We start from the raw sequence: 144,179 nt of genomic DNA, 5'->3' as shown, positions 1-144,179 counted from the left end.
GGATTCATGTCCAAGGACTGCCCAGATAAGGTGTGTAGGCTGCTTAGATCCATTTATAGACTAAAGCAAGCTTCCCAAAGTTGGAACATAAGATTTGATGAGGCAATCAGATCTTATGACTTCGTTAAGAACGAAGATGAGCCTTGTGTGTACAGGAAGGTAAGTGGGAGCGCTATCACCTATTTGATGTTATATGTGGATGACATCCTGGTCATTGGGAATGATGAAGGAATGCTATCCACAGTAAAGACTTAGTTATCTAGACACTTCTCCATGAAGGACTTAGGGGAAGCATTCTATATCTTGGGGATTCAGATCTATAGAGATAAATCCAAGAGGATGCATGACTTGTCTCAGTCCAGGTACATAGAAACCATTATCAAAAGGTTTGGCATGAAAAATTCCAAGAGAGGTCTCATACCAATGAAACATTGGATATCGTTTTCTAGGAGTATGTCCCCAAAGACTCTTAAAGAAAAGGCGAACATGGATATGATACCTTATGTCTCAGCGATAGGGTCTATCATGTATATCATGCTATGTACTAGGCATGATATAATGCATGCTCTGAGTGTCACGAGCAGGTATCAAGTGGATCTAGGCTTGGAGTACTAAAAAGCAGTAAAGTATATCCTTAAGTACTTAAGAAGGACTAAGGATCTTTTACTAGTATATGGAGATAGTAGCCTCATGATTGAAGGCTACATGGACTCAAGTTTTTAGTCTGATGTTGATGATAGCAAGTCAAATTCGAGGTATATGTACACCTTGAATGGAGGAGCAGTGTGTTGGAAAAGTTCTAAGCAAGATACTACTACTGACTTGACCACAGAGGCAGAGTATATTGTTGCAGTAGAGGCAGCAAAGTAGGGAGTCTGGATGAAGAAGTTCATCACAGATCTGGAGTCATGTCGGGTAGCGAGGAGCAGATTTTCTTATATTGCGACAACAATGATGCGATTGCTCAAGCGAAGGAACCCAGGTCTCATCAGAAATCTAAGCATGTTCTAAGGAGGTTCCACTTGATCAGAGAGATCGTAACCCGAGGAGATGTAGCAGTGGAAAGAGTTCCATCCAAAGATAACATTGCAAATCCACTAACAAAGCCATTATCTCAAATTTTCTTTGAGCATCACGGGGTCTGATAGGGATCAAACACATAGGTAATTGGCTTTAGGTCAAGTGGGAAATTGCTAGTTATAGGTACTCAGCAAACCAATCACATAAGTGATGACACGTATGACTTAACACATAATCTTTTTGCTTATTATATTCTGGCATTTATCACTTTATATTGACTATTGCATTTGCATATATGTATGTATATATTGTGATGTCCTTGGATCTGTACAATGGGAATTAGATTGGGATAAGATCACGATAATGAGATTGATTCGCCTTTAAACACAAATCATAAATAATCCCGGTCATAGGTTACTTGAGAGGGACGTCGAAATAACCGGACAGACTGGTGTGCTATATACCCGTCTATATGATGGATGCAACTGGTCTCATAGCTGCTCGTTTGGGGACACTAGGGATATAGTATAGGTGCTCATTGGAGAATGAGTTTACTGATTGATCTGCTTACAGAATATTAGATGGTTGATGATGCCTTATTATCAAACAACGATTTCGTAGTCTCAGTGGTGTATCTGGTCCTAAGGCTTAAGACACCAAGAATATCTTGTATGAGTGCTCCACTCTTTGATACTTGACTTATTGGTTTGGATGTCTCAGATCTAGTACAGTCGGTCATCGGGAGTGATAGTCAATCTTACGAGGGATATTGAGTGTCGATAGAGGATCATCCTCTCTAGGTGTCATGAGAGAAATATCTCATGTTTTATTGCTCATACAAATCCCTGGCCAGGGTCATCCAGATTGAGAGAGAAAGAGTTCTCCGGGAGAATCCGAGTAGAGCAAGACTCGAGTAGAAATTGTATTGGTTTGATAGCACCATGCTCGGTATACAATCTTTGGGATATTAGATGGATGAGGGACTATAGGTACATGGTAACTGAGGACAGACATGTCCAATGGATTGAATTCTCCTGTATCGTCTAGGGACTATGGCGTAGTGGCCTAGTACATCCACAGTCGATGAGTCGAGTGAATTATTTTATCGATAATAATTCACTAAGCCAGAAGGAGTTCTGGCATGTTTGACTCACGGCCAGCTCAATATTGGGCCTAGAGGGTCACACACATATGGTAGACGTTGCAATGAGTAGAGGTTCGAATATGAGATATTCGCTAAAGCCCCTATCTTATTAGATATCTAATAAGCCCCTAAATTATTGGATCCCATGGACGAGATCCAATAAAAACCAATGAGAGATTATTGGATAGAGATCCACTAATCTAAGAGGCTTGGATAGTTGGATGACGATCCAATACCCAATAGGAGAGGATCCATTATAGTTAAGTTGATAGGGGACCTCTATAAATAGGAGAGATTCAATAGTTCATAGCTAAAGCTTTAGCTTGCTTCTCCTATTCTCCTTGCTAGTCATAGGTGCCCAGCAAGCCAATCACGTGAGTGATGGCACGTGTGACTTGATACAGAATCTTTTTGCTTATTATATTTTGGTATATATCACTTTATAACTATTGTATAAATGCATACATATATTGTGATGTCCTTGGATTTGTGCAATGGGAATCGGATCGTGATGAGATCACGATAATGAGATCGATTCACCTTTAAACACATATCCTAAATGATCCCGGTCATAGGTTACTCGAGAAGGACATCGTGATAACCGGATAGACTGGTGTGCTGTATACCCATCCATATGATGGATGCAGCTGGTCTCATAGCTGCTCGTGTAGGGACACTAGGGATACAGTACAGGTGCTCATTGGAGAATGAGTTCACTGATTGATCCGCTTACGGAATGCTGGATGGTTGATGATGCCTTATTGTCAGACAGCGATTCCGTAGTCCTAGTGGTGTATCTGGTCCTTAGACTTGAGACACCAAGGATGTCCTGTATGAGTGCTCCACTCTTTGATACCAGACTTATAGGTTTGTCTGTCACAGATCTAGTACAGCTGGTCATTGGGAGTGGTAGTCGACCTTACAAGGGCTATTGAGTGTCAATAGAGGATCATCCACTCTCGGCGTCATGAGAGGAATATCCTATGTGTTCTTGCTCAGACAAATCCCTGGCCAGGGTCATTCGGGTTGAGAGAGAAAGAGTTCTCCGGGAGAATCCGATTAGAGCGAGACTCGAGTAGAAACCATATGGGTCTGACAGCACCATGCTCGATATACGGTCTCTGGGATATTAGATGGATGAGGGATTATAGGTACATGGTAACTGAGGACAGACAGGTCCAATGGATTGGATTCCCCTGTATCGTCTGGGGACTACGGCGTAGTGGCCTAGTATGTCCGTAATCGATGAGTTGAGTGAATTATTACAGAGATAATAATTCACTGAGTTAGAAGGAGTTCTGACAGGTATGACTCACGGCCAGCTCGATATTGGGCCTAGAGGGTCACACACATATGGTAGGCATTGCGATGAGTAGAGGTTCGGATATGAGATATCCGACGGAGCCCTTGTCTTATTGGATGCAGATCCAATACCCACTAGGGAATGACCCATTAGGGTTTGACACGGGATCTCTATAAATAGGAGGGATTCACAGCCTCATAGGCTAGAGTCTTTGCTTGCCTTTCCTATTCTCCTCTCCCTCTCCACCTCAGAGTAGGCCTGGAGTTTTGAGGAGCGTCGTCGCAACCCTGCTGTGTGGATCACCGCTAGAGAGGAGGACGCTTGACCTCCTTCACCCTCTCCTAAGGATCTGTAAGGAAACAGGGATATACGATCTCCCTAGGTAACACAATCTCTATACGCAGTTTTGTGTTTTGCGGATTTTTGCGCACCAATCTTCGCACGACGACGAACATCTTTTTGGGAATCGGGGATTTTGTTTTCTTGTTCTTCCGCTGCGCATATGATGTCGCCCCCCAATGATTTCCCAACAGTGGTATCGGAGGCAGGTTGTTCGTGCGAATGATTGGTTTTGAATTGCGTGTATTGTGTTTAGGAAGAATTTTGACGTCAAAATCATTGACGCAAAAGCGAGGAAGGGTAGCAACAGTTGCTGCCCTCGATCTGCATGCCTGCAGCCACCTACAGCGGCAGCCGCAGCTGCAGCCAGGCAGCACAGCGCTGGCGCATGCGCAAGCGTTGTGCCTGCAACAGCCGGCCGGCGGTCTGCTTGCAGCAGGCTTGCTGCTGGCGGGGCTGGCAACCCACGGGCAGAGGCGCCGCAGGGCAGCGGCGCCTGCCGCCGAAAGGAAGCGGCGCTTGCCGCCGTAGGGCAGCGACGCGCGACGCCTGCCGCCGCTGCTCCCGCGGGCGATACCCCCCCCCCCCCCCCCCCCCCCCCCCCCACAGGGGCGGTCGCCCGGCGGGACAGCACCGCCTGCGGAGGCAGCGACGCCCGAAGGGGGAGCCCACCTGCAGCGGCAACGCCGCCAGCGAGCGTGCCGCCTGCAGGCGAGGGCAGCGCCCTCGCTCCACCGCACAGGCCGCCACCAGCAGGGTGGCGGCGGCGGCAGCAGAAAGAGGGAATTAGGGTTTTGGGCAAAAAGATAGTTTTGCCCCTGTGAATTTGAGAAATTCCAGTTTCTGTCTTTTGTCAAAATTACCAAAATACCCTTAGGAATTGAGAAATTCCCTATATATCCCTGATTTCAGAAAATATTAATTAATTAAAAGGTTTAGTTGATTATTATTTTTATTATTATCTAGTAGTCCTACATGATGATGATTATTTATACATGTGATGTATGATGTGTGGACGGATGATCATGGACCGTGTGATGTGTGTACTTGTGATTATTATTATTGAGGTCTGCGAACCTCCATTATATTTCTCGTTTATTGTCGGGCCTGCGTGCCTATGATTAAGTTGTAATCACGTGAGGAGGCGCAGCGGGAGCGTGAATGCGATAGCGGGACCCACGAGACGGACGATCGTGTTGCATGGAGATGCATCAAAATGTCGACGAAACCGACGAGGATGAGATGGACGATCACAGGGCATGGAGATGCACCGTTGCACACATAGATCTTGATGTGAGTGATTAGGCCTACTAGCTCGGGCCTAATCATATTAGGTTGTGATCCATGATCATCTGGTGTGATTGCTTATACACATACTAGATATGTATATATATTTGCATGCGATGTAGATATATATTAAATATGTATATGTGTGACATGTCATATTAGGAGACCAAATTATAGAAACATCTCTCGATAATATTAAGTCGGTAAACGTGAGGCAATTAGATTGACCCACGTGGCCTTCCATCGTTATGAGTAGGAACCGATTCCCGGTGTAGGTTGAGTTGGTCGAGTCCCTCGAGACTCACCTATATCGCGATTCGCTATCTTGCTTACGACATAGAGATGTCACCGGTAACCTGAGGGCATGGTATGCTTGGTCGAGTCCCTCGAGGGTATATCATCAAATCAGACTCATCTTGTAACGAAGGTGTTGACTTAACCGAGCATCATGGTTGGTCGAGTCCCTCGAGGCCATGGTGATTCGGAGGCCGAACAGGACGGGAATCACAAGGAGTTGTGATCGGCAAGAGTTGCCTACCTTTTAGGCTTAGTGTGATTGGTCGAGTCCCTCGAGGTTACACTAAGACGCTGATTGGATCCTGATCCCCACTAGAAGTCTGCCGGAGACTTCCGTTTTACGTGCTGAGGGTGTCGCGTGACTCGATAGTAAAATAGTGGGAGCATATTAAGATAGAAGTCCATATCTTGATAGTTTATTTCTTGCAAATTCTGTATGTTATTTATTTCTGCTACATCTTTATTTTCAGAAAATGTCGCTTTCAAATCCCTTACGTGGCATACTTGATGTCAACCGCCTCACTGGTCCAAATTATACGGATTGGCTCCGTAACTTGAGAATTGTTCTCACAGCGGAGAAAATCGTGTACGTCCTTGATACAGTGATGCCTACGCCCGAAGAAGGGGCAAGCGAGGATGAGATCGCTCGCTACGTGAAGTACATTGATGACTCCACTCTTGCTCAGTGCTATATGTTGGGCTCTATGACTCCAGAGTTACAGAGACAACATGAAAAGATGGATGCCAAATCCATTCTCCTACATATCCGCAAATTGTTTGAGGAACAGGGAAGGACTCAACGATATGAGATATCCAAGAGCCTTTTCCGCGCTAGGATGACTGAGGGGACACCGGTTCAGAACCATGTCCTAAAGATGATTGAGTGGATAGAGAAACTCACAGGTCTAGGAATAGTCCTAGAGGATAACTTGTGTGTGGACATTGTGCTTCAGTCCCTACCAGATTCCTTTTCACAGTTCATAATGAATTTTAATATGAACAAGCTTGAGGTGACTCTCCCAGAGCTCCTCAATATGTTGAGGGAGGCAGAGAGTACTATTAAGAAAGAGAAGCCAGTTCTCTACACTGGTGAGACCAGAAAGAAAAGGAAAGCAGAAAGGTCCCTTGAGAAGGGAAAGGGCAAGGGCAAACAAGGTAAAGCAAAGGTTGCTAAGAAAGACCCAACAAAGGACAAAGGCCAGTGCTTCCACTGTGGTAAAGATGGGCACTAGAAGAGAAACTGCAAAGAGTACCTTGCAGAAAGGGCGAAACAAAAGCTTGATGAAGCTTCAGGTACATTCATGATCAGTCTCAATTTGTCAGACTCTTATGATAACACATGGGTATTGGATACCGGTAGTGCTTATCATATATGCAATTCGTTGCAGGTTCTAGCAAGGCCTAGGAGACTAGAGAGAGGCGAGATGGACCTCAAGATGGGTAATGGAGCAAAAGTTGCTGTATTAGCTGTTGGCGAGGTCGCCCTACATCTGCCTAGTGGAGCTTTTATTGCATTAGATGCATGTTATTTTGTTCCTTCTATTATCAAAAACATTATCTCCATTTCATGTTTAACAGTTAGTGGATATAAATTTGTTTTTGAGAACAATGGTTGTTCGATATTATTAGATGATAAGATCATCACGAAAGGAACATTGCATAATGGTTTATTTATGTTAAACACCACTCCACATATCATGAATGTAAATGTGTCCAAAAGGAAACGAGATGAGTTGAACAGTGCATACCTGTGGCATTGTAGGCTAGGTCACATCCATGAAAGAAGGATTCAAAAGTTGCTAAATGATGGATATCTAGATCCATTCGACTATGTGTCATATGCAACTTGTGAGCCTTGCATTCGTGGAAAACTGACCAAATCTCCATTTAGTAGAACTGGAGAGAGAGCCACTGAGTTGTTGGAACTCATACATAGTGATGTATGTGGACCCATGTCAACTCATGCCATTGGAGGTTACTCCTACTTCATTACATTTACTGATGATTTCTCAAGGTATGGATATATGTACTTAATGAAGTACAAGTCCGAGGCCTTTGAGAAATTCAGAAAGTATAAGAATGAGGTGGAGAACCAGACTGGAAAGAGTATCAAAACTCTTCGATCAGATCGAGGATGTGAGTACTTAAGTACAGAGTTTACTCAGTTCCTCAAGGACCATGGGATATTATCCCAATGGACACCTCCTTACACACCTCAGCTCAATGGTGTCTCTGAAAGGAGAAATCGTACTTTATTAGATATGGTACGGTCCATGATGAGTTTCGCTGACCTACCCATCTCATTCTGGGGATATGCCCTAGAAACCGCAGCTTACCTTCTGAACAGAGTTCCAAATAAGTCGGTAGTGTCTACACCATATGAGATATGGAAAGGGAAGAAGCCTGATCTTAAGGTTGTTAAGATTTGGGGCTGCCCAGCCCACGTTAAAAGACACAACCCCGATAAGTTAGAATCAAGGACAGAGCGATGCATAATTGTGGGGTACCCCAAGGAAACTTGTGGGTATTACTTTTATCATCCCGAGGACAAAAAGGTCTTTGTAGCTAAGAGAGCAGTGTTCCTTGAGAAGGAACACATTCTTGGCGGAGACTGTGGGAGAATGATAGAGTTGAGCGAAGTTAGAGAACCAAGCTCAAGCACCACTCTACAGCCCGAGTCTGTTCAGGTACCTAATACACAAGTTTCAACTTTACGCAGGTCTGATAGAGTATCTCATCCTCCTGAGAGATATGTGGGACATATTAGAGGAGAGGATGTAGAGGATATTGATCCTTAGACCTACGAGGAGGCTATTATGAGTATAGACTCCGGGAAGTGGCAAGAAGCCATGAATTCTGAGATGGATTCTATGTACTCCAATAAGGTTTGGAATCTAGTTGATGCGCCCGAAGGTATTGTACCCATCGGTTGCAAGTGGATCTTTAAGAAAAAGATCGAAGTAGATGGAAAGGTAGAGACCTATAAAGCAAGGCTAGTGGCTAAGGGGTATCGTCAAAGACAAGGTGTTGACTACGACGAAACCTTCTCACCCGTAGCAATGCTAAAATCCATCAGAATTCTATTGGCTATTGCAGCACACTATGATTATGAGATCTGGCAGATGGATGTGAAAACCGCATTCCTCAATGAGAACCTCGAGGAGGAGGTGTATATGATGCAACCTGAGGGATTCATGTCCAAGAACTGCCCAGATAAGGTGTGTAGGTTGCTTAAATCCATTTATGGACTAAAGCAAGCTTCCCGAAGTTGGAACATAAGATTTGATGAGTCAATCAGATCTTATGACTTCGTTAAGAACGAAGATGAGCCTTGTGTATACAGAAAGGTAAGTGGGAGCGCTATCACCTTTTTGGTGTTATATGTGGATGACATCCTCATCATTGGGAATGACGTAGGAATGCTATCCACAGTAAAGACTTGGTTATCTAGACACTTCTCCATAAAGGACTTAGGGGAAGCATCCTATATCTTGGGGATTAGAATCTATAGAGATAGATCCAAGAGGATGCTTGGCTTATCCCAGTCCAGGTACATAGAAACCATTGTCAAAAGGTTTGGCATGGAAAATTCCAAAGGGCAAACATGAATATGATACCTTATGCCTCAGCAATAGGGTCTATCATGTATGCCATGCTATGTACTAGGCCCGATATGGCGCATGCTCTGAGTGTCACGAGCAGGTATCAGGGGGATTCAGGCTTGGAGCACTGGAAAGCAGTAAAGTGTATCCTTAAGTACTTGAGAAGGACTAAGGATCTTTTACTAGTATATGGAGGTAATAGCCTTAAGGTTGAAGGCTTCACTGACTCAAGTTTTCAGTCTGATGTCGATGATAGCAAGTCGAATTCAGGGTATGTGTACACCTTGAATGGAGGAGCAGTGTGCTGGAAGAGTTCCAAACAAAATACCACTGCTGACTTGACCACAGAGGCGGAGTACATTGCTGCATTAGATGCAGCAAAGGAGGGAGTCTGGGTGAAGAAGTTCATCACAGATTTGGGAGTCGATACAGATAGCGACAAGTCGACTTCCTTATATTGCGACAACTATGGGGTTATTACTCAAGGGAACCCGGGTCTCATCAGAAGTGTTCTGCGAAGGTTCCAGCTTATAAGAGAGATCGTAACCCGATGAGATGTAGTAGTGGAAAGAGTTCCATCCGAAGATAACATTGCAGATCCACTAACAAAGCCGTTGTCTCAGATTGTCTTTGAGCGTCACAGGGGTCTGATGGGGATCAGACACATAGGTGATTGGCTTTAGGTCAAGTGAGAGATTGCTAGTCATAGGTGCCCAGCAAGCCAATCACGTGAGTGATGGCACGTGTGACTTGATACAGAATCTTTTTGCTTATTATATTTTGGCATATATCACTTTATAACTATTGCATAAATGCATACATATATTGTGATATCCTTGGATTTGTGCAATGGGAATCGGATCGTGATGAGATCACGATAATGAGATCGATTCACCTTTAAACACATATCCTAAATGATCCCGGTCATAGGTTACTCGAGAAGGACATCGTGATAACCGGATAGACTGGTGTGCTGTATACCCGTCCATATGATGGATGCAGCTGGTCTCATAGCTGCTCGTGTAGGGACACTAGGGATACAGTACAGGTGCTCATTGGAGAATGAGTTCACTGATTGATCCGCTTACGGAATGCTGGATGGTTGATGATGCCTTATTGTCAGACAGCGATTCCATAGTCCTAGTGGTGTATCTGGTCCTTAGACTTGAGACACCAAGGATGTCCTGTATGAGTGCTCCACTCTTTGATACCAGACTTATAGGTTTGGCTGTCCCAGATCTAGTACAGCTGGTCATTGGGAGTGGTAGTCGACCTTACGAGGGCTATTGAGTGTCAATAGAGGATCATCCACTCTCGGCGTCATGAGAGGAATATCCTATGTGTTCTTGCTCAGACAAATCCCTGGCCAGGGTCATTCGGGTTGAGAGAGAAAGAGTTCTCCGAGAGAATCCGATTAGAGCGAGACTCGAGTAGAAACCGTATGGGTCTGACAGCACCATGCTCGATATACGGTCTCTGGGATATTAGATGGATGAGGGATTATAGGTACATGGTAACTGAGGACAGATAGGTCCAATGGATTGGATTCCCCTGTATCGTTTGGGGACTACGGCGTAGTGGCCTAGTATGTCCGTAGTCGATGAGTCGAGTGAATTATTACAGAGATAATAATTCACTGAGTTAGAAGGAGTTCTGACAGGTATGACTCACGGCCAGCTCGATATTGGGCCTAGAGGGTCACACACATATGGTAGGCATTGCGATGAGTAGAGGTTCGAATATGAGATATCCGACGGAGCCCTTGTCTTATTGGATGCAGATCCAATACCCACTAGGGAAGGACCCATTAGGGTTTGACACGGGATCTCTATAAATAGGAGGGATTCACAGCCTCATAGGCTAGAGTCTTTGCTTGCCTTTCCTATTCTCCTCTCCCTCTCCACCTCAGAGTAGGCCTGGAGTTTTGAGGAGCGTCGTCGCAACCCTGCTGTGTGGATCACCGCTAGAGAGGAGGACGCTTGACCTCCTTCACCCTCTCCTAAGGATCTGCAAGGAAACAAGGATATACGATCTCCCTAGGTAACACAATCTCTATACGCAGTTTTGTGTTTTGCGGATTTTTGCGCACCAATCTTCGCACGACGACGAACATCTTTTTGGGAATCGGGGATTTTGTTTTCTTGTTCTTCCGCTGCGCATATGATGTCGCCCCCCAATGATTTCCCAACACTCCTCCCCTTCTCCACCTTAAGAATGCTTGGAGTTTTGAGGAGCATCGTCGCAACCCTACTATGCCGATCATCGCCAGAGAGGAGGGCGTTTGACCTCCTTCACCCTCTCATAGAGATCTACAAGGATTCAGGGATATACGATCTCCCTAGATAACACAATCTTTACAATACGTAGTTTTCTATTTTATGGATTTTGCACACCAATCTTCGCACGACGACGAATATATTTTTGGGAATAGGGGATTTTATTTTTGTTCTTCCGCTACGCATGTGATGTCGCCCCTCCGAGATTTCCCAACAGTAGTCAACATTGGAAGTAAAACCTATGAAAGGAGCTACATGCCTATCACAATGCGGAGCCACCAATGAACATAGTCTAGCTGATTTACATCAAGTATGGTCTCTCATAATATTTAATCATATTGATTTCTTGATGCATGCGTGAGTGAATGAATCGGTGTAAATGACTGATCATGGATATTTATATATCCCTATCGAGGGCAAGCATAGCGATTCCCTTCGGAGATTAGCGGGTCGTCAAATGTGATGGTTAGACGGTTCCTTCATCCGTTGTTGGGAGGAACGTGTCCCCATTTGCGCGGGTGAGGTATACCACTCCATCCATTATTAGGAGTGCGATATAGATTATCTCCATCTATTATTTGGAGGAATCCATCTCGTGGAATATGTCGCTTCCTCCACTGTTGAGAGAGTGCACCATCGGGTGATGTGCGCCCTTGTTATTATGTATGTATTGTATGTGGTTGATGAATCATTTTGTTTATTATGTAAGAAATTATCATCATTTATTTGATGTATAAGTTTTATGATGAATCAATGTATTATCATTTCTTATTAAATTATTGATATTTATTTATATTTCATGAATATCGAGGATTATTTTTATGATTTTTTCAAGGTTCCTACTAGCATATGTGGTTGTTGATATGTTTTTATCTTATATTTATTTTCATAGTAATCTAGTACTTTATAATAGATCTGAAGCTTGAGTGGAAGAGACTTGTGACCCTATCAAGAAGATATAATATTTTTTCTAGTTAATAGAATATTTACTATTGTAAAGATAAGGATTTGAATTTAAGGATGAAAAAAAATAAAGAGTTTATTATTTAAATTATGGATAATAAAATATTAATTTATTATTCTTTTTATAAATCCGAAATGTGACAAATATAGTAGAGTTTGTCTCTAAATGTCTAAGCTGCTAATAGTTGAAGAAAGAATATCAAGTACCTACGAGAAAATTAAAAAGGATTCCAATTAAATAGAAGTGAGAGCAGGTAGTGAAAGTTGAGATATGTACTTGCACCTAATTGAATTTCCTCGTAATAATGGTTATCACTCTAGTATATAGATGGCCTCATTTGAAACTCTTTACGGGAAAAAATTGCATATCACATGTGTGCTAATGGGAGCATTTTAGCCCTCAATTGATTCAAAGATATGTTGAAAATGTTTAAACTATATATCAAAGATTATTAATAGTTCAAAGTCACTGAAAAAGTTATGCAGATCGAAGGTGAAGAGATTTGGAGTTGAAAGTTAGTGATTACGTCTTCTTAAAGGTGTCGTCAACTAAGAGAGTTATAAGATTTGACAAAAAGGGAAAGTTAGCTCCTAGATTTATTGGCCCATTTAAGATATTACAAAAGGTTAGACCTATGAAATATAGATTTGTAGTGGCCCTAACTTTGGTTAGCATCTCTAATGTATTCCATATCTTCATGCTTCGGAGATATATTAAGGATTCATCCCATGTCATATCTTATCAACCTCTATAACTAAAAGACGATGTCACTTTTGTAGAGCAACCAATCGAGATCTTAGAAAGGAAAAAGCATATTCTAAGGAATAAAACTATACCTTTGGTAAATATTAATTGACGGTATCGTTCAAAGATAACTTGAGAAAGAGAAAAAGATGTGAGAGAGCAGTATTCATACATTCTTGATATAAGTTAAATTTGAAGATCAAATTTCCTTTAGAACGAAAGAAATATAATCAAATCCATAACTTAGGAATGATTTTTTTTATTTTCTTTTTTGCTAATGAAATTTAAGAAATAACTATTTAACATTCCAAGTAGGGTGATATCAATTTTGTTAGAAAATTAAACAAAAATAAATATTAAATAAAATATAAAATACAAAAAAAATTCCTTATGGAAGGCTCACCTCCTCCTATTAAAATGGGAGGATTACTTTCTTTCGTTCCTCACCAAAGCAAGCATAATATTGAGAGAAGCGAGGAATTGTATCATATTGAGGAGAGGTAAGTTCCCCACAAAAAAGTAAAATTTATCTTCAAAATTCCTTTAAATGTCTTAATTTATTTTTGGATTAAAATATGTTATATATAATTCTAAAATATTTTTTATTAATTTAAATATCAAATTTTTATTATTAAATTAAAATATATTATATGAAGTTTCTAAAATCTTATTTTATCTTATTAAAGCTTTAGAACTTATTTTGTGATTAAAACAAGTTGAAATTATTCATGTTATATGCAATTCTAAAATTTTTATCTTGATATTTGATTTTGGTTAGATATATATAATACTTGATTAAGAATGTTATTTCCTTTTTATATAGTTTATCTTTTTAATTTTTTATTATTTATTATGTTTTAATGACTTATTACTAATGAATAGATGTTTGATTATAATTTTATAATATCGTAATTCAAAATTGAGAGAATTGGTAAGGATTTGGGTTGAAATCAGTCAATAGATTAGGTCTCACCTATAGGTCAAGCCCTAGCCTACATGCTAACTCAAACTGGACTGCCCCAACATGGATAATCATGTGCAGTCCATAAACTATGGGGGCTAGCCCAACCTGATATGGTGCATGCATAGTCATATATATGATCAATACATGGGCTAACCCAACCTAGCTTAGTATTATGCAGTCTAGCCCATTACCCTTATTTTATTTGATTTGACCCCAAATATGGATTGAATCAAATCAGATTTGATTAATTTAGATTGATTTAGGTTGATTCTAAATTAGTTTGACTTATTCAAGTCTATTTAACCTAAATTAAACTAATTTGATTTAAATTATATCACTCTAAGGTAGTTTTAGACTGATTAAATAAGAATTAAAGAACGATTCAAATATATTTTTGTTAAATCGAGTTTAATTGGATCGATTGAGCTAAGGTTTAACTCAATTGAAGGCTAATTGATATTATTTGATATTAATAATATTTAAAAAAAAATATTTTAATATATTATTTAATCCCGATGTAGACATGACCAATATAAGATGATGTTATTTCCTACCAAGGGTAGGTTGGGCGATTCGTTTCGGGGACTAATGGGCCACTTGATGAGGTAGTTGGACGATTTCTCCATTTATTATTGAGAGAAACATATTTCTATTTTGACGAGTGAGGGATACCACTCCATCCCCCTGTTATGAGTACAATATAAGTTTGTCTTCGTTAGGAGAACACAAACGCATCCAATAGTATAAATTCTTTCTATCCATTGTTGGGAGAGTATTCTTTCGAGTATTTGATATAGGATGATTGACTTTTATATACATTTTATAGTTGAATTATAGGAGTTTCTACTTATCGTTATTAAAAAAATTTATTTTTTATTTTTAAAATAGTCTCCCAGTAATAATAAATCAGATTCTGGAGAGTAAACATTTCTCTACTACTAGGTAGAGCCAATTAGATTTATTTTCGAGTTAGCATAATTGTGTTTCTCAATAAAACATACGACTACTTTTGATTTTTAATTTGATAAATAAATATATTATAATAAATATTTATAAGATATGCATATTAATAAAGTGATGTTTATTTATTTAACTCTAGAAAGATATTATAATCTTGTAAAAAAAAAATTTCATATAACATAACATCTCTTCCATTTAGGTAAATTGAACTTAGCACTAAATCTTAAAAATGAGATAGTCTTTTATGTTTCTTAATTTAGAAAACATATACACCTCACTACTTCCTAATCTTTCATGCTCGAATATTAAACACATATCTTTATTTTTTACTTTTAAATATGAATAAATAATCTAATATTTAATTAAAAATAAGTTAATATTGAATAAATACTACCATATCGATTGAGATTTTCTCATATCCCCTCTCTATATATTTGGGCAATCAAGTTTTGCTTTTTCACTTATCATCGGTCTCAAAGGGATTCGACTTTAAAGACAGCATATGTGAGAATCACCGCCTTTATGGGAATGTAGGTTTCCCATAATTATCTTTAGTTTAAGGATTGAAATCATCGTTTGATTTCATTAATATTTCATAAAAATAATATTCCCTAATTTTATATTTTAAATACTAACTTTTACATTGTAGAAACTATTTTTATTCTAATTAGTTCTTATAAAATTTTATATCATGATCTAATAGTTAGTAAACCAGATTCAATGATGTTCATGTCATCATATAATAATTAACTAGTTATATGACATAATAATTATTTACAATATGATATTTAGAAAAGAAAAGAAGGGATGATTGTTGGATTAGGTTCTTGAATGTGGACCCCAATAGCACCGATCTGATTTGGACCTAACCTAGCTTTGATCTAAGGTCTACTGCAGATTTAACTTTTATCCAAGCCAATTCAATTTAGGTAGGTTCAAGCCAATCATATGGGCTAGTGGACTTAGTTTCCCTCTATCTCATGGTTCAACAAATTTGACAATTGTTTAGAGATCAATCAATTATTTGAAACCCAATTTAATATCATTAGGCATGTGTGTTTAACATGATTTTTACTATATGTATGTGATATTATGTAACATGCTTCATGCCCATGGCAAAACATATATGTATATGAATGTTGGACATTGGACATGATAAAATGCTTTTATGCTAAGAAATGAATATGGTAAATAAAGTGAGGCAAAATGCATTTGTTTTCCTTATCAAGAGTAGACACATCAGACATGATGGATGAACAGTCGGTCCATATGTTGTCAGGAGCAGCAAGTTAAGGATACAGAATAATATATAATTTTCTTCATCATTCATTTAGAGAAGAAAGAATTCATATTGTGTAAAGTCTCTTTCATTTATTAGAAGAGTGCATAATCATCTGGTATATGGTACATAGTTAAACAATTATAATGAGATATTGAGCAAGTGCAAAAGGATTAAAAGATGAATTCTTGGGTTTTTGCTTAGCCGAGACATCTCGCAATGGCTTTGCATGTTGTTTATCCTCTCTCTGTTGTTTGTCTTTGATCTCTCAGATCTATGAAGTGTTGTTTTCTCTGCTCGAAAAATTGTGACCAACTGGAAAAGAAGAGCGATAAAGAAGACGACAAGATCCTTCCAACAAAGGTAAATTCATCCCTTCTTTTTTGTTTGAGCATATGACAACTTGGGTTTCTCTTTCTCCACATGCAGACATATGTTCTAAAATTGCACACATGCTGTGTCGAGAGCCAAAAGAAAATAAAAAAGCTGCTTCATAAGATTGATGGTATATCATTCTACTTGTGCATTGCTTGATCCTTCACTTGGTATATATATATATCATTCTACTTTGATGTTTAAGTTGGGAAAATTCTCAGGGGTCTATACTATCGATGTCGATGCAAAAGAGAAGAAGGTGACTGTCACTGGGAATGTAGATCCTGCCATCTTAATCAAGAAGCTTCACAAGATTGAAAAAATTGCAGAATTGTTGGCTACGAAGGATGGGAACCAGGAGAACACCCAAGCGCAGAAGAAAGATGTCAAGTCCCAAGAGGGTAGTAGTGGCGGAGGAGAAGGATGTAGTGGCACGAAGCTTCCGGTCGAGGAAAAGCAGACATGTGTTCTAAAAGTGCATACATGCTGCGTCGAGTGTCGAAAGGAAACAAGGAAGGTGCTTCTTAAGATCGATGGTATGCCATTCTACTCGAGGATTGCTTGATCCTTCTCTTGGTATAGTCGTACACTTTGATGTTAAGTTGGGGAATTCTCAGGGGTCTACGCTATCGATCTCGATACAAAAGAGGAGAAGGTAACCGTAACTGGGAACGTAGATCCTGCCATTCTAATCAAAAAGCTTCGTAAGATTGGAAAAGTTGCAGAGTTAGTGGCTACGAAGGATGAAAACCAAGAGCACACCCAACCGCAGAAGGAAGATGTCAAGTCCCAAGCGGGTGGCAGTGGTGGAGGAGAAGGATGCAGTTATACAAAGCTTCCTGTCGAGGAAAAGCAGACATGTGTTCTAAAAGTGCACACATGCTGTGTCGGGTGCCAAAAGAAAATAAGTAAGGTGCTTCTTAAGATTGATGGTATGTCATTCTACTTGTGCATCGTTTGATCCTTCACTTTGCATATACGTACACTTCGATGTTGAGTTGGGAAATTCTTAGGGGTCCACGCTATCGATCTCGATGTAAAAGAGGAGAGGGTGATCGTCACTGGGAACGTAGATCCTGCGATTCTGATCAAAAAGCTTCGCAAGGTTCGAAAAGTTGCAGAGTTGTTGGCTACCAAGGATGAAAACCAGGAAAACATCCAGGAAGATGTCGAGTCCCAAGAGGGCGATAGTGATAGAGGAGAAGGATGCAACGACACAAAGCGTCCGGTCGAAGGAAAGAAGAAGAAAAAGAAGAAGAAGAAGAAGAAGCAGGAGGAAGCAAATATGAATGAAGATGGTGGTGATGAGGAAAGAGTTGAAACACATGACAAGGGTGGCGAGCAATCAACCACATACCTCATGCAGCAGATGGAGCAGCAGCAGAACGATGAAGCCGGTGTTGCTTCTTTGCCACCGCCGCCACCTTATCATGAGGGAGACTGGCCACTCTGGGCCAAGCTTAGTGACGACAACCCTAGCAGTTGCTTAATAATGTAAGCTACACTAAAAATATGAATATTTCTGTTAATATTGGTGTTGGATGAGGTGGACAAAATCAACAAGTCATGTTAACATCTACCCACTCCTCTTGTATCACTCTGGATTGCTAGTCTCATATCGTTACCAACCTCGAAGAAGTGCTTCAACAAAGGCGAAATCTCCTTACCAACATCGAGCCATGGAAAGATAGTAGCTTAGCGACACACTATCTTTGGGAGCCTTAAGTTCCCAATTAGCCAACAAGGTCTATTCACTATGGAAGAATAAGCTAAACATAACCATGTCGAGCAAGACCAGGGATCACTAATACGAAGATGGAGGATGACCACATTATTCAGAGTCACATTTGATGACATGCTTGCAAGTAAAAAATGATATTCTCTAGAATCAACTTTAAGATGTAATTTTCACTTACAAGAGGGATGTCATCATAATAAAAAAAAAATCTCCTATAAGCATAGTTCATATTTAATAAGTACGAGTACAACATAGAGAGATCAAGAAGAACCCAGAATGACTTCAACTATCATCTCGACAGAATAATCCTAGATTTTAACGTAAGAAGGTTCACATATGTTTAGATTTTAACGTAAAGGTAATTTTTCTTTTTTGGCTTTTTGGTGGTCAAATAGAGACACCTCAACACATATATGACGTCAAAGTTAAAAGTTAGCCTCTCTTTCCATGACATGTATATGTTCCAATTTCTCAATTTGAATGCAAATCCTACATAATTATAAAGCATCAGAGAGAATAAAATTTCCAAGTGAAGATGTGAAGGGAATAGACAAAGGAGAGCAAGTAATACATCGTCGCTCTCAAGCTCCCAATAAGCGCCATACAATCATGCTCTAGAAAAACATTAAAATCCATGATTTCATCATAATTAAGATAAATTGACCATGCTAATATTAATCAAGAACAAAAATATACATAACATAATTATTCTTCCACAGAACTCAAACAAGAATTTCAGTTTACCTGAAGCTCTATACTATATCAAGAAATTACAAGCAATAGAGTCTCTTAAAATTAAAAAAAAATTCACGATGTGCAAGTCTATGATCACAGTGCATACTTCAAAACCAAGCTATTTATGAAAAAGATAAAATTTCAACCAGCAAAGCATGCACCAGCAAACCTCTGTATTGCTTGCATGTTATTCTAACAGGTCAATTTTCGTTAACAAAAGAAAAAAGATAACAAATTAGCACAACTTCATTTTACAATATAACCTTGTCATGAAAAAGAACTATGCTAAAAAAAGTACACTTGAACATGCAAGCCTTCATATGCTAAAAGAAATCTGCATATAGTTGTCTTTGGAGCCCAAGCTGTTTTAGACTTAGACTTCAACAAAGATCACCTTTCAGATCTCCGTTCTTATAATAATCATCAGGCTAGCATGACTAATAAATTTAAGCATACAACAGGAATAATGACTTGTTCAGATAATAGACTAAAACTAAAACCACTCCTTAGTAAACAAGAAGTGATTAAAACAAAATAGAAGTTCTTTAACAAGAAAAATATATGTTGTAGCTTAAGTTAATTTAGTATTGCCTAGTGAAGACAATTATTTTCTTATGTTACAAAAAATACATTTAATAAGCTTTACATCAAAATACAGTTTTATCAACCTCGTATGGAAATTCCAACTTTATGTAACATATCATCATAAGCTGACATATAAAAATTTTCTAAACAATCTCATTAAGACAAGAAAAAAAAAAGGACTAGATCGTAAATTTATAAGGCACATCAGGAATTACCCTAAGGAACTTGAAAGAATGAAGTTGCCAATAAAAGTGATCATAAAATTTATAGGGCAGTGTGATTGTAAGCTAATAGTTCTAGAGTATATCAGTACTCTGCACACAACTAGAGTAACTTGCAAAATGTTTTTCTATAGATCTATTATTCACCTATGGAAAAAATAATATTGACTCCAAACACATTTATTAAATAATGTACCAAGAAACCATCAACACTGGGCCCCACAGATAGTAATCTGATGGGCCATCATCATAAGAATAAGATTTTTTTTTCCTCATCCACATCCCAAGGAGACTTTGGGCAGTGTAGGAAGGTGTCCTAAGATTACATTTTAAGCTTTCATCACCTGATGCATCGCCCAAATAATTCCACACACCAAAATTGCAATAAAGAATAAACTTTTTTTCAGTGAAGGACGTAAAAAACACAATTGGACAACAACTCAGAGATTAAAAAAAGAACTACAGAATAAATAGGACCTTAGATTCTTGAATCAAGCGCCAGATGAAGTTCTCTCGCCTAGATTTTAGATGCTGAATGATTCCAGAATTTAGAGAAGCAACAAAATCCTACATTTTCTATTAGAGAAAAAACATAATTTATAAAAAAGCTAAATTGATGCAAAAGAAAAACAAATTAGAAATACAACAACCCAGCGGCCGCAAGCTTGAAATATGGTTCTGTTCTGCCAAAATGTGTCATCAAAGTTCCACTTCAAAAGAGGGAGCTCGGAGGATAGTCATACACAAGTCCTCGAAGACAAGAAACCCGCGATACTGATTTTCCAAACCTAGAAAAGAAAGCACAAACGAGGTGGTAAGAACACGAAACGCATCAAAATGGATGAAAAAAAGATGCCAGCTATTTATCAAAAAGATGCAGTCAAGAGATCCGCGAGCCGGGTTCTCCCAGCCAAAACCGAAAAAGATGGTCCCAAGAACAAGCATAAAGAAAGACAATGAAACGCAAGAAATCAATAAAAGCTGCGGAGATTATCGATGATAAAAGATGAATCATGAGGAGATTACACATCAGCGAAATCTCCACTTTAACCTACAGTGAGACAAACAAAATGAAGAACCCTACGAACGGATCTTATAGAACGAAAGAAAAAAAAAACACAACAAATGAAGAAACCCTCGAAAGATCACACGAAACTTGAGATCAGTCAGTGCCACTCATGGATGCAAAAGAAAAACACAGATTTCATGAAAAGAACTAGGATTCAATCAAGAAAGACATTCGAGACGGGATCGAGGGCGGTGGTCGGTTGGGAAACGAAATGGGAGTAGGATTCCAACGGTCTAGCAAAGCTCGTATATCGTGTCGGTTGGGCCATTCGGGCCGGGCCGATCTATTTGGTCAATAGGATTCTTACCACGGGGCTCTAGAAGCTTCGAATTATTATTTGGTCCATCATCATAATCATCATCATCATCATCATCATAATAATAATAATAATTATTATTATTATTATTATTATTATTATTATTATTATTATTATTATTATTATTATTATTACTGTCAAGTTATAAATATTTTTAAAATTTTTAAAAAATATTTCTTTTACAGGAAAGCTGTGAATTCGTATACTTCTAACTTGATGATCTGATTATTGTTATATGACAGCAGATCTTAATTCTTATACAGTATACACCACTTCAATCAGATAGATGACAGTAGAATACAGGGAGCATACCACAAGTTCAAGAATCATATAACAGGAGAACAGACCAAAAAGTAGATAAAAAGGTACTATAAACATCCAACTTCAATCAGCTACAAAATGAGTCTGATTTGCACATCAGTATGAAGCCTTGATGGTAGTACTCAATCCAACCTCTGCTTAATAACCTAACCTGCTCTTACTCAGTGCAGCTAAGTCTTTGACACTTGAATTACCAGCTTTTGTATCATCATCTTGCCAAGTTGCCTGCCACTGCTTCTCATAGAAGGTTGTTTCCTGGAGAAGTCTTGTGACGCAAGCCACTCCAAAGAAAACATATAATTAATATTTTTAGTTGGTTCATGTATAATCTACCCTGCTAATGATATTCTACTACACTCTAAAGTTCTTGCTTCTGCTGATATAATGATTTCAAATATTAAGGTACTTCATATATAATCTATATTTTGCAGCAGCCTGGGTTTTTCTTTTTTATATTTTTGTAAGTGTTTAAAATAAAAATAAAAATATTTCTAATTTGCATCCTATGCACTAGAAATGAACTGCTGAAATAAGTAAAGGAGTATTTTATTGTGAGTAAATTAAAGAAAGAATCATGACAAGAATATAGTTACAAAACGAAGATGAAGTGTCCTGTCGAAGGAAAGAAGAAGAAAAAGAAAGAATATTGTAAGTAAATTAAAAAAAGAATCATGACAAGAATATAGGATGCAATGACACAAAGCGTCTTGTCGAAGGAAAGAAGAAGACGGAGAAGGAGGAAGCAAATATGAATGAAGAAAAGAAACAAGGTGGTGGTGATGAGGAAAGAGTTGAAACACATAACAAGGGTGGCGAGCAATCATCCACATACCTCATGCAGCAGATGGGGCAGCAGCACAACGATGAAGCCGGTGTTGCTTCTTTGCCACCGCCGCCACCTTATCATGAGGGAGACTGGCCATTCTGGGCCAAGTTTAGTGACGACAACCCTAGCAGTTGCTTAATAATGCAAGCTACACTAAAAATATGAATATTTCTGTTAATATTGGTGTTGGATGAGGTGGACATAATCAAGAAGTCATGTTAACATCTACCCACTCCTCATGTATCACTCTGGATTGCTAGTCTCATCGTTACCACCCTCGAAGAAGTGCTTCAACAAAGGTGAAATCTCCTTACCGACATCGAGCCATGGAAAGATAGTGACTTAGCGACACACTACCTCTGGGAGCCTTAAGTTCCCAATTAGCCAACAAGGTCTATTCACCATGGAAGAAGAAGCTAAACATAACCATGTCGAGCAAGACCAGGGATCACTAATACGAAGATGGAGGATGACCACATTATTCAGAGTCACATTTGATGACATGCTTGCAAGTAAAAAATGACATTCTCTAGAATCAACTTTAATATGTAATTTTCACTTACAAGAGGGAGGTCATCATAATAAAAAAAAAAATCTCCTATAAGCATAGTTCATATTTAATAAGTACGAGTATAACATAGAAAGATCAAGAAGAACCCAGAATGACTTCAACTATCATCTCGACAGAATAATCTTAGTCCAAAGATAAGAAGGCTCACATATGTTTAGATTTTAACAAAAATGTAATTTTTCTTTATTGGTTTTTTGGTGGTCAAATAGAGACACCTCGACACATATATGACATCAAAGTTAAAAATCATATCAGATCAATGCAATTTGTAATTCATTCCATGATAAGCAAATTATTTTCTATCAAGACTAGGGATCATAACATTTTTATAGATACCTTGATTCCAATCTTATAGACTTCTTAACTTGAACATAAGCCTCTCTTTCCATGACAAGTATGTACATTTTCCAATATCTCAATTTGAATGCAAACCCTACATAATTATAAAGAATCAGAGAGAATAAAATTTCTAAGTGAAGAGGTGAAGGGAATAGACAAAGGAGAGGAAGCAATACCTCATCGCTCTCAAGCTCCCAAGAAGCGCCATACAATCATGCTCTAGAAAAACATTAAAACCCATGATTTCATCAAAATTAAGATAAATTGGCCATGTTAATTATACTATATCAAGAAATTACAAGCAATAGCGTCTATTAAAATAAATCCCAAGTCTGGATGAAAAAGATGAAAATTACATTAGGTCACTAACAGTCAACATAAAACTATATCAGATATCATGAACATGGATCTTAATCGATTTCAATATAAAGCTAGGTCGTTATCCGAAAGTGACATGAGAAACCTTAACCACCTATATGTCTTGAATTATAAATAGTGGTCTAGGAGGTCATCTAGAAATAGCCCATCACATCGACACCAAGATGTGGTGCCAATTATGTAAAAATTCTCTCATTATTTTGGACCATTGGGAGTAAAAAAGTTAATCCACAAATAGGAGTTTAAATTAGTAACTTGAAATATAAAATTACTTTTAGGAAATGGATTAGAATTGATAGACATTATGATTAGAAGAAGAATAAATATTATTTAGTTATAAGAGACTAAATGGATAAGAAAAAATCAAGAAAAATTAATAGTATTTGATTTAAACCTTGATATATTAAAAAAATTAAATATAAAAATGATGAAGAAATAATTGTTGACAAGGATTTTAAGAACAATATTGTAGATATAAAAATATTTAAAGATAAACTTAACAGTTTCTTATTTCTCAGGAACAAAAGTAATATAGCAGTTCAAAAAGGTGCGAGACATTTACTATATCCTGACAAGTTTTGTCATAAACTATTATGCAGAAGCATAGATGTAAACCATTTTCTACAGGCACAACAAGACAGAAGCCAAGAAAGCTGGTAACGAGTAAATAAGAACGCTTCAAAGGGGGAAAGAACTTGATAGCTATGGTACAAGAAGGAACAGTGTATAACACCCCTATCAAACTTCTACATATATTGCGGTATAGGAACTCAAAATAATGATCTGTAACTGCATTCCTGACAACCACTCTTTGTAACCATCCTACATATATAACCATCAGTAATTGACATTTCCGAACAGATGAACAAGTCTGTTCTTCACTCGCCCCTCTATCTTTCTTGTACAGAAGACAACTCTCATGAACCATATCATTAACAGGTCTGTAACAGCATTCTTGATGACCACTTTTGTGAATCTATTAAAATGGTCTTTATATCTTTTTTCTACATAAGACATCTCATGAATTGTCAATATTGACAGGTCTCATAGTCAAATCTTCCTCAATTTGCAACAAATAGTGTGCCTCTCTGATTCTTTGTTTGGCAACCCATAATATACACAGAAAGGATACAAGACCTAAGGTGCTTACTTTCCAAGGAAAGGAAATGAAAGGAAGTACGTAAAGCCTCTAAAATACCAAGGCTAGCCAAATGAAATCAAGAATACAAATAGCATCACATCTCCATTCCATCTCACTAGACGAAAGTGTAAAAGCAAAATTACGAGACAATGGTTATACATCTAGAATTCTGGAGGGAACCACATCAGTGTCATTCACTCTACTGCAATGGTATGTGGAACTTCCAAAATGTTTTAAGTTGTCAAAAAGTTAGCAATTTGTTTTGAGAGAAGAAATTAGAACATCTAATTATATAGCCCTTCTACATGTTAATTTAGAACTGATATATCAGATGACCATTTTGGATAAACAATTTTATGAACACAGTCCAACAAACCTCTATGACCTTTTCTTGGTGGACCATTCTATTATTCTGGCTTGCCACTGCTGCATCCTTGTGGATTTTCAGACAGCTGATGAAGGACGGACTGACCCTGATTCTTCCCCGAAGTGCCTCTCATCATTGGTTCCCTTCTTTCGACTTGCATTGTTTCTCATCGTCTATCGTACCGTGGTCTCGGCCTGGTTCTGGTCAGTGAATCTAAATTGGGGTCTATGTATGACCTTGCCATCGACAAATAGATCCCCTGTAGGATTCCAACGTAAAAAAGAAAACAAAGGTATTCATCAGCAAAGCAATTAGCAAGAAAGTAACCCATTGCATCAGTTAACTTAGTGGAAATCTTTGAATACCAAATATAATTACCAAAAGCAACAAAACAAAAGACATGGAGCTATATATTTATAAGTACCAACTTTTAGAAAGGAACACTACCAACCTCCATAGTCCTTGTTGGGCACAAATAAATAAGAATCAGGCAGTACCCACAGCACTCCAGGCAATCCTGTCCGAAATCAAATCCCGACCAACTTTTAGCAAGAAGCAGCAAAAACCCTAATCATTTCTCCCAAGAATTGCATCCATAAACTAAAACATGGAAACTAATCAAGGCGATACCTTTGTAAGAGAGCTCCTCGGAGATCAAAGCCCCAAATCCGGTATAGGTTGTGGTGGAAACAGAGTAGATTCTCATCTTTGCTTCCTCCTCACTGAAATCAACGCAGCACCATGATTAGACCGAAAATTCAAAGCTCTAAGCCACGGATGCCCATGTCGCCACGAGTGAGAGTCGGGTCACTTACGAACCGACGACGGCCGCGAGAGTCTTGACGTATGCTCCGATCATCTCGTCTTCGGACGGCTTAGGGTCCTCCGGGAACTCCATGACGATGAGCCATTGCTCGTAGTCGCAGCCGTCGAGGAGGATGGTCTCCTTTGGCGGGCGGTTGCTCCAGTTCGGGGACGGGTCGTTGAGCGGGGAGTATCCGGAGCCGGAAGTCGCCTTGTGACGGGCGACGAAGAGCCACGGCAGCGCGGGGGCAGCCGGGTGGGCAACATCGATGGCGGCGGCGGTGAGGCGAGCAAGGGGACCGCGGTCGCGAGAGAGCGGCGACCGCGGAAGGATTCGGGAGAGGAGATGGGAGGCCCTCCGCTGGGCGACAGCCGCCATGACCGCGACGGGGTTTCTCTTAGGGTTATGGAGGCGGAGGTGTGGCTGACGAAAGTTTTTGTACTCAATATTATAAGAACCCTTGTTTAAATCTCTCTCTAAAAAAAGAAAAAAAAAGGCTAAGAAATCAAAAATTAACATTTAAGTTCTAAGATATAAAAATAAATACACTTTGATAAGTGTATCAGAATATATAAAGTTTAATATTATAAAGATTGAATTTTAATTTTTCAAATAGATAGAATATCGTCTAATTGTTATTAGAAAAAAATTGTTAAGAGGAATATTATCTCACTGGTATCATCTTGATATCGATATATTTTAGATTAAAATAGGTTCAATGAATGTTGTATCTAATTTCTAGGTTTAAACAATTGTTAAGATGAAATTTTTAATTTTAAAATAATTATGTAAATTATGATGTATTCATCTCTTTTTTTTTTTTGTTTAGTTTACAGTGTGATATATTTGTATGAGATATGGAAGATATTGGGTTTGAATCTCACCCTTATCACTTATCCTTTCTATAAAACATATCACATCAATTGGGCATATACCAAGTTATAAGATAATCTTTAAAAATAATAATTTATTTAATATATTTGTATTTGATCGTTATAACAAGTATAACGATATTAAATATTAAAATTATTTTTTTGCTTATCACTTTTACTCCTAAAATTATAATGATCCTAATATATTTTTTTTAAATAAAAAAAATAATGATACTAATAGATATATGGGGTAATATATAATTAACCAGATAAATCTCTAATTCATCTATCTCGAATCTTAAGCACATAAATATTTTCCACCATGCATTACCATAATTGCTCGAGGATGTAAATGACACCTCCAACACTAATATTATTTTCATATATGTTCTGTGAACTAGCATTCAATTATGCCTAACCAACACCATTATTGAAGTGTACAGTGGCATCTTCCCTATCACCGACCTGCCCATGGCAGCACCGGCTTTTCTTGACCAGAGCGAAGACCCTACTTGAACTGGAAAACACGGATGAAGAACACAGCCATGGCTTTGCTGCTCCCACTCTCAAATGCTTGCCATTATATTGCAGTTTCTGCCATGGATTTGGACCGCAAAGAAGGTCGAAATGACGATGATGATGATGATAGTGAAGTAGGAAGAGTTTGTGGCTCACAGGCATGCATAAGCGGAGGAGCGGACAGAGTCACAGGTGTAGAAGGACATCTAGCAAGAACATACCAAAGAAGTACTAGCTAGTGATCTGACCTGGATTACCTACTCCCCCTCTTTAGTCTGTCCTACATGCTGTTTCTTCTGTGCAACCCACGCACTGTAAATTTCACGTGCAGTCCACCAGTGAATGTTGGAGCTTTTATGATGGCAAGAGGTCATTGGTCTCTTCGTTATCTATTTGATTACTTACTACGATGAAACCGTAGGAAATCATGGAGGATGGAGAAGAGGAGAAGAAGAAGATGATGATGAAGGAAGGTGGCTTTTACGATAGAACTGTAAGAAATCATGGAGGTAGGAGAAGAGAAGAAGATGAAGGAAGGTGGCTTACCGACTGTGGCAGACCTGAAGGTGGTCCATCCGTCCACCACACTCCTGCTAGCCTTCACCACCTTCTTCCCGATGCCGTCGCCGATCAACAGCAGGTTCGTCTTGCTCTTCCCCACCTCCACGTTCTCGAAGTACGCCCCCGCCTTCACGTAGATCACAAGAAAGCTGTGAATTCTTATACTTCTAACTTGATGATCTGATTATTGTTATATGACAGCAGATCTTAATTCTTATATAGTATACACTGCACTTCAATCAGATAGATGACAGCAGAATACAGGGAGCGTACCACAAGTTCAAGAATCATATAACAGGAGAACAGACCAAAAAGCAGATAAAATGGTTCTATAAATATCCAACTTCAATCAGCTACAAAATGAGTCTGATTTGCACGTCAGTATGAAGTTTTCCATATAACTAATGTTGATGAAGCCTTGATGGTAGAACTCAATCCAACCTCCGCTTATTAACCTAACCTGCTCCTACTCAGTTGCCAAGTTGCCTGCCACTGCTTCTCATAGAAGGTTGTTTCCTGGAGAGGTCTTGTGAAGCAAGCCACTATAATTAATATTTTTAGTTGGTTCATGAATAATCTTCCCTGCTAATGATATTATACTACACTCTAAAGTTCTTGCTTCTGCTGATATAATGATTTCAAGTATTGAGGTACTTCATATATAATCTATATTTTGCAGCAGCCTGGGTTTTTCTTTTTTATATTTTTGTAAGTATTTAAAATAAAAATAAAATTATTTCTAATTTGCATCCTATGCACTAGAAATGAACTGCTGAAATAAGTAAAGGAGTATTTTAGTGTGAGTAAATTAAAGAAAGAATCATGACAAGAATATAGTTGCAAAAAGAATGTTTTATTATAGTGTCCCAATCGTTCTTTCCATCCGTGAAACTATTTCTGAGTATCATGTCTCTCTGATTCATCTGGGGTCCCTGAAACCGGCCACCTCCACCTTCTTCTCTAGCTTCACCTCGGGAGTAATAGCAAGACTCACCACGCCTGCTCTACTGTCAGTAGAAGACCTGGTGAGGAACAAAGAGCGGTTCCTGTTGGGAAAGAAGAGTCCAAGCTGAAGCCTCTAAGAGAGATGGGTGGTGGGGAGAGGAGAGCAGGAGAGCAAGGCCATGGACATGGATAGTAATATAGGAAACAAGGCAAGAAGAGAATGTCATATACGGTTACCGAGGAAAAGGATAATTTAAAATATAAAAATTAATAATTAAATAATATATTAAAAATTGATACCAAATTTAATATGGTTTGAGAACTTATATATATATATATATATATATATATATGAGAAAAATTAAATCTTTTATCACGTGAGATCAATTATAAAAATTAACACTTTACCCTCTTATATAAATTCTTATATATATATATATATATATATATATATATATACATATATGTATGTATATGTATGTATATGTATATATATGTATATATATATATACATGTATATATATATATATGTATATATATATATACATGTATATATATATACATATATATATATATACATGTATATATATACATACATATATACATATATATATATATATACATACATATATATATACATACATATATACATACATATTTATATACATTAATAATTAATAATTAAATAATATATTAAAAATTGATACCAAATTTAATATGGTTTGAGAACTTATATATATATATATATATATATATGAGAAAAATTAAATCTTTTATCACGTGAGATCAATTATAAAAATTAACACTTTACCCTCTTATATAAATTCTTATATATATATATATATATATATATATATACATATATGTATGTATATGTATGTATATGTATATATATATGTATATATATATATACATGTATATATATATACATATATATATATACATGTATATATATACATACATATATACATATATATATATATATATATACATACATATATATATACATACATATATACATACATATTTATATACATACATATATATATATATACATACACATATATATATATATACATACACATATATATATATATACATATATATATATATATTACACTATTTAAAAGAGAGTATCTTCTCTTCTCTTGATACCATAAAGAGAAGTCGAGATGCACAAAAAATATTTTTTTATATCTTATTCTCTTCTTATTAAAATTGAGGGATATATAAGATATTAATAGATGAACCAAACCTTAATTATTATGATTTTCTTTGATCTTTTCTTGTATTAGGATTCATTGTCTCATTAGAATATTAGTTTCAGAAATTTTAAAATATTTATTAATCTCAATAATATCTCTCAAGTAATTTATTCACTTTTATGCTTCTTGACTAGAAATTTTATTTATTCTTGTTAATATCTAACTTTGAGCTCTTTGAGCTCTTGTATCACTTTTAGAGAGGGAGAGAAAAATAAACAATAATAAAAAAGAGAACCATGGAGATAAATAATCAAATAATATATCAAAAAATAGACACAAGATTTGACATAGTTCAATAAATTCCACTTACATCTATAGATAAATACTAGAGATCCTAGAGAAAGAATAGACACAAGTATGACTTTCTTATAGATACTCTTATATAAATTATTTATATATATATATATATATATATATATATATATATATATATATATATATATATATATATATATATTATCCTCTCTAGACACCTTAGAGAGAAACTAAGAATACTAAAAATATTCCTTACATCATACTCTCCCCTATCAAAATCCAGAGATACATAGGATATTTATAGAATAATCAAATCCTATTTACCATAGGGTTTTTCCTTGATTAAGAACTCCTTTTATATTATGATTTCTTATCATATTGGGACACTTAGTCTAAGAATCCTAAAATACTTGTTAATCCACTTCTTATGAAGGAAAAGAAAATTTTAACGTGGTTCGATACAAGATTAGCAATCAATGTGGTTCGATAGATACACAAAAAAAACATACAAGATTAATGTGGTTCAATAGATAGAATTTAGTGAATTATGAGATCTTTAGTTATTTCTACTAAGCATTATATATCCTCTTACATAGATCCTCAAATAAGCATTATATATCCTCTTATATATTCATCAAAATCCAAAGAGACATAATATATTTAAAGGATAATCAAATCTTGATTATTAGGAATTAAATTTTTTTTCTTGTATTAGGATTTCTTATCTATGATGATATTAGTTTTAAAATATTAAATATTAAACTATTTATCAACTAAAGATGAAGGTACAGTGGAGATTGGTTGGCAAAACCAAAAGATGGATTTGAATTGGACTTGTTAGCTTATGTGGAAATGGAAGGTCAAGCATTCCTTTCGATTCAACTACCGATTCCATCGTCATGACACTAACGAAGAGCCTTCAATGTCATGGTCGATCATTCTTCTTGCAAATGGGGAAGTTTGATTGCGTGCAATCAAGTCAAAGACCGAATCCAACGACAGTCCAAAGTCACCCATTTCCTCCTCCTCTACTCCATACATTCTTAGAAGAACTCCACATTCCATACCATATTAAACAGGTTCCTAACATTGGCTGATTCCTCTTACATCAGTAAGCTACTGTCCAATCTACACTACAAGACCAACTCCAGGAAAATAACTGGAAACAAGATAGTTTTAGCTGTAATGGCAAATGACCTGTATTAACATCATTTGCATGCTCCCCACATGAGCCCCAAAGGAGAAGAAGTGCTGTGCTGTAGAGACAGACCACATGATTTGCTTCCCAGTTAAGATACCTACTCACATCTGATGCAGCCCCCTAACATAAGATGACATTTTCCTGCATGTTTCCTTGGCCTCCTTTTTCCCAGAAAGCAATCAACACCACCATCATCATTAGCTGGACAAATATGATCACTGTTCTAAAGCAAACAGTGCCCTCTCATCCTTCAATTAGAGAGAGAGAGAGAGAGAGAGATAGAGACTGATATCAATGGCAAGTGGAGTCCAAGGTCATGCACCAATTATGGACCTGGAGATGGCACAGGTGAGTGCAATAAGCATTAGCCTTGGTGACATTATTGATGCCAATGGTGTTGTCCTTCTTGCAGATGGCAAAACTTTCAATAATTGAGAGCTCTGTTGAAATGAGCACTGCCCCATGTGGAGTTGCCTGATGCAAGCTGTTGCACCATCAACATTATCCTCTCTCATGAGCACTTCTCTAAAATAATCAAAAGCATGGCCTTGATCACAGTCTGTGGGTGTCATAATATTAGGTTGATAGTTTAACCCCTTCCCAACATAACTTTAGGCTTCAGTATCCATTGATCTACTTAGAATAATCCAACACTAGTGCAGGAAAGGCTTGCAACTAACACCCCGAGAATGCAGCCAACCTGTTCGTCCTATTTCCGCAGTAAGTCCTCCCATGTTTCCACCAACCCAGCTGCTGCTGCTGCTGCTGCTGTTTCCGTTTCGTCAGTGAAGGTGAAGTTGACATGGGCTCAAACGCCCACAGTCCAATATGGTCAGCTTTGTCATACACTACTGTTAGATATGAAAGATGGTCAGTAGTAACACCTGCAATTAACCAGAACACAAATGGCAACCGAGCTTTGTCTTAAGCTTGAACAAGTGATCACACTAGTATTAATTACACGAGAAACATGTTACTGCAGAAGAGTATGTGAAGAAGGAGAACACATCTCGGCTGATGCAAGAGTACTTCACTCGTACGAGTGGTATAAGCTCAGGTAGATTCGTCGAACACCTACGAACTGACTAAACGAAGGAGAGGATATACTATGAAGGCTTCCAGATTCCGACGGTCGTCTGCCGGCGGCTCCGATCACATAAGATTACAAGCGTTGGGGTTCTCGTCGTTGAACATGCTGTCGTGAGGCGGCGATGGCTGCGTCGATGCCAGTGAGCTCGGTTCCGGATAACTGTAGTACAACTCTGGCGGAGGTGGATGTGGCATGTAAACATAGCCCTGCGAAGCGGGCGGCACTGGGGGGGCGTAGTAGGCCTGACTGAAGCTCGGTTGCGCCATGTTGTAGCTCGTCACGTACGCCGGGGGTGGCGGGTACATCGGATAAGAGGGCATGTGTCCCAAGTCCGCGGAGCCCTCTTTCTGAGCCTTCTTGCCTTTCTTCTTGCCGCCACCGCTATGGGAACTCGGATCTCCGCCGGCGGATGCAGCAGCTGCGGCGGCGGAATTATCGTGCTGTTTGGTGGAGATGTCGGTCTTCGTTGCATCGGAAGTTTGGGGATCTTTTATGGCGCTTTCCTCAGTTACCCTATTGGTTTGTGATGGGTCTTTTGGGGGTTTGGCTTGAGCTTCTCTTTGGTCAGCTTCAGGTGGTTTGGCAGCGGGAGCGACGGTGGCAGCAGTAGCAGGGCTCCTCTCGGAGAGGATTGGTTTCTTCTCAGAGCTCACCGATGGCTCCTTGTGTTTAGGGACTTGTTTGCTCTCTTTCCTATTGCTGGTGTCGCCATTGCTGGGCTGTTGATTGCTGTGTTTCCTCTCCGGCCACAGCTCGGCGCGCTTCCCGGACTTGTCGAGCTTCCTTATGAGTGTATCAGCGTCAACACTGGCCTTAACCGTGACTTTGTTCTGTCTTGCGTCAATCTCCGTATCATAAACACCTGAAAAGACAAAGAAGAAGACGATTAACCTTGTCAGACAAACAAAGGAAAAGAGAAGAATGTTATGGCTTTGGCATGATGTTACCTGGAATGCCTTTAAGGATTCTATGCACCTTCTTCTTGCATCCTTCGCAGTGGATGGAGACCTTTAACACCCAAGTCTGAGCCACAAAATACATCATTCGAGCATCAAGATTTTAAGGCAGAAAGAAAAATAGCATGATTCAGTAATTAATACCATGCATTTGAGAGATTCTGAAGCTTCTTCTCCTGATGCCATGAAGCTTGTAGAGAATGATGCAGTGGTTGGAAGAAGGCTAAGGAGAGATAAGAAGACTCAAAAGAGCGGAGAGATGATGAGGGAGGAAGTGCCGTGTGTTTTGATTGCTGTGGGATGAGGTCTCTCTTGGTGGGTAGTGACGGTGCGACATTGCTGTGGTGTGCACACTTGGCTTTGTAGAGAGAGAGAGAGAGAGCGAGGTTGGAGTGGCAAGTGGCTCCTGTTTTAGATTAGATTGGCTTGTGGAGTCCTGATAAGAAAGCTTTCCAGTGTGTTTGTGCTCAAGTGGCAGTGCAGTGGATTGAGTTTGTGTTGGTGGACTGTGAGATGGAGTGTGTCATGGACCCCTGATAGTAAAGATTATTGCTCTGGCTTGTGCTGAAGTGGCCATGTTTTGGTGGACCGTGAGGAGGAGACAACTTTGGTTGAACAATCTTCAGTTTTAGAGAGAGAGAGAGAGAGAGAGAGAGAGAGAGAGAGAGAGAAGGTTACCCATATTTCATTCTTTTGCAATCATGTGGCTCTCGTAAGTGGAAAATCTAGATATCAAAGCAAATTTGATTGATCATTTATACAGCGATTGCGACACGTGGATGATTGTTGATATTTTATTATCACTCGATCAACACCTCATTCTTACAAAACTGACATATTATCTATCCCCTGTTTGATCGACAGCTACATTTTATTCGCTCGACATTGACATTAACTAAAATTATTGACTCAATCATATTATTTTTGTCAGATGATTGTTGATATTTCATCAGGTCCACCCGATACAGTCTTACAACTGACATATAAAAGGATCGCCATTAGCTTAGATGATTTAATATCATTTTATTATAATTTAGTCTGATGTGATAAGATGATTGATACAAACCTATCACTAAGTTATGATATTTTTTATATTATGATTTAATCTCATAGGATAACTGATGTATTAACCTAAAAGACATAAATCATTAATAATAGATCTACTTGATGTCAAGATTCTATGGTTGACTCAGACCAAACCCAAGGCAACATTGACCCACGGTAGACTCTTTTAAGTCAAGAAGCCTACCTTAGTTACCAAAAATATTGATCTCATGAAATATCTCGGCTTATAATTCAATGTCATATCTCCACCATGATCACATAATTATTCTCATAAAAGCTACTTTAATAGAGACCGAGAAAGAGATGGAATTGGACTGGTCATGACTAAGAACAACAGTCATGCTGCAGATGATGCCACCAACTACAGACATGCACATGAAGGTCATGTCTTACACCTGTTGATGTGCAGAATTCCAGTTGTTCATGAGAGAAGCATTGCTTGGTGGGGGTCTGAATCCATAAAAATCTCTTCTTCTTCTTCTTCTCACTTACTGTTTATCTTCTTCGAGAGGCAGAGAGACAATTGACGCAGTCTTCCTTGTGCGGATGAATGGCTGAAGACAAAGCAAGCGGAGCTTTCGCCAGTTGGAATTTCCACAACTTCTCTGCAACCTTTCGGTTCACCGGAAAAAGCTCAGCTTCATGTGGAAAATAATTGCTCAACTTTGCCCTACTTATTGGCATCAATTGGAACGCAGGAAAACAAAAGACAAAGTGAAAGCTATACAATGACACAGAGGATCACACATTACGAAGACTGGGTGTGTGGGGTTTAAAGCTTGTTTTCCTGGCCAAAAGGATGAGTTGGCTGTCTCCAGTGGGCAAAGGCTGCAAGAAAGACAAAGATTCTCTCGTGGTCAGCGTTGGATACAAAAGTCTACTGCGTGCTTTGTAAGACTGCGAGTTGAATGGATTTCTTTGTCCAAGTACTGAACCGTCTGGACTTTTCATCAAACAGGTGACAGACACCCACCACTTCCATGCTTGTAAGGTTTCTCCTGAGCACAAGAAGTTTCCTCCAAGACTTCAAATTGGAGAATTAGGGTTGTCACCGAGAATTGATTGTGTCAAATTAAGAAAAGAACGAATTGATCGATTCGAGATTAAGAATTAAAAACACGATCATCATATTCTGACCATATCAACATTGCAACAAATTAAACATCGAGGATATTTTCTTGCCTTTGCACATTTGTCGATGCTACCGAACGAAGACGACGATGTTAGGGGAGATTTTGTTTTAGCTTAGGATGATTTAGCCACATTCTTAATTCACATGAATCCAAGTCTAGCGTTGCATATCTTCTTGGATTGTGTGTTTTCTTGGGTACCTCAAGACTCTCTTCATGAGATGTTGGGTAAAGAGGTCACACACAAGAAAAATAAACAGCCCTTACTAATACAATAGATTGTGTGTTCTTCTACCTTTAAGGAAGATTCATATGAGCCTCCTTTGCTTTGGTGCTTCTTTTTGGTCCTCTAGGGTTGGGCTTGGGCTATTAAATCCATTATTCTCTTTTGCTATCTCACTCTCTTTTTAGCCAATTGTTAATTGATTCATAGATTATTCTCAAACTTATTTCATCACCTTAGTTAGAGAGAGAGAGAGAGAGAGAGAGAGAGATGATAAAATAGAATAAAATAAATGAAGTTTTAGATAGGTAGATAACTAAATGAATTAACATATTAAGAGAATTGTTGTGTATTTGTGACCCATCTAATTTTTCACAATCTCATTTGGGCTCCTATCACAAAATGATTTGTATCTACATGATTATTTATTTTATCGGGCATCTAATAACACCCTCGATTAGTCCCACTTACTACGAATTAAATATTCGAAACAATTTATGATAAATTTTATATCTTACTGTTTATTAGGTTCACTTACCAAAATTTAAATTCTAGATTTTACATCATAGACATTTCTTATCATTCGTAAGAACATTGATTTTGTGATGATATAATATACCAACAACTTGTGAATATTCGAAACATCATATAATATATTTTACACATAGATATTGGCTTAATGATGGGTTCAAAGTTTTCCTTTAAGATATTAGTTTTATCACGATTTCATTAACTTATTAACTTGTTGAAATCGAGAAATACTTAAATGATACATACACTAATCACATCAACCTGTAAGAAGCGAATTAAAGTGTCAGTCAACTTTCGTTTTGGATGTGAGACTAAATTATCGAACCATTATTTCTTGTCAGAATCTAAAGAAAGGACGATAGCCAAAGGCCATACGGACGACACGGAGATCACAGGACGACAATAAGAGAGAGAGAGAGAGAGAGAGATAGAGAGAGAGAAAATACTCTGAAAATTTAATAAAAGATTGGACCTTAGGAAGATGCCGAAGAAGAGAGGGAGTAGAATTCAACATCAGAATCTGCTGGGTTGGCTGCTGCCGCTGCTTTCATGACGTGACGAAGCGTACGCTACGGCGGTCATCCGATCTTGTTGTTCGTTGTCTGCAACTTTTAGGCGAATAATTGCTAATGCGCTTGCACTCCTCGTGGGGAATTTGAGCGTCTTGTCGACGATCGAAAGCAACGGGGCATCGCCAAAAGCATGAGAAGGACGAGCCATTTTAGCTGTCTTGGGGGGACGAACGAGCGAACGCGCAGCTCTACTTCACATGAATTATCTTCTGATTGCATCGTTCGCATTAGTTCCACATGATCTGTGCGATCGATCGGTCAACGGAATAGGTCGACATATTTCTTCTCTGCCATCTCGGAGATCGACATGAATCGATTCTCCCGCCGCTTAGTTCACGCATGGGGTGACATCCTTGAGGCATTCCGATGCCCTCCTCCACCACACGTGCTATCCCCCACCGACGAGTTGCCATCGCTTTCTCTCCGTCAACACAGCCTTCTGCATGCTCTCTCACATCACTAGCCTAGCAGATGAGGATGATGTTATTGCTTCCTCTATCTGTGTAATGCGGTCATGTTAATGATGAACCTCTCAGAACTCAAATCACGGTGTATATATATATATATCACATATATAATGTATACATGGCTCGTACCACACTGTCACTCACAGGATATATCGGAAACCGGCAAGAGAGAAAAAAAGGAAGGAAAAGTACACGCTATTCAAAAGTAGGAGTAGGGTTGGGTGTGCATGCAGGCAGGCTACAGGTCGATGACCTTGAAGGAGTGGCGGTTCTTGACGACGATGTCGTACATGTGGATGGACTTGAAGCGGGAGAAGTCCTTGGGGAGGGAGATGAGGTCGATGGAGGAGCGCTTGTGAAACTGGAGGAGGTCGGGTTCCTCGTAGTAGCGCTCCCACCCCAGCCCCAGCAGCTCCCGCTCCAGCGTCGCGTAGGAGGTGATCACCTCGTTGGTGGGCGTGTGCAGCAGCGCCTTTCGTCGAACGGCCGACGCCTGCTCGTCTCCCGGGTTCTCCACCAGCCGCACCACCCCATTCTTGAACACCCAAACCCCAGCCATAACACAGGGAGAGAGAGAGAGAGAGAGAGAGAGAGAGAGAGAGAGAGAGGAGTGGGATGGGAGAGAGGGAGTGTGCCGATGAGGCGTATTTAAAGACGGAGTTTGGATTACATGAATTTGGCAACGAGGGAAAAACGAAATAGTCACGTGGGGTCTTTGGAGGAAAGTACATTGATAGCTAATTGCTACTTACTATATTTTTGGTCTATCTATTAAATTCACATGTTATTCCACATAATAAATTTTTTGCCTATACATTAAATTTACCTCATACATCTCCAACTTCTTAGCAAATAATTTATGAGGATTCCCTTGTTCATTTTTATTGGTCTACTGGCTTCCTTGTTATTATTTCATCAACTATGCTTAGTTCTTGTTTCTTTGATAATATAAGTTGTTTGAATTTTGATACAGGATTTTCTTTTTTCTTTTTTTTTTTGAAGTTCAAATGGGTGCTTGTTGAACTCTGGAAGGAATGGATAAAAAAAATAATATGAAAATTGGAGTATAATTTAAAGATCAAATATTTGAACATACAACAAAAAAATGTATTATTAATTATTTATTCTCTCTTCTCCTATTATTAATTTTCCACTAATCAGGAGGGGGTTGATGATGACTAGATATCATTTCATCTTTTTCATTATTATATGACTTACAATGTATGCTATATACACCAACCACTAGATCAAAAGCCCTATATCATAAGATAGATGTAAAATTTTAAACATGCAAAACTTTGTCCAAGCATGTATTTAGGGGTTTTTTTTTTTTTTGTTTGGCTTTTGGTCAAACTGTCATGCATGGTCAACTTTTATTATCCCTTCTAGAAAACAGCTCATAACCATGAGGAAAGAGACATGATGTAGCTACCTGTTAATGAGAGTTGTAGTCATGTTTAAGATTCCTAAAGACATCAAGATCACCCCCAACTTTTCTTTCTTTCTTTTTGACCATTGTCTAACAATTTTGTGGTCTCCTATTCCAAGAAGAAAACATAAGCAGTATTAGATACTTGTTTTGTGTCTCTGAGCCTTTGGTTCAGCATGTGGGGTTAGGTGGTGGAGGAAAGCAGATTCTTTGGACTCTTTTTATGTGGTGGACTCATAACACTTGCCAGCTTATGTGGCCAAACCTGCCAAACTAGTTTGACCTTTTGACTCTCCCTCTTTCTTCCTTCTCCAGCTTTCCTTCTTGCTTCTGCTTCACTGCTTTGCAGGAGGAGAGTGTGTGTGTGTGTGCACATGTGACTCTGCCTTTTTCTTCCTTCTCCAGCTTTCCTTCTTGCTTCTGCTGCACTGCTTTGCAGGAGAGAGTGTGTGTGTGTGCTGAATGCTGCCACTCGGTGACAAGAAGATATGAGATGTAGGGTTCCTGTCATGATCATTATGGGTACACTCTCTTGACTTCATCTTGCATTGTCAGAGTGTGGTGGGAAGAAATTATGGAGTCTGATATAGGATTAACAAAAATAAAACACAAATCTAAAAGCAACACCAAAATAAATAAATATATATATATAAATAATGCTGAGAAATTATAAATTTTATTATAAAAAAATAATATGTAGAGAAAAAAAAACCCTTTATACATTTTCACAATGCTAAAAATATAATAAAATATAGATCTAAAAATGACATATAAAATTTTTATACCTTTTGCTTACGTAAATATGAGATTAATCTAATTAATCTAGACTCAAAACTTTTGTATATCTTCTCATATAAAAAATGTTTTTCTTAGTTTCTCTAGAATTACTAAAAAATATTGATGATTCCCTTTTTTTTTTTTTTTTTTGTGTATGCGATACATTAAAATCTTGATATATGTGAAGTCATAATAAACTTCAAGTAATTTACCAATCAAATTTGTTCGACAAATTCTCCTACAAATAAATTGCATAATACGTTTTAGATATTGTAGAAGAAATATATATGTGTGTGTGATATGGAGATTTGACAATGATACTAATGATTTTATTTTTGTGATAACGTCCAATTGGTGATAGATTTTGTATTTACATTATAATCTCATCTGAGTTGTACTTTCAATCATATTCTTCTTTTCATGGGCTCGATAGAATACACTCCTCTCATTCATACATTATTCTTTTATACTCTTTAACTCTTTCCCTATCAAATCGGCTTTAAATTATTCTCATCTCATTCATACATTATTCTTTTATATATTATTCTTTTTATATTCTAACTCTTCACCTATCAAATCGGTTTTAAATTATTATTAATATCCGATTGGATAGGATAACTAACTCATTAATTTATTGAATCTAAACCATCTTTTCATATGATCTTGCACTCATGTGGCTCCTATAAATTAATTTAAATGCCTTCAACATGTGATGTGAGACTAAACTAAGGATATTATAGGTATAATGTTTAATTTCAAATAAAAAAAGTAGTGAAGCAAAATGTGGCACATAAATTTAGTGATTTGACATAAATTACTTTTAATAGTACTATCATGTCTCACTTTTGAAGTCAATATTATCCATGACTTACTTTCAAGACATAAGTCTAAAGAGTTCTTAGTAGTTATCCGAGTGTTACCCTTAATTAATTAATTGAAGAGAGGAAGAAATATTTAAGCTCAATGGATAAATTCTTTTATCCAACTACAACAAAACCGTACAAAGCCTTTTTAGCATGATCTAACCACTATCATGTGTTCTATTTTGAAAGGACTACATTTACTTTAATATCAAAAGATACTTCGCATTTTTAATCAAAGAATGTGATTCCTTTTTGTTTTACGCAAGTGATGGGTCCTCATGAACTATTTTAAATTGTCAATTTTGTCACTCATGCATGTTCAACTATAAACGTCAATTGCCATCCAATTCCCTCCACGGATTGGATTTATGCTCCAATAACTTCGCCACCAATGATGCAAAGCTTAAACATCAAGATTCACCCAACTAGATAGAGCATGGTTTTCTTCTAATCTTTGCATTAAATCCTCCAACGATGGTTGTCAAAGGCGATATGGATGAGATTGAAATATTAATAATCTGAGAATAAAGTCGATGGGGAATGTTGGATCGATTCCTTCGTCAAAATGGTTAAAGTAGATTGTAAAGTTACAACATATTTTAAGGAAGGAGGATTTATTCCATCCTATTTAGTTAGCAAAGAAGAATCCATAAGCTTCTAATGCCTGATAGGAACATGCACTGTCAGCTGTACTTTTTAATATTATTCTTTTCTTTATTATTTACGTTTAGAATAAGATGATGATAATAATAATAACAACAACAATAATAATAATAACATTATTATTATTATTATTATTCTATAAATGGAGAACAATAGTAAAATTGCTTCTTTATAACATATGAGTGAGTCAGTAGCGATTAGGCCACGAACATAACTTCTATATTTATTAAAAAAACTATTTATATTAACCCTCCTCAGCTCCAATATTCATCATTTAACATTTATTTGGTGAATATTCAACATAATGGGTAATTAGAATTTAGATACATTTGGGAAAATCCTTTAGGTCCCATATTTGTGAGAGATGATGATGGTTCATATGCTTTTCAAGTCATTAGATTATTTTCGAGGTCTCCAATTACTACTAGTATGTAAGGTCCAAAGAGAATGAAAGAGATGGTACCAGAGTAGTGCTATGATAGTTAATTACTTTTAGTATTTTAATCTCTATATTTTAAAAAATTATATTGACAAACTTATAACTACGAAAGTAAAATAGTTAGGTCTATTTACTTGATTTTACTAATAAAAATAAAAAAAAAATAATTTTGATGTTCCAATTGGTGTTGACAGACAATGTCAATAGTAGTGGACGACGGTGTCATTGGGGGTCGTAGGTGGCTGTTGTGGATGAGAAAAATGATGACGAGAGGTGAGGGCCTCTTTACATCTGCGTTAGTACCGATGCAGTTGCCAAGCGATGCCTCTCTACATCTATGTAAGTGTTGATGTAAATGTTGAGTGACCATTTTGTTGCTCTGCATCTTCGTCGACGTCAACACAATTATCAAACGATAAAAGGGTCGATGATACGATGCCGAGTTATATCACTCGATAGCTACATCAACACCGGTGTAGATGTAAAGCGGTGCCGCTCGACATTTAAATCAGCGTCCCTTTTATCACTCAAGTATCGATGCAAATGCAAAGCAACTTTCACCTCTCATTATTGCTCTCTTCATCCATAACAGCCACCCGTGATCTCTAGTGGCATCATCGTCTGACATCACTGACTCTATTCGCTATTATCGACGTCGTTCGTCACCACCAATCGGAACGTTAAAATTATTTTTTTTTTTATCTTTTATTTTTATGTTTTTGTTAATAAAATTAATATTGTTATGATAAATAGAGTTAAATGTTTCACTTTCATAACTATAAGGATGCTAATATAACTTTTTTAAAGTATAAGAACTCAAATGCTAAAGATAACTAATTATAAGAGGTAATATATAATTAGCCTCATTTAATATTAAAGAAGAAAAATGGCATCATTTACTAGAATTAAGATTTATAAGAATTTAGAAAAAATATTAATATATATAACAAATTAGAGAATAGGTTTATCATATGATAGTATTCTTCAATATCAATGATAAATCTACCATCTTAGATTAAGATGATGATAGGTAACTTTTTTTATTCTAATCTTTTATCTCCTCTCCTTCTTCCTCTTCTCCTATTTCTACCACATTGCCACCTCTACGTTCTTCTTCAACCTATGCCTCCTCTCTTTCTTTCTCTCTTTCTTTCAATTCTTTTCTCTTCTTCCCGTCAAATTGTATCGACTCGCATGGGGTTATACCTATTCACACTGTAATTATACCGGTTCGCCCAAAGATCATCATCGACACTGCATTGAAATTTGAAATCTTGGTCAAGACAATTGAACAATAGATAAAGCCACTAAGCATGAAATTACTATTCCATTAGAACCTTAAGCCAAAAATTAAACCGGCCAATTATTAGATTAACATTAACACTGAAGGTCCACTTGAATGCAATCATATCTATCTCCAACCTAGGTAGATCTATAACAGCAATCATTCAAGGGTAATATGTAATAGTTTAAGCACTTAATCTGAAAGGTTTCGAGTGAGTGTCGGGATTAAGTAGATGATCCAAAGGGAGAAGTCAAAACCAATTTCATCTTAGTAGTCTAAATAACTCAACTATGCCTGAGCCAAACAGCAGCAGAGAATTATTACTCAACAGAAATCCAGCAGCAGTAGTAACCATAATAGCATGGTGGAGATTATGACATGACCAAGGAGAGGCAGTGGAATGACAGAATTTGAATTCAGAGTTGGAACTAGTAATGGTTCCATTTCACAACTCATACAAGGTAAATTGGAACAGAATTAGTTTAGGGTAGATTATGACACCAAGAAAGATGCAGAAAAATACATCATTCAGTGAGAGAACCATGATAATTCTACAACCATCATCTAGCACAGCAAGATTATTATTATTATTATTATTATTATTTACATTATGGTATCATATACTCCTGGGATTCCAAATTCAGATAGAATCCATCTATATTTTTGCCCTTTTTACTCGTGTTCTTTTCATTGCCTTGTCACAACCTCCTCCTCTGCCACTTACCATGAAAACATCTCATAGACAATAAAACACAGGCATGGACTCATCATTAAATGATAATAGTGCAACCCATTGTTTCTCGCATAATATAACTAACTAGAGACTTCTTTCCGCCCCGAGACGAAGTCAGATTTGGTCATCTTGCTAAGTTGAGCCAGCATAAGCTTTCTTGCTGAGGTGAACAATATGGAAAACCAAGGCATCGTAGAGTTGGACCAAGCCATCGAGGTGCTCTGTGAAAGGCTGAGGACACTTGAAGATGAATCCTGTAAAATAAATGAGTTTAAAGAGAGAGCCAGTGCACCAAAAGTTTAAAGAGAGAAGAGACTAAACAATTTTCAGTTGAGTTCTCCTTTTAAAGAGCAAGACCTGCAATGGATTGTTATCCGAATCTTATTTTTTATGATGTTAAGATCTTGCTGATGATGCTGCTAAGTTGGTATATTGTCTTGATGATCTAGAAGCTAGTTATAACCAGCTGATGATATGTCAAGTCATTTGGTTCAACAACATGACATCATTACATTTGTGCAGTCTTGGTCCACTAGTATACTCAAATCAGCTCTCCTCTTTTAGTTCTTATTTCTCTACCACCATTTCATGCTGCAAGCTACTGGGCCAACTGGCTTGGAGCATAGCAACAAGGATGGAAACCAGGTGCACCATGACAATATTGAAACACGATGTTTTAAGCAAAACTAAATCACATTAACATCAATTCAAACAAGACACAGCTCAAGACATAAGTAGAACTGTTCCTAATCTTAATAGGAGTGATCTACTGTTGCAGGACATCCATGAGTTATTAGGATTTGGAGTTTACTTAGTATTTTCAATCATTATATTTTTAACCTTTTTTGGAAGGTCTCTAAAGTCTTTACTTATAGTTAAATTAGTATCTTAAAGTCCTAATATGAGCATATTATAGGTTATACCATTTATCATATTATTAAAAATCACGCATTCAGAATTACGGTCTTGTTATAAAATAATTTTGTAAAGTCTGCAATTAATACTCCATTAATAAACTCTTTTAATGGTGAGTCCTTATTCACTTGTACATTGTGTAAGAATATAAATAAGCATAAATGCCTATAAATAAAGACAATTGAAAGCCTTAAGAGGCATCACAAACTTCTCTCTAGTTCTTAACTTTCTTCCTCCCTCTTTTCATCTGTCTTTTTTCTTTCTTTCTTATATTTATTTTGTATTTTTGAGGTTGTCCTCTTCCATCAATGAAAGAAGACATTCGATAATGATACAAAAATCCAATCATATAACATCTGAGGCCCCAAACTCAACAATATCTTCTTTAGGAGTTTATCTATATAAACGTGGAGTAATTTCCTCTTTGTTTTACTGGAGATTTTAAGGGTCTGTTATAATTATTGTAAAGTTAATTTATAATTTTAGCTTAAATATAATTAGTCAAGTTAATATATCTATCCCTCTGTGTATTTCAAATATTATTTGAAAGTCAGCATCTTTGTCTTGTGTGATATCTCATGTACAGAAAATATTTATGTGATACTAATGTTATACTTATTTCAGGAAACTCAATATAAGAACATTATTATAAGATAAGACAGTGCCCTTGAGAATTCTTTTTAACCTTTCAGCACAATTTTAGCTCTAATAGTGCCAAGGAAAAAACTTGAGAAAAAGATTTTATGGGTTATACCACCATATTACCATTCAGTAATCATTGTACAAGGCATATGATCTGCCTTACAAAAAGAAACTCAGACTAGTAATATTGATTTTGTATAGTGTTATACTGTTCTTAGAAAAAAACAAGTGCATTATTGTTGACATAAATGAAATTCCTACTCTTATAAAGGTTGAAATAATTATATTGGTAAGCAACAAATTTTTCGAGGTCACTTGTGGTAAGAAACAAACTAGTTTGCTTGAATGACTAGTACTTCCAATGGGGTCACTTTCGTCACATCATTTGTCTTTTGTGCCAAAACAGAGAAACCTTAACAAAGTAGGATTTTATTAGTTATATCACTATTGTTTTTTAGCACTCATGTTTGGGACAAATGGAACTCATGTAATTTTTATTATAGTTTTCAAACCATATAGATAAACTAAATTTGCTACAACATGGGAATTTTTCTAAAGATGTCGAAATGATAACATGCATAACTTGTTTTCTCCAAATCCATGTTGAGAAATTTCAGAACATTTTAGGTCGATTAGTTCAGTATAAATCCATGATTTTATTGGTTTACTAGAAAAGATAAATATTCCACCTGATAACTAATTAAATTGATCATTTAAACAATATAAGTATGTATAAAAATTATTTTGTTACAAATCTTCGCTATTTTTCCAAGAAATGAATAGGACGAAGACGCACCTCTTACAACCCGGCATCGTAGGCAGCAGCGTCGGATATCATATCCCCGACCAGAAGCCCGCCAAGCGCACCACCGAGCAGCCCTGTTCCCAATATTTTCTTCCTATGTGGCTGTACTACCGGCGGCGGAGCAGCACCATACCCATACCCGTAACTCGCCGGCGAGTATCCGTATCCGTACCCGACAGGGGGGTGTCCATAACTAAGCGGCGGCAGTTGCTGGTACACCACTGGCGGTGGATACGGCAGCCCCGCTCCATACGCTGTGTAAGCTGCCGAGCTCGTTCCTGCTGGGTACAACATCACGGGAGCCGTGGGGTGCGCCATGAAGGGAGGCGGATAGGCAGAGGCCGAGGGGACGAGGGCGAAGGCGGCGACGCACTCGCCGGGCTTGTAGGAGAAGTTGAGGACGCCGTTGGGCTTGCCGGACGTCACCCTATGGACCTGGTAGCTGACGAACTGGATGGGCGGCGGGCCACCGCAGGCACCAGAGAGGAGATCCGAGAGTGGGACGCGGACCTCGCCGACGTCGCGGTCCCGGAGCGCGCGCTTGGTGCGGAGGAGGATGTGGATGGAGTGGCGGGCGAGGTCGACGTCGACGGGGACGGTGAGGCGGATGGTGGAGTTCCAGGTTGGGTTGCGGCCACCCTCGCGGTCGGGCGGGGTAAGCTGCCGCCCCCGGCGTTTTCCGGAGAGGGAGACCACAGCGTAGACGGCCATCTTGGAGATAAGGTTTACGTCCTTAAGGCCCTTGGCCGAGACCAAAGTGATCTCCAGCGTTCGGCACGCCATGGCCGAGCTCAAAGGACACTTCTAATCAGGCTTTCTTTCCTTCCCGAGGCTGGGAATCGTAGACGAGGAGCGATGCCGATCTGGAAACGAGAGAAGAGCGTCGAAGAACCGAGATATTTATAGGGACGGTTTCGCCGATTTGGTCGCCTATTTGGCAGCAGTTCCAATGGTTTCTGTTGCGCGTTCGAACCGCGTAAATTACTCAAATACCCCTTCAACCTCCTTGTGGGGCCCCGTTGGCTTGTGACGGCATGAATGACATACCCATGATTTGCACCCTACGTTTTAGCCGGGTCCCACATCACGTGGAACTGACGTGGAAGTAAAATTGCATTGGTTATGTAGAGGGTATTATCGTAATTAAACTAACGATGGAGGTGAGCCAACTGACGTGGAAGTACAATTGAATTGGTTCTGTATAGGGTATTATCGTAATTAAACCAACGATGGAGGTGAGCCAACAAACTTCCAAGTCACACCAGCGATGACGATTAGAAGGGAGATGGATTGTAATTTTAGTCAACCAGTTGTCCCCAGGGTGAATTGGTTAGCGAGGGCCACAATATGGCTTCAATGGCCCATTAGAAGCCCATTGATAGAAACAGGGACCCACATGGAGCTCGGCTCACTGTGCACGTGCCGTAGCCAGCGCCTGTCTTTTAGGGTTCTTCTTCCCATCTCTTCCGTGAGAGACCCCCGCTTGCGACGGCGACAGAGAAGAACGCGAACCAGCCATGGTTCACGTCAGTTTCTACCGCAACTGTAAGCCCTTCGATCTCCACTGTTTAGTCAGTTGATCTCTCCCTAGGGTTTGTCGTTGTTCGGTCTGATTCTTGAAAGCTAGTGTTTTATTGTGTTCCAAAGATCTTTCTTTTACCCCTTAGATTTATGATGTTGGCTTTTGATTTTGACGCCTATGTGTCGTAAACCTTATCGAATGATCTGTTTTGGTAGATGGCAAGACGTTCAAGAAACCTCGCCGCCCGTACGAGAAGGAGCGGCTGGACGCGGAACTCAAACTGGTCGGGGAGTACGGGCTGCGGTGCAAGCGCGAGCTATGGAGGGTCCAGTACGCTCTCAGCCGGATCCGGAACGCGGCAAGGGATCTCCTCACGCTCGATGAGAAGAACCCCCGACGGATCTTTGAGGGAGAGGCCCTGCTCCGCCGTATGAACCGCTACGGGCTCCTTGAGGAGGGCCAGAACAAGCTCGACTACGTCCTTGCCCTCACCGTGGAGAACTTTCTGGAGCGCCGCCTCCAGACGCTCGTGTTCAAGTCTGGAATGGCCAAGTCCATCCACCATGCTCGGGTCCTGATAAGGCAGCGGCACATCAGGTGATCAAACTTTACTATTATGCCTGCTAATGCTCCGGTGCTGTAGAGATATTTGTGCGGAAAGGTCTGTTTTGTATCGTATGTGTGCTTTCATGATTTCATTTCTCGGTGATCTTTTGCCTTTCTACTTTTAGTCAGACGTGACTTGTTAAGGTGTTCTGTCGAGTTAGCTGATTGGATCCTTCCTTCTATTTTTTCATGCCACTTATTTATGTTTTTCTCGTTCTAAATTCGGTGGTTGCTCAAGTAGTTCTTGTTGTTCGAAATATCCACGGCAGAACATATGGAGCAGGTAGTTTATCGATGATGTGAATCGAGTATGATTCCTTCATTCTTCAATTATTTGAGATTTCCTGAACTTAGTTATTGTTGTTGTAGAATGTAATGCATTGTGAACCTGGCTAATGAAAGTCCCAGGTGTATCTCATTGAGGGGTTGGGGTAATAAATATATTCCTAAGACACTTTGCAAAGATTCTAAACCTGTAAGGGTGAATGCATTCTCCTGTTCTCTAAGAAAATTCAAATGTAGCTCCAAGTTCATTCTTATGAAAGATTATCTGCAAGAAGCTGTGATGTTTCTAGTTATACTAAAATTACGTTTTTTTCCTCCTTTCTCTTATTATTTGCCACTATTAGCTGTGATGGTGGAAAATCTGACAGGTACAACTGAGTAGTGAATGTATATTAGGTAGTTTTATTGAGAGAGAGGATAGTGGTACTTAAATGACCTCACATTCTAGGTTGACTGATTTTACTTATTTGTTTAGTTTTTAGATACTTCAGGGTTCTGTTGTTATTGCTTTTTCATTTGGCTTATGATATGGTTTTTATCTTGTGGGTTATTTTGGTTTTGCTTACAAGCATTTGGTTTTGGACCTACAATCTAATCATGTAGATGGATTATTTATCATAATTGTTTTATTTTGAGATATTGGTAGAGGAAGTGCTAAAATGCAACTATTAGCATGAAGAACTGTCATTTGGTAAATGACAATGGATATTTATCTTCTTTAGTATCTGCCATTGACATATGGATGTGTTACTTATTTTGCGAATATAGCTTGTGAAAATCACTGTTAGATGTTGACATTTGTGATTCTTAGAATGTTTACTAGTTTGATAAGAGCATCTTTGACATTGATGGTCTTGTATTATGATTTGTTTTACCTGTAGGTGCTGTAGTATGCTGGACTCTGTATTGTATTATTTAGTTCCTGGAAACAAGCACTTGGTCTTCCATATTGAAGCTATCCATTTTACAATAATCTTTATTTCTTTTACCTTGGTCATGTCAAATAGATTTTTAGTGTTCATATGGTAGTTGTACCTGTCAGATTTTCCATCGAGATCTAGTGAAATCTAACTATATTTTAAATTACTCTATTATTAATTAAATGTTGAGTTGGCCATGATTACAGAGTCGGAAGGCAAGTTGTGAACATCGCATCATTCATGGTCAGAGTTGATTCCGCAAAGCACATAGATTTCTCACTTACCAGCCCATTCGGTGGAGGCCGACCTGGTAGAGTGAAGAGAAAAAATCAGAAAGCTGCTGCAAAGAAGGCAACTGGAGGTGACGGCGACGAGGATGATGAGGAATGAGCAATATGCTCTAGTTATCTCTTTTCCATGTGATCATCATCACATGGATGATTTTTATGTTTCTGCATTTTGGGATATTGGAGCTATCTTTATATTTTGATTTGCTGCCTTGATAGGAGTATTTCGTGTTTGTGTGATGATCTTTCGCATTAGTATTGTCTGGTCATTGTATTTCATCCGAGATTTGATCATATGCTCCTGACTTGTCTGGTATAGAAACTATGCTGTGGATGTTAACGTGATATTTGAACGTAAATGTTACATCGCGTTCTATGGTTTAAAATTTCGGATTATATATATATAATTATTTCAACTCTGTTTAGTGAATTTACTCTTTTTCTATCTTTGAGCTATTTGGATTAGCAAAGAACCTCAGTGATACTTACATTGTTGGTGGTAAATTGTATTCATTTAACATTCGTTTATTAAGAGGGTTCAAAATTTGATCGCATATATATATATATATATTGAAATTTTTTGAGATGTCAGTTCAGGGTTAAGAACTTGGGTATTTTAGTTCCAAAAAGTTTGGCTTTTTTTTTTATCACGTTTTTCAAAAAAAATATTTTTGAAATTAAATTAAGTTCTACTTAATTATAAGATTGGCTCGAAAAAAAAAAGAAAAACTTTTATTAATTATTTTTTATTTTTAAAATAACATCTTAGTAATTTTATGAAATTAAAATTGAAATTAAAATTGAAATTAAATTGAGTTACGCTTGATCATAGAATTTATTTAGATTTTTAAAATTTTAATAATAAATTAACATGAAATCTTGTAAAAATAAAAAAATAGTACTCATCTTAGAATTATGACGAGATAGGTTGATGAAAATTTAAATTGGTTTAGTGAAAATTGATTAAGTTGTACTGTAATTAAGCTAAGTTACACCATCACATGATATATTCAAAAAAAATCTTTAATTTTTATAATTAATTATCATAAAATTTTATAAAAAAGAATATCAAGTTGATAAATTTACATTCGGAATTGAACTAATTTAATAATAGTTCCATTTCAAGAATAGTAATGATTCAATTATCATAATTTTTTTATTAAAAAAAAAATTCTCTTTCTATTATTTAAAAATTTGAGTTAGTTTAGTGGAAGTTGACTTAGTCACACTCGAAATTAAATTAAATTATACTCGATCACAAAATCTATCAAAAAACAAAACAAAACAAAATCTCCCATTTCAATAGAATTTGATTAACGAGTTTTTTTTCTATCATTTATAAAAAAAAGATACCGTTAGAAAAAAGGTGAGTCTTCTCGTTCCTTCCTATCGGTCGTATAGGGTGCTGCGCCTATGCTCTTAAAGGTTATATAATTCGAGAGGCCTATCTTATTTTTCATGTGCATTATTTTTATCTTATAGATTTTACCAACTAAACATAAGGGCGTCCACAATTTCTCTTTTTCAGCTTGAGCTCGGTATGCTCCTGTTATCATAACTTCAATATGAGAGTATAAAGATTCGACTGTCGATATTTTATTCTTTAGAATTAGATGTTTGGTTCCGTTATTTGAGATTCATTGCGGATTATATGAACAACTACGGATATATTTTTTGAAAACTTTTAAGATCCAATCTCATCTTTACTCCTTCAATATGTGGAATATGAATGATAATTTTCTAATACACTCTTTAGCTTATTATATATTGTTAAAATGCTTTGATTGCATTTATTTTGGGGATAATCTAATGACAAGCATTGCAAGCCTGATAGTCTTAAAACGAGTCCGATTGGTTTGCTTGACCAATTAGATACTAATTTGAATTGGCTTCTTGAATCCATTTCATTTCACGTTGCATTGGGCTATAACTCATGTTCTTTGAAAGGACTAATTACATGTTATTACTATGTTTAGTTCTCTTTAGTGTCCCGATCGTTGTATTTTAAAAAGTAACGTTGCATCGCTATAGTTACGAAAATGAAATATATAGATCCATTTACCTTAACGTTATTGGTTTTACCAATATAATACAAAATGGAAAGGTAAAAAAATAATTTTATCATTTCAGTTAGTGATGATGGATAGCATCAATAGTGAGAGATAACGTCGGTGGTGGTGGGTGATGAAATCAAGGGCGCAAGTGATTGTTATGGATAAGAAGAGTGATGGTAAGAGGCGGTGATAAGTCGGTAATTGCATCGATGTTTACATAAATATAGAGCGATGAAAAGATCACTCAATAACTACTTCGACGTTGATGCAAATGTAGTTATCGATGTATGAACGACGTTGATGCAGATGCTACTCGACATTGATGCAAATACAATTGTCGCTCTACATATGTGTCAACAACACTGATACAGATGTTGAGTGACTCTTTCGTCGCTTATAATTATATCAACACTTATAGTTATCGAACGACCCTCACATCTTGTCGTCACTTTTCTCATCTACAATAATTACTCACGATCCCTAGTGATACTGTCATCCGCCACATCAATACCGTTCATTATCATTAACTAAATCATTAAAATTATCTTTTTATCTTTTATTTTTATTTTTTGATAAAATTGATAGTGGTATAGTAAATGGGTATGGATATTTGATTTTCATAATTATAAAAATATCAATATAATTTTTTTAAAATAGAAAATCGAAATACTAAATATCGAAAACTACATAATTACTTAGGTCATGTGTAATTAGCCATCCACGAACAATCGGTACGCTTTGGTAATAACCTTGAGCCGAGACACAACTGAACCGAATCGCTCGTAACCCTTCGGTCATTGGCTTCCGCCTACGACCCCTCGATCCGGTGCCTCCTCAGGCGGCTTGCTTCTCGGACGGTCATTCCACGCCGATTCTGCCACCGCCGAACACTGCTGCTTTCTCCTCAATTGCCCTTCCAAACCCGAAATCGAGATCGAAGTAGGGTTTGGACGGGCATGGCGACTCGAGATCCGGTGATGACGCACTGGTTGCGCATGTTCTTGCTTTTCTTGGTTTTAGTCCCTCTAACTTCGTCTTCGCCTTCGTCGTGGGCGACGATGCACAACAACAATTGGGCCGTCTTGGTCTGCACCTCCCGCTTCTGGTAACCCCAAAAATAGTTACTTTGTAGTCTCCGCCTTATTCATTTTTTGATCTACACATGCAGATTCAACTTGAATGTTCTGAATTCCTTCATTGGTGCAAGTTTATAAGATATCTTAAATGGTCAAAGCCTTACAGTAGAAAAAATGGATCCATTCTGAATATGTACCTGAAATCAGAAAAATGATAAGATGCCTAGGGTTTTATTGTAGAAGAAGAGGAAGAAAAGGGATGATCACTTCGAGGGGATCGACCTCCTTGATCACTTCGAGGCGATCGGCCTCCTAGGGTTTGTCAAAAGACTGGAATAAGATTTTATTGATAAGTGGAAAGAAACATATGCATCCATATTTATAGAGTTCCACCCCTGAGTCCATCAGAACTTGGACTAAATAAATAAATATCAAATAAATCCTTATCAGACTCTTACTGAACTATACAAACTCAATAAAATATTATTCAAAGTTATAAAATAAATAGATCCTAACAATTCCTCTCCCTTCAAATCAGCCTTTTCCTCAAGGCTAAACAACATCAAACTTTGGGAGCTTCTCTTTCAGCACTTCAGTCAGAGAATATCTGCGGTGTATTACAACCCGTTGATCAAGTAAGTACAGTCTCCACTTCTTGATAGTGTAAGTAATAGGTCGGCCTTTCGGTGTAGTAGTCATTGCAGTCTTCTAAAGAACCCTCTCTATTCGATGGCTAGTGGCAGTTGTGACCTTACTTCCACGTCTTCCCTTTAGGATCATCTGCTTTCAATTAATAAAAAACTATATGATTAGTTTAGAAAAATTCCAAGAAACATCACTCAGGGTTGATAGCCATTTAATTCCAAGCACCACTTTGAAGTCTTCTAAGGGTAGCAAAAAGAAATCCATAAGGCCCTATATAATCAATTTTATCTTTGAACATTTGCTATCACAAGTTAAAATCCGTCCATCAGTGACCTTTACTTCGAATTTGTCACAGCCTTCAATGTGGTAGGTCAATCGGTTGACAACCTTACTGTCCATAAAATTGTTAGTGCTACCAGTATCAATCAAAACTATAACATGCTGATGTTCTAAAGTTCCTCCAACTTTCATAGTTTGCGGGTTAGAGTAGCCGACTAATGCATGCACTATATGTATGACAGGTCTAACATCTTCATCAGAATCTATGCCTTCATGATCGGAGTCCACATTGTCAGCTTCTAGCTCCTCCCCGATTGGTTCAATCATCAGAAGTTGCTCTTGTTTACATCGGTGCTCTTTACTCTACTTTTCATCACAGTGCCAGCACAAACCCTTCGTTGATCTTTCCTTGAGTTCTTCTCGGGTTAGTCTTGGGTGTTAAGGTTTCTGTTGGGAATAGATGGGGTGGGTGGCTTGCTAATCATTTGTTTGTTGTCACTTCTGTTTCGACGATTCTCCCTGCTGATTTTTTCCTCGGGCAAACATGCAAATAAGATTGTGACTGTCATAGTGCGGGGTTGGCGAGCTTTGACTTCACACCGAATATCTGGATTAAGTCCTTCAATAAATGTTCCCACCAGTTGTCGTTCGGACCAATCTCTGGCTGGATTTGACAATCGTTCAAATCTGCTATGATATTCTAGCACTGTAGAAATCTAACGAATTTTAGCGAGCTACCCATCAACATTCTCATATTCAGATGGTCCAAAGCAAACGAGAAGCTCTCTCTTGAATTGCTCTCACGAGGGGACCCTGTGGCATATTTCGTACCAATCATATCATTGTATTGCATCTTCATCTAGTTGGATTGAAGCTATTTCCACATTAGATTCTTTTGGAGTTCTGTGAAAATCGAAATTTTTTTTTGTCCTAGAGATCCAACTGGTCGGATCTTCATCTTCCCATCTTGAGAATTCCACCTTCATGCGTGGGTAGCTTGTGTCCTGTTCTTGGATCCTTTTTCCCGTGTCTCCAGATCGGTACAACGTAAGATTTGAACTTTCATCTTGCTGAAACTTGCTGAAGCTCTCCAATAGGCTCTTTTTGAAATCATTAAGGGTTTCTTACAGTCGATTCTCAATCCTACTTTCCAAGGCTTTTAGTTGGGCTTTTACTGTGTTGTCGGTAGCCATTTGCGTAACACTGCAGATATATAATCCCCAACTCCTATTTTTGATGTCAAGTCAAGGGCATCAGCACTGCCCTATTCGATGTTGCTGTTGTGACGCTAGTTGCTGGCAACGTTGTGGGAGTTAAGGGTTGCTGCGAGGATGTCGATGAAGCCCTAGGCACTTAGAGGTTGGGAGGCAGCGATGGTGGCGCAGTTGGGAGCACGTCACTAATGTCTCGCTGCGGTCGCTGCTGCCAAGGGCTGGGAGGCAGCAATGGTCGCTGTGTGGAGGGATCGCTGTTGCTAAGGGCTGGGAGGCAGCAATGGTTGTGCGGTTGGGAGCAGCGTCGCCGAGGGTTCGTTGTGGTCGTTGGGAGGTAGTCGCGACGGGACGAGACGCTGGTGACCATGCGGTTGGGATGGGCGCTAGCGATCTTGGCTGAGGGCGACGAGGGGTGGTCCATTTGCTGGCCGGGAAGAAGGTTGTGGGAGCGTCAAGGGTTAGGAGCAGTGGTGGTGGCCCTTTCTCGCTTAAGCGGGATGGGGCGGCTACCAGTGGCAGTTGCTAAGGGCTAGGAGGCACGCTGTTGGAAGGGATGAGGAACTATAGCGAGATGCCGAGGATTAGGAGCAGCGGCGGTGGCCCTTTCTTGCTCTAGCGAGATGGGGTGGCTATCGACTTCTTTTTTTTTTAATGATGATGGCTGTGGTGAGTGTTGTGAGAAATTGCAGCGAGAACACCGAGGATCGCTGCTCTGATACCAAATGATAAGATTCTTAGGGTTTTATCGTAGAAGAAGAGGGAGAAAATGGATAATCATTTCAAGGGGATCGGCCTCCTAGGGTTTGTCAAAAGACTGAAATAATATTTCATTGATAGGTTAAAGAAAATAGATACATCTATATTTATAGAGTTCCACCCCTGAGTCCATCAGGACTTGGACTCTTAATAAATAAATAAATATCAAATAAACCTCTAATCGACTCTTACTGAACTAGACAAACTCAATAAAACATTATTCAAAGCTTAGAAAATAAAGAGATTCTAACAAAAGGCATAATCATCACTATGATTTGGGAGAAGAAATCAGCAACCTTCTCCCAGGTTGTGGTTTGTAGGACTCATCTGGATTTAATTTGAACCATCATATTAATTGCTTCTCCCATCTTACAATTTGGTGATGTTTCTTAAGAGTTCCTTCATGTTCAAGATTTACAACAAGGTTAACATGTAAACTGCAGTTTTATAGAAGAAGATAGCCCGATTATGTTTAGCATCATTAAAAAAGGGCAGCATCCATAATACATGAGCAGTCAAGACTCTCAGGATCATAAGTTAACACTATTAAAATGATTTTTTCCTTGATCCAGAAATCTTGAATTCAATCATCAAAAAATTGAAAATGTAAACCAAGGCGTTATTCGCAAAGCTTATATAGGTTACCAACTGGGTTTTGACTGATGCCTCTTAATTTCAGTCTCCAATTGGGTAAGCATTTACCAAGAGCTTCTTGTGAATTCAGATGCCATTCATGGATAGCCGTTTTTCTAACAGTAAGTTATTTGTATTTAACTTCTGAAATGATAGTCACTACATAATTAATACTAAGCAATTAACTTTTGGAGATTGAAGCATTTGCTGTGGCAGTGCCTTTTTCTCAATCTTCCATGCTTAGGACTCATTATTCATGTGGTTCACTTATCATGAATTGTGACATAGAGCACATACCTTTTATGTTTTGTGCGCAAGCACACTTCCTTACATTCATCAACCCAACTCTTTCTTTTAGTTTGTTGTTTGATATAACAATCCTCTCATTTTTACCAGGTTCAACTATCGACATATGGCCAACACTTTATCTTTATATAGGTGAGGTGGAAGCATATACTACTCTTAGAATTTTTTTGTCTTGATCTTTATAGCTTGCTCAGGTGCATGGTTTATTCTGTTTCTCTCAGGACAGTGAAGCGTCTGGGAATACCAGATGAAAGAATAATACTGATGCTGGCTGATGACATGGCTTGCAACGCTAGAAACAACTACCCTGCTCAAGTTTTTAATAATGAGAATCACCAGCTTAATTTGTATGGGGATAATGTTGAAGTGAGTCTTGGGTTCCTTCTAGTCATTTAGTGGTTCTTAATTTGCATTAGAGAATTTTAATTACCTCTGCTATATTTGACAATTAATTTCACATCCAAATTTCATATTGATTAGTGACAGCTTGGTATTTTTCGATAAGCCAATTGGAGTAAACAGAATTTAGATGCTGTTTGACATTTACCTGGAAAATTAGAAAATTTGGTAAATAAAGTATAGAAAATGAAGGAAAATAGGCTGGAAATTTATGAAAAGGGATTAAAACCCTATGTTTTGTTTCTAGAAAAAAACTTAATAAACAAAAGCTATATATTGTTTTTTAACTAACCAAAGACATGGAAATTAGTATTCCTGGTATTTGGTAAAACATTTTTCCTTCTTTCGTGCAGCCGATCTTAATACAGGAAGCAATGAAAAAGAAGTAAGCCTGGATTAGATTGCTCAATTGCTCTGCTTATAGTTTAAAAGGAAAAAAGAGAAGGGAAGCCATCAAAACAATTGCTGATACCTCAATTCACATTTAAGTTATCAAGCCCTTTTCTTTCTCTACCTCAATAACAATATAATGTTTTCTTGTCTAACAATTTGGAAATCATTTCTACTGTTATTGTTGAGGTTGATCTAGACTAACTCTATTGTTTGGACTTTTTTATTTTTTTAAAAAATGCTCTAACCTTCACTATCATAACACCTATTGCCTCCTTTCTGCAAGTTCTTGATTGATTGTATTTACCCTTTTATGTGTTTCTAGCTTCAGTTGGTGTGTCAGCATGTTCATTCACCTTCTACTAGAAGTTGCAATGATCTATATTGACTTTTAACTGAAGTTTAATAACCCAGACTTCGTAAATATTAATTCATTTTAAAGATAAAATCTCACGCCTACTATTAATCAGAAGATGGCATTAGAGATCTGAGTAGCTATGGTTTTGGACTCCGGTTTACTTGGCAATAAAAATGGATCTCACTGAAGATTTGAAAAGAGTAATTTCTAATGAATTTCCTATAATATCAGCCTGCTAATAGTATCTGCCCATCCTTTTTAAAGATGACTATTATGTCGCATGCAAGCATATGTTTGTAAAACAAAGATGGAGACTTCGTAAAATTATGGAAACTATAAATTACTAGTATAATCTGTGTGAAATTTTGAACAGATATATGATGTTCCTCTAGAAGGGAAAACAACTTTAACATGATAAAAGATTAAAAGCAACATACAGGTGCATAGAAGAAAAATAATCTTGAGCTATTGAGTGAAGAAGAACTGGAGATTTTATGTCTTTAAAGAGATTGATTCATGAAAACAGTGATGAGAAGTGAAGTTGGCAATATGATTATTTGTTCTTCCTTGTGTAGTTGTCCATTGTAATACAAAGACTTTTAAATGCTTGCTTTTTTACCCTTTAGGTTGACTATCGAGGTTATGAAGTGACTGTTGAAAATTTCTTGAGAGTGCTGACCGGGAGGCACGATCCTGCTGTGCCAAGATCAAAGCGTCTTTTAAGCGATGAAGGAAGCCACATTCTCTTGTATATGACTGGGCATGGAGGAGATGAATTTCTAAAGTTTCAAGACTCCGAAGAACTTCAGAGCCATGATTTAGCTGATGCAGTGAGGCAAATGAAAGAGAAGAGTAGGTTGTAAATTCAAGTGCTTATGTCCTTCCAGCTAGTACTAAATTCTTTCATTTCTAGTTTCAACTTCCAAGAAGTTGTTATATTTAATAAACTTAAGTTTTCATTGTTAACATCTTACATATTGCTTGTGATATCTTATGGCTTTATTCTTGCTTCATATTGGAGTTCTCTGACTTTTTCTTTATGCTACTCTGCAAAAATCATTCACCAGATTCAAGGAGCTGCTTATAATGGTTGACACCTGTCAAGCTGCAACTCTTTTTTCTCAGGTTTACTTTGTCTCCCATGTACATTTACAGTAACTAAAAAATAATGACTAAACTTTGTTATTCTCCATTTTTGTCAAATTCCAGAAGGTTATTCTGTCAATAGGGTTATTAATCAAGTTTTAAATTCTAATGCAATCAATAATTTAACAAAGATTAGATATTTTCCAGAAGTTGAACCCATGTAATTCTCTTTTCCTGTTCCTCAAGTTTTCCCCCTTTTTCCCTATGGTTTTTCGCTTCTTGGTGGATATTATTGTTGTGTAATGGCTTGGCTGGAAGATTTATACCCATAGAATGAATTTCTTGTAATATGTGGTTCACTGTGTATATAAGTCAGAACACGCTTATGCTGACATGTCATGAACAAGTCATATGCTGGAGAAGTGGTGTTTTGCTCAGACATAATATCTCCATAATGTTCTTTTCCCAGAACTTGTCTAATATTAGGTGTCAATATTAGTGTTTGTGGTGGCCCATGCAAAGGATTTATCCAGCCGAAACAGACAAACAAATAAATCAGTAAAAATGAACTTTTTCCAGATTAGTGGGAGGGACACTAGATGTAGCTCAAAATTGGAAACTCCATGCCTTTAAGAGAGTTGTGATTGCAATATCTTATGATGTTATCCAGCCACCCTTGGTAATGGTTGGAAGAAGAAACACAGGAATTCGTTACTGTTCTTGCTTATGCCCTGGCAAATAAATGTCTCTGAGTTTCTCTTTTGGATGGGACGTGGATAGCCTAGATACACATTGAACTTTCTGCTATCATTCAGAAAATCAAAAGAAATATGTTTTAGTTTACACTATCTCGTTTAAGATTCTTGACAAAATTCTTGGTTTCTGCAGCTTCAGTCACCTGGTGTTTTGGCTATCGGGAGTAGTATGAAAGGTGAAAATTCGTACTCTCATCATCTTGACTCTAATGTAAGACAATTCTTCTGATTCCATTCAGTTCTGTAAGAATACTTTGCTGGTTTTAGTTCAGATCTGAGCTTAAGCTTCATTCCTGTTTCTTGGTTTCAATCAACTGTATCTTAGTTTCTATATGCCTTTCACAGATTGGTGTGTCAGTTGTGGATAGATTCACTTTTTACACCCTTGCATTTTTTGAGAAGCTGAATATGTACAGTAATGCATCATTGAGAAGGTATGAATCTTGTTTAAGCCTTCTATAACTCTGCATATTGCATCTTTCATTATGTATAACTTATGACAGTTTACCAATATTCTTCAAACTGTGTGGCAGTTTCTTCTTTATATTTTAATGAGTTACTTTGTAATTTTTTTATAGTTCTGAAGAGACAATCCCACCACCAAAGAGCTAAAGAACTGATATTCAATAACTTTGTAATATCGTGTTGGTGTTAATATTAATGCCTGATTTGTTATTGATATCCAAAAATTCCACTACTATCATGGATCTATTTTCTTAATTAGTCAAAGAGGAACATCAATCATCCAATTATTAAAAATAATTTTTTTTGTAGAATGCTTATTTTCTTGCATGAAAAAAATGCAAGGCAGATATAACATAGATGCCAAAAATTTAATATGGGAAAAAGATGTCTTGAACTGAAATTGAGCTATAAAAGGAAAATTTGTCTAGTGTTGGTAATAGAGCAGGAAAGAAAAATAAAGAATTAGGTAAAGAAGAATGCTGATGTTGCATACACTTGAAAACCTAAATACTGGTTTTAAGTGCCTGTCACTTCGAGGATTTGGTGACAAGCAGGACAAGATTCATGCTTCACATGCAGGGCATGTCTAATAAATATGGACATAGATGGGTTACCAAATGTCAAAAAGGTAGTGCTAGTGAAAGTATCAGAAAAACTAGTTAACTCCTTTGTTCCATGTTAAGACATTATTTTTCTTTGACTCATCAGATGGATCATTGTTGACCTACACTGGACATTATGGTTTTTTTTCCCATTATTGTCTCTTTTTTTGTTGAATTTGTGAATGACTTTGTTTCCTTGTCAATTATATTGAATATGTCCGAATGAATATATTTTGACATAATAGCAATCAAGAGCATCTTCTCATGCATACTTTATTTATTAGTACCTGTTTTTGTATTTGCAGCCTTTTCAATTCATATAACCCTAGTCTGTTGATGTCTACGGCATACTACAGAATGGATCTATATCAGCGACCATCGAGTGAGGTATTTTTTGAATTAGCCACCTTGAACAAGTGGGTGCTTTTATTTTCTCTTTTGATGTTAAAGCACTTTGAATGTTTAATTGGTTGGATGGGACGAGACAGCTTGGTGTTTTGTGTGTGCTTCACCTAATTTTTGCTATGGACATGACAAGGTACCTGTGACAAGCTTTTTTGGGTCGGTCATGAAAACAGTTCACACCGATGCAGCATATACAGGCGTGTCCATGCCATCTGAAATGGAAGGATCACTGTTTATCGAAGATGGTGAGCATCACAGAATAATGCTTGAAAAGGAACCTAACCAGGAGAACCTTGGCAATGAGGAAGCAAAGGTGTGTTCCTTGCGATAACCTTCTAAGTTTGAAGATTGGATACTCCTTAACAAATTGGATTCCTCAGGAGGTGCATTGTCCTTACCATGCATGGTTGAAGACTTTACAAGGGAGGTTGGATGATACCGTTGCTGATATACTCTTGCGATATGGTTTCGGGACGATGATTCTTTTGCTGGCAATATCATCTTGGTTGTCATCGTAAGCAGCATGTATGCAGCTTATCAGCTCTTATGCCATAAAGGCACCACCACTAAAAATGCTCAAGGACAGACAAAAAGGAAGGTTTCTATCTGAGACAACTTTGCATGGGTTGATCGAGCTGGGTATGTATACTCTTCGAAGCCTCCAGATACTTACATAGCTACGTCTCTGCCGGGGCTTTTCTTGCTGGGTTGTGGTAGAACGAGTCGTTTGGATTGTTGTTAGTTCATTGTTGAGAGGGTTTTATGACTTTGAAGCCTTGTGGCTTATATATATATATATATATATATATGTATGTGTATATGTATGTATGTATGTATATATGTATGTTTGTATATATATGTATATATATATATGTATGTATATATGTATATATATATATATACATACATATATACATATACATATACATACATATATACATATACATACATATATATATATATACATATATATATATATGTGTATATATATATACATATATATATATATACAAAAAATAAACCATGATTAAAGCATGAAGTACGAGTGGAACTAAAGTCCTGCACTTTTAAAGTAGTTAAAGATGGAATTAAAGTCAATGTAGATATTACTTAAGATAGTTTAGCAATTAGAGGAGGAAAGAAGATCTATTCGATCATGAATTTCTGAGAAGTTCTATTCGATCATGAATTGTCCGTTAATTTATGCGCTTAAATTAAAATTATTTTGTTACACACTCTGCCAAATAATATAACAACTGTGTATTTAAACTCCTATCGTGAATTAAAATCCACACTATGATACTTCGCACATATATGATAATTACTCGTGTCTTTTCATAAGTAGGATTTGGATAAATATCTTTGAGATGAAAAAGGTGTTATTTGCACAAAGATTAAGATTGAGATTATCTTTTTGCACCTTAGAGGATGCGAAGGAAGTTTGTGAATGCTTTCCTTGTCATAATGGATAAGAAGAAATTTTGTGTTTTCTTATTTTAAATCATGCTTTCCTTGTCATAATGGATAAGAAGAAATTGTGTTTTTTTATTTTAAATCTTCGTCCACGTAAACAGATTGGTATTAAGTGACTTGGATCTCATGTGACAATCACGTGTCAGCCGACAATAGATTCTCTATCATTTATACCTCTTGAAAGCTTGCTTCAGGAGGGGTTTGAAGTGCGTCATTTAGTTCGTTCGACGTGGGAGTGTTCAGATCTTGTCTTGTGGGCTTAGTTTTCTTGATTCAAGTGTTTTGGTTGTGTTGGGCTTATGTTGTTGTCATAGCAAATTTCGCTTGGCGCGAGTCGGATTCATCGACTTGCACGCCTCGAGCACATATTGCATTGCATCTTCGTCGTGATAGATTTCTCTTGGCATAGGTCGGGTTTCTCGATTTACACGTCTCGGGCGTATCAAGGCCTCCACTGTAGTGGATCTCATGTGGGTCAGGTTTTATCGACTCAAGGGTCTCGGATGCATTTAGCCTTGTACCTCCGTCATAACATATCTCCTCATGTGAGTTAGGTTTTCCCAACTCACGGGTCTCAGGTGTATTTGGCCTTGCGTCTTCGCCAAAACGAATTTATCTTGGCATGGGTCGGTTTTTCTAACTTATGCATCTTAAGCGCATTTGGCTTTACGTCTTCATCATAGCGGATTTATCTTGGTGCGGGTCAGGTTTTTCTAACATGCATGTTTCAGACACATTTGGCTTTGCACCTCCATCGTAGTGGATTTTTCTTCACAGGATCAGATTTTCTCGACTTACGCATCACAAGCGCATTTGGCGTTGCACCTCCACTGTAGTGAATTTCTCTTCACGTAGGTTGGGTTTTTTTGACTCACGTATCTTGGGTGCATTTAATCTTATGCCTCCATCGGAGTAGGATTTATCTTGGCGCAGGTCAGGTTTTCCCGACTTACATGTCTCAAGCTCATTTGGCCTTATGCCTCCGCCATAGTAGATTTATCTTCACATAGGTCAGATTTTTTTTATTCACACATCTTAGACGCATTTGGCCTCAAACTTCCGTCATAGTGGATTTCTCTTCACGTGGTTTCAGTTTTCCTGACTCATGCATCTTGGGCGCATTTGGCATCGTGCCTTCATCATAATGTATTCATCTTCGTATGGGTCAAGTTTTCCTGATTTATGCATCTCGGGCACATTTGGCATTGCGCCTCCATCGTAGCAGATTTATTTCAGTACAAGTTAGGTTTTCCCGACTTACGCGTGTCTCACACATTTGGCCTTGCATCTTCGTCATTGTGGATGTATCTTAATATGGGTTGGGTTTTTTCGACTTATGCATCTTAGACACACATTTGGGCTTATGCCTTCGCCATAGCAGATTTCTCTTCAAATGGGTCGGGTTTTCCTAAGTTATACGTCTCGAGTGCATTTGGCTTTGCGCCTCTGCCTTAGTGGATTTATCTTCACAAGAGTCAAGTTTTAGCAACACACATCTCAAGTGCATTTGGCCTTGAGCCTATGCTATAGTGGATTTCTCTTCAGTAGGACATGACTTTTGTCATGGTAAGCTTCAAGTCCTCCCTCCATCATAGCGGATTTCGAGTCCTCCCACTAAGGCGAGCTTCAATTTCTCCCTCTACTGTAGCAGATTTCGAGTCCTCCCACTGTGGTAGGCTTCATATCCTTCCTCCTTCGTAGTAGATTTAGGATCCTCTTGTCGTGGCGGGTTTCAATTTCTCCCTTCGCTTGGAAGATTTCAGGTCCTCTCACCATGGCAGATTTTGGGCCCTCTCAGCGTGACGAATTTCTCTTTATACGGGTTGGGTTTCCTAACTCACGCACAGTAAATCTTGGGACATTCTAACCAAAGCTATCCTGATTAAAACGTTAAGTGTTTCCTAACCAAAGCTATCCTTTAATTAGAATTTCTCTTTATACGGGTTGGGTTTCTTAACTCTCGGCCGTGGATGATGTTGATTTCGAGCGACACATGGTGACGCTCTTCGTCGGAGACATTGCATTAGATCTCATCACCGATGATGGTCTTGGCAATGGACTAGAGGTCGAGCTGGTCGATGAGTGCTTGCACCTAGCTCTTCTTCTTCGAGGCGGACATTGACTGCAGCAGTCGAAACTTCACAGAAAACATCAAGGTCTCTTCCACGATGAACATGGGGTACAAGCGATCGTCCTGCATGACATAAGCGGAGATCACCTTGAGAAGCTACCTCTCGAGCTTCTTATTGTTGAGTGTGATGGGACCCTATAGGCTCTCCGCCACGTTGTGATTCACGAGGTCATCGATCCGAGTGAACTTGCCAGGATCATTCATACCCAACACCATAAAGATCTCCCCTTCCCTCACTTCGCTAGAGATAAAATTCAACATCGTCTCGGAGATCACCTTCGATAGTCCGAGGCCGGTGGCAAAGTCATTCTTGCGTAAGAGCGATAGCTTCTGGTGCTTCTTCATGTTGTATGAGAAATTGATGAAGATGAGAACAAAAGAGCTAGAGGCAAAAAGACTTTCATTGTTATCATAAATGAGAAGGAAACTTGTGATTGCCTTTATGAGAAGAAAATTTTTTCCTACTTTAATCTTCGTTCATACAAACAGATGGATTAAGAATGACTTGGATCTCACATTGCAATAACATGTCTACTGACAATAGATTCCCTATCACAATCTATCAATCATGCAACGGGATTCTAACTCAAGCCATTTCGACGGGAGACCAAATTAAACACAGTTTCTCTTTCGCTTTGCATCATCTCTTCACATGGCAAGTTCATCTACAACTGCCATCATCGCACTTGTTTCTGCAAGCTTTAACAGCCACCACAGCAGCACGGTCTTCATGAACATGGCAGACTACCTATGGCTTGTACAGGATGAGGCAGACCTCACGCTTTGCCAAGCAAGGCTCTCAGTGCATCTGGGTCGGTGACCGGAGGGCTGCACACGAAGTCCTGGCACACATGAGCGACGGCCTGCTTGTCTTCCACAGTACTCTTTGCCATTCGTGCGATGTTGGGGTTACAGTTTTCCCAAAACTCCATCTCCTCTTTGCTGCTGCGGTCTATTTGAATCACCTGCAATTTTTGAGGAATGTAAGCACCATCATGCACTATACTATATTACGCTAAAGCTGACATCGCTAACTCACCCTCTTAGGGTTGTTTCAGCATCAGCGAGTTACTTGACATCACAATATATCATCTCGTAAACTGAGAAATCATTGCTACTGTATAATCCAAAATTTTGGTCTACCCAACTTCGATCCTTATCGTTCATAGATCTCATCAAAATTTTCAATCCTCGATAAATCAGGACTTGAGATAACGAGAATTATATGCATGGTGAAGTGGCACTTGTGTGGACGAAACTAAGTGATACAGAGGCTATTTTGCTGAGAAACCAACAATACAAAATGCTGCAATTAATAGATAGAGGAGAAACATTGCTACAGTTTCAAGGAAAAGTCCTTCAGAAAATTCTAGAACAGTGATAAATATGACTAAAATCCAGTATGACGACCCATGACCCGGATTAAACTCCTACACAAGTTCACTTGCATCAAATGTCTTGAAGTCCCACTTTGAACTAGTAATAACTAATCAATCGGTAATTGAAATAAATTTTTTATTCTTAATTTGGAACAGGTTCCATGTATAAATTCAGGAAGCTGTATTTTCCGAGTGGGCTATCCAAGCTCTTACCATGGTAACTCCATTTTCTTTAAGAACAACCACAAAAACATGATAGTTTAAGCTTAAAGACTAATCAAAAACAAAGATGAAAAAGAAAAGAGAAGAATTTACTGTTCTATTGGGATCATATGATGCAAAAACAGCTGCCACCATGTCATCAAACTCTGCAGATGCTTTATCACCAACTAAGACCACCTGCTTCCTCGATTGGACGGCGAGCATGTCAGCTGCACAGCACATTAGCGGGACAGCGATGCCTTGATCTTTTAACCTCATCTCAAAAACAGCCTGTACAAAGTATTGTGGGGAACATGATGACCACTGTAGCACCCTAATTTGTATACTCCACACAATCACTAAAATTTTATTGTTTATAGCATATATCCAATCTGTATACTGGAACTAGCAAACTAACGCTGCACAATTTTGACCAACAACAATCACTATAACTAAATTTTACATAATTGCTCATACAATTTTACTTCGTTAAACTTAACCCTATAAGGATAGACGGGCGTATCCAGTGCACGAGGCTCCTGCCAAGGCAGGGTCTAGGGTGGGTCAATGAACACAATCTTATCTTTAAATATTTAAGTAGGTTATTTCCATGACTCAAACCCTGGTCTCTCAGGTCTCATAAGAGCAACCTTATCATTGTACCAAGGCTTGCCCTCCCTACAAGGATAGAAAAATTAAATTTAATGTCCTCTCACCATCATTGCTGACAGTGACAGCCCTTTCACAGCTTGGCCAGGACCACAACTTTCTGAATCAAGTTCTAAAATTAGTAAATGACTGATGCCTATTTTGAACCACTTTTTTCCAAGACTTACAGAAGCTCATACTAGAGCTATGTGATCAGCAGAAAGACTATTTCCTCGAAATGAACAAAGCAATGATAACGTCAACCGATTAATACAAAAAAAAATTTACCAGAAGATGCTCAGCTGTCCGTCTATAATCTTCAGACCTTGCACCAGAAATGATAGATGACAACCTTATCAGATTGATTGCTGCAACTGAATTCCCAGATGGTTCTGCTCCATCATGATCTTCTTTTATGCGCAATAAGACAGAAGGGTCTTCCCCTGGAGTATTATAATAGCCTCCCCCTTCTCTGTCCAGAAATAGCTTATCCTGTCAAAGGTGCCTTGTGTTAATTTACATCAATAATGCAGCCATAGACAATATCAAGCCAAAGACAATTTACTTGCCTGTGTAGCTTGTAATTCAATTGCCCATGATAACCAGTCAATCTTACCACCAAACTCATAAAGATCTAGCAAACCATTGATCAGGAAGGCATAATCATCAAGAAAACCAGGTGCTTTTGATGGACCATTTCGGAAGCTATGTTGTAGCCTTTGTGTGCTCAAATCATATAGGTTTCTCCTAATGAAAGAAGCAGCTTTTTCTGCAACTTCGAGGTACTCATTTGGCTGCAAAGAGAAGCAACTTAACAACAATTAGTATCATAGGTTATTACTTGTTGAACAAGTTTGAATATTCTTGAATGTTGATAACACATGTAGCATGCCAAGAATGTTCAGGTATCAACTAAATTCCAGAAATGCTAATGAGGTGTGCATTATTCAGGTATTTAAATCATAAAACATTCAATTGAACTGGCTAGAATTGGCATTTTTCAACATCTTTTTGTGACATAAAACATCAAGATGAAAGATTTAAGACACAGGAACTTCATAATGTCAGGCCAACGTATCATTAAACAGAAAGGTATTCAGATTTACTCTTTCACTACTCTTGAGAATATACATAACTAGACATGCTTTTAACATCTTAGAGTTCAACAAAGTTGATGATTCTTGATTGTCAAGATATACCAAAGAGTTCTCTCAACAACAATGGTTCATCTTGTAAAATGTATTATATTAGTGAACCTTCACTCTGATTGGGAGGAGGGAGAGGGAGAAGGGTATCGGGATCTGGGGAGGTTGTTGATTGAAGGTGAGGCCTTTTTTAGGAGGGGAGCGGAGCTTTAGGGGAGGGGACGAGGAGGATGAGGAGTAGGAAGGAGGGCAAGGGAGCTGTCGAGGAGGCTTGGCATGGGGAGACCGCAAAGGAGAGGAGAAAGAAGGAGAGCAATAGCGAGAGAGCGAGGAGGGGGAGGCATGTCATCAACAGTGGGAGAGATGGCCACACATTCCTTAATATACTGGCTCCGCTTACATGAACCTGGCAGAAGCATGTTACTTATGCCTAAGCATCAGTTGCATTTAACTATTGTCCAGTACACATTCACACTTTGGTTGTTGGTTAAAAATGGTATGTCTAGACTGAAAGCTCTAACAGTCAATAATACCAATTGGTCAGCATGAACATCTAAGTAGATCTAGATAAGTTATGCCAGATGACAATTGCTTGGAGATATGTTACAACTAATATGTCGCCTTCCTTGGTGAAATTTATCCAGAAGCTAAGAATTGACGAGTTCAAATTGAAGCAAAATAACATTAGAATACATGCATATGTCAAAGAATACTTACAACTTGACATAGAAATAACTGAACTCCTAATAAAAAAGCAGTAAGTGTCTCTTAAAAGAATATTCTCACGGCCTCATTAGCTCACTGTGTTGCATCATGCTCTCCTCTTTACTTCCCAACATATATATGACAATTCATAAACTTAATTTATATGCACCAAAAAATTAGTTTTCAATTCGATTGTATTCTGAGCAACTGCACAAGTAGTTTTATGATTGCATGCATTTTGATATATGAAAATTACAGAACATTTATATGACAGAACCCAAGGTAACCTAGAAGATGTCAAAAGACATGCAAGAAAACTAATATCATGCTGAGAAGTGACTGGAAAGAGGTGAGCTTACATCACATCCAACCACTGGAAAATAATATTTGGTTCCTTTCGGTTCTGTTCTGAGTATTCTAGAAGCTCTTGCAAACGAAGACACTGCAAGCCCATTCCATGAAACAATTACCTGAAAAATGCACCAGGTTTATTCAGAAGCTTTGCTAGAGACTACAAGTTCATAGTCATAATTTCACGAATGACAAAGGATTCGAGCATGAGAAAATAAAAATCTGAGACCTTATCATCCAAATGTGGTCTTGGCCGTTTTGATCTCACATCAAATAGTTTTTTACAACATTCTGCCATAATATGACAGTACTCATCCACAGACTTTCCCCACTTTGATGCCATGGAGGGAATATCTTCTCTCTCTATAAGCACATTTTTGCCCTTAAATTCATTATGAGGATCACTCATTCTAGAAAGGTCACAATTTCCTGACGGTTTTATATAATAATGGTCCTTGAACAAATTTGCATATTCTCCAAGCAGCTCTTCAACCTTTAGCAGAAATTGAGAATATTAGTGACATAACGACAATTAAAGCAAAAAAAAAAAGACAAGTTAAACAATGTCCTGTATGAAAAAAAAGAACACCAATATAATCCATTAACATTAAAATAAATTTTTGAACCAGTCAATGGGATCTAACCTTCTACTAGTTACAAATTCTGTTAACATTTTATTCATTCAAACAAGTGCAAGTATAAGACGGTAGCAGACTCCACGAGGCAATGCTAGATCACCTGAAGAGATGGGCCAGAATTAAAAATGAATATTTTGCATCATATTACCTTATATTTGTTAGACATCCTCATACATTTCCAATTCTTTTTCTGTGCATGCACCGGGGAATCTGAATTAGGAATGTTAAACATGACAGTAAGCTTCAATGGCAACAGTTTTCCTCACAGTACCAGTTTGCAATGAATGATCTCATCAAACTAAGGGGCTATACACATTGTCATACAGGTGATATTACAGTGTTAGAGTATGTTCAATTCTGTCTAGAACCAATACAGGTGCATGCACCTGGAAGTCTGAACTAGGAATATTGAACAGGACAGCATGCCGCAAAGGTGACAGGTTCTATGCATGGTACAATTTTGCAATGAATGATCTCACCAAACTAAGGGGCTGTATACATTGTCATAAAGGTGATGTTACTGTGTATTCTAGTATGTTATTCTTAGTCTGCGACCAACACCAGTCAGTGGCTGGACCATTCAGGTGCTGTACAATATATCGTTGGTGTGAGTTGGCTGGACGACCAGAGAGAGAGAGCAGAGATGGAGAAGAAGATTCTCGCAGCAAGTAGGAGGCGGCAGAGGAAGAGACAAGGAAGCAGAAGTGGAAGAAGAAGAAGCGGAAGCAGAAGATCAAAAGGAGGAGGAGGCACTGGAGGAGAGGAGGTGGTGATGGTGGGAAGAGAGAGAGAGAGAGAGAAAGAAGGAAAAAATGAGAAGAAGAGCTATAACACCTACTAGGCATTTAAAAATATAAAAATGAACAAGGGATTCTACATCTCCATGTTACCAACAAGGAGATAGAGATACAACCTACCCAATCAAAAGCAAAAGACACAAACAGATTTACAGTGCAAGCAATCTTTATGGAAACAATGATTACCTTAAAGGTGATATTAAGATTCCATATACAAAACAATGATAAGGTCTTGAGCACAAGGACATAGTGCATGGATTGTCGAACAACAATAACAATAAGGAATTGAACATATCATAGGAGAAATGAGCTGCAACAGTTAAAACGCAAAACAGCGTTGTAGTTTTAACTATCAAGCCCAAGTCACTTGCGACAAGACTCCTGTTTGTCAGAAAAGCACATAGAGAAGCAAAGAAATATAAGATATAACTAACAAATATAAATGGCAAATAATTGTATGAAATTCAATAGAAATAATTAGGAAAAAGCAAAATATTGCTACTGGAGAAAAGGAGGCCGTTGATGAGATAGATCACAAAATTTCAGATATTAGCACAGGTTATCTTTAACAATTTGCCCCAGATAATGTCTTTAGCAATTGAAAAATGCTCAATAGTAACTTCAGAAAGGTGTTTGTAATCCATAATGTGCACACTTCAATTCATGTTACTTTACTTTGTAATGAAGACAATATATCCCTAGTTTATGATAGGAAGGAAATCTTGCTTGCCAGACAACCATTCAAGGAATAATAGCATTTGCATGTTACATGACTTGGCTTTCTATCATAAATCAACTGTCAATTAATCTGAGAAAATAAACAGACCTCTTGACTTGTCCAGACATAAAAAGCTCCTTCCTTCTTTCTTGAAGCACCATGATGCTCAGCACTATCAGCATCTTCTGCTGAATAAATTTCACCTGCATCTCCAATCATCTCTCTTCTCAAGTAATCCAGAACATCACGAGTAATAGATGCATAGAAGGTATCTCTTGTGATTGAAAATGTATCTAAATAGACATTAGCGACCTGACCCTGGTCATACAACATCTTCTCGAAATGTGGAACTGCATATCAAGGAAGCCATGACAATTCAGTAACAAGATACAAATATATAAACTATCTTTATGAGTGAATATATATATATATATATATATATAAAGAAATTCTAGGTAGAGATATGCATTAAATGCTACCTTTCTAATGGATGAAACCAGCAGCAATGGGAGGTAAGCCCACCACCAGGTACCTTTATTATTATTTTTTATAATTCTAACACTTGTCTTTTTTTAATTTATTTTTTCCTATTTTTACTTCTTGCATGCTCTTCTCTCTCTCTCATCCTTTTTCACCTCAAATTCTCTCTTTTAGGCATCTCTCTCAGCACAGCCACCCACTGTCACCACTGCCTTGCTGCGTCGCCTCTACTATTGCCAGTTCTTGCTCAATCTCTGGTACTCCACCTCCTCTTATTCCTTGGCTTGTCCTCTTCTGCCACCATCTTCTCCTCCGTTCCTCAACCACCTCCTCTTCCTCTTCTCTCCCTCTTTCAATTTGGTCCATACCAATCAGTGTGCCAGCATATCATGTGATCGATACATTGAAAAGTATCGATCTTGTACCAGTTTGGTATCGATATAGGACTTGGACTGAAGAAATCTTGCTCAAAACTATGTTCACCACCAATATGTGAGCCCCTTGTTATGCCTATTTAGCCTACTACAAGTGGTTGAAGAAGCAGATATTATCATATGCCAGATTTTGGGATCCCGTGGCTGAGATTATTGTTACCATGAAGCCTTTATGCATATTGTTATGGAGGATTGACAAAATAAAATATTATAATTGGGTTAAGTATACCCCATGACCACATTGCAGGGGAGGCCAAAAGGCATGCCCTAAAAATTATGGGGGCTAGTTCTATGCTATTCATTAGAGATGGGACATACATACATATATATGTATATACACATATACACATATACATATATATATACACACATATACATACATATATATATATATATATATAACAAAAAAATTATTTTAACTAATAAATTGTTCAAAATCTTGAAAATGATGCAAAATATTTTATGTTACCACTTAAATCCAGCATATTAGTATCATTGATACTTTTCAACACATGATGACATGTAACTTGCTTACTATCACAATCAATATTGAAAATGTTGCCATTGATATGATAAAGGTCGCAGGTTTAATGACGATCAGTCATTTAATTCTTTGTATCATACACATGGTAAAAATTGGAATCATTTTATAACTCAATGGAACCAAGAGACTAATATATAACAAACCACAAACCACAATCATTAAGTACTCACCATGCCAACACTCATCCACACTGTACCTATGAAATCCACCTCCAATGTGATCATGAATACCACCTCTGGCCATGCACTGCAAGGTATTACATATCATCTGCATGTTTTTATTAGCTTCACTTTGCCTACCGTTCTCCATCAACTTCTTTGACTCATATAACAAAAGGCAGACTTCCACAGGCCTAGGGAACTTTGGAGCAGAACCAAATCCACCAAATTTTGGATCGTAGCTACTTGCAAGCTAGTAAAAACATTCAAATGGCATAATCTGGTGTCAGAATGAATAGGACGGTATCTTGGAGAAGAATAGAACAAAGAAATGAAAATGACAAACTAATCAGTGCAGCATGACAAAACAGGTGTTCATAAATAAGATGCTTCAAACAAATCTCCTCCGTCAATCTGCAGATAATGTACAATAGGATCCTTATTGTGTTTAGACAGTCTATTAACCTCGCTCTCATGTTTTGCTTATAGTGTTGTTGAAGCTGAGACACAGACTGAGACCTTAATAGTGGCTAATAAACCTAATCTCTACCCGACAAATAGTGGCCAAAGAAGTTTTTATGTTAATTTAGAAATAAAATTACTATAAAAAAAAAGACTTAACTATAGCTAAGTCAAATTGTTCAGAAGTCAAGATAAAAAGTGAGTTTATGCTTGGGAAATATGTCAATTTGTTCCAAAGGTACAAGCATCTAGCATGCCTCTCCAAGACTCTGAATGTTGGATTCTTCCACCACATAGAAACTTCCTCTTTTTCATTTTTAGAAAAACAAGATTTTAACCCACCAGCTGGGTCTGATAATAACTTTTAACTATCACATAACTACTGAGCTTGCAATGACAAAACTTAGTCACTAACAATAATAAATTAAAGAAAAAAACTTATACTGTTAAAACTTAAAAGAAAAGTGTTGCCAGTACTACTACATGAGTTAGCTTTTGGAAAAGCTTCCTTTTGACACTGAATCACAGAGACATTTGCATACTAGTGAAGATGGCTGGTTAATAAGTATTGTGTTCCATGTGAGTTTTCAACCAAACAAATGTTTGTTAGAGAATCCTCTTGACAAGCACTGGTATTAACTGTGCCAATAATGACGGTGGAGTTGGCGGCAACAGGCATGGTGATGGAGGTATCAGTGGCAATGACAGGGTTGGCTGCTATTATGGAGTGGTATCGACAGCTAATGGTGATGGTCTTGGCAGTTATTGTGGTGGTAACAATGGCCAGTAATGTCTGTGAGACATTACAAAGACCAATGCTAATAATGATGGCGGCAGCAATGGCATTGTCGTTGGCGGTGGCAATGACAGTAGTGGCCACAATGATAATGGTGATGGAGGATAAAAATGACGCTCATGGCAGTGGTGGTAATGATCGTAGTGACCAAGCTGCACTAGCAGTTGCTGCAATGGTGGTGGCAGTAATAATAGATGACGATGGTTGTACTGGTAGCACCACTAGTGATAAGGTAGTAGTAGAAAGACGGTGAAGGTGAAGGTTGGTGGTAGTTGCGGTAGTAGTTGTGACCATGCTGATGACCAAGTGGTAACCAATTGTGATGATGAACATTATGGTCATAATGGTGCCGGTGGAGACAATGAATACCGGAGTCAGAAGCAATGGTGGTGATCACAGTGACAGCACCGGTGGCAGCCAACAAAACAGTGGTAAAAGCAATAATAAAAGTGGTCATGTAGAGGAAGTTGCACTTGATAAAACAAGACATCGAGAAAGTGAAACCCTCAAGACAACACTATATGACAAGCAAGCTTTATTATATTACTTCGCAAACCTAAAAGTAACCAGACCTGACTCCAACTCTTACGCAAAGACAATCAATTTGTCTAAACCATTTCAGGGCATCTACATCAATATCTTATACAACTGCTGAACTACTCAAGATGAAAAAGGTGGTTCAGCAAACTCAAGTTTACCTTAAAAAGAATAAGCTCGATCCAGAATGATCTGAACGGTAATATAAATAGCATACAAGTTAGTATGAAAACTCAGCAATCTGATTCATCTATTCCCAATTAGATCCTTGGAGAAAGTATTGGAAAAATGGCGACTTGAAATATGGGACAGAGATAATTAGGTTCAATACCCAAAGGAAAAAATGTCTTACTCATAACAAGATTAAAGATTCAGTCTCAAAATCATCAGAAAGGAAAAAAAAATTATTTTGACAATCTTGTTAAATATCAGTCTATAATTTACTAAACAGATTTTCTAACCACGAATACACACTTAATACAGGAAAATTTTCACATAGAACTAACTATATATGTCAATTCAGGTGCTTAATATATAATGTCCTGAAAAAGAATAGTGAGACAATATAAGCATACTTGCTCAACAACTTGTCACATGTCATAAGCATGAATAGTGGATGAATGATGTGATTAAGGGATTAAACCTCATGACCATTAGATATACATTTATTAACAATGCCACAAAATGCAGTACATTTGGAAAATTATAAGCATGAGTTAGAAACTGAATTTTTACCATAATATACCTGTTGAGAACAAGTTTTTAATGAAGCTTGAGCTAGTTCATCTGATAACTTAGTGGATTTAGCAGCTGCAGAAAGTGCCTCCGAAAGTTGCTCAATTGCAAGAGTCCCACCCCTTTCAAGCATCTCACATTTAGTTTCCCAAGCTTCCTTCACCTTTCTAGGCACAAGTAACAACAAAAACTCGAGTTAAACAGGTCATGAATTTAGTGTCATTTAATCCTAACTGCAATAGACAAGACCAGGTACCTAAGGACTGTTTTGAATCCTGGTCGTCCATAATTATCATCAGGGGGGAAATATGTCCCACCCATGAGAGGCTTAAGATTAGGAGAGAGGAAAACACTCAAAGGCCAACCACCACCACCATATAATGCAGAAACATAGGTCATATATACCTGTAAAGGCATATGATCATAATTAGAGAACTCAGAGAATATAATTATTTGCATATCCACATGAGAAGGCTTTAAGCACCTAAACTGATCCTAGAAAAAACAATTATATAACTTAAGGTAAACACATCAACCACATGAAATGATCTCTTCACAACATTCTCAAAAGTGAAAAAGGGATTTGACTGATAATGGTAACTGAAAACTATTACCCATTAATTTTTTACCTTATCAACATCAGGTCGCTCCTCACGGTCAACCTATTAAAACCAATAATTAGAACCAGTATTTTACAAGATATGCAAGCATTAACATTTGGAAGTTCCTGAACTGAAGCACAACGGTGGCCGAAAGCACAAAAGAAGTAGATTGAACATATGAGACAATTGTCATAAAATAAAGTAGGTTGCACTAATGTATGAACACAACATACAGTATACTTCTTCTCCTTTTATTTTTAAAATTCATTTTATTATAATTATTTTGGATATGCTAACTTACAATTTTCACAAAAAAAGAGCATTAGATAATTATTGTATGAAATGATATGCACCTTGATGCTGACAAACCACTCATTTAGCATTTTGGCAATTTCTTTGCTCTCGAATGACTCAACTTCCATGACATGGCACCTGGAATTTTGACCAGTGAATATTAACAAAAACCAAGAGAACACATCAACAATGTTTTACATTCCATCTGGAGCAGACGGAAATAAATTTTGCATCTAGCAAATTGCAACCAGTCATGTAAGGCTTTTTGAAAGCAAGGAGGATAGAGATGAGGTTTAAACCTAGAAAAGGGCGATATTAATAGTATGTGGACCTGATGTCAAAGGAGTTTCTTGGAGAATCTAAGGGTAAGGATGTAAATTTAAAAAGCAATTACTACAAAAAGATTATGTCTTAAAAAGTTGGCAAAATTATAAGAATATAACATTGCAGCTAAAAAAAGGCACAAAAGACAAAATTCTAGAACTATGCAGTTTTCATGGTAAGATAAGTACTAAACTCTAAAGATAAAAAAAAGAGATCCTCTAGAGTCTAGATTGCCAGAGATAAAGAAAAAAACTCTCAAGGATTTAAGTGACTTTGGGTGTATAAAGTATGAAGGTCAAAGATGCTGGTTAATGATATGTAGATCAAGGAAAGATTGAAAAACCATTTCTATATATTATTTAATGAATTTCCTACAGATAATTTAGCTTTAAAGTTAGAAAATAGTGAGTCTAAAAATCACAGTTTTTTTCATAAAATTACAGAAAATGAGACAGAAGCAATTTCAAAAGGATGAAAATATGTAGATATTAATGGCAGCCCTATTGAGGTTTTAAAGTCTCCTAAAGGTAGCCAACTAATTCATTTAGCAAAATTTTAAGAATGAGAAGATATTTGGTGACTTGTGAGAAAGCTTTTTGGTACCGATTTACAAGAATAGAAGGAGATAATCAAGGCTGCTCTAATTACAAATGAATTAATATAATGAAAACTATTGATGTCATGAAAGATATGAATTATAGTTTAGCACTAGAATTAGATTTGTGAGGGAGTGTAATGAGTTTTATGTTATAAGGTTGCCGCAACAATCAACTTCAAGTCTTTAGCTTTTTACATTTGTAATAGATGAGCTGACTAGTCAAGTATAATATGTATTATATGCTGATGAGATTAATTTTTTTGATGAAGGTCTATATAGAAACAATTTTAACTTGCATTATGAATAAACCTCAGAAACTTGAGCTTTAGATTATGCAGGACTAAAAGTGCATATGAAACTTACTTTCAATAAAATAAAGAGAATTGCAGTTGTAGATGGACAACAAGTTCTGGTATATAAAAGTTGTAGGTACCCTTGTTCAATTATTCAACAGAATAGAAGATTGATAAATATATTATCCATAGAGTAAAAGTGGGTATGTAGAAATGGAAAGGGATATCTTCGGTTTTGTATGATTATCAAGTGCCCCTTAGATATTCTAAACAAATTCTAAATAACAAGGCGTAAGTCCCAACTATTTGGGGTTAGTTACATAAATCTTTTGCACCAGTGAGATCTGTAAAAAACCATATGTTTAGTTAAGTTCAAAATACTTGAACCTTTGTTTATAGTTTCTATTTAAGTTTTTTTATATCTTCATTTATCTCTCATCATACCACTAACATTAATTATTTCACCTTCTCTGACTACTACATTCGAAGGTTTTCTCAGCACATGCTTATACCATCTTAAATAATTTTTTCTCATCTTATCCTCTATCAAAACAATACCTATTTATTCATGAATAAATTTTTTTTTTTTTCAATCTTTCCTAATAACTTTACATATTCATCTCAACATTCTCATCTTGACAACATAAATTTTTGTATATGTTTTTTTTTAACTGCTCAACAGTCAGATCCATAAAGCATTATTGGTTTCACAGATCCATAATTGCAAGAGCTCCTTAGATAAAAATGAGAATTATATAAGACTCTAGTTTGACCAAGAAAAATTCAGTTGTTGGACAACTAACAAAAATAACATGCAGAACATATAGCTGAAATGAGAATACTAAGATAGATATAAGGTGTTCTAAGATAATTTCAACTAGGTGTAATCTCTATTGAGTATTAAATTATAAAGAAACAATTAATATTGTATCAGTATATTCAAATGAGGCCTAAAAATTTTGTTAGAAAAGATGAGTTGATTATATTTAGTATTTCAAGAGAGGGAGGGAGATTTAAGAAGACTTTATTATAAACAATAAAAAGAGAATTGATTGCTCTTAATTAACTAGAGATATTGTATTGTACACAACACAATAAGAAAAGATTCAATATAGCCCACCCGAAATAGTTGAGATAATATGACTTTTTGTTGTTGTATGCATTTGCTCCGAGGCTTAAGAGATTCATATTAGCTCTTGCATAAAACAAAGATGTCTCTTGTAAGGATCTTATCTTTCTAGCTTGGAGAGGAGGTGCCAAGGGGATTCAGAAATGTTTTAAATGAACACGATAGTAGAAGATTGGAAGTCAAGGATCTACCAATAATTATGACTAGACCACGACAAAATGGCATGCATTCTCTCTCTCCCTGTGTTAGTCATAGTTCTCCATATTGTGTTTTTAAGGAACATCTATTTAAGTTCCCTTATGGGTGTTTGACATAATACTTGTAAGAAATTAAAACAGCCCCGCAGATGATTCCAACATAACACATCATGCAGTGTGCAAGGTGCGCTGAAGACACGAAGACTGCATATACAAGAAAACGGGGAGGACTGACAGTACGATGAAAAAGCATACCAGTGGCACGTGCTGTATCCAACTTCAACCGAAATGTCCAGGTCAACGCAAGTAGATGAGAAGATAAACGCAACAGGACAAATATGTTAAGCAAGATAAGAAGATATACTGATTTTTGACCAAACAGAAATCCTAAAGATGCAAAATTTCTCAGAAGATTTAAAGTTAAGTGCACACACTTGATAGAAAGATGGGAACGTTTCTTTTACGAGCATTCTCAAAGGCTTCCTCCCCCCATGGATACCAATCAACCTTCAATTGCAGAAACGAAAAGAGAATCAGCTGTCAAAAGATAATTCACCAAAATAATTTCCAACAGTTGTTTTACTTGGTTTCATCCTTGAAGTCGACAATATATGCACGAGCATTATCCATGCAGAACGAATAGACATAATCTATGACGTCAAAGCGAATCAAATGCAATCACAAGTAATCACCGGAATGCTCGGATCTCCAAGAAACCAAACATATCATATGAGAACAATGTTTGATTTAAAAGGAAATATCATTTGAGGACAGCGAGACAATTAGGCTCCGGCGTTTTAATTATGTCCACGAGGAAATCAGATAGAGAAGTACCGATTTGGACCACAAAAACATCAAATTCGACAACCACCTCGAGCAAACAACTCAAGAAGCCGTCAAATTGTTTCATTCACCGACGGGGTATAGGCGGAATGATCAAACGTAATCAAATTGGAAGACAGAAAGAGTGAAGGAAGAGGAACAGAGTATAATTACGAGCGAAAAAGGTCCTGTGGGTAGAGGGTACCGGGTTGTGGGCGTGCTGGAGGAGGTAAGGGCTGTGCTCGGAGGCGAGGCGGTTGGTGTGGCGATGGGGCGCGGCGGAGGTCGAGGACCCGGCCATGGCAAGGACTCTGATGCAGTCGATGGGGCGGCGCTGGCGGTACGAGCGAGACGGCGAGATGTAGCAACCGAACGGGAGGGAGCGGAAGCGGAGAAGAGGACATGCGGCGGTGGCGGAGAACATCACAGAAGAGTGCAGCGGCGGTGATGTCGAGGAAGCGCCATGTGGACTTTGGACATGGTACTCTTTTATCTTTGTAGATGATAAACGGCAGATATTTTTAGCTTCACGCAAGAAGACTCACCATCAAATCCACGTACCTGCAAAGAGGCAGGCCCCACGGTGGCCCCCGTTTGGCGCCACATTCTTGCACCGGCAGATGGAGGGTGCGTAACGCTTCAAGAACGGTGAATGGGACACAAGGGGAACACGTGGCAATCAGGACGGCCGCCCCCGCCTCCTAACGTTTTGGAGTAGTAGGTGATCAGAGTCACGTGCGTTGCACCTGATATAGTTGGCACAATTCAATTTTTCTTTAAAAAATGAGAAGGTATATTATTAATTTGGAATATTTTGTGTTTAAACCTCCACTCGTATGTATTACTACTATTATTCATAAAATTTAAACTTCGAATCAATACAAAAATAATAAACTTCTATGGATTCGCATAAAAGAATTATAGATACCCTACTAAAATTAATAAATGTTACTGAATGCCATTCCAAATTTTCATGCAGAATAAGCATTTAATGACAACCAAGATAATTTTAATTTTAGTATGATATATATTAAAGGATAATTTTAAAAAATCTTATTTTGAGAAATTGTCAAGTTAGTGTCATCTTTTTCAAAAAACTTTAAAAAGTATCTCTTTTCTCTCAAAAATAATTTTATCCACAGAATAAGTGAGGGCTACGGTTGAGAGCACTCAACCCCCTTGTTGTCTTCATCATCCACATCATCGAACTTGATAAAAAAGGTCACGAGCAAGAATGACAACGATAAAACGGGCAAGTGAGAATAGTGGTGTGGGATGGAGTCGATGATTAGTAGGGTATGGAGACAATGGGACAAAGATGATCGCGGTTGAGTGCAGAGGTAAAAATCACTAATGGCAAACGAGAATGAGGCCCAACATATGAAGGCGACTAAGGGTCCAATATAAAAGCATAGATGACCAATGATAGGAGTCAAGACAGATATGACCAGAGAGACAGATATGACCAGAGAGATGAAAGTGCTAGTGACCAAGGGTGGAGGTTGTGGCTTCCAAAGTAAAGGCAAGGAGCAAAATTATCTTTCAGGAAAAAAAGCTCTACGAAGATTTTTGAAAAAATAGATGTTAAATGAGAATTTCTTAAAATAAAAAACTTTTATTTATAAATTACCCTATATTAAAAGATACATATTGAATAAAGATCACCTAATTTTGATTTTTAAAGCTAAACCAGTTGATAAGAGAGTAGATACAAAGAAGTTAGATAAAGGTACAAAAAATAAAAAGCAAAATTTTTCTTGAAATTTTGGTAGTTAAAAAAAATGATATTTTTGGTATTTTTTTCTTTTGCTTATGTTTTCCATAAAAGGTTTTGTTTGATGATGTTATACCCATTGTAACACCCATATTCTGATTTTTAATCCTCTCTTTCCCCGTTTATGAAGTTGTCCTTGTCATTGTTATGCGTTGCATAACACATATATTTCGTCAAAATTAGCTTAAATTGATAGTACTCTCATCCATAATTCCATTATATTTTTATTAATTTTTATTTTATTTACAATTATGTATATTCCATTACGTGCATCTGCACTCCCATTGAAACCTCACGATCTGTTGCCAATACTTGATAACAAAGAGCTACGATGCATCGACCTCTTTCTTCGGATCCGCTCTCCTCTCCCCAAATAATTCCCCTCCCTCCTTCCTCTGACCATCGTCTAAAGCACCTTAAACTAAGGAACGATGGATATGACTTCCTCCTCTTCGCTCCTTCCATGTGTTTGGTCTGAGAGCTCTACCCGGAGCCCCAGCCAGACCTCCTACTCTTCAAGCGACACAAACCCATGCATTTCCTCCTCTACTACTCTGTGTAATAATCTTTTCTTCAAGTGGAAAAAGAAAAGATTAGGATTAAGCAAACAAATCTGGAAAATGATGGCAAATTAGCGGAAAGCATATTGACGGAGGAGGAAGAGGAGGAGGAGAAGAAGAAGAAGAACAAGAAGAGGCGAAGTTGGAGAATGTTTCAGGATGACCAACTTCCCGAGGATCGGGAGTCCACCAACCACAAGCCCTAGTAGCAGCGGCAAGCCACCCGCCATCACAACCTTGTCTTCCCACCCTATGTCGGTTCTCCCCACTGACGTCCCCGATGGCGCACTCGCTACCCCCGAGTCATGCGGCGATCTCCCGTCCGCTGCCACCGCCCCGACGGACCTCTTGCCCGCGGACAGCGAGGAGGAGATCTACCACGCCGAGCGCGTCCTCGCTAACGGAGACTTCTACTCTGGGCAATGGTGCGGCAACCTGCCCCACGGCACCGGCAAGTACCTCTGGACCGACGGTTGCATGTACATGGGCGAGTGGCACCACGGAAAGACCATGGGGAAGGGCACGTTCTCGTGGCCCTCCGGCGGCACCTACGAGGGGGAGTTCAAGTCGGGGTTCATGGAAGGCTCTGGCACGTACACGGGCTCCTTGGGCGACACCTACCGCGGCACCTGGTCCGTGAACCTTAAGCATGGCCACGGGGTGAAGTCCTACGCCAACGGCGATTACTACGACGGCGAGTGGCGCTCCGGCGTTCAAGATGGCCATGGAAGGTACGTCTGGAAGAACGGGAACGAATACGACGGGCAGTGGCGGGCGGGCGCCATTGACGGCCACGGAACCCTCGTCTGGGCGAACGGCAACCGGTACGAGGGAGGGTGGGAGAATGGACTCCCCAAGGGTGACGGGAGCTTCCGTTGGGCCGACGGAGGCGTTTACGTCGGGCATTGGAGCAAGGAGAACGGCAGCCTTCAGCAGAAGGGCGTCTACTACCCTTCGCCGACCGCATCTTCCCCCACTGCCCGGGATCCTCATGGAGTTTTCTCTGTCGATCTCGGAGATTGCAAGGTCTCCACGGGCGACAATGCATCCGCGCTTCCTCCGCAGAAGGCAGTCAACCGGTCGGGCAGATCCGACTTGCTGCAAAAGCAGGCAGCCTTGAGGTTCTCCAAGTCGACAGATTCGCGGCCTAGGAGAAGAGCCTCGGTGGAGGTCGTCTCGACAGGGGGTGTGCCGAGATGTTCAAATCGCCATGCAAACACTGTCATCGGTACGTGGAACAACAACGGGGTATGGGACACAGACGAGCTTACCGATTGTGGCGTCGAGAACGAAGGCGGAATCGAGGGAGAAGCGGAGGTGTCGGTGGATGACATTCTTGGTGGCCTTCGATTCGACGACGCGGAGTCGAAGGCGGTGGGGAGAATCCAGCAGCCGATAAAGTGGACGCCCAGGGAGATGAAGAAGCAGGGGGAGGCGATCTCAAAGGGGCACAAGAACTATGAACTCATGCTCAATCTCCAGCTTGGTGTCAGGTACTTTGATCTGAAGTGCTTTATTGCTATTTGTTTAGCTCATAATCTTGTCGTCTTTGATGTCTTCATATCATGACGACTCTGTCGTTGGCAGACATGCAGTAGGGAGGCTACCTGAACCCAAAACACTTGATCTGAAAACGTCAGTCTTCGATCCAAAGGAGAAGATATGGACGAGGTTTCCTCCCGAAGGAACGAAACAAACACCCCCACACCAATCTTGTGAGTTCAAGTGGAAGGACTACTGCCCACTGGTCTTCAGGTCTCTTGCCATGGCTTCTCTCTTTCTCTTTCGGCTCATGTGTGAGCAAGCTCATCTTTCCCCTCTTGAACATGGATGTTCAGAACGCTTCGCAAGCTATTCATGGTTGACCCAGCCGACTACATGATGTCGATCTGCGGAAACGACGCCCTTCGCGAGCTCTCGTCCCCGGGGAAGAGTGGCAGCTTCTTTTACCTCACAAATGATGATCGATACATGATAAAAACGATGAAGAAGTCGGAAGTGAAAGTGAGTGCGTGCTCTGCTATTCTGAGTGTCAGCAATGCACGTCTGTCTTATCTACGCTTGTTGCAGGTGCTTCTCCGGATGCTTCCAGCCTACTACAACCATTTCCGAGCTTTTGAGAACACTCTGGTCACCAAGTTCTTCGGTCTGCACTGCGTAAAGCTAACTGGGGCTGCCCAGAGAAAGGTTGGTTTCAAGTTCGATGTCAGCTCAGTGAAGCCAAACCTCTAATGCCTCGCCAAACCAAATGTATTAGGTCCGGTTCGTCATAATGGGCAACCTGTTTTGCTCGGAGCACCCTATTCATAAGCGCTTCGACCTCAAAGGGTCCTCCCATGGACGCATGACGGACAAGCCCGAGGCGGAGATTGACGAGACCACCACCCTGAAGGACCTCGATCTCAACTTAATTTTCCGGCTGCAGAACTCCTGGTTTCAGGAATTCCACAGGTGTTCATGTCTTGGTGTGCTGATTCCTCCCATTCACCTGGTCTTCCATTTCTTTGAGCCAGCTTACGCTCTCCTCCTGCAGGCAAGTCGATAAAGACTGCGAGTTCCTGGAGCAGGAGAGGATAATGGATTACAGTCTTTTGGTGGGAGTACATTTCAGAGAAGCATCGACCTCGCAGGAGACAACTGATGGTCATTCTCCAACTCAAATTGGTGCTCAAAAGCTTTCTCTGTGACTGATGAGTTGATGCTAACGATGTCATCTTTCTTTCTCCTCTTTTTCCTGACAGCTTCCTCTGAAGTCGACGATACGAACGATGCAACCCTCCGCCTGTCAAGAGTAGACATGGATGAGTTTCTTTGGGATTTGATACGGTATGATGCGAGGACTTGTCGATCATTTTGTGTACATAATAAGGTTTCAGGATTCTTTTCATCGTCGTGAAAATGCAGATTGCCTTCAACAAAACTAGGCGTAAATATGCCAGCAAGGGTTGAACAAATAGTGAGGAATGAGGGTGAATCCTTGCTAGTTATGGAACCAACGGGCGAGTTCTATGATGTGATTCTGTATTTTGGCATCATAGATATTCTGCAGGATTACGATATCAGCAAAAAGCTCGAACATGCTTACAAGTCCATTCAGTATGATCCAACCTCGATATCAGCTGTTGATCCGAAGCAGTACTCCAAACGCTTCCGCGACTTCATTTACAAAGTATTTTCAGAAGACACTTGATCATATTTACGTCCAAAACTTCCTCCCCTGTAACATGTTTGGCCTTTGCTTGCTTTGCATCTCGGCATGTATGTATATATATAGTTGCATCGACACAATTAAATGTGATGCATCGCGGCCAGACTTGCCCACCGGATGATCCGTGGGCGATCTAAGTTGTGTTTGGCTTATGATTCATTGATTCAGAATCGATTACATGTAATGTTCGAGCTCAGTGCCTTTCTTGGTTATTCTTGATCTATTTCTCTTGTAGATCAAAAGCTGTACTTTTGTAGATGATTTTTAGCTTTCAGGTCTGCTCAAGAGAGGAGTCCTTTTGTAATCATTATGTTTATTATGCATCAGATATTGATAAAGAATTGTGGCTTGTCAGTCGTCAAGAAATACTGGGATGATTCTCTGCTGTTGCTCCCCCTTATATATATATATATAATAAAATCTTTATTATATAACAATATAACAAGTTGCGCTAAAAATCTATTCATTTTATTAAAATCTTTATAATAATATAACAAGTTGCGGAAGCCGCATGCAAAAGCGACCGATGTTTCAGGGTTAAATAGGCGAAGCGTTTCCTTCGCGACAGCATAGTATACGACGTGGCGGTTTCTTAGGAGTCGTCGACCAATTCGACATCCCATTGATTGCCACGTGTTAGTCAGGTGTAGACTCGAACAACCTATTGCTCGATTTAACTGACAAACAGAAACTAATTCGTACACATCGCTCTTTTTTGGTTCCACGAAATAGAAGGGGAAGGCGAAAGGTTAGCAAATTGATTGATCGGAAGAGATGAACGCGGCGAGCTTGTTGGCGTCGGCGGGGATGAACATAGGGCTGGCGCTGGTGGTGCTCTCCCTCTTCTCCGTCATCAAGAAACAGCCCTGCAGCGCCAACGTCTACTTCGCCCGTCGAATAGCCCGCCGGGAGGCCCTTCCCCTCTATCCTGCCTTCTCCCTCGCCCGCCTCCGCCCCACCGCCTCATGGATCAGCCGCGCCTTCCGCGTCACCGAGGACGAGGTCCTGCGCATCCAAGGCCTTGACGCCCTCGTCGTCCTCCGCTTCTTCAAATTCGGGTAACCAGTACTATGCTCATTGCTGTTTATCTTTCTTTAGTGAATGTGCCATGCCCAAGATAGGTTATGCAGAAGCTAATGAGGGTCCAGTTCACAGCTGAGGACGCCTGTCGTTTGCTCCTGAGTTCTTGTAACTTGCCTGTAGTGTCCTCTGGAGCCCATATCTCAGTTGTCAGGGCGTTATACCTGTTTTAGCAGCAACAGGCTGCATCAGTAGTTGTTGGAATCATAGACAATATAACTTGTACTAGTATTGTTGTTAGTTGTACCAAAAGAGCAATCATGAAATATACACTCGTGAGAGCTAGGTAGTCATGAACAGAAATGGTTTTGTCAGTGTCTCCTTAGACATGAAGGGTAGCTGGTTTTGCTCGTTGCTTACATCAATGGTACTGCAAATTAATGTTGAAATTTGGATTCCACTATTGTGAAATATGGAGTTGTTACAATTCAAACAACCATAGAGAGGTGGCAACAAAGGCCCTAATCTTGCTGACATACTGTTTGTGAACGATAGTTTCTTTAGTAATTCAAGCCCCTTGGGCCCAATCAGAATAATGACTAAAAGTATAATTCAATTCAGTTATCGGAAGTGGCAGAAATTTTGTGGTAAAAAGATATTTGAAGACTATATGCTGTACTCTGTCATCAGATTAGTGACGGACAGAGCAGAGGGGAGCATTGCATTTTTTAACACAATCTAGAAAGCCAAGAAAAGGGGGGTAATTTGCTCCATCTAGTCTCAATAAAAGACTTCTGACTCTAGGAGAGACTCAAATATCTCTAGAGTATATCAGTTGGTTCGAAGGATTGGGAGCTTGAGGAGCCTGCAGCAGTCACATTATTATTAACGAATGGCTGTTGGTCAGTTGGTGAGCCTGATGTTTTGGTACACCTGTAGGCAAACACAATCGTTCTTTCATGTGAAGAGAGAAGGGTCATGATGGGGATATCTTGGTTGCAGAGTAGGTATGGTGTGCAATATAGTTGAACTATTTCTTAAATGACCTTTCCACCCAATGTTAACAAATGTTATGCATACTCGACACTAGATAGCATGTCCTGTTGGAAGCTGAAAAGTGCAGCAGACAAGATCATTGATTTGCGTCTCGTAACATGGATTACTTGTATATGGGGTTTAATGCACTTAGGGAACATTTTCTCACAATCCATAGTGAAATTGTGGTTTCTGAAAGTTAAAAATGGGTTGTGGAAGGTTTCGGATCTTCTTAGACTATGTCATGCTTCTGTATATATTCTTGGCTTCTTGCAATTATGTCTCGGATGATCTTATGCCTTTATACTCCCAAATGTTTTTGGATTCAATGTTGTTAAAATAGTGGAATTGCTTTTTAATCTATATGATTCATTGCACTAATACATCATCTTTCTTACTTTGTAGAACTAAACTTTTCACAGTTTGCTCAATAATTGGGTTGCTGATACTTGTACCTGTGAACTTTACTTGTCAAGATGGCCATTCTCGAAGTGAATTTTCATATTCAATGGATGCTTTTACAATTTCTAATATTGGGAAAGGCTGTAACAGGTAATGCTATTTCTGTTATTTAATTGGTTCATTGTGTTTTAGTACATACATATATGGTATGCTGTTTTACAGTATCTGCCTATCTGGTATATCCTACTACAATATGTACATATTATCGGTTTGTGAACTTTAGTTCTCATTTGCAAACGACTGCAGTGCCTGGTGTTATAAGATCGTACAACATGGAGAATAATAGTGAAACATACATTAATTTTATGGCTAGCAGGCAGAGAACTCTGCACACATTTTCTACCAAGATAGTAGTGAATCAAAACTTACATCTTTTTTTCCTTCTGTTGTCCGTCCTCTAAGATGAAGTGGGATACATTGTTAAAGTCCATAGAGCTGTTTTGCTTTGTATGAGGACTTAAAGTGGCCAGTATATGGAAGATATTACTAAATGGAATAAGAAGTATAGTCGTTGCTACTTTTGTACAAAGTTTTTTATATCGGTTCAATAAGAGTTTTAATAATCTGTTGGATAGGTATGGTATCGGTATACCGGGTAGTGGATGCCAAAGTTCTCAATTTCGTTTCGTACCAATGTACCGAGCCTTGCTCGATACAGTACATATCGAGGTATACCAATGGTACGCCAGGTGTACCAACGATATGCCCAAAAAAAAAAAAAAACTTCCAAAAATATTTGTAGGTAGCGGTTCAAGAATACCGAGGCGTGCCAACCGGTACGCCTCAGTAACAATCGAAATCTAGGTCGTACCGACTGGTACACCTCGATAACGGTTGAAATCCGGAGCGTACTGATCGGTACGTCTCAATAATGGTCGGATTTCAACTGTTATCGCCCGGTACAGACGTCGTATTTCATGATACGAGGTCAAAACATTGGTACCACCCTGTAGAGGGCCGTCCACGTACCAATATCCTCTCGGACCGATACATACTACCCGTACCTGGTGGTACACATTGAAATTGAGAACCTTGATGGGTACTATACTGATCTGTACTGCTTGGTATCATTGAATTAAGAAAAAAAATTCGAGCTTAATATATCATGTATCGAGCTTTAGCATTTCAATTTTAGTATTTGGTCGAACCGGTAACTTGGTGTATATCAGCCTAACTGGATTCTAAAACATTGGTTCATACTCTTTGGGACGAAGAAATCTGAGAATTTCTCAGCACATAGCCCCACCCAAGGATTGTCTTAATCACTAAATAATTGAAGATGCTAAAATCAAATTTGCAATGCAGATAGCTATGGAAGATATTGAGGGGAATAGGTTGATTTTAATGCCATGATGAATACCTATAAATGCATCTTCTAGATTAAATGTAGTTCTTAACTTCTAGTAATGGTTTTTGTGGCTGTTGTATTTGTATTGTGACATGGCACAATTGTAACTGTCTTCATTGACTGCTATGGTAACTGTTTAGTACATTAATTTGAGTAAAGAGATAATATACCTGATAAAAACACTTGATTATCATCATGTTTGCACATATCGAGTCTTAGGTTAATTACCTTGTTCAATCTTACCTTTTTATTTTTTATATTTTGTCTAGCAAACGTTGACCTGTGTATTGGGTGTTACGAAACAACATATATAAAAAGTTTATATTACTGAAAGAGAATGTTGAGATGAATGTATAGAGTTACAAGAAAAGATTAAAAAAAAAATTATTTGTGAATCACTAGGTATCGCCTCGATAGAGGATAAAATGATAGATAATCATTTAAGATGGTATGGACATGTGCTTAAAAGATCTATAAAGGCAGTACTTAGAAGAGTTAAAATGATTAATGTTAGTGCTATGATGAGAGGTAGAGGAAGACGTAGAAGGACTAGTAGAAATCATAAAAAAAAAGATTTATATACTCTGAACTTAACTAAACATATGATCTTTTATGGATCTCAATAGTGACAAAAGATGCTTGCAACCAAACCCAAATAGTTGAGATTTAATGACTTTGTTGTTGTTTGTAAATGTTGATTTGTCATGCATTTGAAGTTTTCAGTTATGCAAGAATTATTTTAGGCAGTCTAATGAAAAGTGAAGTATTAGGGTCAAGTTGTGGAAACAACCACTTTATTAGGAAGGTAGGACTGCATAATTAACCCTCAAATCCCACAACAGCTGGAGCATTTAGCACTGGGCTGCCCTAGTATGAGTTACATTATTGTGTGTTGGCTCAAACATCGCCAAACACGGTAAGAATTAATGATTAGTATTTTGCAGTCCAAGCATGTCCTGTCCAGTTGGCATGATAAGATTCCATGCTGATCACATCCAGGCATGTGCCAAGACACATTGTTATGGAAGGATGGGGTTGGATTTTTGACATGGGTAAACACTTATTTACCAAAGCTTATTTTCTTTGTACTTATGCATAGACTAGTTAAATTTAAATGCCAGAAAAAAAAAAGGTTCATCTGAATAGAAGACGCATCAACATGATGCTTGCCTAAATAATTGCAAGGTTGTGCTTGGGTTTTATGTGCCACTAGCAGATTAGCAATTTTGTGAGATAATGGTTGCCGCCCAAGTCACTATTTCCTTTTCTTTCCACAGCATAATTTTTCCTGTTGGTGAGAAACTTTGACATGAGTGTCTTCTTCATTTGATTGACTTTCTTTCATGAAAGGATTGTCATATTATATGGCATTGAACTTCACCTGCTACCATCAACTATTAAATTTTCATGATCAGAAAATTCATAACTTCTCATGCTGTTTTTGTGTGTGCAATTTGTAGCAACAGTTGGTATTCTCAGTTCTCCTGAAATTGGGATTAGCATTTCTAGTCATTTCTTCATATGTCAGACACATTTTAGAAAGACTGAATTGGTAGTTCTAATTTTCTGTTTGCATGAAAAAGTGTCAAACTGATTTCAGAACCCCTCATTTTGGAATATGTCCTTTATCATTTTGCCAGGAAGCTTTTTTAGTTCTTGTTATTTTGTTCTTGCATGATCATCAATTTCTTTTTATATTCTGACAGAGATTTTGGCATTTTCTTTGGTCTTCTTCTTTATTGAAATCTTGGGTTACCTTCTATTTACTGACTAGTATGATAAAATATTCAACGAGATTTTGGGACTTAATGTCTCACAGAAATTGGTCACTGTACCTAATCAACATAAATTAATATATTTTGGACTTTTGCTATATATATCAACATTTTTTCTTCTTTTACATGAGGCAAGAATTTCTTATTGATCATCCTTACTCTTCAATTTCCCTATTGATTGGTTAATTATGTTATATGCATCTTGTCACGCGGACATTTTTCTTCCGTCTTAGTTCATATACAATAATTCAAATTCAAAATTTCACATTGAGCTTAGTATTTATATTTTTTGTTGCAGGCTTTGGATCCATTTTGCATGCCTATGCTTTATATCATTTTATATCCTGTACTTGCTGTATATGGTAAGGTTCAACAAGTTCATACTACTTTACAGAAGCTGCACGTTTTTAGTTTTATTCTCACTTGTAGCCTTTCTAACATTTACATCATCACCTGGAAGGATCCTCATATATTTTTCTCCAAGCAAAATAGATATTGCTTACATAAACCTTGTTCCATTGTTGAAAGTGGATCATCGTTAGCCTTGTCTTATTTTATAAAGTTAATCAGAAGCTAAAACATTCTTGGGTGCATAGTGTACTTTTCTTATTTTAGTTTTTCTAGCTGGGTTCTTCTTTAATGATTATCCATTAACTAAGGCTACAAGCTGTTAATTATTAAACTATAAGTAGGTGTAGCAAAAGTTTCAAGTTTCGGCTAGGACATTATGATACACAATAGAGTCTTAGTATTCAGTTATGCAGAATAGTCTACAGAGGACCAGAGAAAAGGTCACCGGAGGATAGGATTGAGATTGATGATAATTCTTTTATAGTTCTCTATGGGTTTTTTATGATAATTTGAAAGTGATAAAAGTGGGCCTTTTTTGGTTCTTTATGGACATTGATACCAAGAATTGAAGTATCAAATATAGATCTATATATTGATTTGGTGCAGTATATTTTAGGCTATCATTAGGAAAAACAATAATATATATGTTAAAGTAACATTAATTATGCTATTTTATATTGCATATCTGTAGATGTTTGCAGTGGTGACACACTTCAAAACTTGTTCTAAATATTTTAAATATAAGTATGTCAGAGTGCAGAGTCTACATGTACAAGTAAATACATAAATTCTTGGGTGTTACTGCCATCTTTGGGTGACACAGTGAATTCTTGAAGGTTGAAGAGAGTATGCAATCGAACTTTCACCTTCAACAGTGACTTGGCAGACAATTCATTGTGAATGGTTGAACGTTGAAGAGAATATCTAACAGACCTTCTACCTTCTCTGTATCACCCAAGGAATGTTGTTTCAAGTACCGGAACTGTATTCCCTGATCAAACCAGTACATACCGGTTGATACTGGTGTAGCAACACATGCTACATTGGTAAGAATCAGTGTATCGAAGAGAAAGAAGAAGGAGAAGAGAGAGGCTTGGTCAAGGAAAAGAAGGAAAAGGAGGAAAGGGAGGAAGAAGGAAGAGGAAGAAAGAAGAGGAGGGGAGGAGGAAGAAGCAGGTGGAAGAGGAAGAAGGGGAAAGGAAAGGAAGAAGATGTAGTGGAGGAAGAGGGAGAAGAGGAGGAAGCAATAGAGGAAGATGAAGAGGAAGAGGAGGAACCATACTCCTCGGTGGTGCATGGTGAGTGGCAGACAGTGGGTAACAACGGGTGACATTATGTCACGGACTTAGTTGGAATTGTCTAAGTCGTGAGGCACCCTTGCGGCAAAGACGCGAACTTAGCTTGTGTTTCCTAAGTCGCAAGGCACCCTTGCGGCAAAGACGTGAACTTAGTTTGCGTTGCCTAAGTCGCGCTTCGCCCTTGCGATTTGCGTCTGCAAAGATCAACCCACTTGCAACCTAGGTCCCGAAGGACCTATAAAAGAGAAAGTTGATTAGTTCGAAGAACGAGTGACGAACAAGTCCCGACGTCTCGCAAAAAGGAGAGGCTTTACAAGCAATTCAGCGAGCACCTTGCGTGCACAAGAGAAAAGAGGGAGAGGAGGAAAACATGGACTTTAGAGGGTTGAACGAACAACTGCAAGTCCACAAACGACTGCTCACCGAGTGCCGGGCGCGACAACAAGTTCCCGTCAAGGTAACGTGCGAACTTGCGAAAGGTTGTTCAACGCCCGACACTATACCGAAGCCCCATTCCCCATGGTGCCACCCGGATGGTTCCAGGGTGCTGAGATGGCTGACGTTTCGCATGCAGTAGCGAGCAGCAGAAAATAGCCCGTGGCACGCGAAAACGGAGTTGTTTTGGGGTTGTTTTGCTTAGTTCGGTGAGCGATTGCACTGTAGCACTGCAACTTGTTCGAACTTACATTTTTACAAGTAAAAGGACTTAAAATCAAGTCAAAACATGCTGCCAAGCAGCTGTACATGTAGATGAGAGCGACGAATGGTTCGTTGAACGAAGTTGTTGCGGGTGCGTGATGACCGTTCGTGACATTCTCCCCCACTCAAACTGTCGACGCCCTCGTCGACGCGTGTTGGTAGTTGTTGATAATTGTTTCTTCATGTCGCAGGGCATCTTCGGGCTCCCAATTGGTTTCAGTTCGGGGAAGCTTTCGCCACTTCACCAAGTACTCGGTCTGCTCAGCTCCATTTGGTAGCTTTATCTTGCGATCCGCTAAAATAGTTTTAACTCGCTTCTCGTAGGAGACTCTGGTGGGGGGTAGCCGAGTTGGAACACTTTGGGAAGCATCTTGCGGATCCGAGTGATAGGCTTTTAGGTTGCTGGCGTGAAGAACATTGTGAATTTTGAACCACGCCGGTAGCTGCAACTTGTAGGAGACGTTGCCCACCCTGCTGATAATTGGGAAGGGCCCTTCATACTTGCGCACTAATCCTTTGTGTACTTTGTTCCTAAAGAATTGGAGTGATGCTGGTTGGAGCTTTACCAACACCAAATCGCCGACCTTGAACTCTTACGGTCGCCTTCCCAAGTCTGCCCACTTATTCATCCTTTTTACCGCATTCTCCGAGTAAGCCCGCGCAATATCTGTATTTCGGTGCCACTCCTTTGCGAAGTGGTTGGCTGACGGACTACTCCCAGTATACCCGATTGCCATGGTGTGAGGAGTTGACGGTTGTTGTCCTGTAATGATCTCGAAGGGACTCTTGTTGGACGTAGAGCTCCACTGCAAGTTGTAGGAGAATTGGGCAATGTCCAACAACTTCACCCAATCTCGTTGGTTGGCACTCATGTAGTGCCGAAGATATTGCTCTAGGAGCGAGTATATCCTTTCGGTTTGGCCATCCGTCTGGGGGTGGAGGCTTGTGGAGAAGTATAACTTAGACCCCAACAATTTGAATAGCTTGGTCTAGAATCGTCCCAGGAACCGAGCGTCTCGATCACTGATGATATTGTGCGAGACTCCCCAATACTTCACCACATCCTTCATCATCAGCTTGGCCACCTCCTCTGCTGAACAGTGTAGGGGAGCAGCAATGAAAGTTGCATACTTTGAAAATTGATTGACCACCACGAGTATCGATCCGAGTCTCCCTACTACAGGCAAGCTTGATATGAAGTCGAAGGAAATGTTCTCCCATGGCCTTTCTGATACGGGCAACGACTCCAAAAGTCCTACCGGATTTCGTTGCTCCACCTTGTCTTGTTGGCAAGTGAGGCACGTTCGAACATATTCCTCCACATCAGTCCCCATCTTCGGCCAATAGAAGGCCCTCTCTACGAGAGCCAAGGTTCTATGAATGCCTGGGTGTCCAGCCCAAAGGGAATCGTGACACTCTCTTAAGAGTTCACGTCTCAGATTGTCCACTCGAGGAACATAAACCCTATACCCTTTGGTGTAAACGAGTCCCTCTTGGACCCAAAACCGTCGTGCCTTGCCTTCTTTAATGAGCTGTATCAGGGCTTCTACCTAGGGATCACTGTACAGTCCATCCCTGATCCTGGAAAGGAAGTTGAAGTGCAACTGACTTGCTTGGCCTCTTGTTAGAACCCTTGTAGATTCTAAACTTGGGGTTGATCTCTTTAGGGGATCGGCCTCCTTGGAACTCTATAGGGGTTCCTCCCTCCAAGTTGTTGCTCAAAGGCTGCATAAAAGATTTATCTATTGCTTATGAAAAGAGAAGGAATACATGGCTATTTATAGGGCTTCTAAACCCTAACTCCTACTTAAGACTCTTACTTCTAACCAACTCCTAATAGGACTCGTACTCAAGACTCCTATTCCCTTACAACTCCTAATTCTTCTCTAAGAAAAAACCTCATACATGAATGCCCCTCACAATTAGGACTCTCCTAGCTAGAGTCCTAACAGAATGTCCCTCTCAATTAGGACTCTCCTAGCTAGAGTCCTAACATTTTTACATGAATGTCCCTCTCAATTAGGACTCTCCAAGCTAGAGTCCTAACAGACCCGCCCTCTTCAAATCAGCCTTGTCCTCTAGGCTGATGATTCATGAATTCTGGGAATTTGATCTTCAAGTCGTCATAGTTCTCCCAAGTGGCATCTTCTTTTGGTAGGTTCGCCCACTGTATTAGCACTTCATTAGTGGGTCATCGTTGTCGAGTCACGATCCGTCGATCAATAATGGCACTTGGTTGGGTCTAGAGTTCTCTTTGGGTAGTCATATTTGGTGGGTGGCTTTGGGCTGTCTCCAAGCACTTGTTTAAAACTTTCGGTTGGCTGTTGGTTTGTGGGTGATATGTCGTACTCCTTTTCAATTTAGTACCCTGCATATAGAATAACTTTGTCCAAAATCTGTTATTGAAGATGCAAGTAGAATTTTTCACAAGCACAATGCGTCCCTTATAGTGTAATTCTTTTGAGTCCCAATTGTAATGAGCCATGGGGCTTGGTGCTTCCTCCAATTTTTTTATAATCTTACTAGTATCTGAATCTTCCTGCCATTCCATCTTAATATCCTCAAGGAAGTCGCTGGTCGGAAGTGAAACGGTCGAAACTTCAACTTGCTCGGGTAGTTGCGAAAGCGCATCTGCAAGAACATTCTCTTTCCCCTTTTTGTAAGTTATTTCAAAATCAAATCCAAGAAGTTTTGTTACCCATTTTTGCTGCTCGGGGGAAGATATCTTCTGCTCCAAGAGATATTTTAGGCTTTTATGGTCGGTCTTGATTTGAAAGTATCGCCTGATCAAGTACAATCTCCACCTCGTTGCTGCGCGCACAATGGCGAGCATCTCCTTATCATATGTTGACATATTTTGATCGGAGGGAGATAATGCCTTGCTAGTGTATGCGAGTGGTCGACCATCTTGCATGAGAATGGCTCCAATTCTGACTCCAGATGTGTCGGCCTCAATAATGAAGGGTCGGTTGAAATCTGGTAGTGTTAGCACCGGCGTCGTCGTCATGGGTGCCTTAAGTTTGTCGAAGGCAGCGGAGGCTCTGTCCAACCATTGGAAGACATCTTTTTCTAGTAAGGAAGTAAGTGGTGCACTGATCTTTCCATAGTTTTTCACGAACTTGCGGTAGTAGCCTGTTAAACCCAGAAAGCCATGTAGCAATTTTATGTTTCTCGAGGTCGGCCAGTTTTGCATTGCTCCAATTTTGAAGGGGTCCACTGCCACACCTTCCTCTGATATGATATGCCCAAGATATTCCACCTTTTGTTGAAGAAAGCAAAAATTCGTGGTTGTTGTGTGTTCAAAAGGTGGTTTTCCGTATGTCTTCTTCGCATGCTCGTATTTGATGATACCCGGATCAAAGGTCCAGCTTTGTAAAGATTTGTGCTCCCTTTCATCTAGCAATTCATCTACTATTGGAATAAAGTATTTGTCCTTGATGATTATGCCATTGAGAGCTCGGTAATCAACACATATTCGCCTTGTTTCGTCCTTCTTGTGTACAAGTAGCACCGGCGAAGAGTAGAGGTTGCAACTTGGCCGAATAACTCCTGTTTCGAGCATCTCTTTTATAATCCTTTCTATTTCATCCTTCTGGAGATGTGGATACTGATATGGCTGAGCATTTGCTGAAGATTTGCCTGGAAGAATCATTATACAATGATCATGCCGACAGGTAAGAGGTAGGTTGCGCGGTTCGTCAAATATATTTGAAAATTCAACAAGCAAAGGAAGTAGATTTGGATCTTCAAATTCTGTTGGCTCTCCCTTAGTTTGCTGCTCAAGTTGTACCAAAAAGCTGCTGCATACTTTATGCAAAACATTCTCCATTTGTTGTGTGCAAATCGTTGTTATGTCGCCCCCACGTTTCCCGTGCAATGTCACATGTTTCTCCTTACTGTAAAATTTCATAATTAGTTTCATAAAATTCCAAGAAATATCACCTAATGTCGTCAACCATTTAATTCTGAGCATGGCCTCATGATTGTTAAGAGGGAGAAGGAAGAAATCTGCAATTATCTCTTGGTTCTGCAGCAATAGTTTCTCCTGCAAGCGCCTATGATCACAATTCAAAATCCGTCCGTCGGTGACCTTAACATCAAACCTGCAGCGATTCTCGATAGGTAATGATATCCGAACAGCAAGCTTACTATTTAGGAAGTTAGTAGTACTGCCTGTGTCGATGAGAACAGTGATTGGTTGTTGTTTGAGAATGCCTCCAATTTTCATCGTTTGCGGGTTTGAGTAGCTAGCTAGTGTATGTACCGTAACTTCGGTCGGTTGTGGCTCTTCTTCTGCATCTTCTTCTTCATGTTTAAGGCTCTCTTTTGGATGTTCAATGACCTCTTCTTCTATCGGTTCAATCATAAGAAGTCCCCCTTTACTACAGCGATGCTTACGGCTCCACAGCTCGTCACAATGCCAACATAACCCCTTCGCATATCGCTCCCGAAGCTCTTCTCTTGGTAACCTCTTTAGTGTAGGGACTTGGTCGACAGTAGGGGGGGCTAAGGGCTTCAATATTACTGGTTGAGGAGAGACCCTAGTCCTCCGAGCTTCATGGTTCAATTGCTCCTCTTGATGTCGTGCGAAAGAGATGGCTGCCATAAGCGTATACGGTTGTCGCGCTTTAACTTCTCCTCGGATCTCCGGCTTCAAGCCCTCAATGAAGGTCCACAATAGCTGTTTTTGAGACCAATCATGCGTTTGATTAGATAACCTTTCAAACCTGGTTTGGTACTCCTGAATGGTGGAGGTTTGTTGGATCTTTGCTAGTTGTTCGTCAATATTCTCGTAATCGGTTGGTCTGAAGCGAATCAGCAGTCCTTCTTTGAATTGTCGCCATGAAAGGACTCCATAAGTATGTTCAAACCAGTCAAACCACTGTATAGCATCCCCTTCAAGATGTATAGCTGCAATTTTCACCATAGATACATCCGCGGTTTTGTGGTACCGAAAATATCGCTCCGCGCGCGAGATCCAACCAATCGGGTCTCCTTCTTCCCATCTAGGGAAGTCCACTCTCATGCATGGATAGTTGGGGTTGGTCATAGAGCCTACCCTCCCTTGGAAGTCATCTCTTCGGGCTTGGTGTGATTGGGCAAAGCTCTCTCCTTGATATGATTTCTTCGGGCTTAGTGGTCGGCCCAATCTGAGTTCGGTAAAGAGCGTCCGAATCTTATCCTCCATTCGCGCCTCCAAGGCTTCGAATTTAGCATTGATTGCCTCCTTAGATGCCATAGTATATGGCCCCAAATCAGTGATGTTAAGATCTCTCTTTTGCTGTTGGGTTAAAGGCATGTATAGGTTGAGAGAAGTGATGGTCGAAAGTGTTGGTGGATTGGTGGATGTAGGCTGCGGTTTAGGCTTGTTTTGTGGCTGTTTTGGGTGCAGTTTGAGGGTGTGGTTTGGTAGAGTTTTAGGGTTGTGGATGAAAGTTTTGGATCTGTGGTAGATGGTAGCAAAGGTTTAACAGAAATCCGTGGAAGTTGCAGCAAGTATGTGCTGTCTTGTAAGAGTAGAATTGTCGTCGAAGAAACAACAGTTTATCGACGTAATTTCCACCAAAAACTTGAGAGAATTGAGGAGGGAATTGATAGAAAAATCACAGTTTATATGACAGCAAGGATATCTAATTTAATAAAGAAAATTTCGGCAGTATAACAGTAAAGAAATTGGTGCAAGTTGCAATTGCAGAATTATCGTCGAAAAATTTCAGCGGGTTACGATGAAAATTTGCAGCAACATAAAATCGTTTTTAGAGATGAATTTCTTAATAGATCAATCTTAGATGGAAGCCAAGATGATATATGAAGTCTATAAGAAATTTCATTCAAAAAAGATTGCAAATAGATGGGTTAAGGCAACGATATGCAGCTGAAATTTTCTGCAGCATAGATTTTCAAGTGCAGCAGATTGGACATAAAAGATCAGTAGTTTATATTGAGAATTTTTCGATGAAACCAAAGGGAAATCTACTGTTAGGAAGTGTCAAAGATGTCATAAAAATTTCGTAGAAATTTGGATAGAAAAAGCACAGTAGCAAGATCAAACAGATGGTGCTATGCAGCTTGAATTCTGCAATTCAAGTGCAGCAGATTGGACATAAAAGATCAGTAGTTTATACTGAGAATTTTTTGATGAAACTAAAGGGAAATCCACTGTTAGGAAGTGTCAAAGATGTCATAAAAATTTCGTAGAAATTTGGATAGAAAAAGCACAGTAACAAGATCAAACAGATTGTGCTATGCGGCTGGAATTCTGCAATGTATCTTTCATCGTAGAGATGAAAACTTTGTGACAAAGTTTATGCAGCAATATAAGAACGATTTTTTTTTTTATTTTTATTTTCGAATAAGGATAACTAAATTGCAGCAGCAGTAAGGTAGGAAACCAGAACCTGTTGCAATTCACGGGGAGATCAAAGGATGATCCGCGGTGGCGGAGATGATGGCGGAATTCGGGGACGATCTTTTAAGCAATTGTGGGAATTGCTTTGGATGGTTGTGGAGGGTTGATGGATGGCTGTGGAAGGGCAGCGAGACGCCAAGAACGCTGCTCTGATACCAGGTGTTAGAACCCTTGCAGATTCTAAACTTGGGGTTGATCTCTTTAGGGGATCGGCCTCCTTGGAACTCTATAGGAGTTCCTCCCTCCAAGTTGTTGCTCAAAGGCTGCATAAAAGATTTATCTATTGCTTATGAAAAGAGAAGGAATACATGGCTATTTATAGGGCTTCTAAACCCTAACTCCTACTTAAGACTCTTACTTCTAACCAACTCCTAATATGACTCGTACTCAAGACTCCTATTCCCTTACAACTCCTATTCCCTTACAACTCCTAATTCTTCTCTAAGAAAAAACCTCCTACATGAATGCCCCTCACAATTAGGACTCTCCTAGCTAGAGTCCTAACAGAATGTCCCTCTCAATTAGGACTCTCCTAGCTAGAGTCCTAACATTTTTACATGAATGTCCCTCTCAATTAGGACTCTCCAAGCTAGAGTCCTAACACCTCTGCCCTCCAATTGTACAGCATTCACACGCTCCACTTTCCGACTTAATGTCTCGGCCACAACATTCGCCTTTCCGGACTTGTACTCCATTACCATATCAAACTCAGCCAGGAAGTCTTGCCATCGTGCCTGCTTTGGGGAGAGTTTCTTCTGAGTTTGGAAATAGCTCAAAGCGATGTTGTCTGTCCTTAGTACAAATCGCGATCCAAGAAGGTAGTGTCGCCAAACTCGTAGACAGTGGATCACCGCGGTCATCTCCTTCTCATGCACCGGATATCGCCGCTCGGTCTCGTTGAGTTTGCGGCTCTCATAGACCACCGGATGACCCTCCTGCATGAGTACTCCCCCAATAGTGAGGTCTGAAGCATCTGTATGGACTTCGAAGGGCTCCCCATAGTCTGGCAATTTGAGCACCGGTTCTTCCAATACAGCAGCCTTTAGATCTTGGAATGCAATCTCACATTTATCAGACCACCTCCAAGGCTGCTCCTTCTTCAGCAACTCCGTCAATGAAGTTGTACACTTCGAATACCCCGCTATGAAGCATCGATAGTAGTTGACGAAGCCAACGAAGGATCTCAACTCTGGCACCTTCTTTGGAGTTCGCCATTCCGCAACCGCTTGCACCTTCGATTTGTCTATCCGAATGGAGCCATCACTGATTCGATGCCCCAAGAATATGATCTCCGTTTAGCAAAGTAGCATTTCTTCCTTTTCACGAACAAAGTGTTCTCCCTGAGAACCTCGAAAATTGTCCGAAGGTGCTTGACATGCTCCTCGAGCGTTTGAATGTAGACGACGATATCGTCTAAGTAGACGACTACGAACTTATCAAAATACTCCTTGAATAGCTGGTTCATGAGAGTGCAAAACATGGCCGAAGCGTTGGTTAAGCTGAAAGGCATCACCAAGAACTCAAACGCTCCATACTTGGTCATGCAGGTAGTCTTCGCTTCGTCGCCTTCAGCCATGCGCACCTGCCAATACCCCGACCGAAGGTCGAGTTTTGAGAAATACTTGGCTTTGCCCAACTGGTCGAACAAGTCCGTGATGAGCGGGATGGGATACTTGTTCTTTACCGTCACTTTGTTGAGGGCTTGGTAATCGACGCATAGTCGAAGGCTCCCATCTTGTTTCTTCTGGAAGAGAACTGGAGCTCCAAATTGTGCTTTAAAACTGCGGATAAGATCACCGCTTAGCAGTTCACCTAATTGCTTTTTGAGTTCTGCCAACTCTGGCGGGGGCATACGGTAGGGTGGTCTCGCTGGAGGCTTCACTCCTGGCTCCAGCTCAATGTTGTGATCCACGCTTCTTGCTTTAAAACTACGGATAAGACCACCGCTTAGCAGTTCACCTAACTGCTTTTTGAGTTCTGCCAACTCTAGCGGGGGCATGCGGTAGGGTGGTCTCGCTGGAGGCTTCACTCCTGGCTCCAGCTCAATGTTGTGATCCACGCTTCTGCATGACAAAAGTGTCTTCGGCAACTCGGGTAGCATAACGTCAGTGAACTCTTTTAGGACGTTCGCCACCACAGCAGGTTCATGAATGACCTTCTCATTGAGTGGCTCTAGCTTCATAGCAGCCACGAATGTTAATTCACGTTTTCGTACCTATTTCTTCATTTGTAATGCCAATATATGTTAGGGTTCCCTGGCTCCTCTCGGAGAGACGGGAACCACACAGGGGTCGTCACCTCCCATCACACATAGGGAGTTAAGGAACGACATTGGCACCAACTTCGTCGCGTGTATAAATTCAATTCCAAGAATCACTTGGAAGTCATCTAGTGGCACCGCCATCATGTTTGTGTTCCCGCTCCATGTTCCGATCTTGATGGGAACTCCCTTTGCTAACCCGGAGATTTGCTTGGCCTCCGAGTTCACCGCCTTCATTCGACTTGGGCTCTTCTCCAAGATCAGCCTAAGTCGCTTTGCTTCTCGATCGGTAATAAAGTTGTGGGTGGCGCCCGTGTCCACCATTACACGGGTCGTTTGGCCATTGAGCTTGATGTCTACGTACATCAGCTCACCACTTCCTGCTTTTTGTAGCCTTGTCTTCGTGTTCTCCCCCACTTGACCCCGCATGGTGTTTAACAAATGCATTGCTCCCATCCCGGGTCCTTGCGACTCCTCACCATCGCTGCTGGATTCAGAACTACTCGAACTAAGAGCGACAACCTTGCCTTTGTCCGATCTGGGGGGGGTGGATGGAAGCTGTTAAGCATTGAGTGCCTGTTTTTGTGGGCACTCCCTCACCATGTGCGGCCCTCCGTACAAGAAGCATCCGTCAGGTTTCGGGGCCTTGCCCTTCAGGCTTGGCTCTTTGTGGGAAGTCTTCTTCCTTTGTTCGTCCCCGAGCTCCTTCCCTCGAGAATATTTTGGAGGGCGATTGCCTAAAGGTTGTTTCCTTCTTCCCGGGTCTTCAGAGGAAACAAAGTCAGTGAGCCTTTCTGCGGCAGCAATTGCCCCGATCACATCGGCGACATTCCTTCGATGTAGTTCTTGTTGAGCCCATGGCTTCAAACCATCGAGGAAGCTGAACAGCTTATCCTTCTCGGACATATCCTGTATGTCCAGCATAGCGCAGAAAATTGGTTCATGTAGTCTCGAATGGAAGTACTCTGGCGGAGTTGTCTCAACTTCCTTCTTGCGACGAACTCTGTGTTCTCCAGTAGGAACTGAGTTCTCAACTCCCGCTTCAAGTCCTCCTATGTGTCAATTCGACACCGACCTTGTTGGATCTCCTCCTAACAGGTTCGCCACCAAAGTTTTGCATCTCCGTTCAGATACATTGTTGCTATATAAACTTTGGTTTCTTCAGAATTAGGCTTCGTAGCTCGAAAGTATTGTTCCATGTCGAACAGGAAATTCTCGAGCTCTTTGGCATCTCTGGCCCCTCCATAAACATGAGGCTCAGGTGCCCTCAAGTTTTGTGGCGGCGCAACGCGGGTGTTGCTTCCTCCCGCATTTAGTGCTCTTGTGAGCATGGTCACCCTTAAAGTGAGTTCCGTCATAACTTCCTGTAGGTGTTGCACGGAGTCTTTGGTGTCATTTGATAATCGGTCGACTAAGGCCTCAACCTTGTCGATCCTAGACTCTGCTTCTTCTTGCGAGCTCTCTACCCCAACATGCCTTCGTTGGCCATGGTAGAGTTCCTCCAAGCTCGCTTTAAGAATATCCAAGCGGGTTTCCGTCGTTATGAGTCTCTCCTTGTGACTCTTTTTTTTCCGTTGGCGCTCCAGATTACGATTCCTCCGCTCGCGGAGAGTAGCCAACTTCTCGCTCATCATGTTCGCTGCCGCGCTCCTCTTGAGCGGCTCCAACAACATGAGCGCAAGTGTGCACTTTCTGCCCACCTGCGGCTGCTTGGGGCAAGGTTCTGGCTTGCCCTGTCTTGCTTGATTAGCCACGATGCTTTGCCATGTCGAAGTTGCGAAGTTCCTTCGCTGCTCGCTCGAAGTGCTTGTCCGCTCTGATACCACAATGTCACGGACTTAGCTGGAATTGCCCAAGTCGTGAGGCACCATTGCGGTAAAGACGCGAACTTAGCTTGCGTTTCCTAAGTCACGAGGCACCCTTGCGGCAAAGACGCGAACTTAGCTTGCGTTTCCTAAGTCACGAGGCACCATTGCGGCAAAGACGTGAACTTAGCTTGCATTGCCTAAGTCGCGCTTCGCCCTTGCGATTTGTGTCTGCAAAGATCAACCCACTTGCAACCCCTCGCAGGTCCCGAAGGACCTGTAAAAGAGAAAGTTGATTTGTTCGAAGAACGAGCAACGGACAAGTCCCGACGCCTCGCGAAAAGGGAAAGCTTTACAAGCAATTCAGCGAGCACCTTGCGTGCACAAGAGAAAAGAGGGAGAGGAGGAAAACAAGGACTTTAGAGGGTTGAACGAACAACTGCAAGTCTACAAAAAGCTGCTCACCGAGTGCCGGGCGCAACAACAAGTTCCCATCAAGGTAACGTGCGAACTTGCAAAAGGTTGTTCAACGCCCGACACTATATAGAAGCCCCATCCCCCATGGTGCCACTCGGGTGGTTCCAGGGTGCTGAGATGGTTGATGTTTCGCGTGCAGCAGCGAGCTACAGAAAACAACCCGTGGCACGTAAAAACGGAGCTGTTTTGGGCTGTTTTGGGGCTGTTTTGCTCGGTTCGGTGAGCGGTCGCACTGTAGCGTTGCAACTTGTTCGAACTTACATTTTTACAAGCAAAAGGACTTAAAACCAAGCTAAAACTTGCTGCCAAGCAACTGTACATGTAGATGAGTTCATCGTTGAATGGAGTTGTTGCGGGTGCGCGATGATCGTTCGTGACAATTAGGAGGTGAATACGAATAGGGGTGGTCCGTGCATTGGTGCACGATTAGACCGTTACATACCATTTATTTCTTATTGGTCTAGGCGAAACGATTGTTCATGGCTGTAAGCAAAAGTTTTGATGTATGTAGATCTTGTGAAATAGTTGAATTTATTGAGATTTTATTATTTCGGCCATTTATTCCTTTTTGGCCTCCTAATGCAACAACAATGAGCTTTGAAATTGTTTTAACTTGAGGCATTATCACCTGTAGGTTCTTCGTTTTTTTTATACAAGTGGTGTATATGTTGAGAAATCTGGGGCGACATCATATGCACAGCGGAAGAACAAAAAAACAAACCCAGAGTTCTCGCAGAAAAGAAGGCTTCATCGTTATGCAAAAGTTAGTGCGCAAAAACCCGCGAAACCGAAAAATTGTGCGTAAGAGAATTACCTAGGGAGATCGTATATCCCTGAAAACCTGTAGATCTGTGGGAGAGGATGAAGCAGGTCAAATATCCTCCTCTCTAACGGTGATCCACACGGCATGAGCTACGAAAATGCTAATCAAATCGCTGTCCAAAACTCTTCCTCGCGTGCACTATGCAATCAAGAAGGGGCTGTCTTTTCTTGCTGTCCACACGCCCCAAATAGGGGCTGCAATATGAGGAGAGGGAGAGAGGAGAATATGAGGAGGCAACTAAAAAGAACCTCTAGCCTATGGGTCTTTGATTCCTTCCTATTTATAGAGATCCCTTGTCAACTTAATCGTAATGGATCCTACCATATTGGGTACTGGATCTTCATCCAACTACCCAAGCCTCTTAGATTAGTGGGTCTCTATCCAATAATCTCTTATTAGCTCTTATTGGATCTCATCCATAAGATCCAACAATTCAGGAGCTTATTAGATATCTAATAAGATAAGGGCTCCAACAAATCTCATATCCGAACCTCTACTCGTCGCAACGCCTACCATATGTGTGGGACCCTCTAGGCCCAATATTGAGTTGGCCGTAAGTCATACCTGTCAAAATTCCTTCCGGCTCTAATGAATTACTATCTCCATAATAATTAACTCGACTCATCGACTGTAGACGTACTAGACCACTATGTTGCAGTCCCCAGACGGTACATGAGAATTCAATCCTTTGGACATATTTATCCTCAGTTACTGTGTACCTCTAGTCCCTCATTTATCTAATATCTTAGAGACCGTATACCGGACATGGTGCTGTCAGGCCCATATAGTTTCTTCACGAGTCTCACTTTAATTGGATTCTCCCAGAGAACTCTTTCTCTCTCAATCCGAATGACCCTGACCAGGGATTTGTCTGAGCAAAAACACATGGGATATTCCTCTCATGACATCGAGAGCGGATGATCCTCTATCGACACTCAATAGCCCTTGTAAGGTTAGCTACCACTCCCAATGACCGGCTGTGCTAGATCTGGAACCTCCAGACCTATAAGTCCGGTATCAAAGAGTGGAGTACTCATACAGGACATCCCTGGTGTCTCAAGTCTAAGGACCAGATACACCATTGGGACGACGGAATCGCTGTTTGATAATAAGGCATCATCAACCATCCAACATTCCATGAGCGGATCAATCAGTGAACTCATTCTCTAATGAGCACCTGCATTATATCCCTATTGTCCCCACATGAGCAGCTATGAGATCAGCTGCATCCATTATATGGACAGGTATACAACACACCAGTCTGTCTGGTTATCTCGATGTCCTTCTCGAGTAACTTATTATCAAGATTATTTAGGATCCATGTTTAAAGGCGAACCGGTCTCAATATCATGATCTTATCATGATCTGATTTCCATTACACAGATCCATGAATATAATAATATATTCATACAACAGACAATATAAAATGATAAAATATCAAATAATAATAATAATAAGCAAAAAGATTGCGTATCAAGTCACACGTGTCATCACTCACGTGATTCGCTTGTAGGATACTTATGACTAGCAGTATATTCTCCATGTAGGGTATAAGATCATAAATCAGAAATGTCTATATTTGATTTTCTACCTTTTCTAAGTTCATACCTTGATTCTTCATTTGTTCTTATCGAGAAATTGTTGGTTCACATTATCCTAAACAAACACTATATGACCACGTTACATGTACAAATTCAATAAGTGGTTGTCAAAAACAAAAAAGATTAGTTGGTCACGTTTCAATTTTGTATTTATATATTCATCTCATTATTAATTCCCAATCATCCGTAGTATCTTTTAATGTTTAACTAGTATTTAGTCAATTATCCAGAACAATAAGAGAATAAATTGAATAGATTTCACAACCATTTTCTGAACTAAGATATTGAACAATTGGAATAGAAACTTGGATAATTGTCTGAATTGAGTATTGTATAAAGATTTTATTGACTAAGTTACACTGTTAACGACATAGTTATATTCTAAAATTTCACATGCTTAATCAACCAAGATATCCGGCACCTTTCACTTGCTCTCGTGGGAGGGGAACAAATGTTACAAGAAAAACCTATCATAGATAATAGGAGAACTCACACATTCTTTATTAGCAGAGAAATGGTACTCAGGTACACCGTACTGTGACATATTAACCAGTATGGGCGGTACATATCGATCTAATAGGAGACTGGTATGGGTGGTATATATCGGTTTGTCGGTACATCCCACCGTACCATGTGTGGATATATCAATAAATACTGTACTGATAGCCTTTCGGTACACCTATACGAACCAATAAGGTGGACCATGAATGGTACTATGGGGAAACACATGAACTACATGGATATATGGTTTGGATCTGATATGGGAATGATTTAAGCTTCACTCTAAACATAGACATTAGACTAATTAAACATTTGGATTTGATGTGGGAATGAACAGGTTTCATTTGAAACCAGGAGATTTATAGTTGTAGTGTGCAACATTTTCATGTTATTAATTTCATTATGATGTTCAAGTGTGGACACTTTAGGCTTTATGCTTTTTACCGTAAAACTATTGCCAAAGCCAAAACAACCTAGTCATTGATTTGAGTTCTTTGTGTTTGTTCATGATTTTCACTAATCCATAAAGAATCCATAAGTGTTGTTTAGGTAGCAGGTGAATAAGTTGTTATATGAGTTTCACCATATATGTAATGGGTGATTAGTCCAATTTACATACACTTCTCAATACAAAAACAGAAAACACAGATAAACAATTAGCGTGAAGAGAGCATACCTTGAACTTTGAAGTTAAAACAGCATATGCTCATGACAACAATAGGTCGAAGAAAAGATTTAAAAACCAGTTGGATGAGTCTGCACTGATTAATATTTACCAGTTCAACTAAAAAACATAACACAGACATAGTCCAGTAAGAAACAAGGGTTATTGTCTAGTAACCCTTAATAAACCACCCTTGACATTCAGGGGTACTGGATAGGAAGTCTTAACACTGATATTCACATCCTTCTTTTAAGTTTTTGATGACAACTAGTCCTCTTTTTTTTTTTCTTTTTTTTCCTTCCATTGATCCTCTCTCTCCCTATTTTCCTCTTGATGATTTCACTCTTCCCTCCTCTCCTTCCACTGCCTCATCATGTCACCTCGGCATCCACTGTGCTATGTTAAGGGCCTAAGACATCCTCTTCTTATATGCCTCCTCTTCATCCTGCTGCTGCTCCACCACTTCTGTTCTGCCACCTTCTCTTCCTCCTTTTCCTCTGCCCTTCCTCCTCCCACCTCTTTTATCCCTCTTTCTGTTCGATCTGTGCCGACCCGTATGTTAGCATCCTGTGTGGTACAACATTAAACCTGTATTGATCCAGCTAATGACTGATATGGTCTTGGACAGAAAAATAAGGCTGCATTAAATGCTAGAAAAGAAATGAGCGATCTTGGCTTAATTTGTATTACCTAGAAAGTATGATAACTTTTCATTTCACTGTGGATGAAAAATAATATTTCCATCTTTGCTGGGGATGATCTGATATTAACCTGTTCATAAGCATTGGCAAGCATCCATAGCAATCATGTCACACTTGCTATTCCCTTGTATACTTTGTTCTAATAATGGGGGGGGGGGAAAATCCATTGGTGTCCTATATGTTTCTTGCATATGAATTATTTTGCAGTCTCTCTGTTGATGAGTGATAGGTTCTTAGATCTGATGTGGTGAGCTGTGTATAACAATTTAATTGCATATGAAACTGAGCTTTCCAAACAAAAGCTGTATCTGCTTTTTCCTTGCCCATCCTTGAACATAATTGATCACTTCTCTTTGTATATAATGAAGGTCAATACCCCAGCGTCCCATTCACAATTCATTGAAGCCCCTTCTATTTAACTTTACTTGTGTCAGAGGACTCAGAGCTCAAGCATAATTCAAGAGAATCAATGTCATGTTATATCACTTTATACTTATTGGTGTGCCTTTAATGTAGTTCAAGACTATATTCTTCTGAATGAGGGATGATTGTGGTGATGATTTCAATATTGTTGTGGTAGCTAGAATTGCTTATATAAGTTATTTGGTGTTACTTTGGTCTAATTTATGATTGTTTTAAGTAGAGGACTACTGTGTAGTTGTGTTAATGTTCTGTTTCATGATTCCATAACTAGGAATATAAGGTGATACTATTTCTTCGACTTCAACATATTGATAACAACAGGCAGCGGCCTGACCAATTCACTGTGCTAGTTAGAGGAGTTCCACTTTGTATTGAACACAAGGCTTATGGATGCTGTGTAGACCACTTCTTCTCCAAGCATCATCCATTCACATATCAATCATACAAAATAGTCCATGATGGGAAATGCATTAGAAAGCTACTGGTAAGCTATTACTCAATATGCTAGAATTTTGAATCTTACCTATTATGCTCTGCATTGCATACTATATATACATATGATGCATTTTGCTCCTACCATTTGTCTCTGTTTCATATCTATTTGTATTTTCTTTTGTTATTCTATCTGTTCTAATGACTAAACTACCTTTCTGGTTTCATCTATAAGATGTTACTTATGATCTTATTGCTGATAAGATTGTTGTTACATGGACATTTTATTTTCTATGAGCCTTTCTGAATCCTCTTTTTGCCAGAAAAAATTCTGACCTTGCATATCATTTTTTGCTCAAAATTTCTTTTGATTAGAGTAGATTGCTTGTCAGACATCATGAGTACATTTGAGTTATTGCTCGCATAAAGTTCTCTACACAGCTCTGCACTGTATGAGGGGGTCAGGCTACATTCTAACAATGTTAGAAAAAGTAATGCAGTTATGATATTGCCACAGACTTAGAGTCAAGATTAGTACATCTTATTTAATGTTTTTGAGATTTTTCTGTACCATTTTCTTATAGAAGTTAATATTTTGCAGAAATTGGCATATTCACTTCAACACAAAATTAAGGATTTGCATAGAAAAGCTGTTGAGAAACCCATGAAGTGGTTGTGTCTTTGTGATACATTTTGGTCACATATTGGAGACCCAAAGATTCATGAGGAAAGTCTTCAGGAAGTACGCCAAAGAATACATCTGCTACAACATGAAAATATCATCAACAAAAAGGTACTAACTACTATTCAATTCTTCTATTCATGAATGAAACCAAAGATTAATGAATGGAAATGTGCAGTAGAAATTTGAACTTTGAAGTAATGTCATGTTATACAATTGCTTTAGTAATGAATGGAAATATTGGATCATTGGGGGCTACAAAAATTGAAGCATGTGCCATATATCTTTTTTGCTGACTTCAATATATCATCTGTCTACTGATTGGTTCCTTTCTATTGTTGCCTATTACATATTGTTGGATGGAAGTAGTTACACTGTGCTAGTACTAACACTTGTGAGTTTGAGATGCATGGTTGCATTAATAACCTTTTTGTTAAAAGAAGCTAAATAATAAACAAGCAAGATTAAATTTACTTGGATGGGCTCATGGGCATCAGTGATGAACATATTCTTTCGATAGACCATTTTAAAGTGATGATTTTAATATAGACATATTCTTTCCCACGTTTCTTTTCTAAAAGTGGTTAGTATTCTCAGTTTTGGACTTTTAGGATTTCACTACCTATTGTATAGGAGAGAAGGACCATCGTATCGTGTCAACCGGTGGCATAGGTCCATGGGTGAACCAATATATACCGGTCAATACTGACATACTGATAGTTTCTGAAAAAAAAAAAAGCCAGAAATTCACAAAAAAAAAGTTTAAGGTTTTTATCCTAATTTAATGATATTTTTATTATATTTAATTAAGAATAGTATATATTTGAGGCATAAATAAATGTATAAGGCCATGATTAACCCTAAATACCCTGAATTTGGGCCTAAATGTAAGACAATAGACCTAATTAGGACTAACGCAAGAAAATGATCTTAATCATGTTTAATCTTTATAAAAATTCCATTAGATCCTATGTTTGAATCCCTCTTTTATCCTAATCAATAGCTTGATTACCATTAATCACCAATTAGGAACTTTAATCACATGTGAGAGTGTGAGAAAGAGTGAGAATAAGAGTGAGCAAAAGAGAGGAGCATGAGAGGATTTAAAGTCCCAAAAGAGGCCCCAATGGTCAGTTTGATCATTGGGGTTAAACTTGATCCGATTTGGGTTGGTATCGATCAAATTTCAATCGATACTGACCCATATCGGTCAATATATCACTCAGCCAATACTTGACCCTTTTCTTACTGTCCTGGTTGGTCAACATACATAAGTGTCAGTTTGTGGACCAATAAGTTACACCCATTTTGTACTGTTTCAAACAGTACGTCAAACATTGAAAGAAAATACCTTTCCTAAATAGGTAATACCTAGGTTTAAAATCTCCATCTAGTGCTGATACTGGTTCGTGGCTAGACTAGTACAAATCAATGTATCAACTCTTGGTATGGGTCAATGCCATTAGGAAAGAGATGAAGAGAAGAGGGAGAAGGAGAAGGGGAAGGAGGAGGGGGAGAAGCAGAAGGAGAAGAGGCAATGGCAGATTAGGAGGAAGAGGAGGCAAAGGAGGAGAAAACACTGGATAAGAGATGAAGGAGAAGGCAAAAAGGCGTTAGAAGGATGAGGTGGTGATCTAGATGAGGAGGAAGCGGTGACATGGTGGTGCAGAGGAGGGGATTGAGACATAAGGGATGTGGCATAGGAGGGTTGAGAGAGTGGTGAGAGAAAGAGAGAAAGGACAGAAAAAAAAAAAAACAATTGTGACAACTATCAAAAATAAATAAAACTAACAGTACTGATAACAAACAATAAGCAAACTTACTCCTTAATATCATTTAGCTACAGGAGAGGAAGCAGGGGAGGACGAGGAGAAGGAGAAGAGGAGGTGGATTAGGACGAGGAGGTATAGGAGGATTAGCAGAGGAGAAAGTGGAGGATAAGGAGGAGAAGACAGAGGCGGCGCTAAGAGGATCAGATGGTAACCCAGAGGAGCCAATGTAGCTTTTTCATCTTCATAATTCTTGGTAGATTCAAATACTCATAGTACTGCTCGGTATGGACTGGTATTTAACAGTCCAATGGCTAATCAGTACGTGGACTGGGCAACTTCTGAATTAAAGATCCTGGTTAAAACTCTTGGAAAATCTTGGAGCAGCACATCAGTTTCTTAATACCAACTTTAGGCCACCGGTGGTCGCCCTGGAACCAACAAATGAAACAAAAGAAAATTCTCTCTTAAATTTGCAAGGGAACTCACTGTTTATTACTTACCCAGTACCACAGATTTAGATCTAAAGTAAGGACCCAAATAAGCTGCACTAATACCTTATTTTAAGTTCAAGTAATCTCATGTCTAATGTATTGCTCCTTCTTTAATGAGCTAGGATCACTAAAATGTCTATAAAGGCTGAATTGTGTTGCATTTTGGCTGCATCAAAATATTGTTTTTCTGCCTTTTGTTGACCAACTTATATGGCGTAGCTTGTTGCACAAGTACATTGAGTCTTGCAGTGTGATGTGACAAGTTTTAGAAGAGACCTTATGATAATTTGAGAACTTAATGTCTATTTTTTTTGCTACATAGATGTCTGTATTTTAATTTAAATCTACAGCATGCATTTTTTACAAGTAATCTGGTCAACCTTAAAATATGAGTTCTTTTAGGTTTTTGAGATCTTGTCATATTTTCCAGGAATTACCTGTTGCCTTCGTCTCATTTAAGTCTCGATGTGGTGCTGCTTTTGCTGCACAGACACAGCAGCACATGCATCCACTATTATGGACCACAGAAGCTGCACCAGAGCCAAGAGATGTCATATGGAAAAATTTAGCTATCCCTTGTCATCTTTTGGCACTATACAGAACTGGAATTTTCATTGCAGCACTTTTACTCACAGTTTTCTTTGCCTTGCCTGTGACAGCAGTTCAAGGAATCGCTCAATTTGAAAACTTAAAGAAGTGGTTCCCTCCTGCCAGAGCTGTACAGATAATGTAAGTGGTTCTTTGTTCTAGTTTCTCATTAAAGTTTGTTCGTCTTTGTTGTTGATTCTGTCTGTCAGCTAGAAAAAGCCAATTTTTCTAGTGAATAAATGTTGTTAATATTGTTAACTGTTGGGGTTGGTAAGTATTTTTAGAGTTCTAAGAGTATTCAAATTATTTGGATGAATCCTAACTCGATTCAAACTTCTTGGAAGATTAAGATTAGAATTAGGGATTCAAGTAGGAAGATGAGTCCTCGGTGAATTAGCTTTTGTTGTTATAAATACGTTGTGTAGGTTGAGGCAGAGCAAGATGTGAGAAAATACATTGGGTGCACCTAAGTTTTCTGAAGAGGGTGAGAGAAAAGGTATGAGAAATTATTCAGAATTTATGTGGAGGGCTGTACAAGCTGATTTATGCTTGATTGAGGTTAATTCAAGGGTACTTGTAATTGAACTCACATGATGAAAAATTAGATATTTTCTTTATATATAAGCAAAGGGTGTCAAAATCTTATATTGGCTTTTTAGTATATTTTTTATTAATGATCTCTATAATCTTTGTTTGGTTTTGGAAATCTTCTCCCCGATGAAGTGGTATCAAGTCCAAAAGATCTTGTGATTAGAGTTTCAATAAGGATGACTGATGAAGATTGAGAGGAGTTTGAGGCAAAGTATATTCTCTTCGGGAGGGTGGACAAAATACTCACCAAGGGAAGATTGTTGGGGTTAGCAAGTACTTTCGGAGTTCTAAGAGGTTTCAAATTCGTGGATAAAACCTAATTTGATTCAAACTTCTTGAAAGATAAAGATTAGGATTAGAGATTCAAGTCTGAAGATAAGTTCTTAGTGAATTAGGATTTGTTGTTATATATACATTATGTATATGAGTATATCTAGGTCTTGATTGGGAGTTAGATATAAGAAAATAGTTAGAGAAAATACTTTGTTTCTATTTATGGTTTTAAGGGAAGAAAAGGTGAAGCATGAAGAGAGACATTGCTGAATGTCTCCAAATGTTTAGTGTGCCAATAGGTAAATGTTGGAATAAAAAACCTGTTGGGAAATTACAAGACTTGCCTATACCTGAATGGAAATGGGAACACACGACTATCGACTTTGTGTCAGGTCTATCTAGAACCCAACGAGAGTGTGACACTATTTGGGTGATAGTTGATTGCCTAACAAAGTCAGCACACTTCCTTCTGATAAAAAAGAATTACTCTTTAATCCAATTAGCAGAATTATATGTCAAAGGGATTATTCGATACCATGGGGTACTGGTCAGTATCATTTCAGATCGGGATCCTAGATTCACTTCGAGATGATGACGTAGCTTGCAAAAGGCATTGGGAACATAAATTTAGGACAACCTTTCACCCCCTAGACATATGGATAGTCTAAGAAAACTATACAGACACTAGAAGATCTTCTTAGAGCTTGTTCTATGGATTCTAGTGGTAGCTGGGAGCCTGGGATGAACATCTACGTTTGGTAGAATTAACTAATTCTCTAGACTTTAAATGGTTCCTTTTGAAGCATTATATGCGAGAAGATATCAATCTTCCATTTATTGGGATGATGTGGGAGAAAGAAAATTGTTCAATCGATTCAGCAAAGAGATATGAAAATTGTTCAACCCTCAAATGAAATAAAGAGGTGTGAAAATTGTTTAGTCGATAAGTCAAAGATTGCTAACAACCCAAAGTCAACAAAAGACTTATGTTGATTGGAAAAGGTGAGATTTGGAATTCAAAATAAGCGATCATGTTTTTCTTAAAGTGTCACCAACAAAACGGGTGATAAATATTTTGGAATTAAAGATTATTTAAGATTGAATGAGAATAGATCATGATTGTTAATCATATTCTTATATAATTAACTTGAAATTATGATATAAATCAATTATTATTAAATTCATTAAATATTGATGAATCTTTTTTAATGGTTTTTTATTGTTATTTAAATTTTTGTATTTGAATTGGTGTACTAAAGCATTGCATGATATATGCCCACATGATTACTGATATTTACTGAGGACGCTCAAACTCTCGGGATGGACAACTTTCCAACAACAATGGAACGGGTCCATGTCACACTCCCATTGAGGTAGTATCTCTCACTAGCCACAAGTGGAGATATGTCTCTCATAGCCATAGTAGGAGATCGTTAGTCGCCATGTCTAGTGGCCTGTTAAATCACCGAAAGGATTCACTGTACCAGTACTGATTTGCCTGCTCAATATCAAGGACCAATGTCTTCAGTAAACATTAGTAATCATGTGGGCACATATTATAAAATGCTTTAGTACACCATTTAAATCCAAAAATTCAGATAACAATGAGAAACAACTAAAAAAGATTCATCAATATTTAATGAATCTAATAAAAAATTATTTATATCATAATTTTAAGTTAATCATATAAGAACATGATTACCAATCATTATTTAGTATTATCTGATCTCAGAAAATGTTAAGTTCAAATAATGGCATATATCATATGAAAAGGTAGGTTAGTTATGATATATAGATTTAATTTGAATCCAACTAAAGGTCTAAGGTTTGAATTATGGTAAGGGCATCTAATTTTTATTTTGTTTTTATATAGACCCGAACCTAGCTTGGGTTGGGTTCACAGATTTGGGCTACCTTACGTGTTAATTGGGCTGATTAAATTATCAATTTTTGACTAATCAATTTGACATCGTAAAATTAACCAATTGATATCATAACATTATAACTAAATAACAACATTAATCAATAGAATAATAAATAATAAAATAACAGAATAATAAATACTACCTAATTTTCTCTCTCTTATTTTCTTATCTTGCTGTTTTATTAAGGGTATACATGTCTTTTTATAGGGTGATGAGGTAGTGGAAATTTTGAAGGCAGTGATGAGAAGTGGTGAAAGGTTGAGGAGGTGGAAGAGGAAAGGATGTGTATGGAAAGTATAATTTTACATTTTAATCATTGAGAACATTAATTACAAGTAGGTCCCTAGACAATTGTCAAATTAAAACTTTACATTAGTGTCCTCGGTGTCAAAAATGGCATTTTTACATTTTAGTCCCTTAGATGCCTATAATTATAAGTATATATAAATCTTTTTATTTACTGATAGGTAAGGGATAACCTGGCAAACACTTGGCAGACACATCAGACGTTATATGACGACACGTGGTTTATAGACCGATCCTTTTGAGACCCACCAATCGAATGTGGCCGATCCTTTTATGCATTTTTTGATATTGGTTATTTGAAGTTTTAAACTGCCACCACGCCATTGTTTGTTTTGTTTAAATTTAAAGATAACCTATCGTCGTTCATGTATATGATTGTTTTCTTAAAGAATCTGTCTGTTGACGATGAAAATCATTCACACAGATTGTGCAGTTTATTTTCATTTTCAGCTTGTTATTTTGTTTCCTTTCTCTATCTTTATCCTTTCTGCTTTTCTCTTGTTTCCCTTCTTCTTTATATCTGTCCTTTTCACTCTTTTGCCACATCTTCTGATGCTTCAAATTTATCGAGTCCATAAGGATGTTCATTAAGGAGAATGAAATTCTTAATTTCTAACCTTGTATGATCAAATATCCACTCAACTTGTGGCGCCTGCATCTGTTCATTTAGTAGAAGGAAATTTATGAATAAATTTACTATGTTAGTTTCATTGACTTTCCTTTCTCCTTCTTTTCGGCATAACTTTTATGTCGTTTAACTATTAAACAAACGTATATTCTATTGAATTGTAGACCAGGGTTGAGCTCTTTCCTGACTGGCTATCTTCCAAGTGTGATTCTTAATAGCTTCATATATGTCATTCCCTATGCAATGGTCTATATGGCCTCATTAGAGGGTTATATTTCTCAGAGCAGAAAAGAAATGAGAGCTTGTAGCATGGTCTTCTATTTCTTGGTTGGGAATGTTTTCTTCTTAAGCTTGTTATCAGGGTCATTACTGCAACAAATTGGAGAGTCATTCACTCATCCAAAGGATTTTCCTAGTCATCTTGCAAGTGCTGTTTCAGCTCAGGTAGCTTTTAAAATTAACAGTTATTAAACTATATTCAAAACAATATCAATTTAGCTGCATGGGTTGATGAGATGCTGCTCTTTCTTTTTATTTACTAGAAATATTTGCAAGGTTCCATATTGATTTGGAATCTAGTTAGTATGATAACTATATGCTAAGAAAAAATATTATGAAGTGAATATGGATGCAGAAATATTGTTAGCTGACCAATTAAAATTGGCATGCCATAGATCCATTAAAATGAAGATCTCAAAAATGTGAATTTATAGTTCTGAAGTCATAGTTCCAGTATAAGTATCTCACTGATGATTAAAAACATACCTTATGGAAGAAATTTCATTATATATGCCAAGGATTAAAATCTAGGTCTAGTTTCGACACGATGTGGGTCAATGATGGTATGGTACTGTGCCAATCGGACTAGTTCCACCCTATTAAAATTGCAAAAAATAAATATTTGTTTTGTTTAGTTTAATAATGAATTAAAATGTTTTAAAGTCTCTAGCAAATCATGTATTAGGAGAACATATGAAAAATGCCTTGTAAAGTTAGTAGTGAGGACACATGATACATTTATTTGACATTATAGACAAGTAAAAAATTAAAATTATATATGTCATGCATTATTAATGTTCTATTACCATGCTTTTTAATATCGTCTGGTATGATGCAACATTTATTGGTCTAATAATCTATCACTACGTGAGCCAGAGTAAACTGGGTGATTTAAGCTCGCTTTAAAACATGTCGCCCTGAACAGGGACTTGGTATAGGCTTGTACCAGGTGATAAGCTTATCCTCCTTAATATGACTACCCAATTAGCCATTGGGTAGCCCTTGGGGCCTTGTATCAAGACTCGCCATGCCAACCACATTGGCATCACCTTCTTCCCCCCCCCCCAACTATTCGTTGCCCTTTTTGTCACCACTGTCATTGGTCTCTTCATGAAAATTACCATGCCACATCCCACCTAGCCTCCCCTCTTGTACCAGTTTGTATGGTATGGACTATAAACTCATATTGACGTATAGTGTAGCTTGGTGTACCATACTAATTTGATTGATAACCATTATAAAATGTAGTATTACTAACGTTAACTTAATTGATAACCAATGGTACATTAGTTTCTAGATCAGGTTTTTAATCCTTGGTTTGCCAAGCGAGATCCATGAATGACATTTTTGCTTCATAAGAAATTATATTTCTTTTCTTATGTAGGCTGTGAAAGCTGTTCATCAGACATCGAGAATAATCATGGTTCATAACTTCATATCCTTAAAAGAAATCAATTTGGAAAATTTTGAAATTCTGCCTTGATTTCTTTCAAATTAAGAGTTTTTTCCCCAACATTTGATTGTACTAAAACGTAGTAAATATTTCAGTTCCTTCGAAGCCTGAATAAGAATGTTACTATTTGCAAAGCAAGGGTTGAAACCTTTTCGATTGTAAGGCTTTTGTTCTCACCTACCATAGACTTGATAAGTTAGCAAGTGTGAGAATGGTAGTAACCTAACCTATTTGCCATCAAAGCACTGTTAAGTGTTAACTATGTGTAACATGTCTTTTTTAGGCCTATTCTTTTGTTCATGGTTTCTGAAGGAGCAGTCAGCGAGATGATCTTGTGGTTATTGTATTTTTCTTGCAGTCGGATTTCTTTATTACATACATTTTGACAGATGGATTATCGGGATTTTCGTTGGAAATTCTGCAGCTTGGTTTGGTTACTTGGCATGTTGTGAGGACCTGTTTGTTTGGTCAAAGCATAGAGAATGATTCTTATCTTTTTGGGTTCCCTTACTACAGAGTTATTCCAATAGTTTCACTTGCAATATTGATCGGGATGGTGTATGCTGTCATTTCACCGCTGTTGCTTCCTTTCCTTATCATTTATTTCTTACTTGGTTATGCAGTTTATGTAAATCAGGTATGCTGTCTTTCCGAATATTTCCAAAAAGATGGCAACATATTTCCTGCTAGTAACCATCGGTACTGTGAATGCAATTGTTGCATCGCCTTTAATTCTTTATGTTTTCATATACTTTCTACATTGTTATACAGTATTTGAGTTAGCTCTTTGCTAGTCTTTTCATTCTTTTAGACTTTTCGTAAGGTATGACAATATTTGGCATCATGTTTGTGTTTATGCACATTTGCTCACATTGATAATCAGTTTTACTTTACAAAAAGTCATGTTCTTGCACCTCTTTCGAAGAGTCCTTAAGAAGATACACATCCTAGTACTTTCTTATACATGAGTGATATTTAGTTTTAATGCACTGCAAATATCTTTTTTAGTCCTTGTTATCAAAGATTCAGATAGATTGTTATCCATGCTCTTGATACAGCCACATTCTGCATTTGTCATTCTGGTGTGAGGATATATCTCGAGGCCTGTTTTCGAGACTCTTCATCAGAAATTATGGCCTATCTGAAGGTCTGTTGGTGGTCCATATGAATTGAAGCAGCCCCTTACTATGTTTAACATCTAAACTGTAACGTGCTGCTTCAGATGTACATTAAATAAAAAGTTGCAAATTGTTAGGATTATCATGAGTCAGTTTTGATACATTTCTATGAAGGAAGGAAAAAGTCAGAATTTTTTTTCTTCAACTCTGATCGATTTGGACCAAGTTTTGAATTGTGCATTTGTTTGATCAAAGTGTGAAATTTGTTGGATTTGTTAAGGGGGAATTCATAGTCAACCATGTCAACATTTCCATCATTATCTCCATATGATCTACTTAAATTTACACAACAATTGATGAGTGCGCCAATATTTTGGAAGCAGTGTAGATCTTGAATGGGGTTTGATACTAAATTTATAGGAGCATCACTTCTATCGTTTTCTATCGTTTACATTGAATGCCTTCTTTCTATTAAGGGGAGAAAGAGATAGAGGGAGATGAGATAAATTAAGGGGAGACAAAGAAGATGAGAGAATAAAGAAAAACTAGAGAAAATTCTCTTTAGATTAGTTGAGACTTGCTTTAGGAGCTACATCCATGATATATAGACTGCCAGGAGTGGGGACTTCTGTAACCTATTTAAGTATTCACACTATTTCGAAAATATTCCCTCAGGTGATGGCTTATTGACCTTGCCAACTTCTCCTGGCATTCGTGGGTGTTCGGCCATAACCAAGGGGTTGACAGCTGGTCGGCTCTCACTGTTGAATGCTGTCTATCTGCATTACAAAAGGGGTTTAAATCCTTGTCTCTTCCTTTTTGGTGAGATTGAATGGATTAGGACTAATATGAGAAATGGATTAACCTGAACTACTACAACTAGGAATGATCTCATTAACTTGTCAAACGTCGACCAAAGTGGATCTAATTTCTGCATGAGTTATAATAGACATCCATGAAGAAGTCCAAGCATGCTCAACTTGCTGAGGAGGTGCTATAGGGTTTGACTCTTGCTTCCTGGATGCTCTGGGTAGTTTATACCGATATGCAAGATTTCCATAGCCTAATTGGGAAATTGCTGGGTCATCACAAAGAATTTATAATTGTGCCAGTGGGTAGAATAGTTAATAAGGGTACATGATTTTATGAATAGTAAATACCAGTTAGTTTACACTACTACATGCAAGGTAAAGATCTTTCTGTGCTAATAGTCCCATTGTTGTCTACTTGGGTGACACTATATGACATTACTGTTCTATTCTCCTCATAACTACCACAAGTATCATGGAGAAGTACATATCAACGAGTATTATTAAACAAACTCCTGAGACAGAGATGTATTACATCATCTAATTGTAATGAGTTACTAATAATAATCAATTGCTTATTGACTATCATGGATTTAGTGGTAATTTATGGTTGTGGTCTCATCACTCTTTGTATGGTTTGTTGGGGTTACATTTGTCTAATTCATTGGTATCTGTAATCTGTATATTTAATTTTGGATACTCCCCTTGCAGATGCAAGATGTGTATGATATCACTTATGATACATGTGGACAGTACTGGCCACACATTCATCACTATCTGTTCATCACCATTATTCTCATGCAAATTACCATGATTGGTATCTTTGGTTTGAAGTCTAAGCCGGGAGCTTCAGTTTCCACCATTTTACTCCTACTCATGACTATATTGTTCAATGAGTATTGCAAAATTCGATTTGTGCCGACATTTTGTCATTGCCCGATCAAGGTATTTTACATTAATGGTTATAGTGATGTCATCTTCCTGTTTAACTAACTTGAGCAATAACCATTGGTGGTTATATTCCAGTAAGTTTGATGCCAATCGTGCTCTTTATCCACTAGGGGTGTGTTATTTATTGTAAGTTGCAAACTTGTCAAGTTAGTCATCATTCATCCCCTTTTCTGGGAGACCAATGATATTTAGATTGGTGTGGCTCATATTCTAGCACCACTCCAGGTGAAGTACTATGGCTTGTCCAGCAATCAGATGCTCTGTTTATTTTTCCTGGCAATACTGTTAGATGATTTCTGGTGCATCATCTCCTTGTTTTTTATTATGTTTGTGCATTTCATTACTTTTTCGATTCACTTTGAAATTGATGAAAACGTCCCCTCCAAGACAAGGTGGCTAATTGCCAAGGTTTTTCTTTATTGTTAAGATGTTTCTTTTCTTTTCCCAAAATTTTGGCCGATCAATCAGTAATTACTTTGTTGTACCCTGTTCTTCCGAACTAGAAGATGTTGATGTGAACATGAAAGTAATATTAGTTCAAGATCTTGGTAGCATCAACTTGTTTCTAGCATAAAATTTATTATCCATGTTTTCGGTACGTGGACCCGACTGTTACCGGTTCGAGTGTACTGTAACAGTACTATAGTACTCGATACATCTGGGTGTACCACTCGATATACCGTATCGTACCGGTACCGAGCCCAGGTCGAAATACCGGTACGATACGGTATTGCGAACCTTGCTTCTTCCCCTTGTGTTCTTATGAGACCATTCCTCATTCCTATCACAAGTCCTCGTAGGAAACTTGGCTTGTTTTCTTTGAAAAGCTAAATTTCACAAATCTACTAGGCCGTCTGCTGCATACTGTCTTTCTCTCTCCATTTAAGCAATCATCTTATACCAATTAATGAGCATTCTCACCTGAGTTTTCATTTGCTGATAAAAACTGCTATGATCCATGTGAACTGGCTCCTTATTCGTTTCTGCTTGATCAATATGCGATTTGTCTTCAGGACAATTTAATTTATCTTCTAACATAAACGGAAAATGATTTATCTCCATTGGAAATATTTGACAGAATATGACACGAATATAATCCGATTTACTACACTGTTTGGTTTGTGTGCATGCAATCTTATGGTACTTGTGCATGTACCTTACCATATTATATGGGTGTTCCAACGCAACTACTATCTGGTTGCACTAAAGCAGCTTCGGGTGATGGTTATCCTGACATGTGGTCTGCATTCTCAGGTTGCGAAGGAGAATGATGATTGTGATGAAGGGGAAGGTGAGCTCCAAGCCAACCAGGAGATTGCAATCGATGCTTACCACCCTCCTTGGATGCGCCCTGTGAGCTTTGCGGGAGATGCGGCTTACATGAAGCCCCTGGTTTCGTACTCTTGATGTTTTTGTTCCTTATCGCATTTCTTTTGGTCGTTCACAATAACTGCATGTTCTTTTTGGTAGGATTCTCTCATATATTTACTTATGGAACGGCACCAAGTGTTTGCTTCAAGATGATCAAAATCTAGATTTATCCTATTTGATTCGGTTTTACCTATTCACCAACTGGCATTCTAATTTCTGCTTTTGATTTGGTCAAAATGTTTTTATTATTATTATTTATTTGTTGAGGGAGGTGAATGGTTGAGATGCCGGATGAAATGGGTCCGGCGAGCCCACCGCCGGTCGTACAGCAGTGGGATGCAGACACGTCGACTCCATAGGAACCCACCCCTGATCACCGTCCGTTGACGCCGCAGCCCTCATGGCCAACCTCGCCGACGACTTCTCGCCGCCGTCGTCCTCGTCGCCGTCCTCGTCTTCCTCCTCTGCCGCCTCCCTTTTCAAGAAGCCTTCCTCCTTCCTCCGCTCGTTCAGCTACCACCACCGCCACCCCGCCTCAAAGACCTCCTATAAGCGCTTCGCCGATGAGCCGAAGCGCCCCAAGGTAATCCTCTATTCTACCTCACTCCGCGGCGTCCGGCGCACCTTCGCGGACTGCTGCGCCGTCCGCGCTATCCTGCGCGGCTTCCACGTCGCCGTGGACGAGCGCGACGTCTCCATGGACGTCTCGTACCGCTGCGAGCTGCAGCGCTTGCTCGGAAAGGGCCCGCCGTTCTCGCTGCCCCAGGTGTTCATCGGGAACAGGTGGCTCGGAGGGGCCGACGAGGTCCGGCAGTGGCATGACGCCGGTGAGCTCGGGAGAATGCTCGAGGGGGTCGTGGCTCAGGACCCTGCTTTCGTCTGCGGCGGCTGTGGCGGTGTGCGTTTCGTGCTGTGCTCAACCTGCCATGGTAGCCGGAAGGTGTTCGTCCAGGAGGAAGGCAGCGTGCGACGTTGCGACGCGTGCAACGAGAATGGATTGTTACGGTGCCCTCATTGCTGTTCATGAATTCCGCCACTCGTAATTGGGCAACGACGGAGGGCTTCTTCTGATTCCGTTCCATCTTCTTTCGGATGGAATCAGTGGGTCGCTCGAGAGGAATCGTGCCAATTAAGATGTAGCTCGATGGTGTAGTTGAAATGCCATGTGTTTGTTTTATTGGATGGTTGAATGTAGCTCGACAATGTTCTATGAGATGTGGTCTTCTAAGATACTTGACAATTAAGAGAGGTGTGTTTAATTCATTAAACTGAGCCCAATACGTACATGTTGCAATTTATTCAGCCTTCGCAGTAAAAAGAAGACGCAACAAAGTTTTACCTCTTGAAAGGTCAACAAACAAATGCATGCAGCTAGGAACTCGCATGTAGATGATGTATCCTTTGAAGGTTTAAGCTTGTAGATGTAGTAATAATGGTGATCAAAAAATTTAAAACAAGTGGTCCTATAATTCAAAACTTGTACTCGTTATATATTTCCGTGAGGGAAGCTTTAATCCTACAGTTTAGCTATAATTCCTATAGTTTACACTTATTATGTAAATCAAACATGATTCATTTAGTTATAATCTCTACAGTTTCAATGTTTTCTTTTCATCCACTTTACGTCCCAAAAAAAAAAAGTCAGCATTGGCATAAAGAAAATTAATCCTGTCACACCTAACTAGTTTTTATTCACATTTCTTTTTACTAATATTAGTTCATCCTCGAATAAAATATTAAGATATTACATATCTTATGCATATCATATAGATTCCTCTGAATGTATAGTTTTACTTTTTTATGCATATAAAATTTTATTTTAATTTTTAGAAAATGTCCTTGATTTTAAGAAATTTTGGTAGAACATTCTCATTTTCGAAATTTTTTGTACAATACATTTTTTTATATAAAAAAATATTTTACCCTTGCATCTTCACCCATGGTCGCTTGCACTTTCGTCGATGGCCACCTTCATCCTAATCGCTTGCACCTTTGCATAGGTCGATTGTATTTAGGTCATTAGTCTCCTACGCCTCTACCATTAGTCATCTTAAGCTTGAGCCCTTAAGCGATGACGAAGACGACGAAAGAGAGGACATGATGGTTGATATCGAATGGGTCCGAGGCCTTTGCCTTCTTTGGTTGAGATCTTTGACTTTATAAGAGGTGACGAAGGTTACCCCACTATTTAGGGGTCGATGCATAAAGGTAGTTAATGGTGGGTCCGAGATCTTTGGATTATGCCACGAGCGAAAAACCTAAGGGCAAAATCATTTTTTTACGAAAAAAACGCTTTGCAAAGATTTTTTTTTTTTTAAGGGAGTGCCCTACGATTATTTATCAAAACTAGATTTTTTTTTCAAAAATATATCCTAAAGATATTATATATATATTACTTAATTATAATAAGAAACCACTGATAGGAAGCAGCAATATCTGCATTAGGTTCTGCGATCGATGTAGACAGCCTATGAAGTGTGCAGTTGTCAGAGGCGCATGCATGCTACATGGATGCGTTGTCCTATCCCACCATCTCATCATTCATAGAACAATAATAACATATATGCATGAAGATACAGTTGGTGGCGTCTCTGATTCGGTCTCTATTTTTATACGAGCATAAACGATGGAGACAGCCGAGAGCAGATGGGATGGCATGGAATATTGTCATCCAAATGCTTTTATCACCTGCACTCATCTTGAGGTAATTGGATAAAGACGAATGCGTTGGCGTTTCACGGAGCGAGGGAGAGAGGAAGAGCGAGAGATGGATGGGTGGTGGCTTTGCTTGGGATCCAATTCAATGATAGAGTAAAGCCTTCGGATCTTCGCTTTCCGAGAGGTGAGATTTTGGTGGGTTGGAAGGTGGTGTTTCACTGCTGGATGCCGGAAGACGTGCGAAGGTGAAGAGAAGAGAAGACAAGAGACCGTCTCGACCAAACAAGACGCCAACTTCGGCTTATTCTACACCCGGTTCCTGTCATCTTCATCGCTCGCTAAGAGCGTGGCGGTGTCGTCGGAAGAAAGGAAGACAACAATGGCTGTCGCTGCGGAGGAGGCACAGTTTCATGTACTTGCTGTGGATGACAGCCTCATTGACAGGAAGCTCATCGAGAGGCTCCTCAAGACCTCATCATCCTGCCAAGGTAACGACGACACTCCTTGATAGAGTGGAGCGAAGGGGGTGGGATCTAAAGGCATGTGTTGGTGCTTCAGTTACGACGGTGGATTCCGGGAGCAAGGCTCTGCAAATGTTGGGTCTGAGAGAGGATGAGGAAAGCACATCACCTGTACCAGCAGATAAGAACGTGAGATCTATAGATGATCCCTTGATTGTTTGCGGCATGGATTTCCTTATCCTGATGAGATTTAGATGGTGGTTTTGGTTGTAGAAGATTGAGGTGAACTTGGTCATGACAGATTATTGTATGCCTGGGATGACAGGGTATGATCTGCTCAAGAAGATTAAGGTGATAATGATGGCTGTTCGATCTCTCTCTTCCTAACTATGTTTCAATGTTTTTATGAGTTTGCATTGGTGTCAGGGATCATCATCCTTGAAGAACATTCCAGTTGTGATCATGTCCTCTGAGAATGTGCCATCCTGGACCACCAGGTAAAAAACATGAATCGACTGCTCGTTTACTACAGGGACTCTATTCTATCAAGTTCTTGCATGAGTTATATCACCATAAAAATGACTAGGAAGATTCAAGTGCGGATATTGACCATTACATGTCGGAATCAAGAAAACTGCATCATATCCTTCCCATTAGATGTCGGAACTCGACGAAGGGAAAGCTCAGAATCTTTCTATCTTCCTCTCCTTGTAATTGCTAGACTTGCTTAATATTCTGGAGTTGATGCAATCCATAAAGTGGAAGTGTTTCGATGTGCCCCTACCAAACAGATGCTTGGAGGGAGGAGCAGAGGAGTTCTTCCTCAAACCAATAAAACTCTCAGACATGACGAGGCTCATACCTTATCTGCCAAAGGGGAAGTTGCAAGACCAACAGCGAGAAAGCAGCAACGACAACAATTACAGCAACAAAAGCAAGGATTTTTGCCTGAGAAGACAAGGCCGAGACTCTCCGGTAATAGCTTGACGGAGTGGCAAAAGAGAGTGTGTGTCTATATATATATATATATATATATATTCTAATTTGAATCAATTGTCATGATTTAAAAAAATAAATTAATTTATGTTGTAATAGTTTATGATGGTGTTCAATATGGATATATTAGAAGTTTTGAATTGATTGTCCTATTTGAGAATTAAAATCAAATAAAATTAAATTTGATTTTACAATGCGTATATTTTGATGTCATCTAAAAAAAGAGATCTTTATGTGATTTACAAAATCATCATCTTTAGATCCATTATCAATCTAAAAGAGATATTGTAATCCCTTAACTAAATCGTCTATTGAGAGTTTCTCTCGTAAACATCCCCTAATGAATCATATTTTAATATGACTTCCTTTCTATTGATCAATATATTTTATCAAAATCTAATTAGTTACGTTACATATCTTATCTAATTATAAAGGATCATAAAAATCTAACAAACTAATATATAATTAATCAAAATCAAATTAGAAATTAGCAACGACATAAAAGAATTTATGACTTTTTTTTGGGAAAAATCGTCAATGATATATGAAAAAAATAATAAAATATAAAAATTAATAATTTCCGGTCGAAAAACTGTTGAAATGAATTTTTGCCTATTAAAAAACACTTGCTTTTGAAACTTTTTAACATCGAGAATCGGAACTCTTATAACCTTAATTATTACGAGTTGCAAGTCGTTACTTGTTGTTCTTTGTGTCGTTATTTGTTGACCTAAGTGAGAGTAGGTGAGATTATTTGTAGTTGGGGATCTTTTGTCCCGCTTTAACTCTTTGTAGTAAATAGAGACCTTTTGCCATAAATTATCATAAAGATCGATTAAACATAAGATGAATGTATATAAAAAATATTGATATGTTCTTTAATCATTTTAATATTTTACATCGTATAATGTTTAACCCCATGCATGATAATTTAAATCAGCTTCAATTTAGACTTAGTGAATTAAAAAAACACAAATCTATCATTATATGTGTTCATTAAAGTTGTTGTTACATAGGGCCTAAGTTCAAGTCCAAACATGATATGTTATTTGATGTAATAGAAATTTCTTCTAATTTTTAAAAAATATCTACTAAAAAAAAGAGACTAAACACAAAGAATTTAATGTGAATGGTGTTATTGGTAAAAATGACAAATGGTAAAAGAAAAAATAAAAATGAAGGGCATAAATAAATGCCTTTAATGATAAAATAAAATTGTATAAATTGGAAGGTTTAGAACTTAAAGAACTCCATTAGGATTGTTTTCTTATGTGATGTTATGATTTTTCTAAAGTCAATTTTAAAATGTTCCTCCGTTTATTTTGTAATACCCGACTTATTGTTGGGCCGACAACCCATATTCAACCCAAGGTGGGCTTTATCAGCCCACAGCTCACCCCTTATTAATCCAATCCTAATTTATATTATATTAGGGGGGTGTGGTGGCTATAAAAAGAGGTAGAAAAAGGCAACAACGTGGTAGTTTATTGCAGCTATGGGATTCCAAAGAAAATGAGGAGAACAAGACAGAAAATGAAGAGAAAGAAAGGGAAGAAGACAATGACAACACAGAGAGAGTATTCTCAATCATGTAGTAGAGCTTTCATCTCAGATTAGATCAGATCTACAGTAAATTCTTACTATGATTACTTGGGGAGAATTATGGAGGATTTAGATATTGTATCATAGTTATTTTCTTGTGATTGTTGCTAGGGTTTTGGACAAGAGATTGAGATTTATATATTCATTATTCTTATAGTGGATTATCTCTAGTTTGCTTCATAGTTTTTATCCTTTACATTGGAGGGGTTTTCCACGTATATCTCGGAATTGTATTTGATTGTGATTTCATTTAATTCCGTTGTGTGTTATAGTCTGGTAGTATTTATTCATATACAAAAATTTTATTTCATTTTATATCCCCTCAACTATCTTAATCTTTTAATTTTGAGGAGAACTCTGACATAAATTATGATTTCATTAATTTTAACTACTTCTAAATCAAATTTAAATAGATTCACGTTCAAACCCTATAATTGATAGGGTATAGAGTAATCCTTGGCTTCGGTCTCGAGGGTTGGATGGTTTTTCTAGAAAATATTTATTTTCTCAAATAATATTTTCTCTTTTTTTTTAATATAGTATCCTTAATTTATAAAATATTCAAATTATCCCTCATAAGTTTCGATCTATTTTTGACATGACATAATATTTTGATAATCATAATAAAAGATACTTTAAAAGCTACTTATAATAAACATTATAAATAAATTAAATACAATTAAAATATAATAAAAAATTGATGATATATCATATTACGAAATAAAATAAATATTTATGATAGTTTAAAAATAACATCACTTAAATAAAAAAAATTAATTGATCATAATGTGATGATCACCATAATAAAAATACGGTAAACAAATCAAATAATAATAATAATAATAATAATAATAATAATAATATAATTAATTAATTAATTAAGAGATAATTAATTTATTTTTTAAATTAAAAAAATAATAAAAAAATAAAAAAAAGAAGGTACCAATTGGGAAGAGGTATTTTCTAGAAAAAATGCCCCTCCATCTGTTTTTAAGTATTAATTTCATCTCATTATTCCTCACCCCTCTCCCCCTCCCTCTCCCGCTCCCTATCGATCGACGTACTCACCGTGGAGCTCCGAGGTCAGGGTTTCTTCCTTCTCCCTCTTCCGAAACCCTAGCGGTTCACTACTTCGAGATCTAAGGTACGATCATCTAATCTTTCTTCTATCACTCTTCTGATCTCTCGTTCTATTCGCCGTTTGCGATGGGTTCGGGAAACCCTAATCCGTTCCCTTGCGATCGCGAAATCTTGCAGAGAACAGTGTCCTTGTCGAAAATTGCCAGGCTGCATCTCGAAGCCTAACCTTTTTCTCCGGTTCCAACACGAGATGGGCGGACGAGCGGTGGTCTCCGATGAGGAAGGTCCAAAATTGCATCTCGTTCGATGTGATTTCGTGTGTCTTAATCAAGTGACTTTCTTAGTTCCTCATCTTTGAGTTTTTTTTTTTTTTTTTCGTTGCGTGCAGATGAGGTCGAAGAGGATGAGGAAGAACGAGCCATGGAGCAGGACGCTGATGACGTTGGTGATGGGGGCAACGATGATGAGGAGGAAGAAGAAGGTACAGTTGGGATTTCGACTGATCTTTTTCTCCTGTGGTGGTCAGAGGCCCTAGTTTTTTGGGTGATTGGGGTAACAGTCTTTTTAGCGTGTAATAAGTTATTTTTTCTGTCAGCAGAAGAGGGGCAGGATGAGTACGAGCAAGATGGATTTATAGTGGACGATGTGGAAGAGGAGGAAGCAGAGGAAGAAGAGGAGGAGGAAAAACAGGAGAGTGACGAGGAGAGACATAGAAAAAGGAAGAAGAAGAGAAGGTAATGCATCTTGACTTCCCTTGTGGCTTTTTTTAATAGGTGAAATCCTCTTCATATTTATAACTGTATGATCTGCACTTCAGGGATTCAGAGAAAAATTACGTTCTTGATGAGGATGATTATGAGTTACTTCAAGACAACAACATAACCGGATTCCGTCGACCTCAACCAGTATGTCTCCTGACCTTGCTTCTCACTGTTAAGACCCTTGGGGATTTTTGTGTGTTTCCTCCTCAAACATGGCTATGTATTGTTTGAGTTGTTATTGGGTAATCGCATGTAGAGTAGCAAATTTAAGCGATTGAAGAAGGCTGGAAGGGACAATGAAGTGGAGCGGTCTGGGTTTTCAGATGATGAAGAATTTGATAGGGACAGTCGTGGTGGCCGAACAGCTGAAGAAAAACTTAAGCGTAGCTTGTTTGGAGACGACGAAGGTAATCAACTCGTGTAATTGCAGAGATGATTAGTTTGTGGAAATTAACTATCCTTCTCTTTCATCATACAGTGGTGCCATTAGAGGATATCGCTGAGGAAGAAGAGCAGCCCGAAGAAGAAGAAGAAGCGGACATTATTGGGGAGGAAGATGAAATGGCAGATTTTATCGTGGATGAAGAAGATGTTGATGAGACTGGTGCTGTTGTAAGGTCTGAAGAGTTATCTCTCCTCGAACTTTTCAATATGCTCCGTTGCCACGTTTACTGTTCTCTTAACTATTTTGACCATTGAATGACTTCTTATAGAAAGAAAAAGCCCAAGAAAAAGATGTCACGCCAAGCCCCAGGAGTTTCATCATCTGCTTTACAAGAAGCCCATGAAATATTTGGTGATGTTGATGAGCTTCTAATGCTACGGAAGCAAGGCCTTGCAGCTGTTTCTGCTGATGGCAGTTGGAGTGAGAAGAGACTGGAGGATGAGTTTGAACCTTTTATTCTCTCAGAGAAGTATATGACCCCAAAGGATGACATTATCCGAGAAACAGATGTGCCTGAGAGAATTCAGGTAATAACACAATTCATCATATGTTTATAAAATTTAAGATGTAGCATATGGTAGGTGGACTTGTAAATTACGAAATATCTCTTGGTGTTGGTATATTCTTTTCCCTTGCAGTTGTCTGAGGACAAAACTGGGTCACCTCCGACCGATGATAAAAGCATAGAAGACGAGAGTACGTGGATATACAGCCAACTTACTAGTGGTGGTATTTCTCCTCTAGTTGGTTATGATCAAATAGTCAAAGAGATAAATAAGGAGGAAATTGGAAATGTCTTGACAATGATGCATGTGCAGAAGCTTGATGTAGGGACTTCTTTGATGTATTCAATTATGTTTATTAAGGTTTTATAAGGATATTGATCAGTAATTGCTGTTGTTTCTCAGATTCCTTTCATTAGCATGTACCGCAAGGAGTTATGTCACAGTCTTTTGAAAGATCCTGATGCCAACATGGCAGATATTGAAGAAACGCCAAAGATGAAGTGGCATAAGGTACTTAAATTCTCCTCTACTAAATCCTAGTAAGTCTGTTGCATAATTTTCTTTGGTGGTGGGTGGGCTATAGCATATTCTGTGGAGCAATCTCAATTTTCCTAGTAAACCTATTGTATAAGCTTTTTTTATAAAAAAATTATAGTGGGTGAGTAAAACATATTCTTAAAAGCAGTCTCAATTGTCTTCAGGTGCTCTGGGCTGTTCAGACATTGGACAGAAAATGGTTGTTGCTTCAGAAGAGGAAAAGTGCCCTCCATTCCTACTATAACAAACGCTTTGAAGAGGAAGCTCGAAGAATTGATAATGAAACGAGACTTGCATTAAATCAACAACTTTTCAAATCAATTACGGAAGCTCTGAAGGATGCAAGATCAGAGAGAGAGGTCGATGATATTGATGCCAAGTTCAATTTGCATTTTCCTCCAGGTGAAGTTGATACAGAGGATGTTCAATTTAAGAGACCAAAGCGGAAATCATTGTACAGTAGTTTCCACAAAGCTGGTCTCTGGGAGGTTGCTAACAAATTTGGTGCTAATTCTGAGCAGTTTGGGCTGCTTCTCTCATTAGAAAAGGTGAGTTTTATTCTGGTTTTATTTTGCCCAAGAAGTTAAAAATTGTTATTAGTTTTTAAGAAATAGTCAACGTTCATAGAATTGGTGATTTGCCTTTGGTATCACTCACTAGTATACTTACTGGGGGTGTATATGTGGTATGTTTCGAGCCTCTAGCCTGTTGTTTCTGGTGACTTTTTGCTCATTGTCGTACTAGGAATTAATGTTCTGAATGCTGTTTTACCTTTTTATCAGATATCAGATGAATTTGAAGATGCAAAAGAAACTCCTGAAGAAATTGCAGCAAATTTTACATGTGCTTTGTTTGAAACACCACAAGATGTGCTTAAAGGTGCTCGGCACATGGTATGTGTGTTCTGTATTCATCTTTTTCTTCTTAAAGATTCTGTGTGGATGTAATGTTCTTAGTCTCAAGTTTTATTGATCTTGTCGCAACTTTGACTTTGTTTTCTTGCAGGCAGCAGTGGAGATTGGATGTGAGCCAAATGTTAGAAGACATGTGCGCAGTATCTTTATGGAGAAGGCTGTCGTGTCAACAAGTCCTACTCCTGAGGGAAATATGGCAATTGATTCCTATCATCAGCTTGCAGGTGTCAAGTGGCTCCGCAATAAGCCGTTATCCGAGTTTGTGGATGCTCAATGGCTACTTATCCAAAAAGGTGAAGAAGAGAAGCTGCTTAAGGTCACGATCAAATTACCAGAAGATATCCAAAAGAAATTGTTAAGTGATGCTTCCGAGTATTATCTGAGTGAGCGTGTCAGTAGATCTGCTCAGCTTTGGAATGAGCAACGGAAGATGATATTGGACGACTCATTTCTCACCCTTATTCTTCCATCAATGGCAAAGGAAGCTCAATCACTATTGACTGCTAGGGCCAAGAGTTGGCTTCTTATGGAATATGGAAGACAGTTGTGGAATAAAGTCTCTGTTGCCCCTTTCAAGCGGAAGGATGCAGACAATGATCCGGAGGATGAATCTGAATCAAGGGTAATGGCTTGCTGTTGGGGACCTGGGAAGCCTGCAACTACAATTGTTATGTTGGACTCGGCAGGAGAAATGGTGGATGTGCTGTATGCTGGTTCTGTTAGTGTTCGATCCCAGGCTGTTGCTGATCAACAGAGAAAGAAAAATGACCATCAAAGGCTTCTGAAGTTCATGACAGATCATCAACCTCATGCTGTCTGTGTGGGAGCAGCAAATATGGCCTGCAGACAACTGAAGGATGACATTTATGAAGTATGTGCTGTGTTTCTTTCCTTTTATTATGTTCCGTATACCATTGAAGTCACCGGGCACCTGGGTGCTTGCCTAGGTCCCAGTGGAGGCCCGAGTGCCCTCCTGGTTTAACTCAGTCCAGGTTGAGCCTGAGTCAAACCAAATGAACGCAAGTGAACTGGTTCAAATGAACCAGTTATCTGTCGCACGAAACCCTTCTTCTCGCACACGAGAAGAACCCTAACGCAGAACCCTCTTTCCCGTTTCTGCACTGCAGCAGCATCTCCCTCCGGAGGCTGCAGCGACGCTTTTATCCAGCGGCAGTGGCGGCTGTTTCTTCTTGCTGTAATGAACAGCAGCTGCCCTGCTGCCTCCCGTCTTGCCTGTAGTGAGCAGCAGCTGCCTGTAGTGAACAGCAGCTGCCCCTTCCTCTGTGAACAGCTGCAATTATTGGAAGAGGAAGAAGAGGAATATAAATCACCTACAGAGGAAGATGGTGACAAGATTGAAAATGATGAACTGGATTTTAATATATCTTTAATTTTGTTTTATTCTGTCATTTTTGTTATTGATATAGACAATGTAGTTTGGTACTTTAAATGAATGCAAGTTTGATGTATTATTTTAGTTTTAGTTTATTTTTATTAATCATGATATATAATTTTGAATTATAATATTTAAGAGCGCCTTGCTTCGCTCGGGCAACGCGCTTTGGGCACTTTGGGTCCATGGCACCTTTTGGTGCCTAGCACTTTTGACTACACTGCCATATACATCTTTTTTTATATTCTTGATTGCAACTTTGCACTTTAGTTTATTAGGTTTGCTGTTTGCACTTTAGTAACAGAGCTTCTGAAGGGTGACATTTATGAAGTGCGTGCTGTGTTTCTTTCCTTTTTTCATGTTCCATATACATCTTTTTTTTGTTGGAATTTTTGGTTGCAGTGATTTAAAAAGCGTTAGGCGTCAAAAGGCGCTAAGGTCAAAAAACGCCCAAGGCGCTAGGCGCTCGCCCGAGCGAAGCGAGATGCTAAAATATAAAAATATAAAATATAATTAATAAATATAATTATTTAAAATTTTAAATTAAAATATGCTATTAAATTAAGAAAATCTAAAATACAAAATCACAATGTCACATTAACAAAAAGTTTTAAAATTCAAAACAATAAAATTTTATATCAAAGTCATTCATCATAATCAATATTATAGTCATTTTCACATAAATCATCTTCATTGAATCTTTTTTTTTATGCCATTGGAGACTCAATTGAGTTGCTCTGTACACTTGTCATTTATCTTAAAATCTAGCAATGATTTCAAATAAATGAAAATTAACAGTATTAAAAATTAAAATAATATATTATTAATCTTTTAACAGTATTAAAAATTAATAATTTCAAATAAACCTAATAATATTAACAGTATACAATATACTGTTAACAGAAGGAGAAGAAGGAAGTGTAAGGGGGTGCTGAGCCTGCTGACTGAGAAAAGAGGAAGTGGCAGCGACAGCGACAGCGGAGTGTAAGGAGGCAGCGGCAAGCGGCGGGAGCGGGAGCGGGAGCAGGAGCGGCGAGCATCAGGAGGCGCAAGCGGTGACAGCGACAGTGTTTGCGAGCAGCGACAGCGGCGAGCAGCGGGATCGGGAGCGGCAGCGGCAACGGTAGTGGCAACGAGGGTTAGGGTTGGGTTGTCACTGATATCATTTTTAGTTGGTTCGATTGAACCAACTAACCACCGGAGACCGAACCAGGACCAAACCAGACCTAAAATCCTGGTTCGATCGCCTTGGTTAACCCAGGCGCTCGCCCGAAGCGCCTAGCGCCTGGGCTCGGGCGAGCGCCCAGGCGGCGCCTTTTTGAAGCGCGTTGCCTGGAAGATTAGCGAGGTGCTCGGGCCTCGCCTCGCCTCGTCTGAGCGCCTAGGCGAGCACCCAAGTGCCTTTTTAAATCGCTGCTTGGTTGCAACTTTTGCACTTTAGTTCATTAGTTTTGTTGTTTGCTGTATATGAAATTCTGTAGCTTCTGAAACTGTGGCCTAAGATGCAATTACTGATACTTCTATCCAGCTTTGATTTCTCAATATCTGCATATTTATACTAAGCTGGTTAAGATACTGATAAGAGTATCATTACTTGTTATTTTCCTGTTGTGTTCAACTTTAGTTGTCCATGTCAAATACAAGCAGCGTCTTATTGAAGTAATAAGCTTTTTTCTTCTCTTGTGATTTGTGCTCAATTTTGGTTTCTGACTTTACTTCAAAATTTTACCATTTGTTAACATATGATGACTACTTTGCAGTAAGACCATTTTTTTGGCTGTGTTCAAATTAGGTGTCAGTTGGTTGCCAAAATTGTAGTACGTACTATATATTTCTGTTTAGGCCTTAGTTCAAAAGAAAATATTGGAGGAAAGATGTGGAGAATGGATCTTTGGGAGTTCAAGAAGCATGATTGTCAGCCTGAATGGAATTACTAGGTTATGGATTTTGTCTAAGGATTGGTAAGGTATCAAGAACTTCGTGAAAAATGGTTCTGCAAGGAATTTGTGTTTGATATGTAAGAGAATGATTTTCTTTTTCACTTTGGGGCCTATTGGGAAGTAAACAGATCGACCAAGTTGTACCAAAAGGTAAGCCTACACCTGTAGCACAGTACAGGTATCTTGTTTTTAGAATCTTGTAGCGATCCATGTTTTCTTTTTTCTGTCTCTCTTTTGCTTTTTTTGTCCGAAGTCTGAAACCAAGCAACTGCTGGGTAAGCTCATTATTCTGGACTTACTAGCAGGGAACATACTGACGTTATGGTTACCATGCATTAAGCCTATAGCTTGATGTCACATCAGGTTTTTAAATTCTGGCAACTATTTGGGTTTCTTACATCCTAACAGTTGGCAATCTTTCTCTCTGCTTCTCTCTTTTTCTGTTTGTTTTCTCTACCCTTCTCTGTTGCCTCCTCTTCCACCTCGTCGTGTCGCTGCCACTGCCTCCTTGCTGGGTCGACGTTGTCCCCTCATCAAGATTGTCACCTCCTTATGCCAGTACTTGTCCTTGTCTGCCTCCTCTCTTCCTCTTCATCTGCCTCCTCCTGATCCCCTCCTCTTCTCCTCCTCTGCCCATATACCTTCCTCTTTTCTCTGTGTTTTTTTTTTCTCTGGTCTGGGTGGTACTGACTCATATTGAGTGTCGGACACTGCTCTTATGAGTTACCATATGAGTTTGGACACCAGCCGGTATCAGTATTGGACTGAGATTTTAATACATGGGTTTTAGATGCATCTTACACCACTAGCGAAGTCCTTGGAGAAGCAATAGGTGCAACAATGCTCAAAAAGAAAATCCAGTACCAAGGAATTGATGTTGGATGATGAAATAATTCAGTTTAGGTTCTAATGATCAGGAATGCCACATCCTCTAATTCTTGGAAGACATGCTCAACTTAATACCTCTTTTTCCATTGATTGCTGACATATAGTCTACTTTCTACTGTGGACTGCTGATATATAATCTACTACGGCTTCATGCTACAAATACTCCAATTAATACAGCATATAATGGCATGCAATTTGGATGATATGAAGTAACTTGAATAAAATTACTATGTAATGCCTCAGAAAACATGTTGATTGTGAATGGATGACAAAGAATGGTTGTTTTGTAGTTTATAATTTTCTGTTTTTGGGAATGAATTGATTAATTCAATAGTGAATGCTGCATATATTACTTTCTGAATACAATTATAACTTTACAAGTAATCATGCATTTTTAAGAATATTAAAGACTACTTGGTTCATGCATATACAATTGAAGAAATATATATCCACTTGATGACTGTTTGATGGATATTAGTTATTCTGAGAATTTATTAGGACCTAAGACTTCCCATATGTTATGTTTTGTAGGTTATTTTCAAGATAGTGGAAGATCATCCAAAAGATGTCAGCCAGGATCTAGAATATTTCAGTATTGTCTTCGGGGATGAATCCTTGCCTCGCCTATATGAGAATTCAAGAATTTCTTCGGATCAACTCCCTGGTCAACCAGGTAAAGGCTATTTTATTTGAATAATATACTAATTTTATTCTTGATCCTTCTGATGTAGTTTTCCTTGAAGGTATTGTGAAACGTGCCGTGGCTCTTGGTCGATATCTGCAAAACCCTTTGGCGATGGTTGCTACACTCTGTGGACCAGGGAAAGAGATTCTATCTTGGAAACTTTGTCCCCTGGAACATTTTCTTACACCAGATGAGAAGTATGAGGTTGTTGAGCAGGTTATGATTGATGCAACCAACCAGGTTGGTGTGGATATAAATCTAGCTTCAAGTCATGAATGGCTTTTTGCTCCTTTACAGTTCATTTCTGGTCTTGGACCACGGAAAGCATCTGCTTTGCAAAAAGCATTTGTTAGGGCCGGATCCATTTTTAATCGTAAGGAGATACCTATGGGAAAGATTCTTAGAAAGAAAGTTTTCATTAATGCTGTTGGATTTTTGCGTGTTTGCCGGAGTGGGGCAGCTTCTGCTAGCAGTCACATTATGGACCTTCTGGATGACACAAGAATTCATCCAGAGTCGTATGATCTAGCAAAGAATCTGGCCAAGGATGTTTATGCTGAAGATGTTCCGAATGAACCTAACGATATGGATGATGATGTACAAGAGATGGCAATCGAACATGTGAGGGAGAGGCCACATATGCTTAAAGTGCTCGACATCAATGAGTATGCCAAAAGCATTTTTAATCAGTATGGGACCAACAAAAGGGAGACCCTGTATGATATAAAGATGGAGCTTCTACATGGATTCCAGGATTGGCGGACACCTTTCAAAGAACCTGGTGCAGAGGAGGAGTTTGCTATGCTCTCTGGTGAAACGGATGATACCATTTCAGAAGGGAGAATTGTTCAGGTCACAGTGCGCCATGTACAAGAAAATCGTATCATTTGTGCTTTTGATTCTGGTTTGAAAGGGATGATTTTCTCTGATGATTTCTCAGACGACGGATATGATCCTGAGAAGGTACATGAAGGTGATATACTTACCTGCAAGATTAAGCAGATCAATAAGAATAGACTTGTGGTTTACCTGACAACCAAGGCTAGTGATTTGAGGAGAAGACCTTACAATATTCGTAATCGTGATCCTTATTACCATGAGGATGAGATCAGTTTGCAGAGTGAGATGGAGAAGGCCCGAAAGGACAAGGAACGTGCAAAGAAACATTTCAAACCAAGGATGATTGTTCATCCCCGTTTCCAGAATTTGACAGCTGATGAAACAATGGAGGTGTGTTTTTTTGACAAGTTGCACCCCTGATGGAATTCAGTATTGCCTCTTACTTAATGCCCTCATATTTTGAGACTAACTTTTAAAATAATTTATTGCAACAGTACCTATCTGATAAGGAACCTGGTGAGAGCATTATCCGACCCAGTTCTAAAGGGCCTTCATTTTTGACATTGACACTGAAAGTTTTTGATGGAGTATATGCTCATAAAGAAATAGTGGAAGGTGGAAAAGATCACAAAAATATTACCAGCTTACTTCGACTGGGAAAGACATTGACAATTGATAAAGATACATTTGAAGATCTTGATGAAGTTAGTGCACATATATATTATTATATTTTACTTGCATTTGCAGTTTTTCAGTTCTCAGTAATGATTATCCTTGAAGCATATTGTTTAATATTATGAAACACACTAGAGAACATATTAAACATTGTAGTAAGAGATTTTGAAATTGTTTGGTTTTATAAAATGACACAAAATCACCATGCTTCATGGATAACAGTTATCATAAGTTTTTTTTGTATGTATTGCTTGAAAACTCAGTATTTCCTATTTCAGCTTGTATTATATAGCATCTAAATTAAATATTTCATGAGACCATTTCTACTATTTATGCATTTTTCATTATATATTGCAATTGTTGAAAGCTTGCCAAGTGTTATGAAAGAGTACACAGTTTCAATTTTAATATGGACTAAGTAATATGATTTTGACTTTTTTTAAAAGCTCAGGAAAAGGTGCTTAGATTAAATATTTGCAAGTGATAAACTGTTTAATTAACCTACTTTTAGAGGTTTCCCACAGAACTTGTAAAAATAATACAAAATGCAATTGAAGGGTATTTTTCTGACTTCACTCCTTGGTCAAAGTGAAATCTTTTTAGGTACTTATATATATATTTTTAACATTCTTTAAAAGTAAAGCTAAGATGGTATATCAAATCTTTTTCCAGAGTATGAAATAAATCCTCTTAAAGCTTTTCTCTTTCTCTCATTTCAAACTTTCTAACCGGTGGTGGTAAGGACAAAATCATAATTGTTGTATTTTGCACTTATATATGTACGATAAGTGTTAGGCTAACTTTTTTTCACAGAACGAAATAAAGATTTATTACGTTGAAGCTCTATTCCATCCCATACCATACTCTTCTGATTGTTTGGATTTTCTGTATTTTTTCAAGTTTACATTTTCTTTTTGTTGCCAGAATTTAAGTTTTGATAATTTGTTATGTTTCTCATCTTAATCATGTTGATTGTCTATATATGATTGCTTAACAAAGAGGGATTTAATGCACAAGTCTTTTGATTCTATTAATAAACATTTAGGTGAGTTGACATCTCTCAAGTGGCATGTTGTTTCTTGACTTCCAGGTTATGGATAGATATGTTGATCCATTGGTCGCTCACCTGAAAATTATGCTTTCTTATCGCAAATTCAGAAAAGGAACAAAGATGGAAGTTGACGATTTGTTGAGAGCAGAGAAGGCAGTAAATCCAATGAGGATAGTCTATTGTTTTGGGATTTCTCATGAACATCCAGGGACATTCATTTTATCCTATATCAGAAGTTCAAATCCACATCATGAGTATATTGGGTTGTATCCAAAAGGTTTTAGGTTTCGGAAAAAGGATTTTGATGACATTGATCGCCTGGTGGCTTATTTTCAGAAGAACATAGACAAACCACCACCTGATGCTGGCCCATCTTTACGAACACTTGCTGCAATGGTACCAATCAAAAGCCCTGCATGGGTTTCCTCTAGTGGGGGATCTGTAGGCAGTGCCTCAGCAGGCAGTAATGATGGCTGGAGAGGTCATGCAAATTCAGACCGGGAAAGATCTTCCACGCCTGGTTCGAGAACAGGTATGTGATAAAATATTATAATTGAAATGTGTTGTTCTCAAAGCTGAGTAAGGTTGTTTGTTATTATTTTTGTGTCAATATAATTGTCAGTGCTATTAATCTTGTATCACCGTTTCTCACCAACCATGCTTTTGAAAATAAAAAAATTGTTGTGTTTTTTACCTGTCAATTTAATTGTCTCATTGTTACTAATATTGTATTACCGTCTCTTACCAAGTTCATGTTTTGAAAAACTAAATACACTCCTGATGAGCTATCTGAAAGAATTTGAGCTTCACTATTTCCTTTAAAATTTTGTTATCTATCAAAGAACATGTCAGCTACCTTTTGATAATTACTTTTTTTGTCTGTGTTATCCATCTCGGGGATTGTCCTTTTGTAGCATGATTGTGCTGATATCTTTTTGGCATGGTATGATGCTGATTGGTACGGATGTTCAGTTTGGTTTTGCATATTGTGACAATTTTGAATTAAACAGGCCCCTTGTTCTTAGCTGTCTGAAACTAAAACTGTTCCTAAAATCATTGAAAACCAGAGTCAAATCAAATTGAGATTTTTGGTTTGGTTATGTCTAGTTCATTGAATTCTATAAATAATTGTTCTTACATTTCGTGTATTCTCCTGTGGCTGGCCCCAAGTAGCTGTGTTTTCATTGATAAAGTCCATTATCGTTATAGTTGTGTCTCATACTATATTGGATAAGAAAACTAAATGGTACTATGATTGCTTTACCATAAGAAGTAAAAGTAGCCATACTATATTGATTTCTCATGCTATATGTGGAATTGTTTAATTATGATGCTGGGAAGAAATATTGTTGGAGTTGAACAGAGTAAATTGGATATCCAGCAAATAGCTTACTAAATCTCAAATGAACTGATTTTATATGTTTATTTATGAATATAAATTTAGTTGACACTTAAATTGGCTTTGATGAGAATCCCCAAAAGGAGTCAAATAACTAATACTTGGTCATTCCATATTAAAACAGGGTTTGAGTTGACATTGACCTTACGTATGAAGATTCATCAGATCCATTTTAAATGCATTTCATTGTCATGGATCAGTAGTGATGGCTGGTTTATTATGTGGTTTTGCCATGAAAATTGTTGAGCAATGGGCTAGAATTTGGCCAGATTTAAAATGAATTTCTTGCAAATTAGTAAAATGGCTTAAAAACCTTTATTGCTAGTATTCATGTAGAATATTTTGTGCTGTGGTGGTCCTTCCACAATTCAGGGAGAAACATCTTATGATAACACCTACAGGGCCAAACTTTAACATTAGTATTTAATCAGTTGTAAGGTTGTTTGTCCTAATTCTTCTGTCCAACAAGCAGAAGAGGGGAACACGTGGTGTGGCTGAGTGATGACTGGCACAAGTGTCAGGTGTCTTGTTTCCTGGACATTGCATCTTCTTGACAGTGTTTGTTTGAATGTGCTAGTTTGATGAAGTTCATTTGTTTAACTGAAGTCATGTTGGCATGTAAATTTTGGTTACCAACATATCTTTTCTGGTAAATATGCCTTGTTGCTGGCAGCATTTAATTGCAATTCTCATCCTGTGTTGTTTTTCTGACCAGGTGACAGATTTGACTCTAGGAGCATTGGCAGTCGAGATGTTCATCCAAGTGGGCTTCCTCGTCCAGGCCGAGGGCATGGGCGAGGGCATGGCAGAGGAAATAATTTGGTCAGTGGGGGCCACGATTCTGGTTATGGTGCTACAAAATGGGGTTCAAATGAAAACAATGGCTTGAGCACATTTCCTGGTGCCAAAGTTCAGAATTCCCCTGGCAGGGACCCTTGGGGCTGGGGCAGTGGGGGCAGTGGTGGTGGACAGGGTGGGAGCAACACTGGTGGTAGTACTGGTGGTGGGGATTGGGGAAGTGGCTATGCTGATAGAGGCAGTGACAAATGGGGTGGGGGTGGCAGCAAGAGTGGTTGGGGCGAAGGTGGCAGTGGAGGTAGTAGCTGGGGGACAGGAGGCAATGTTGGTGGCAGAGAGGTCAGGGCTGGCTTGGGGGGAGTTGGAAACGGTGGTACTGGTCCTGGCTGGGGTGGGAATAGCGGTGGCGGTGGCGGTGGCAGCAGCACAGGTGGCTGGGGTGGAGGCACTAGCTTTGGCGGTTTGACTGAGGAATTAGCAAATCCCAATGGCTCAGGCAGTTCAAACACTGGATTTGGTGCTTCAGCTCCGGGATGGGGTGATTCTAGGAGATCAGTAGCATCTCAACCCGATACTGGAGACGGTACGAGTGGAGGAAATGGAGTTGGATGGTAACTCAGGAGCTGGGCAATTTTTGATATTTGACCCTAATGGAAGTGGAAACTACAAGGTGTAGATTATCATTTGGACCAATCGAGCAAAAACCATCTTACCTATTATTCACTTGGCTCGTGTTAGCTTTCATGGTTTAGGTTGTATATTATGACAGGCCCCGCTATAGCATCAAATCTGTTCTAGTCTTTTACTGTATCTGTTGTTTAGGCCCTTTCAAATTAACAGAAATGTATCTGTTATGAGAAAATAAGCTTAAATTAAACAATCGAGTCTTGGGATAATCGTTGGCTTTCTTTTTAAACTGTCACATTGGCTGATGCACCACAGATGCTGATCGGTTCGGCCTGTAGAACTTTTGCCTGTTTATTAGTTTTTTGTGCAGTTTGAAATTTTGGTTTCAGCCGAAAAGAAAGGCCATGTGATTTCTTTACTCTAGCATTGCTCCGTGAGTTCAATTTTTTTTTTTTTTTTTTTTTTTTTTATCGCTGTGCAAAGAAAAAAAAGTATAAATGTGCTATTCTTGCATTTTTTTCTCATGCGTGTTAATGGATTAAAATGAATCTGTTTTATTTCTCAGTTAACATGTTTTTCTGTAATGCAAGCATGTGGAGATCATTTTTCCACGGTTGTATTGTTGCACAGAAAAAACAAAATTGTTATTATTTCTTTGCCATCGTATTATTGTGTGATAGAATAAAGTTTGTGCAGTTTCAACCCTGTTGGATTGCAGTGTGAAATAAGAAAATTTTTAGGTCATTTCGATGCTCGGACAGCGTTGCGTGAGAATAAAAGAACAATTTCAACGTTTTTTCATTTTCATTTTTTGTGTTAAAGGAGAATGTTTGTGTCATTTTATGATGATGTGATGATGCACAAAATTTTGCAGTTGAATGGAGAAAGTTGGTGCAATTTTTAACGTTGTGCGAAATGAGAAGGGCATTTTTTACTGGAAAAAAACCCTCAACTATTGATTTTTTTTATCGGTTGATGTCATCATCGGTATTCGGAAGTATCCTTTAAGACTTTTTTAGTTAAATTATTACTTGGTCGAAAATTTTTAGTTTTAATAATTGATTATTATAATTTTTTTTTAAAAAAAGAGAATAAATAAATCGATCATCCTATAATCCTATCTTATTGGTCAAAGTTGCACTCAGAAACTGAACTCAGTAAAAATTTTAATACTTAATTATTATAATTTTTTTGTTATAAAAATAAATAAACTGGTATTAGGACATCTTAAAATTATGTCTTAATAATTATGTGAAA

At 38.6% G+C, this 144,179-nt stretch overlaps 11 protein-coding genes and 1 pseudogene across 15 annotated transcripts; 7 read left to right on the top strand and 5 right to left on the bottom strand.

The window, feature by feature from the left end:
* Positions 1–20,194: 20,194 nt before the first annotated feature.
* LOC108951712 (multiple organellar RNA editing factor 3, mitochondrial-like) lies at positions 20,195–26,405 on the bottom strand. The gene is made up of 7 exons (XM_065090221.1): positions 25,977–26,405; positions 25,792–25,883; positions 25,613–25,678; positions 25,171–25,420; positions 23,452–23,494; positions 23,273–23,369; positions 20,195–20,621 (listed from the first exon to the last, which is right to left on the bottom strand). The coding sequence occupies exons 1-4, from the start codon at positions 26,342–26,344 to the stop codon at positions 25,335–25,337; spliced, it is 612 nt and encodes a 203-aa protein (XP_064946293.1). The 5' UTR covers positions 26,345–26,405; the 3' UTR covers positions 20,195–20,621; positions 23,273–23,369; positions 23,452–23,494; positions 25,171–25,334.
* A 6,069-nt stretch (positions 26,406–32,474) lies between these two features.
* On the bottom strand, positions 32,475–34,115 carry LOC135597368 (heavy metal-associated isoprenylated plant protein 35-like). Its single transcript, XM_065090220.1, has 3 exons — positions 33,775–34,115; positions 33,622–33,697; positions 32,475–33,536 (listed from the first exon to the last, which is right to left on the bottom strand). Exons 1-3 carry the CDS (start codon positions 33,814–33,816, stop codon positions 32,737–32,739), a joined length of 918 nt encoding a protein of 305 aa, XP_064946292.1. The 5' UTR covers positions 33,817–34,115; the 3' UTR covers positions 32,475–32,736.
* Positions 34,116–37,686: 3,571 nt separating this feature from the next.
* Positions 37,687–38,225, bottom strand: LOC135596626 (flowering-promoting factor 1-like protein 1). Its single transcript, XM_065088686.1, has one exon. The coding sequence runs from the start codon at positions 38,175–38,177 to the stop codon at positions 37,857–37,859; it is 321 nt and encodes a 106-aa protein (XP_064944758.1). The 5' UTR covers positions 38,178–38,225; the 3' UTR covers positions 37,687–37,856.
* A 7,938-nt stretch (positions 38,226–46,163) lies between these two features.
* On the bottom strand, positions 46,164–47,022 carry LOC135596467 (protein SRC2-like). The gene has a single exon (XM_065088511.1). It carries the CDS (start codon positions 46,950–46,952, stop codon positions 46,164–46,166), a length of 789 nt encoding a protein of 262 aa, XP_064944583.1. The 5' UTR covers positions 46,953–47,022.
* A 553-nt stretch (positions 47,023–47,575) lies between these two features.
* LOC135597367 (small ribosomal subunit protein uS4y-like) lies at positions 47,576–50,205 on the top strand. The gene is made up of 3 exons (XM_065090218.1): positions 47,576–47,714; positions 47,907–48,288; positions 49,709–50,205. Exons 1-3 carry the CDS (start codon positions 47,687–47,689, stop codon positions 49,890–49,892), a joined length of 594 nt encoding a protein of 197 aa, XP_064946290.1. The 5' UTR covers positions 47,576–47,686; the 3' UTR covers positions 49,893–50,205.
* A 2,369-nt stretch (positions 50,206–52,574) lies between these two features.
* Positions 52,575–61,981, top strand: LOC103971558 (uncharacterized). 2 transcript variants are annotated; one of them, XM_009385613.3, is made up of 10 exons: positions 52,575–52,948; positions 56,843–56,884; positions 56,974–57,118; positions 58,526–58,755; positions 58,967–59,024; positions 59,874–59,951; positions 60,086–60,174; positions 61,113–61,194; positions 61,346–61,525; positions 61,593–61,981. In XM_009385613.3, exons 1-10 carry the CDS (start codon positions 52,800–52,802, stop codon positions 61,728–61,730), a joined length of 1,191 nt encoding a protein of 396 aa, XP_009383888.2. In that variant the 5' UTR covers positions 52,575–52,799; the 3' UTR covers positions 61,731–61,981. The 2 variants fall into 2 exon arrangements, with proteins under 2 accessions (XP_009383888.2, XP_064946289.1); XM_065090217.1 differs by lacking the exon at positions 52,575–52,948 and adding an exon at positions 56,466–56,568.
* Positions 61,982–65,199: 3,218 nt separating this feature from the next.
* LOC135597366 (uncharacterized) lies at positions 65,200–80,289 on the bottom strand. Its single transcript, XM_065090216.1, has 15 exons — positions 80,009–80,289; positions 79,416–79,488; positions 79,237–79,258; positions 76,500–76,578; positions 76,174–76,206; positions 75,801–75,949; positions 75,555–75,711; positions 73,027–73,267; positions 71,507–71,748; positions 69,475–69,738; positions 69,254–69,364; positions 67,614–67,838; positions 67,333–67,536; positions 66,511–66,687; positions 65,200–65,781 (listed from the first exon to the last, which is right to left on the bottom strand). Exons 1-15 carry the CDS (start codon positions 80,225–80,227, stop codon positions 65,593–65,595), a joined length of 2,385 nt encoding a protein of 794 aa, XP_064946288.1. The 5' UTR covers positions 80,228–80,289; the 3' UTR covers positions 65,200–65,592.
* A 1,855-nt stretch (positions 80,290–82,144) lies between these two features.
* LOC135596625 (phosphatidylinositol 4-phosphate 5-kinase 6-like) lies at positions 82,145–85,439 on the top strand (annotated as a pseudogene).
* Positions 85,440–86,061: 622 nt separating this feature from the next.
* Positions 86,062–122,863, top strand: LOC103971556 (CSC1-like protein At3g54510). The gene is made up of 10 exons (XM_009385609.3): positions 86,062–86,403; positions 87,806–87,952; positions 91,284–91,347; positions 109,269–109,481; positions 110,031–110,222; positions 112,805–113,103; positions 116,850–117,129; positions 118,776–119,054; positions 121,056–121,289; positions 122,550–122,863. The coding sequence occupies exons 1-10, from the start codon at positions 86,120–86,122 to the stop codon at positions 122,700–122,702; spliced, it is 2,145 nt and encodes a 714-aa protein (XP_009383884.2). The 5' UTR covers positions 86,062–86,119; the 3' UTR covers positions 122,703–122,863.
* A 62-nt stretch (positions 122,864–122,925) lies between these two features.
* On the top strand, positions 122,926–123,842 carry LOC135597364 (uncharacterized protein At5g39865-like). Its single transcript, XM_065090215.1, has one exon. It carries the CDS (start codon positions 123,067–123,069, stop codon positions 123,691–123,693), a length of 627 nt encoding a protein of 208 aa, XP_064946287.1. The 5' UTR covers positions 122,926–123,066; the 3' UTR covers positions 123,694–123,842.
* Positions 123,843–125,292: 1,450 nt separating this feature from the next.
* On the top strand, positions 125,293–126,921 carry LOC135583695 (two-component response regulator ORR9-like). Of its 4 annotated transcripts, none has more exons than XM_065090214.1 (5): positions 125,302–125,812; positions 125,883–125,974; positions 126,062–126,136; positions 126,212–126,282; positions 126,577–126,921. In XM_065090214.1, exons 1-5 carry the CDS (start codon positions 125,704–125,706, stop codon positions 126,770–126,772), a joined length of 543 nt encoding a protein of 180 aa, XP_064946286.1. In that variant the 5' UTR covers positions 125,302–125,703; the 3' UTR covers positions 126,773–126,921. The 4 variants fall into 4 exon arrangements, with proteins under 4 accessions (XP_064946284.1, XP_064946283.1, XP_064946286.1 ...); XM_065090213.1 differs by having other exon boundaries at positions 125,305–125,812; positions 126,059–126,136; XM_065090212.1 differs by having other exon boundaries at positions 125,293–125,974.
* A 2,448-nt stretch (positions 126,922–129,369) lies between these two features.
* On the top strand, positions 129,370–143,191 carry LOC103971553 (transcription elongation factor SPT6 homolog). The gene is made up of 18 exons (XM_009385603.3): positions 129,370–129,527; positions 129,641–129,747; positions 129,852–129,944; positions 130,062–130,197; positions 130,281–130,368; positions 130,481–130,631; positions 130,703–130,841; positions 130,938–131,196; positions 131,308–131,496; positions 131,578–131,685; positions 131,877–132,260; positions 132,495–132,605; positions 132,718–133,497; positions 137,379–137,520; positions 137,591–138,762; positions 138,867–139,076; positions 140,138–140,630; positions 142,213–143,191. Exons 2-18 carry the CDS (start codon positions 129,714–129,716, stop codon positions 142,908–142,910), a joined length of 5,187 nt encoding a protein of 1,728 aa, XP_009383878.2. The 5' UTR covers positions 129,370–129,527; positions 129,641–129,713; the 3' UTR covers positions 142,911–143,191.
* The last annotated feature ends 988 nt before the right edge of the window (positions 143,192–144,179 follow it).

Source organism: Musa acuminata, chromosome BXJ1-11, assembly GCF_036884655.1.
Source record: "Musa acuminata AAA Group cultivar baxijiao chromosome BXJ1-11, Cavendish_Baxijiao_AAA, whole genome shotgun sequence".
Lineage (NCBI taxonomy): Eukaryota > Viridiplantae > Streptophyta > Magnoliopsida > Zingiberales > Musaceae > Musa > Musa acuminata.
This window is presented reverse-complemented; position numbering and strand designations above follow the sequence as displayed.

Coding starts and splice junctions, on each gene's coding strand:
- LOC108951712 (XM_065090221.1), bottom strand. CDS start 26,344: ATGGCGGCTGTCGCCCAGCGGAGGGCCTCCCATCTCCTCTCCCGAATC. Junction 25,884..25,976: donor CTCGCGGCCGTCGTCGGTTC/GTAAGTGACCCG, acceptor CGTTGATTTCAG/TGAGGAGGAAGCAAAGATGA. Junction 25,421..25,612: donor GCCCAACAAGGACTATGGAG/GTTGGTAGTGTT, acceptor GGAATCCTACAG/GGGATCTATTTGTCGATGGC.
- LOC135597368 (XM_065090220.1), bottom strand. CDS start 33,816: ATGGCATCAGGAGAAGAAGCTTCAGAATCTCTCAAATGCATG. Junction 33,698..33,774: donor CAGAATCTCTCAAATGCATG/GTATTAATTACT, acceptor TTTGTGGCTCAG/ACTTGGGTGTTAAAGGTCTC. Junction 33,537..33,621: donor AATCCTTAAAGGCATTCCAG/GTAACATCATGC, acceptor TTGTCTTTTCAG/GTGTTTATGATACGGAGATT.
- LOC135596626 (XM_065088686.1), bottom strand. CDS start 38,177: ATGGCTGGGGTTTGGGTGTTCAAGAATGGGGTGGTGCGGCTGGTGGAG.
- LOC135596467 (XM_065088511.1), bottom strand. CDS start 46,952: ATGGCGTGCCGAACGCTGGAGATCACTTTGGTCTCGGCCAAGGGCCTT.
- LOC135597367 (XM_065090218.1), top strand. CDS start 47,687: ATGGTTCACGTCAGTTTCTACCGCAACT. Junction 47,715..47,906: donor CGTCAGTTTCTACCGCAACT/GTAAGCCCTTCG, acceptor CTGTTTTGGTAG/ATGGCAAGACGTTCAAGAAA. Junction 48,289..49,708: donor ATAAGGCAGCGGCACATCAG/GTGATCAAACTT, acceptor CCATGATTACAG/AGTCGGAAGGCAAGTTGTGA.
- LOC103971558 (XM_009385613.3), top strand. CDS start 52,800: ATGGCGACTCGAGATCCGGTGATGACGCACTGGTTGCGCATGTTCTTG. Junction 60,175..61,112: donor AGTAATGCATCATTGAGAAG/GTATGAATCTTG, acceptor TTGTATTTGCAG/CCTTTTCAATTCATATAACC. Junction 61,526..61,592: donor TTGGCAATGAGGAAGCAAAG/GTGTGTTCCTTG, acceptor TGGATTCCTCAG/GAGGTGCATTGTCCTTACCA.
- LOC135597366 (XM_065090216.1), bottom strand. CDS start 80,227: ATGTTCTCCGCCACCGCCGCATGTCCTCTTCTCCGCTTCCGCTCCCTC. Junction 75,950..76,173: donor AGCGACCTGATGTTGATAAG/GTAAAAAATTAA, acceptor ATGCCTTTACAG/GTATATATGACCTATGTTTC. Junction 66,688..67,332: donor GGACAGCTGAGCATCTTCTG/GTAAATTTTTTT, acceptor TACTTTGTACAG/GCTGTTTTTGAGATGAGGTT.
- LOC103971556 (XM_009385609.3), top strand. CDS start 86,120: ATGAACGCGGCGAGCTTGTTGGCGTCGGCGGGGATGAACATAGGGCTG. Junction 109,482..110,030: donor AATGCATTAGAAAGCTACTG/GTAAGCTATTAC, acceptor AATATTTTGCAG/AAATTGGCATATTCACTTCA. Junction 119,055..121,055: donor ATGCAGTTTATGTAAATCAG/GTATGCTGTCTT, acceptor CTCCCCTTGCAG/ATGCAAGATGTGTATGATAT.
- LOC135597364 (XM_065090215.1), top strand. CDS start 123,067: ATGGCCAACCTCGCCGACGACTTCTCGCCGCCGTCGTCCTCGTCGCCG.
- LOC135583695 (XM_065090211.1), top strand. CDS start 125,735: ATGTACTTGCTGTGGATGACAGCCTCATTGACAGGAAGCTCATCGAGA. Junction 125,975..126,058: donor CTGTACCAGCAGATAAGAAC/GTGAGATCTATA, acceptor TTTTGGTTGTAG/AAGATTGAGGTGAACTTGGT. Junction 126,137..126,211: donor ATCTGCTCAAGAAGATTAAG/GTGATAATGATG, acceptor CATTGGTGTCAG/GGATCATCATCCTTGAAGAA.
- LOC103971553 (XM_009385603.3), top strand. CDS start 129,714: ATGGGCGGACGAGCGGTGGTCTCCGATGAGGAAG. Junction 130,369..130,480: donor GATTCCGTCGACCTCAACCA/GTATGTCTCCTG, acceptor AATCGCATGTAG/AGTAGCAAATTTAAGCGATT. Junction 130,842..130,937: donor GAGACTGGTGCTGTTGTAAG/GTCTGAAGAGTT, acceptor GACTTCTTATAG/AAAGAAAAAGCCCAAGAAAA.